At 38.8% G+C, this 125564-nt stretch overlaps 1 protein-coding gene across 1 annotated transcript; it reads right to left on the bottom strand.

Moving 5' to 3' along the window:
* Positions 1-50537: 50537 nt before the first annotated feature.
* IFT57 (intraflagellar transport 57) lies at positions 50538-109453 on the bottom strand. The gene is made up of 11 exons (XM_059064564.2): positions 109088-109453; positions 106387-106549; positions 105441-105559; positions 101477-101567; positions 93796-93864; positions 75721-75843; positions 56113-56184; positions 55181-55312; positions 53635-53697; positions 51754-51820; positions 50538-50738 (listed from the first exon to the last, which is right to left on the bottom strand). Exons 1-11 carry the CDS (start codon positions 109291-109293, stop codon positions 50560-50562), a joined length of 1284 nt encoding a protein of 427 aa, XP_058920547.1. The 5' UTR covers positions 109294-109453; the 3' UTR covers positions 50538-50559.
* Between the last annotated feature and the right edge of the window lie 16111 nt (positions 109454-125564).

Raw genomic sequence — 125564 nt, 5'->3', positions numbered from 1 at the left:
TCATCCTCTGCCCTTGAGATAACTCTGTCTAGGGTCTATATGACTGCTTCGACAGTTCTTACTGCCACCAGCCAACCATGCTCTCCATTCCTTTATATATCTTTTGCTTTCTTCTTTCTTATTGCATTTGCCTTCTAATAATTTTAGCATATCCCATAGTCTTTCATATCCTTTCCAGCCTACTTTCTTTCTGGGTATCTTTTCTTCTCCTCCATCTTTCAAATGCTCAAACCAATTTGCGTATTACATATAAAACTCTCCAAAGAGGGAAGATAATTCCTTCATTTAATCACCATTATCCCTATTTTGACATAGATTTTGTGCCAAGCTGCCTCATAGAGCACCAGCCAGCCTACATGCTGTTTGCCCTTGAGTTCAGTTCCTACTTCTGGGGAGGTTGGCTGTTGTTGTGTCAGAGGAGTACCACAGCTTAAGGATTAAAATCACATCAGTTGAAGGATTCACCTGGGTCAGGTTTCCTCTGCAGGAGACTGTGGAAGTGTGTCATGGGCACTCTCACTCTTGCCTTCTCCAAAACAACCCCTCTAAAAAATGTCAGAAATGGATTCCTTTAGAAGGAGGAAGAGCTGATATGACAAGATAAAAATCTAAAGCCCTTTCCTTTTATCCAGAAATCTGGATAAAATTATATAGAAATTTAAAGAACAAAAACTTTGTTTGAAAGGACCACATAGGTAATGCAGGTATTCTTTCTTATTTATTTTTCTTTTTGTTATCTTTTTTTTTTTTTGTATCTCAGTTACAGAACATTTAGTTGACCATACTCAGTTCCCAGCTCACCATCACTATTGGTCCGAGCAAGGCCTCCCTTTGTTGATTGAGTGATTAATTGGAATCCTCTCCACAATGTCTCTGACAGACATTTTAACCTACTTCTGGAACTCACTATCTCTGAAGGGAACAGCTAATACCATATATAGAGCCCTCCAACTCTTAGATAATTCTTACATTATACCAAAAATAACTTTCCTATAAGTTTGCCCCAATGTTCCCAGGTTTTTCCTGTAGAACCATACCAAAAAAAATCAATTCTTTCCTCAACTGATAGTCTTTCAACCCTACAAAGTCAGCTATCATGAAGAAGTAAATTTTCCCTTTTCTATGTGAAACATATTCTATTTCTTAATTGAGTCTTCATAGGATGTGGGTTTAAGACACTTTACTACCTAGTCACCTTCCCTTGGACAAACTCTAGTTTGACAATGACTTTTTAAAAATAGGTATTTAAATATTTTGAAATTGATGTGCTCTGCCAGTGCAACATATGATGGATGCCACCCTCCCCCACTTCCTTAATTTCAGTTTCTATTAATGCATCCTAAAATTTGTATTCATTTAAAAAAAATAATACCATATTTTTGACTCTCATTGAACTTTAGATCTTTTTCAAGTGAACTGCTGTCAATCCAGAGCTTTTCTACCTTGTATTTAAGTAGTTGATTCTTTGAACTTAGATGCAGAACTTAACATTTAACCCTATTAAATTGTATATCGTTAATTCCATTCCACCTTTCTCCTTTGTCAAGGTCTTTTTCAAGTTTGATTCTTTAATATGGTTTATCCATTTTTCCTCCCACTTTAAGTCATCTATTAATTTAATAGACAAAATTTATGTTGGAATTCACCTAACTTACTGATTAATATGTTTAAGGTTTCAGGAAAGAGGGCAGAGAAATTTAGAGTGGCTCTCAAATTTTAATGTACAAAAGAATTATCTGGGACATTTGTTAAACATGCATATTACCAAGTCTCATTTATGGAAATTTTGATTCAGTAAGTGTGGAATGGGACTTCACATGTGCCTGTCTAACAAGCACCACATGTGATTCTGATGCTTTGGGTCCTAGGCTACACTTTAGAAACATATTTAGAAATTTCTTTAAGCCTGAGTTGACAGTAATGTGTTCATTCATTCTAATAGGGTGGTTGTCTACCACAGTGCTGAACACATGGTTAATACTGAATGAGTGAGTGAAGGGATGAAGGGATGAAGAACGGGAAGGAAAGCTTAGCTGATAACCCAGTTTATATTTTTCCATGTTAATCATGATACCAATATGATTGACTTTTTCAAATACTTTGTTGCAATTAAATTGTATCTTTGATATTCCCCACTGGGAAAGGTGTATTTTGCATGACTTATTCTTCATAACATATGTAGTGTCCTAATGGTCATGTCCTTTCTAAGTGCTCACACGTCATGCATTTAATTCCTCTAAAATTTCATGGAGAATTAAAGGGTGTTTTATATTAAAACCCAGAGATCTCCCTCTACTAATTCCTGCTTGACTTATAAGAAATTAGGGTGTGTTTTTAGTGTTTGATTTATTTGATCTCCTTCATGCCATGTTGTTCATCTTTTGTTTTAACATCTTTGCAGATATTGGGTTGGCCAAAAAGTTAGATGTTACAGAAAAACCCGAACGAACTTTTTGGCCAACTCAACAAATAAGAACCCAAGTGCCAGACACGGAGAGATTTCTTACTTTTCCCCTGAATTTATAGTTTTGAAAACTATCAAAGTCTACAGAAAGACTCAAAGACTAATACAATGTTCTTTACCTAGATCAACAGTTGCTAGCATTTTGCCACATTCTTTTTTTTGTATCTAATTATAGCTAGATTTCTTTCCCCTGAACCAACTGGTCACCATGTTTCTTTAGTCTCTTTTAGTCTAGAACAATTCCTCTACCCTGTTTTCTGCATTTCTGGGGTGGACATCTGAATTATCTAAATATGCTTCTTGTTTGTGTTTGTTTGTTTAGTATTTTAAGTGTTGGCTTTCAAATCACATAGTTTTATGTATTCAAAAAATAAAATGAGGGGCTTCCCTGGTGGCGCAGTGGTTGAGAATCCGCCTGCCGATGCAGGGGTCACGGGTTCGTGCCCTGGTCCGGGAAGATCCCACATGCCGCGGAGCAACTAAGCCCGTGAGCCATGGCCGCTGAGCCTGCGCGTCCGGAGCCTGTGCTCCGCAACGGGAGAGGCCACAGCAGTGAGAGGCCCGCATACAGCAAAAAAAATAAAATAAAATGAAAGAGTATTTTTTTTTAAAAGCTAACTTTAAAATTTGTTCCCAAAGGGGGACTGGAGTTGCATATCACAGAATTCACCACAAATTTTAAGGAATCAGATCCTGAGTACAGGAGAGAGGGACAGAAAGCTGGGTGGAAACATCCTAGACCTGTGAATTTAAGAAAGCTTCAGCAAAGCCGCTGGGATTCCTCCAGACAAAATCAGCCATCAGATCAGGAAGAGACCTGCCTTAGCATCCCTGACAGCACAAAAGCAAGGATGGATTTCAGATCCCAGCCCTGGGTCTGTGGGAGGAGACCTGAGAGGTGACACAAGGCTGCCACACCAGGGTCATGCCCTCTTCTCAGGGTGGTCCTCATTTGATTGATTGCAGGGATCTCAAGGCAAACTGCCCTCTCACCCCAACTCAGGACAGATCTGGAGGGTCCCCACCGAGGCTCTGTCAAGACTTCATCACAGTTCAATGTCTCACTCTGCTCAATCCTGCTTCCTTCCTTTAGCTACACCAGTTGAGGATTTTAGGAGCATTCTCTAATAAACCCCATGCTCGCCTATATCCAAGCACGGCTCCAAGCTCTTATTAGCTATGAATGTATGTAATCCTCAAACATTACGAGGTAGGTGCTATTAGCATCCCTGTTTTATATGTGAGAACACTGAGGCACGGAGAGTAGCTAACTGATTACCCAAAGGTACAAAGGCGTGACTCACACACAGGCACCTGACAGCCCTGACACTCCCTGATCTACCACAAGTGGCTCTCCTCTGTGACAAGAGATGGCTGTTGGCACACACAGTATCCTAGTTCTATCATATTTTCGAGATGCTTCCTAAGCAAAGATGTAGAAAAGCTTCCTGTAGATTTAGCAAGGGAGGGGATTTGTCCTGATCATGTAAGAAAGGCAGGTAAAGGCAGTCTAACCAGAATCCCTGCTCTTCCAGAGGGTTTTGGCCCTAAATGGGAGTACACTTCACCCTCTGAGCTGACTCCCTGGAGCTCAGTTTTCCTCTGGTGACATGATACACCTGCCACTCCCACTCTTGCAAAAGGAAAGAATATGCACAGCACAAAAAAAATGAAAAGAGAGATAAATAGGCTTCTCTTCCCAGAGACAAGAGGTAGTTAACCTGACCTATTTGGGTACACATTCAGAGCTTGTATAATGTAGCTTAACCAGCCTATTTTGCATTTATGCAATCTGCTCTGCTTTCAACAAGCTCTTTAAGATGTGACTTATTTAAAAATCTTCATAAATAATGCAAGGTCAAAATAGCCACTTCTATCTATAGGGAGACTCAAGGAATTATCAAGACTACTTTTGCAGTTCACAGTTGGGAAATCTTTCCACTCCAGTGATTTTTTTCAGGCCAAAAATAGGATGACCAACTGTCCTGCTTTTGCCTGGGCTGAGAGGGTTCCCAGGATGTGATATTTTCTTTGCTAAAACATGTGAGTTGATCACACTACTATAGACACTTTATGACCCAACACCGTTATGCTACAGGAAATGCCTGCTTCCCTATTGCAGATACTTTCTATTATCTCAAAAAGATATCTTATTATTATTATTATTATTATTGTGCGTGGTACGCGGGCCTCTCACTGCTGCAGCCTGTCCCGTTGCGGAGCACAGGCTCCGGACATGCAGGCTCAGCAGCCATGGCTCATGGGCCTAGCTGCTCTGCGGCATGTGGGATCTTCCCGGACCTGGGCACGAACCTGTGTCCCCTGCATAAGCAGGTGGACTCTCAACCACTGAGCCACCAGGGAAGCCCTATATTTTATTATTAAACTAGAAAATTTAGAAACCATGGAAGGACATAAAAGAGAAACTAGAAACCACACAAGTCCATAGTGCAGAGATCACTATTTAAAACTTTTGTCACGTTCCATGCATTTTTCTGTGTGTGTGTGTGTCTGTGTCTGTGTGTGTATACATATATTTTACAAATCTAAATTGTGCAGTACAAATAATTCTGTATCCTGATTTTCACTTAGCATGAGCATTCTACCCTATCAGTAAATACTTTTTGAAACGATCATTGAATGGTTGTATAATTTCCACTGAGGATGTGTTATACTTTATTTAACCATTCTCCTATTGTTCTGCATTTAGGCTAATTTTTTTTCTGTTAAATATAATGTTGCATTGAACATCTTTGCGTTTCAAATGATTTCTTTTGCAAAGGTTTCCAGGACCGAACTGGGTGAAAAGTTACGGGCTTAGTTAATGCTACTGAATCCTATCTCCAAAATGCTTCCAGAAAAGGTTGTACATCAGCAGTGTTTACACCTGCTTCACTCAACTCCTGCCAGCACTGAGGATTTTTTCAATCTTCATCAATGTTACAGGTTAAAAAAAGTTACCCTAAACAACCTACATTTTTTTGTTTGTTAATAAAGCTTAAACCTCTTTCACATCTTTCTCATTTGAACTTTTCTGTACATTGTTTGCTCATATATTTTCTCAGATTTTGTATTTCATATCTTGCTTCTCAGTTTATATGAATTCCTTACAGTCTAACTATAATAACTCTTTTTGTGTCATACTTGTTTCAAATACTTTTCTTGACTAAATGTTAGATAGACATGTTCTAAATACCCTTAAAACTTCCTTGGTGGCAGAATGATTAAGAATCCATCTGCCAATGCAGGGCACAGGGGTTTGAGCCATGGTCTGGGAAGATCCCACATGCCGCGGAGCAACTAAGCCTGTGGGGCATAGCTGCTGAAGCCCGCGCGCCTAGAGCCCCTGCTCCGCCACAAGAGACGCCACCGCAATGAGAAGGCCGTGCACCGCAACGAAAAGGAGCCCCCGCTCACCGCAACTAGAGAAAGCCCGGGCGCAGCAATGAAGACCCAATGCAGCCAAAAATAAATAAATAAATTTATTTTTTAAAATACCCTTAAAACCTTAGATGTTAATGACAGTGTATCAAACTCTGCACACATGCACGGGCACACATACAACACTTGGGAGAGGTCTACGCTTTCCTTTAAAAGTCTATTTTTTTTAACTCTTAGCTCATCAGACGTCAATTATTTTGTAATATTTGAAAAGAATATGTGTAATATATATGTAGTTTTGAAGAAAAATGATAAAACAAAAATCACAAGAATTAACCACCCAACCTAAGAACGAAAACGTACTAACTACTCAGTGTTCCTCCCTGTGGTGGCTAATTTTGTGTGTCAACTTGACTGTGCCCCGGGGTGCCCCAGATTAAACATTATACCCGAGTATGTCTGTGAAGGTGTTTCTAGATGAGATAGCATTTGAATTGGTGAACTTAGTAGATTGCCCTCTTCTGTGTGGGTGGGAATTATCCAAGCTGTTTAGGGCCTGAATAAAACAAAAAAGTGGAGGAAGGAAAAAGTTGTCCCCTTTGTTTCCTGCCTGCCCGTGGAGCTGGGACATTGGTCTTCTCCTCCCCTTGGGCTGGGACTTACCCCATTGGCTCCCCTGGTTCTCAGGCCTTTGGACTTGAACTACACCACTGACTTTCCTGGGTCTCCAGCTGGCAGATGGCAGATGGCAGATCACAGGACTTCCCAGCTTCCATAATATCATGAGCCAATTCCTTATAATAAATCTCTTCCTATACGTATATGATTGGTTCTGTTTCTCTGGAGATCCCTGACTAATATGCTCCACAATCTCAGATTCCTGTCTTTCCCAAGATGTAGCTACCACCTGCTTTTGCCTTTATCATCCCCTTGTTTTTTTTTTTTTTAAAACCGTTTGATCCTGTATATGTTTGTACCTCTAACCATATGTTTAGTTTTCATATTTTTGAGCTTTACAAAAATAGATTCATCTTTTAACTTATCTTCTCAGTCTTGCTTTTTTTTTCCCCATTAAGTACTATATATAAGATTTATCCATCTTCTGTGCGAGTATATGATTCATTCATCTTCACCCCTGGATAATATTTCACTTCATGAATTATATATATTATACGTATACCTATACATACAGGTATATACACAGTAATCGAATGACTGGGTTGAAGTGTATGCTCATATTCAATTTTATAAGCTATTGCTAAATTGTTTTCCTGTGTGGTTGTACTAATTACATTCCCAGCTGCAGAGTATAAGATTCTTGTTGCTTGGCTTTCTTGCCAATACTTTGATATTTTCAAGTATTGAAATCTGGTAGCCATTTTTCACTCAGGAGATTTGCACTCACTTTTTAGGCTTATTTGTCCAAGTCCTTAAAGTCTGAAAACTAGTTCTCAAAACAAATCCAACCTCTTTGGATTTGGGCTTCTAGTTTCTCCTTGAGGTCAGTCACCTTGGCATGGTGGCTTTACAGGAAAACCCCTAACTAGCTGTTCATAACGTGTCTTGCTGGATCTAATGTTCAACCCTTCGAAAAAGAAGCTACGTCGGTTCGGACAAGTGAACGGCAGATAGAGTTAGGGACTGGGAAGACTGGCTCTGACTTTGTTCTGCCCCTGCAACTTTGCAGCTCAGGCATATAAGTCATGTCACCTCTCAGCATCCCATCTGCTCACTAGGCAAAATGGAGCTGACCTTCCTCCCTGCCCTGCGGTGAGGATGAAATCCTGTTGTGGAGCACTTTGAAATCTTTGGATGAAAAGCCAGACAGAAGCGCCAAGTGTGATTGTTACCCGTGCCAGCAACACTATAAGACTGCATAAAAACAGGAAGCAAAGAAAATTTCATTTTACAAAAGCGTCAGGGAGAAAATTGGCTGGTCAGAATGTCACTCCCTGTGTTTGGTTCACATAGACATTGGCTTTTATAAAATTTAAAAAAAATAAAATAAATGTACACATTTTTGTCTTTGCCAGGCAGAAACCCTTTGATCATTGCCATGCCTGTGACATGAGGTGCGTCACTGATGCAGAAGAGAGATTAATACATTAGGAGACTCTGTGAAATCACTTCTTCGTAGTTACCCCCCAAATCTCGCCTTTCATTACAAGGCACTAAAGCCATAAAATCTGAGGGGATGTTATAGGTTAAGGCTTGAGAAGGGTCTAAGCCTCAACACTGTTATAACATCTGAGACACCTTCAGCTGAAATGGAGACCTGGCCTCCGCTCAGATGTTCTCAGACGCTCTCAGACCCCTATCCTGCCCATCACATGAGAACATTAGACATAAGAGATTTAAATTCTCATATGGGACATTTGTAATAAACTTCGATATATTAGGAACCCCCAAATAAAGTGAATCATGCCAGTTAATGTGGAGGTTCATTCTAAAAATGACTTGGGCATAATTTTGGTAGCTTAGACCCATCTTTGGTATAATGCTGTAAGTGACTTGTGATGAGCTGTAATCACTTTACTTATGAATCGGATGGGCTGTGGAGACAGTTCCAAACCACAGAAACAACAATTTCAAACCCTGATCTTGACACCTATTATGACACTCAGAGAATTTAGAATAGGAGCTTTTGATTCTTCTGCCATGTCTTTATTACCCCAATTTTTTATATTGGAATTTTTAAAAGTCAAACCCCTACAGAGTGGTTTGGTTGCTGCACCCCACCGAGAAGTTGAGAAGTAAAAGGTTAGAAGGTGTAGCCATGGGCGTAAAGGGGGATGTGAGTGACATGAGTCCACCCACAGCAACTGTTCCATGAAGTTATGAATCATTGTGTTCAGCTCCTAAGTTCCACCCAGGAAGGCAAAACTACTGAGCCTGTGGAAATGTTTTGTTCAGAATTTCTCAGAGAGAGGGTCCTCACAGTGTTTTGTGGAATAATTTCTATTCTAAATGGCATAATTAAATTATTTCCCTAGAATTGGCATGGTGTGACTTTGGTAGAAACACTTTCCATTAGGAAATACCCCTTACGAAAAAAAAATGTCCCCTGTAGCAACCAGTCACCTGGCAATCTCTGTTTATTCTATTCAATAACACATTGAGAAGGGTCATTCGCACTGGATTTTCCATTGCTTACCTGAAGAAATTAGTTGAAAAGTGGAAATCCAATCTGCTGATAGTTTCTTTATCTGCCCACACCTAATAATTGGTTTGACTGATTTTTCTCTTTAAATTGACAGATTATTTATGCCTCTGTGAATTACAATGTTGCAAGGGTCTTCCTTTAAAATATTTTTTTTGGAGGTTAGAACTGTTCGTAGTCAGGGTAAAACTCCATTCCCATCTTCATCATTCCTGTTTGTATAATATGAATTTCTAACAATGGCGGACAGTGGATAATTCCACATCCTGGAAGTATCACGTTGATTAAGACAATGGAGCACCATAGGGAAATGATGGCATGTTAAGGGAAAAAGAATATGAAATTGTATCTGTACCATGATTTCAAATACGTACATTGTGCATATATGAGCATGGACTGAAAAAGGAGTATCGACAGAGGAAAAAGACGGTTGGTTAAGATGGTGGGATTATGAAAGTTCCCCCCAGTTTTTTTAGTTCTCCATTGGCACTCTTACAATATCGCTTGTGTAATAAGTACAGTTAGAAAAGCATTCAGTTGGGTGCAGGAGAAGATACACCATGAACCTAGTAAAGTGTAAGCTGCAGTTCCCCTCACTTACCTGGGCCCAGTGAGAACCTGAGTTGCTGAGCTCTGAAAAGCGTTCCAGGTGGAGAGAAGAGCTGCGTGACAATCAGAAGAATTTCTATGTCAGCATTTCTGGTAAATTGCCCGAAGAGATCTCAGAAGAAAGGGCCTTAATTCTCCAGTGCTCCTGAAATTTGTCATGATCTATTTTCTCATTCAAAGTAAATATTCACTTCCATGCCTAATTTTGTATTTGTAAACCTGCATTTTTTTTTTCCTTAAAGAGGGCTCTTGTAATTGTATGAGCTTCATGCTTCACAAACCCTTAAGGTGCCTTTGATTAGCTGGGTCCTCAGAACATTAACTGAGGACCGCCAAGTGTGAAGTCTGCCACCGGAGTCCATCCCTGACTTTTCCTAAGTACCGTTTAGAAAGTGCTGCTGTGTTTGGGTCACCACACCTCTGATTCCACTATGTCTCCTCCTAAGCTGATTTCGGTTCTTATTAATGGGAAAAGCAGCTTGGAAATACCAGCTCAGAATCTCAGAGTAGGAAGGGCCCTACCTGAGGGTCAACTTCAACCACTGCTCTGCTGCTCCATTCTCCTCTTCAAGGCATATTCCAGCCTGAGCTTCAACCCCATGCCAGAGGCAACGCACTACTAAGGCTTTTTTCTCGCCTTGTGTCAAACGCTGTGGCTGCTGGTATGGCTCTGTTCTCATGGGTTCAGTAGAACAAGTCCAGCCTTTCAGATGACAATGGCAGAGAGCGGGGAAAAGGAAGTAACTCAGTTCTTCCTCAACTTCCCTACTAGGCTCACTGGGAAGGGTTTTAATACAGTGTTGACTTAATCTTCACAGTAACTCTCTGAGTTAGGTATTATTATCATTACCTACGGTTATTAGATTTACTAAATGAGCTAGAGAATGCCCAGTTGAATTCAAATTTCAGATAAAAACAAGTAATTTTTAATATAAATATGCCCCTTCCCCCAAAATGTGAAGTTAACTTGTCCTTGGAGAACTGCTACCAAAATGTCATACATTTTACTGGCAACCTAATTATTATGCCCCTTTTGTAGTTGAGGAAACTAAAGTTCAGAGTCTGGCAAGAAGCAGAGGTGTAATCCAAGCCCAGGTCTTTGGTTTTAAAGCTGTTTTCTTTCCCTTCATCATATGATACAATTATGCAATATCTCCCTCTGACCCACTCCAAGCAAAACGTGGAATTAGTTCTAGAGAAGAACTACCAAAGCTATTAAAACAAACAAGCAAACATGAAACAAATAACAAACTAAAAAGCAAACATATTTTCAACTAAGAGAAGACAACCCCCAGGAATCTACTGTTCCATTTATTTAACATTGTGGGCAGAATTCCTGGTGAGAAACCAGCAAGAGCTTTAGCTTGGAGTGAACACGGGCAGCGAGGAATGAACACTGGGAGGTGTGAGGTGACCCTGAGAAACAGAAGAGAACTATGGGCTGGAAGCCCCTCCCACACAGAGCCGTTTCCAAGGCCTCTGGAAAGCACCCTCCTTTGTCATGGCAGCGATGGGAAAAGGGGAGGTTGGGCCCCTGCTGCACGCCTTTCCACCTGGGTGTCACTGGAACCTGATGTCCTAATCATATTTCCCTGTCACCTCTCAGCACTGATTTACTTTCTCTTCCCATTCTCCATGCGGCAGAACTAATTGCCTGCCTAATTGCCAAAACTAATTGCTGTGACATTCATTGTTCATCTGCTCTCTTCTCTGGCTTGAGCTCAGGCAGGTGGCTTACGCAAAGGCAAGGATGGAATTATTTCTGGGTTGCTTTGGGGACAGGGTGCTTCAGAGCAATGTCCCAGCAATTGCTTCTGCCATGTAGGTGGACCAAGGAACCAGCTTCCTTGCTGCAGAGAGGACGAAGTTTGTTGGCAGAGGTTCACCTTCTTCCGGCTTGAGATGGTGTTGCTCTGACAGATTTTGAGTCCATTAAATTATACCTCTCAGGGAGTCCTTTTCTCCCATTTAGAGATTAGAATTAGATGTGTTGATTCAAAAATTCAGAGAGATGAGCCTGCTTTTCTCTGGCCACACAGTTAGTTAGAGGCAGAGCTGAATCGGGTGCTGGGACTTCCCAATTCCCACAATGATCTCTACTGCACCCCAACTGTTACAGATGCTCTCAATTTTTCTTATACATTTTTATTAAAACACCGTCAGGTAGTTTCCTCATTGGTAGCTAGAATAATAACTGTTAATATTTATTGAGTTGTTATGAATATTAAGCCCTTTTCATGCATTATCTCATTTAATCCTCCAAAACAGCAGCATGAGCAGGTGCTATCAGCATCCTTATCTAACAAATGGGAAACTGAGGCAGAGGAAGGTTAATAACCTGCTTGGGTTTGATGCCAGAGCCCATCCTCTGGCCAACACAAGGTCATGTGCAGGATCCTGATGACAGCTTCTAGATTCTGATAGATGGAAGAACTTCTGAAGATGGATTGAAGGTTGGAGTTGGAGCAGTTTGAAACTAATCAACCAAATTATGCAAATTAGTATTTAAATTTATTGTTAAGCCAGGAGTCACGACATCCTCTTTCCTCCATATTGCTGAGATAAACAAAAATGGATCACAATCCTGGTTTGGGATGAACTTGAGGAGATCAGGAGGAATTCCTGAGACTCACTGGACAGTGGAAAAGACAGTGTGTTGAGAATCAGAGGCCTGAGGTTGGGTTCAGTATCTGCCTCTAGCGAGCTGTGTGGTCCTGGGAAGACCTGGTTGCCTCAGTTTCTTCTTTTGTGAAATGAAAGGATTAGACTCCATGGTCTAGGAGACCAAGCCTGCTGCCATTCTACGTATCTCGGATAGCATGTCCAAGATGGAAGCACACAATAGCAGAGGCCTGTAATAACTTTCAAGACAGCTCTCCAGTGGCTGGAAATAAAAGTCTTATTGTTTGGTTCTTGATCTTTTCCCCCCTCAGTGACAGGAAGAATAATAAAAGCAATAACACTATTGTGTGAAATAAGAGTTTTCTCATCCAGAAGAGAACTACAACACATACAATAGCAAACTATTTGGAAGCTGAGAAAACAATTATATAATTGATTGAAAAGGGTAGGAAAAACAAATTAGGATAAGGGAAAAGGACTAAGAGTTAAAAAAAAGTTTTAGAATTTTGTTTGTTAAAAAAGTGTGCATTGTAAGGTGACTAACCTATAGAAAGAAAGAACTATTTCAGAGAATTTTTAAAAGGAAAGCCTAAGCACAATTAGAAAAACACAAGGAAGGAAAAAAGAGAAACTTAATTTTATCTGAGGAAAAAAAAGTTGTGTTCCTGAAAAACGGAGATTTTGAAACAAAGACTTCTGTCTTCAGTTGCCATTTTTAGAATTGTTCTGGGTAATTTTATGAGGCCTTTGTGATCTTGCAACATCTAAATGCCTATTTGAGGGAAAGGTAGTAAGGCATGAATTTAAAACAATTTTCACGGTATAGATTTTACAGTAGAATGCTCCTTAGCAGGATGTGCCATGGAAACCTGGTAGAAAGACTGCTGGAGAATAGGGCAGAATTCAAGTTTCCAGTCTGCTCCTTCCTGCTGTGTGACCTTGGGCAAGTTCCATCCTCTCTCAGGGCTTCAGTGCCCTCCTGTCTGCATGAAGTCATTGGATTGAATGCCTCCAAGGCCCTATTCTGCATGTTTGCATTTCTCGTCATAGAACATGGTTAAAAAACCATTTTGTAGTCCTTGGTCTATAGGCTACAGACATTAGGGTAAACCCCGGAAGGTTTTAAAATTCGGAGTGTTGGGTCTGGTGAAACATTCATATTTTGGACTAGGAAATTCTGCTGATAGAATGATTCTAGAGAAGTCTGCCTTGTTGTCAGGCCAAAGAGGAAGTGAACACAGGCTCTTCTTTTTCCCGTTTCCTTCTTTCCTCAGGGGAGTGTGCACACTTATGTGGGGAGCCACAGCAGCAAACCATTCCAGAAAGCACTTGAGCAATTCAGTGTGGCTGTAACTACAGTTCCTCCCAGAGGACCTCGCTGAGCCACTTGGGATTAGGGACACCGTGTGCCCTGCCTGGCCATGGGGAGCTAAGTTAGAGCTTCAGCTTCAGCAAGAGGCTGCCTTGCGGTGGGGTGGGTGGTGGCAGAGCCACCTATCAAATGGAAACATCTGCCTCAGAGGGTTCTCTGATGCCTGAGAAATAAACGTCCAGGGCTCTGGCCTCCACCATTATTCTGGTTAGAATGCACCCATCAGATCACAGTGCCATGAAGGAAACCAAGAAAACCACAACTGTGAGCTCTGGCCTGCAGAGATAATGAGCCATTGAAATAGTTCTGAGATGGGAGCCAGAGGGGCTGAGATGGAGGAAAAGTCAGGGAGTGGGAATGGGGAGATAAGGGGGGCCAGACACAGTAGCCTAGGGGCTGGTCTCACTTCAAATACGTGACCTAAGATCTGCGTGTGTGTGTGTGTGTGTGTCTTTGTGTGTGTGTGTGTGTGTGTGTGTGTGTGTGTGTGTGTGCGCATGCGTGCGGGGTGGGGCTGTCACTGGAGGGGGAAGCATGGGGAAAGGGACAGAAAAGAGAGCTATAAAACCATGACAGGATAATAAGCATCTGAAATATTTAATTACTACAAAGTGTTCTGAGGTTTTATCTACAGCCATAGTTTCAGTACCGCAGGTCGTGCCTTGCAGACGGTTGTGAGATCAATTTGGTCATGCAGGGGTTCTTAACCTGGGTCCATGGACACAGTCCCCCCTCCCCGCAGAGGCACAAGCATAAGACTGTATTTCAATATAATTGATTTCCTTTGTAATCCTATGAGTTTTGTTTTATGCATTAAAAAACATTAGCCCAAGAAGGGATCCATGAGCTTCACCACACTGAGTAGAAATGGCACCAAAAAAAAAGGTTAAAAATTCCAAAGTCAAGACCAATATTTTTAAAAAGTTATTATGATAGACTAGATTAAAATGAAAAAGAACAATTTGAGCTGCGTATGTGATAAGGGTATTATTTTGTGAAACTTCTGTTTCAGATACATAAATAGGTGTGTGTACAAATACACATATGTATATATATGTGTACTAGTGTGTGTTTATACATATGCATATTTATTTCTAACAGTAGAGTATGGTCAAAAAAATTGGTAGCTATCGATCTATTGGCTTCTAGACATTAGGGTAAAAACTTAAAAATCCCATTTAAAAATTATGGGTGCAGAATGTGGTAAAATATTCATATTTTGGATCCAGACATTTGACATTGTACATCCAACCCCTTGGTGGATGGTCATCAGCTGGCCCTGACCACGGCTTGTAATGCACAGCTACATCTCTTTCTGCCTTGTTGAGGCCTGAGTTAATCTGAAATGATGAAACCTCTCAGAGACACATGTTGATTCCTGTGGCTACAAGGCACCAAGAAGTGTTAGAAGCAGAGGTATTATATTATTTCTTGAGAAGTGTGTCTTCCTGTTATTTCTGCCAGGAAGTTTGTTCTTTCCTGCCAAAACACCAAAGCCATCTGAAGACACAGAGAGAGCGGCTCCCACTGAGGGTGACAGCAAAAAAGGAAATGTGAAAGTGAAGACAGAGAACTAGGGGGCAGAGAGGTGAGCTGTGGCAAATGTTCAGGAAAAGGGGGGTAGGGTCATCAAGGCGAGAAAGGCAAAGAGAAAAACAGCAAGTGTATAAGGCAAGGAGCGGGCCAGCTTGACCCACAGCATAGTAAAAAGCTATCGCTCTAGTCTGTTAGCCCCTTGCAGGATTCACAGCATCAAGGATGGTGAAAGTAAAAGAAAGAAAAGGCAGTTCAGCAGGAAAGATCAACAAAGACAAATCCTGGGACTAGACCAAACTGGGATTACACTTGAACCAAGCCAGAGATCTGGCCTCCCCTGTTAGTGAGCTAATGCTAACTTATCAGTATTTTTAAAATGAAACTCATATGTACTTGGTTAGCATAGAAAATGTAAGCTTCACCAGAGCAGGTGGACTTTGTCCATCTCATTTCCTAGATCAACACTAGTTCCTGGTAAAGGCACAATCAATATTTGTAAAGGAATATTAATTGATCAGCCGGTAGTTGCTATTTAAGATTACTTGGAATAATAATACTAGTGATAACTAAAATGTATGCAGTGCTTAATAGTTTAGAAATCAATTTCATGGATATTATTTCATTCAATCCTCACACAGTCCAATTAGTTATCACCCCTAGCAACCTCATTTTAAAGATAAGGACACTCGTTTAATGCCATTCGATGGTAAGTGTCTGGGATTTTAATCCATACTCTCCGATGTCAAAGCCAATACAGCACTTTGCCTCTTTTAGAATGTTGTACACTTAATGTAAAAGCCTTGTAAATGTAAGTAGCCATATCCATACTAGGTATGTGTATAAGTTTGGGTCCTCCAGGAAGCTGACACTCTGATGGAGTGCGGGAGGAGGAGGAGGAAGTACCACGTGTGAAAGATAAAGAAGGAGGGAGCGGGATGGGGCAGGGGTGCTGATCTTGCATCCCTCCTTGTGAGAGAAGAGGTGGAAGGAAGCAGACTCAAGCTGGGAGTGCCTCAGACCATGTTACAGATCTGATGAAGTCTTAACCAATATGAGGGGCATCACTGAGCAAAGATTACCTGTAGTGGAGCCCCACGTTGGATAGAAATGGCCAGGCTCTGACCCCTCACCTTGCTCATCAATGTCTGGGTCTTCCCAGGAAGCATGTGTCCTTGGCTTGAAGGTTGAGGTGGATTCTGCAGGCACTGCAGCTGGATGTTATCAGCTAACTGCTCTTCTTATAGCTGAGTGACAAGTTCTTTCTCAAGTGGAGAGGCAAGCGGTGCACCCCCATGGTCAGTACAACAAATATTGAATGTTAGTTAAGATATGACATTTTCTCTACAATTACAGTTTAAGTACGCTAGCTGGATATTGTTTTATTTAGGATACTTTGACTTTCTAGTTAGTAAACTATGGCTGGCGTAAGGACTAAATGTCTCAGTTTGAAAATACTAAATTCCTCCCTACAGGGTTAAGAGAAGAAAAGGGATTACACTAGGTTGAGCAATTAAAATTTGATACACTGGATCAGGTCAATTGTTACAAAAACACAGGTGTTGCCACTCCATTTTTCACATTCATGGGGCCTTGGCCTATTGAGCACAGCACTCTTCTTCATGAGTTGTGTTGTCTGCCTCAAAACTATTCTCAGCTAGTGATCCAGACAGCCACTACCAATTTATCAATGTTGGCATCTGAGATGAAACCAATTTATCAACCCAGCACAAGGTAATAGGGACAAATATGGGTCTTTGAGCAGGTGTGTGTGCACAAATGTGTGTGTGTGAGTGCTAGGGAGAGCAAAGAGTTGAGGGAGATGTAACGAAAATGAACAGTTGAACCTGTTTATTAGTTAGGGACTTAAGTTTCAAATACTTTTTAAAAAACATTTTTATTGAAGTGTAATTAATTTACAGTGTTGTGTTAGTTTAAAAACATGTTTAAAACTTTTTAAAAAGTCAGAACCCAGAATACTTTGTCCCGCCAGAAGCAATGTTATAAATAAGAATTAGACACAAAAGTCGGCACCTAAACTCCTACTTTCCCATACGTAAGTATTAAGTATTAATAGAGATGCTTTTGGATCCTAACAAAAAATTCAACACTCATTGATCTTATCGAATAGGGATTTTCTTTTTCTCCCATAGTAAGAAATTTGTACGTAGGCAACTGCCAGCATGAGTTCAGGGTTTTAACAATGCATCCTGTGTTTCTGTTGTTACTTTCCTCATAGTTACAGAATGGTTGTTTTTGTTCCAGATGTTGCTTTCAATGCCAGAAGAATTTGGAAGTGGGGTTGCCCTGGAAAGAATGAGGAAAGAACGAGCTCTCTATGAAACCTCCCCTAGAAGACATCCATTTACATCTCGTGGGCCAGACAGGATCACTGACTATCTCTAGCTTCAAGAAAAATGGGGAAAGCACATGTTTCGTTTTTCAGCCTCGATAGTGGGAGGTGGAAAGAGACAAGGGATTGGGAGCAGCTCATAAACAGATAACCAGTTGTGAATGACACACCTAGAGGATAGTAATAATTGAATTCTACAGGTTAAAGTGACTCTCAGACATTCTTGAGCACAGGTGGAAAATACTGTTTACTATTCTACTCATTTCCACTTTCCAAATGAAGTCCATGTACAAGTACATTTGTTGGATGAGGGTGGATTCTACATATATGTGCGTTAGCAAAATAAATGCTTATTTTGCTCTTCAAAGAACCTATGTCTTAAAACCAAATTATTAGGTAATTTTGAGCACAAATATTATGGATACATCACTATTCACTGTAGGATTAACCCAACAACTCACTGCAAACTAAAATAAGAATTCTAAAATTAAAGTAACAATGAATTGTAATTAAAGGTAACAGTAACTTCAACAGAAGTTGAAGTCTCCTGCCCACTCATGATAACAGCACTAAAAATGTAGAGCATATTTACTCAAAATTACAGAAGTTCCAAACTATCTCCATGCCTTTAAGGAGGTCACATGCCAAAGTTGACAATCCTTCTTAGTAGACTATAGAATTAAGTCCTTGGTAAACTCTAATACTGTGTTATTGTAGATCACAATACCATATTTTAGTAATCCTTAGTAACATACTTTGTTGGTTATTAGAAAGAAGTTCTCATTATATGTAAAAAAGAAAATCTAAGGCATTTTATGTCATGTATGTCATTTACTTCCAAGAACTGGAGGAAGGAAATTTTGGGGATTTGTTTTTGGTCCAGTTTTGGATAATACATTGAACGCTATTTTAAAGAATCATGATGCAGTAGAAGACAGAGCTGGTTTGAAGTCAGCTCCAGGATTTGAATTTTCATTCCACCTCTGACTACTTGGGGCAAGTCTCTTAACCTCTCTAAAGCCCACTTTCCTCATCAGTAGACCAGCTACGAATATAGAAACTCTACCAACAATCAAGTTGCAAGTGAATCCATTTGTTGGAAAGTCCAACGTGACTAAACTTGCAGTCCCAAGTGCATTTCCAGAAATAAGAGCATGAGTCAGTTTTGTAAACTTTTAACTGAGGCTAGCAGTCTTATTCATACATGTGCTATGTTGTGAATGCCTAGCTGAGACAATAGAGCTTGGCATACAGACAATAGAGCTTGGCACACAAAAAATATTGAATAAATATTTTTTGAATGATATCTTTTCTCCACATCATCCTTGTTTGTGTCTATTGGAAGTCTGTGCAGGCAGATAACTGCTCTCCTTGGGAATCTACCAGGATCCTGAGCTGTCCCTTAGCAGCTAGTCCCCATCTCACCACCTCCCCCGTTGGGTGGATGTAAGGCAGATTGGAAGAGACTTTCTCTTTGGCTAGAGACAAGAGTTTCAGGAGTAGGGCCCCATCAGCTAATCTTTAAACTTCTCCAATGCCTAGAATTAACCTAAGGCTCCTACCCACCCCGTGTCTAGCCACGCACTCAAATAGCGTTCCACTGTGTCCCCCTTCCGTTCTCTTGATGATATTGTCCATTGGAACGAGCACAGCATCTTTATATATTACATGATTTGCCCTTTGTCCTTCAGAATCATTTCTACTCTTGAATAATTCTTCTATATTCACATGAAACATTCCTACTCCCCCCCCCCCCCCCCCGCCCCGGTACACGGGCCTCTCACTGTTTTGGCCTCTCCCGTTGCGGAGCACAGGCTCTGGACACGCAGGCTCAGCGGCCATGGCTCACGGGCGCAGCCTCTCTGTGGCATGTGGGATCTTCCCGGACGAACCCGTGTCCCCAGCATCGGCAGGCGGACTCTCAACCACTGTGCCATCAGGGAAGCCCAACATTCCTACTTTTCTCACCACTTAAAAAAATTTTAAAATCTCTCTGTTTCCATGGTGATTGTATACCTTGAAAAGACTTTTAACACTCTCACGGCTCTTGGACTTACTGGACCTGATGTGGTTAATAATGTTCGGGGAAAATGTCTTAAACACAAACACAGCAAGATGCACCGATGGTAAGTAATGCAGTTTTAGAGTCCAAAAGGCAGCAGCCCACATTCCAACATCATCTGCTGGTACCATGCAGTGTGTTCTCACGGGAGAGTTTTGTTTTTATCTGTGCACATCCATAGCTTGGAAGTCGGCAAACAGAAGAGTGACCGTAACTAATCTACTTTCTTCACAGTTTTGTTGTTGGAATAAAGTGAAAGTGAAACTGTTATTCAGATCTTTGTTATCATTTCCATGAAACATGCCCCATTTCTGCACTTCCATGTTGGGACACCAGGGGACAGATCTTTGTCCTACAGCAAAAGTGGGAACTCCAAGTTCAATCCTTCTTTATTTCAAACATATGAGCATGTGTTCAGTCATCTTCAATTCTCTTTTTTGTTTTCTTTTTCTTTCTCTTTCTTCTTCTCTCTCTCTGTCTCTTTTACCTCCTTTTGTCTTTATGATATTTCAAGTTAAAGAACATTGTTGATGCTGTTACAGATCAATATATATGGACCAGGTGGACCAATAGAGAAGTTAGTACATAAAGTTGCTAAAACCCAGTAAAAATATCTAGCTTCTACATGTCTATTTCAATCTGAGGGTGGTACATGTTTTATTTACACACAAACGTACACACACATGCAGTCTCACTTAATTCTCCTAGCAGCACAACTCTATAATAATTTTATGCCCAATTTTTGGTTGAATAAACAAATTAGATAAGTTGCTTAATACACACACACACACACACACACACACACACACACACACACACACACACCATTTAGCAGGAGAGGTAGGGTTCCTGGTTTGCAGAGCTTTCATCCCCTACAGCAGGAAGGGGAATAGAGACAAAATTCCTATTTGTGGATAACTTGCAAACTCTCCTCATTTTCACAAGGAAACAGTTCCTATTATTTACTCAATGGAAGAAGGCAAATCATTTGATAAATGTTTTGAATTGGACTAAAAAAGGACACAGACTGAGATTAGGGTGAAGGATTTTTATTACATCCCAGAGCACCAATATAAATTATGTTGCAGTTATGTTTAACTGAAAGTTTTTCTAAATAATAAAGAGGAGACTCACTGGCATTTCTGAAATGCTATAAGAATGAGGAAGTGGAGATGCCAGCTCATGTTCATGTAATGTAATCAAATAATGAACGACCAATTTTTATGTTAAGTTACAGAATCACACAGTTATAAACAATTTACATAGAAGGAGGGGGTCATAGAGATAACCTATAGGAAAACAAGATAGATTTTTCCAGCCAAACTTGTCTTGGATCACAACTACCTTAGACATATTGTTAGACTTTATAAAGATATTTTTCCTCTCACACTTCACTTTCACTATCTAGAAGCCAAGTTGAGGCATTTTCCTTGATGAGGGGGACTTGTAAGGACTAGCTCAAGAGTGGAGTGGGCTTTAGGCAAAGCTAAATGCAGGGGAAATTGCTGTAGCTGCACCTAGTTTCAGTGTCTTGAGCCCAAGCCCTATCCTCATCCCCTCCCAAGCACCTTGAATTCCTGCAGACACAAAATCCACCACAGAGGCGGCTCCCTGCTCTTTTTAACAGTGCCCTGGGCTTAATTTCTCTTTGCCACCATCCATAATTTAACAGTTCAAATATTTATTTCTTCAGGGCCTCAGTTTGTGAACATTAATTGGTACTAATACCCATAGTTCTTATGATGTAAAAGTATTTATCTTCCCAGTATATAGTTTGCATTTTAACAAGGGTAAAAACAAATGCCTTAGTTCAAAAGACTGGTATCATAGGGTTGTTAAAATCTCACTTCCTCCAGGAAGTATCTCCTGTATCCCTCCATCCCCTCAGGTTAAAATGTTATAGAAAGGCTCCCAAGCAAAGTGTACTTTTCCTGCCATGGCACTGAGCACCAATTACTGTCATCACTGTATAACTGGCCCCCTTCTGGACCCACTGTGAGTTCTGTGTGTGTTGCAGCCTCATATATATTCATATACATATACTGCTCTATGAGTTCCCACCGCCTAGTTCTGTGATGAAATACTTGGAGGACCTCAATAAATACTTGTGGACTGAAGAATGAATGAAGTGCTGAGGATTTCAGAAGTTATAGAAAAGTGAAGGGAGGGGAGAGCAGCATTTTCGAGGCCAGATGGTTTTTGTTTATGCTTCCTACTTAGTTATTTTATGAGGCTAGAAGGCCCTGCTGACAAACCTTAGAAAATGGCACTTGAAGATAACAGACACAGATTTCAATATCACTTTATGTGTTTAGAAGCCCACTCAGCATTGGATGTAAATGGTTAGTTAAGGGGTACAATCTTGATCTGTTACAGCCAGAGGTACTGTTCATATACAGAAATTATACAGAAAAAGTCATGGCATCCACATTTTACTCAATGAGGGAATTCATTGTTCAGGTTGAAACCAACATGAAAATTACTCCCTCCACCAACAGGAGCAGAGAATGGAAGCAAAACGAAAGTAAAATCTCCCCACTATGACCTAGAATACAGTAGCCCCTCCTTATCTGCTGTTTTGCTTTCCGAAATTTCAATTATCCACAGTCAACCTTGGTCAGAAAAGATTAAATGGAAAATTCCAGAAATAAACATTTCATAAGTTTTAAGTTGCACGCTGTTCTGAGTAGCATGATGAAATCTCGCTCTGTCCCTCCTGGGACGTGAATCATCCCTTTGTCCAGTGTATTCTGCCAGGTAGTCACCTAGGTTATCAGATAACTATTGCGGTATTACGTTGCTTATTGTCAAGTAACCCTTATTTTACATAATAATGGCCCCAAAGCACCAAAGTAGTGATGCTGGCAATTCAGATATGCCAAAGAGAAGCCGTAAAGTGCTATCCAAATTTAATGTAAAGGTGAAAGTTCTCAATAAGAAAAAAATAATCATGTGCTGTGGTTGCTAAGATCGATGGTAAGAATGAATCTTCTCTTTGTAAAATTGGAAGAGGGAAAAAGAAATTCACATTCACTACATTAAGTGATAAGTGCTTAGTTAAGATGGAAAAGGTACTAAATCTGTAAAATAAGATATTTTCAGAGAGAGAGAGAGACCATATTCACCTAACTTTTATTACAGTATATCATTATAATTATTCTATTTTATTATGAGCTGTTGTTAATCTCTTATTGTGCCTACTTTATAAATTAAACTTTATCATAGGTATGTATGTATAGGAAAAAAAACTTAATATACATAGAGTTTGGTACCATCTGTGGTTTCAGGCATCCACTGGGAGGTCGTGAAACGTATCCCCTGAGGAAAAGGGCAGGGAGCTCCTCTGGCCGGATAAAAAAGAGAAAAAAGCTTTGAGGGAAACAAAAATAAAAAGAGGAGTATTTCAATGATATCCCAAGTAAATAGTGGCTAGCATTTTGGTTCAGTCTCTGGAGAGTATGAGACCTTCCTTAGCAATACAGTGATAAGAGCTCTTCTCAAAGTAAAGCAAACGTGGAGCAAGTGAATGAGAAAATATTGAGAACAGGGGCCAGCTAGACTGCAGCCTCTCAGAGCAGGCGGGGAAGGCTTGGCTGAAAAAGGAGGAAAGGGAAGTTTATCCTAGACCAGAGACTACTCTATTTGTCTTTCCCGTGGGAGTCTTCTTCAGTTCTCAGTGAGGAGGAATTGTGAGTTATATCAGAACTCCACTGTATGGAACATAAAGTTTTTTAGTACAACTATGGCTAAGTCAACTGCATGTAGCTCTCAGTAATACGGCATTTCAGTCACTTTCAATTCTTCTTTTTCTTTTTCCTTTCTCTCTCTTTGTCTCTTTCACTTCCCTTTGTATTTATGATATTTCAAGCTAAAGAACCTCTCTGATGCTATGATAGAAAAGTATATGTGGACCAGGTGGACCAATAAAGAAGTTAATATATAAAGCAGCCAAAGCACAGTAAAAGCATCTAACTTCTACATGTTTAACATCTAACGAAACATGTGACATGTTTTGTTTATATACACACACACGCAATCTCATTTAATTCCCCCAACAGCACTACTCTATAATAATTTTATGCCTATTTAAAAAAAATTTTTATTGAAGTATAGTTGATGTACAATATTATGTGTTACAGGAGTACAATATAGTGATTCACAATTTTTAAAAGTTATATTGCATTTATAGTTATAAGATACTGGCTATATTCCTCATGTTGTACAATATATTCTTATAGCTTATTTTATACCTAATAGTTTGTACCTCTTAATCTCCTACTCTTATGTTGCCCCTCTCCTGTTCCCTCTCCCCAATGGTAACCACTAGTTTGTTCTCTATATCTGTGAGTCGGCCTCTTTTTATTGTTATATTCACTAGTTGTATTTTTTAGAATCTATTCCATTTGGAATCTAAAAAATGCCTATGTTAAGATGAATAAACAAATCAGGTAAGTTAAATAGCTAGGTCAATAACTAGAATGTGAAGCATGAATTCAAAGCCAGATTGTCTGGCTCCAAATCCTTTATTCTTTTCACTGCCTATCTTGGGAGATAACATGTACAAAGTAGGACCAAATCAGGGTTGCAATTATTGCCTAGCTTAGATAAAGATGTAATATCCTCCTTCATAGGGAATACATTTCCCTAGTCTTGAAGACGAAATTGCTTTAAAGCTACAAGATACAACTGAAGATTCAGAAGCTATCCATGCACAAGTTTTTAAACACGGCATCTTCACGGTTTCTTTCTTCCTTTAGTCTGGGTCAGTGGACAAAACGGCCATGTTCCTGGCGTGGAGATCTCATCCGTTGTAGATGTTCCTGAATTGGTGCCTGAGGCTCCAAGGCTTAGGGGAGTCCCTCCAGGGTCCTGCACACCTTCCACAAGGTACCCAGATGAGTGGCATGCCTGGCACTGGTTCAGGATCTACCACTTCTACTTCTCCCCATTTGACTTACAGTATGACCTAGTACAGGATCAGAATGTTGATACATTTTAATTTGTTCATATGCCAAATTGGAGTGTTTATATTTGCAACTCTGAAAGTTGATGGGGAGAACAAATAGAATTGGAATTCATACATATGAACACCATGAAGTACTTTGAGCTTCACTAAAAGGGGAGATACACAAGACATTACACTGAGAAATTGTTTAGGAGCAGCAAATGGAGAGAAGCAAGCAACATTTTGTTTTAAAAAAAACTCCACATCACAACCCTTTCATTATGTGCAGCGCACAATTTAACAGGTGTGTGATTTATTCATTTATTCACAGACTCATGGACAAACCATTCCATCACAGCACTATTGTCTGTGAAGCAAAACACATTTACAGCAAACTGTATCAGCTTCTTCAGTGACACTGAATTAGCTGATCTCCAGAAATCCTTTGCTGCCAGTTGAAAAGAGGGTTAATAATCACCAAAATGGTGAACATGAATAATTAAACTTGACCTCAATAAACTCTTTTCCATCCTGGGATTTCTGGGTCATCAATAACCAGTGCTTGATATGAAAGGAAAAAGTATTTTGGTGTATTATTTCCTTTGGAGAAATTATGAAAAATAACAGTTTCTCTACATGCTTCCAGAATGGTCAGTGACCCTGGTGGGAAATGTTCTATAGCCCTGCCCTTCCCACCTTCCTCAGTTCTTCTCTTGGAGGAAGATGGTCTTCTGATTGATGAGACTAAGGAAAGCGCCCCACCTACTCGCCACATTTCCTTACTGGACAAAGTTAGGTGTTGATAGGTCACTGTTCTTTTTCTCCTGGTTTCTTAGACCCATGTGCTCCTAGGAGCTGCCCGTGCCTATCTCAAGTCTCCAAGAGGTTAGCTTGTCACTGATGGGTCCAGCTAAGTGACTTGTTCTTGCTTCTCCACTTGCAGGTGGGTAATAAGTCATGGTCCAGTGGATCCCCAGGTATAGATACTGTGCAGAGAACTAGTAGGTCCGGGCTGAACTTCCACGCAGGTTAACAAAGCACCCTGTGTTTTCTGGCCCTATCAGAAAACTGATCCTGTGCTTGGACGTCGCAGTGTTACCCTATCCGGCTTTACTGCTGGTAAAGCAGATGCTGTGCTTTGGTTCTCCAGTTGCTCCTTTTGCCAAGTTCTTAACTGCGTGGAATTGGAAGGTGAGGATTGGATGAGTGCTTTTTACCCTGCCCCCAAACTCCAATAGAATGGGAGGATCCCTGAAGAGAGGCAGGGCAGCAAGGAGATGGGAGGGGAGGATATCATGGAGGAATGTGTATGCCTGTGGGTGTGTGTGGAGAGATAGCTACTTTCCACTTTCTGCCTACCTTTAATACATTACAGTGCCCTAATATAAAAAACTAAAAAGCTATGTTCAAAAATGATCCCGGGGACTAGAATGCTGTTGGCACAGTGAGGAACATGCAATCGATAAGTAAACAGACCATGTCAGCCTGAAGAACTTTCAGAACAACATTTCTACTCAGGAATAAATAAATAAATAAAGGTAGATTTAGTCTATTTAAATATTTCCCAAGATCTCTGTTAAATTTCAGGTAATAATGTTTCTTCCTTTGAACCTCATTGCATGTTTGCCTTTGACTGAAAATAGCCTGGGCTAGACACCATTTGATATTCACCCTGTGCCTATTTTTGTATTGGGGCTGGACCAGAAGAAATTCATGCTCACTGAAATGATTTTCACTTACTGAAACGAATTCACTTTTTTCTTCCTTCAGCAATTCATCAATCTAATGGGAGAAACAGAAGCTATCATAATAATGAGAATAGACTTTTAGGAGCAGGAGCCAATATCAATACTTTAATAATGTAAATTCGATTGCTATATATTTGGCTTCAATCCAAATTTGCTTTTAATTAAGTTTTTTGCCATTGCATGGCCCTCTCTCTCTACACACACACACAGACTTTATATATATATATATATATATATATAATAGCACAGGTATCACATTTGACCAGATCCTATTGTCTCTGGACAACATTAATAATGACATGGAGGATATGACTATTATCATCATCTTGATAAACATTTTTAGAACATTTTGAATGTGGCTGTGAACTGCGTTTTGGATAAAGTAATTACCTCCTGTACGATATATCCCAAAACAATAACAGTAATTGAAAATTGTAGAGAACGTTTTTGTAAAGTAACATATTAACATCATATATAAGTATCAAAATTTCATAATGTGTCATGGCTTAACTTATATAACACAGGACACTCTTAAACTAGAAGGGCTACCAAATTCTATTATTTCATTGTTTATGTATAGAACAATTTTAAATATTTTTAGGGTAACTGGTTCTGAGCAGGAGGCATCTATCTATCTAAGAACGGTATGAAATCCTATGGCTTCTCCCATCTTGTCCCTCTATCTTCAGTAAGATGTTCTGGGCATCCCATAGTTAGCAGGCATTTCCCAGTCTCTCGCTCCTTCATTTCTGACCTGTTCCTGGGCTATTTCCAGCCTGTTCCTGACTCTGCTTTATTGTCCCCTACTCTCTATCTCCTTTTATCCCTTGAACTAGGCCTTTGATTTTGGGTTCCCTTCAAGGACTCTTGCCTCCCTTTCTATCTGCTTGAAAAGGGATAACCCACCCCAGCAGACTCCAGATACAGCTGCTGACCTAGTTTCTCTGGTGGGTGGATTTGGACAGCACAGATTCAGACTGTAATGCAGTTGTTCTTCATTCTTCTTTATCCAGTCATTAAACGTTGGATTTCCACAAGGCTTAGCCCTGGGTGGAAGAAGGAAAGTCTTCCCTGGTTTATAAAATAGTTAGTAGATTCTGAGAACCATGCTAAGAGTTTTAAATTCCTCATGCCATTTCATATTCCCAACAGTGTTATAAGGTAGGAAATATTATTGTCTCTGTTTTATAGATAGGAAAATTTGGTATTGTCTCTGTTTTATAGATAGGAGAATTTGGTTTAGAGTATTTGAGTCATTTCCTCATGGGTGCACAGTTAGGAGGAAACCGAGCTGGGCTGCAAATCCAGGCAGTTTTACTCCAGGACCTCTGCCCTCAATCACCACTCTGTATTGCATGGGTTATATGGAATCTCTAAGTGATCTCATCCATCCACACTTACGAGTGCAATTGCCATCAAAGCATGATGACTCCTGAACTTCAGGTCCCTCCTCCAGATCTCCATTTGGATGTCTCAGAAACACTTCAAGCTAAGCATATCCAAAAGTTAACAATTATTTCCCCCTCCAAACCCAGTCCTGTTAAGTGTTCCCTCCATCAGTGAAGGACAGAGTACTTAGCGGTACGAGCCAGACACCTAGGCATAATTCCTGACTCACCCCTCTCCTCTCCTTTAATCCTGTATCCAATCCATTATTAAGTTATGTCGCTGATACCTCTGAAATGTGTCTCAAAGCGGCCTTCTTCTCCCCATCTCCACTGCCATCCGCTTTGCCCAAGTCACGGTTATCATTCATCTGATCTGGTGCCATAGACCCCTGAGTGGTGTTCTCACTTCCAACCTTGGCCCTGTTCATCTGTTCTTGACACTGCAATATAAGAGGCCTTTTTAAAATGCGAACTGACCATATCATCCCCTGCTTCACATGGTTCTCATTGTTCTTAGATAAAGAACTGTCTACTTAGCAGGACCAGCAAGGCCCTGCAAAGTCTGACCTCTGCCTGTAGCTCCAGCCTCATGCAAATCCCCTTCTCTCTGTTCTCTGTACTCAGGACCACTTGCCTGCTTTCATGTGGGCATCTTCAACCCACTGCAGAGGAAACATGCTGTTTCCTCTGTCTGAAATGCTCTCCCCACCAAGGCTGATTAACTTGCTCATTCTTCAGTTCTTAGACCACATGTCACTTCTGCAGGGACACCTTCTTGCCGCACCACCCCCAACCCTCCCAGCCTAGGACAGGTACTCCTGTAATATCTCTTTATAATACCCTGAACCTCACTGTCATAACACTTAGCTCTGTTTGCAATAATGCTTTTTTTCTTAATGTGATGATTTACTCAACGACTCTCTTCCCTGTGGGAATATAAACTCTCAAATGGCAGGGACCAAGTCAGTTTTTGCTGAACATTGTATCCCCTGCAGGCATTGATAAATAATCATTGAATGAATCCAAGCTGACTTTTAAAACACAACAGAATTAATTTTAAATGCAACAGATTAAATAGCAAGAACTAAATCTGTGTTGAGTGATAGGGAATATATTAAGTTTTAAGGTAGTTAAAATTTTTTGACTCAAAACTCTCTTCTGTTGTAAGCCTCTTACCACACTCTGAATTGTGTAATCCTTTTAATTTTCTCAGTGATATATGACAAAAAGGTATGATCTAATCTTTTCCATCCTTGGGTCTGGAAACTTGGCCTCACTGCAGTGTGTGGCAGCCACAGGGTGCTGCTTTGGGATACTGGCTTGGCTGCTCCCCTTTTCCACCACACTTCCTACACTTCCCTGCATCTTCAACCATTTGGGCTTCCCAGCTACCCTGCCTTCAAGTCAGAGCCTGTTGCTGGTCCTTGGTTGGGGCGATTCTTAGGCACTATTTTTTGCTCCACCCTTGGATTTTGTGTCCCTACAGCTTCAGCAGAAGTGGGGAGAGCAGGGCTGGGGATGGAAGGAAGAGAGGATAGCAGTGGGAATACTGATGGTCGGGCCCATTCCAGGGGCCTGGCAGGAGGGAAATTTGTGAAGGTCTGACCTAGAATCCAAAGAGTCTAGAAGAAAGAACAGGGAGTGTTGAGAATTGCATGAAAAGATGAGATACTAATAGGATTCAATATTTTCAGTGTGTTTTGGGGAAATGATTAAGTGCCAGGTCTTCTAACTCTGGATCTCTGAGACTGGCCCAGAAATCTGCACTTTAATATGCAGCCCAGGTAATTTTGATGCATGTGGTCCCTGTACTGTACTTTGAAACAACAGTGGCATAGAGTCACCTTTTATTCAGAGCACTGTTAACACTCTCAAAAAAAAAGCCATATATTCTTAGCTCTACTGACTTGCTTGGAACAACATACATATATTCCACCAATGGACTGATCCTCTGGTCCCTTCTATTAAATATATTAATGGCTATTATTGTGTTTTTATACTAAGAAACATAGAGGAGCAGTTACCTGTTTTTCTTTGTGAATCCCAGGAACATCTGTTGCCTAACACCTGGCGTTCTCTGTGACAGGTGTATGCTCGAGATAGCAATGGTAAAAAATCAGATGATGTTGGCTCAGATCACGATTTGCAGCCTGTCACTCCTGCCAAATGGGTTAGTTGAGATGGAAACCACAATTTGAGCAGATGTATATTAATAAGTTAGGGAAGTGTGACAATTTAAAGGAAAGAGGACAAGAAGACAGGCTGTCTTGTGAAGTGGGAGAGGCAGTTTTCAACTGTCCAGGAAGATCATTTTCTTTCTTCTTCTTTATAAGTTCTCATTCCCTCCTTACTCGTGTCCCAAAACATTAGGTACTTCTAAAGCCTATGAAAGAGATAGAAGTTGGAACGTTGTTTGAACAAAAGAAAGCAGTTGTGTCGATGGTGGAGACCTCAGCTGGATACTGTTAGATTGTCTGGTTCAAACCTTCCACTATGTAGAAAAGGAAATGGAGGCCTAGGGACGTTATGTGATTGAGCCCAAGGATGGGCTACTTTATCTTTTATTCTGTCTGGAACCCAAAGCACAGCTAAAGTCCAGGTGTCAGATGTAGTTTATTATTCTTCCCACATTATCACAAAATGGTAACTCAAAGAGTTCTAGGCAAGGGAAATGGTCAATGATGTTCTGTCCACTACAGTGGAGATGGTCTGACTGCAAGCACCTTGCCTGTCTTATTCTTCACTGTAACCTCAGCGTTTAAAACAGTGCCAAGCACATTGTGAGTAATTGGTAAGTCTCAAGAAGCCCTCCTAGCTTCTACTTCTGTGTTTCTGGGAACCTTGAGCTGCCTATAAGAAGTCTGGCTACTCTGATGGAGATACCAGGTGGATAGACCATGTGCCAAACCAAAACCTGTGAGTGAGACCTTATTTGGAAATAGGGTCTCTGCAAATGGAATCAAGTTAAGATGAGGTCATATGGATTAGATGGAACCTAAAGCCAATGGCTGGTATGCTCATAAGAAGGCCATGTAAATACACAGATACACAAGGGGAAAAGGCCATGTGATGACAGAGGCAGAGATTTTAGTGATGCAGCTGCAAGTCAAGGAACCTGGAGGATTGACAGCAACTGCCAGAAGCTAGAAAGAGGTGAAGGAGGATTCTTCTCTAGAGCCTGCATAAGGAGCATGGCTCTGCTGACACCTTGATTTTGGACTTTTAGCCACCAGAACGGTGAGACAATACATATCTGTTTTTTGTTTGTTTGGTTGGTTGGGTTTTTTTTTTGTGTGTGGTACACGGGCCTCTCCCGTTGCGGAACACCGGCTCCGGACACGCAGGCTCAGCGGCCATGGCTCACGGGCCCAGCCGCTCTGCGGCACGTGGGATCTTCCCAGACCGGGGCACGAACCCGTGTCCCCTGCATCGGCAGGTGGACTCTCAACCACTGCGCCACCGGGGAAGCCCAATATCTGTTGTTTTAAGCCACCAGTTTGTGGTACTTTTTTTTTTACAGCATCCCTAGGAAACGAATATAAGACAAGCAGCCTTGGCACTACATGGAGAGGGAATGAAGACCAGCTATACAGCATTCTGGTTGGTTCTTCGGGTGACTCTAGCCCCAGCTGTCATCTGACCACAACCACATGAGAGACCCCAGGTGTGACAAGCAGAACTGTCAAGGGGCCTCAGACACATGAGGATCCACGGCATGGGGCATCTTGGACATTCCAGCCCAGATGACTGCAGCCCCAGCTGTCATCACCTGCCATAGAAGAACCACCCACCAGAGGCAGTCCACCCACTGAATTGTGAGAGAGATAATAAAACAGTTGTTTTAACCACTACATTGTGGGATGGTTTCACTACACAGCGAGAGAAAACCAAAATATTTGGATTCCTCAGAAGCAGACTCTGAGATAAGGAAGTGATTTATTAGGAGGTTCTCCCAGGAATACTAGAAGTGAATGGGGAAGTGGGACAGCAAAGGGAAGATAACCAAGCAAACAAAGTGGCATCAAACAAAGTCCCATGGAGGGTAAGTTTGACCTAATCTTGTCAGGAGCACTGGAGACAGTGAAAGTCCTAACTCAGCATTGACCCCATCAGGCTCAAAAACACTGGTGTGGGCTTCCCTGGTGGCACAGTGGTTGAGAGTCCGCCTGCCGATGCAGGGGACGCGGGTTCGTGCCCCGGTCCGGGAAGATCCCACATGCCGCGGAGCAGCTGGGCCCGTGAGCCATGGCCACTGAGCCTGCGCGTCCGGAGCCTGTGCTCTGCAACGGGAGAGGCCACAACAGTGAGAGGCCCACGTAACGCAAAAAAAAAAAAAAAAAAAAAAAAAAAAAAAAAAAAAAAGAATCTGCCTGCCAATGCAGGGGACATGGGTTCATGCGCCGGTCCGGGAAGATCCCACATGCCGCGGAGCAGCTGGGCCCGTGAGCCATGGCCGCTGAGCCTGTGCGTCCGGAGCCTGTGCTCTGCAACGGGAGAGGCCACAACAGTGAGAGGCCCGTGTACCTCAAACAAACAAACAAACAAAAACCACTGGTGTCTCTAAACCCCTTTACCCTTCAGTCATTGGTTAAGAGCTGGCCCAGGGACAGATAAGTTCTCAGTCACTTCTGGCTCTTTGGGAGGGGTGGGGGAGGAGGTTAGGGGCGGTTAGCAGCCTGAGGGCAGCGCTTCAGCAACGAGACACAGGTGCCAGGAGTGAAGACGCTCACAGAAGCAGGGTATGTAAATTAGAAAAGGGAGGGTAAGCTGTTCATCCCAGTTTGCCGGGGACTGTATTTAAAATGGAAAGTCCCACATCTTGGGAACTTGCCGAGTTCCAGGCAAGTCAAACAATTAGTTGGTCACCCTAGAAAGGGATCCCAGGGGACATGGGCAGAGCCTGACAGCATCTGCTATAGCGGATGCATCAATATCTCTAAACCGGAGAGAGTGGGGCTCACAGGACTCTCCAGAGGCACCTCTGTAAGAGACCAGGGATGTTGACTTCAACCAGCAGTCAAGGACCCTCTTAATGATAAGAGCCTGTGACCTATAACAGGTATAAATGATTTCAAACTGTTTCAAACACTGCAGAAGGGCTGAGGATTATCAGAGTGGGGAAATGTCTTTTAGTTTGGCAATTAGAGGCCTGGGTGAAAGAAGAGGAGCAGAAACACAATGGTACAACATGAAACTCAACAGTGGGTAGACAGCGCAGCGTCCCCCATGGACGAGGGTGTAAAGGGAACAAGAAACCTGGGAGTTAGAGGAATGACGGGGGATAGGAAGAGATGAATTTAGTGCTAGGATGTTTTTTTAAAAAGTCTGTGTTGTTGGGCTTCCCTGGTGGCGCAGTGGTTGAGAGTCCGCCTGCCGATGCAGGGGATGCGGCTTCGTGCCCCGGTCCGGGAAGATCCCACATGACGCAGAGCGGCTGGGCCCGTGAAGCCGTGGCCGCTGAGCCTGCGCGTCCGGAGCCCGTGCTCCGCGATGGGAGAGGCCACAGCAGGCAGAGGCTCGCGTACCGCAAAAAAAAAAAAAAAAAAAAAAAAAAGTCTGTGTTGCATAATGATGTTTTTGGATGTTTTCTCAGGGAAAAGAGCTCATGGATGAAAATGAAGGTAGAAGGTAGTCGGGGGAGGGGTGAGACTGGTGGCTGATGGTTTCAGTAGGGGGAAGAAATGAGGTCCCAGTCACTTCAATTACAAGCCGAGAAGCTGATTTATGTAATTAACAGAATGGAAATAAGGATTTTATTAGCAGGAATGAGAACTCTTCAGTGAGAAAAAGCAAAGAAAATGGGGAGATTTCATTAAGGCTTATAGATTAATGATTGGTCTGAGGACACTAAACATAAATATGTTCATTTAATCTCAGCGTACTAGATGAAAGGTGTTTGTTTTTCAACCAAGAAAGAAATGCTTATAGGATAAACACAAGGAATGCTATTTTATTTAATTCAACAAGGAAATATATGGAAGAATCCCTGCTACCAGGGTGTAATAGGTAGGCTAAATTGATAAAGAGGTTCAAGACAGGTTTGGATAAATTACTGAGTGCAAATCCATATCAGATTAATACAGAAAGATGTTTAGGATTTTCTTATTTATTTTTTCATATGTATTTTATTTGATTTAAATATTTAGTAAATGTAAAAAGCCATACAGTGAAAACTTGCTCTCTTGACCCCTGTTCTACATCTCCCCAGTCCCTGCCCCTCCCAACAAGTAATCACTATTATGGATATTCTCTATCTTTTAAAATACTTTTTTTTTTTTTTTTTTTTTTTTTTTTTGCGATACGCGGGCCTCTCACTGTTGTGGCCTCTCCCGTTGCGGAGCACAGGCTCCGGACGCGCAGGCTCAGCGGCCATGGCTCACGGGCCCAGCCGCTCCGCGGCATGTGGGATCTTCCCGGACCGGGGCACGAACCCGCGTCCCCTGCATCGGCAGGCGGATTCTCAACCACTGAGCCACCAGGGAAGCCCTAAAATACTTTTTAAAGTACACATACAGGCAGATAAGAATAAATTCCTTGAAGGCAAAGAGTTTAGTCTGTTTTGTTTGCAGTCATATCCTCAGAGTCTAGAAGAGTTCCTGGGACACTGAAGGTGTTCAATAAATATATATTAAATGATCAAATATATTTACCCCCATCATTGTTAAACAAATAGCAGCATCCTATACATACTTGCTTCTTTGCATATTGCTTTGTTTATTTGAAAATATGTCCTTGAGATCTTTCCTTATTTGTACATAAAGACCTTCTTCATCCTTTTTTTAGAGCTGAGTTATAGTCCATTGTATGGATGTGCCATAATTTATTCAACCAATCTCATTAATGACCACCTAGTTAGTTCCCAAGTTCTTGTTTTTACAAATGTCAGTGCAGTGAATAATCTTGTGTGATTCTTGTATTTGTAGGATAAGTTTTCAGATGTGCAACACCAGTTTTTAAGAAGTCATGTCTTCCCTTAAATGTCTCAGATAATGGGGACAGCATTCTTGATCAAATGGACCACTGACCTGCCCTGCATGACATTTCTTATGTGTTTTTCAGTGGTCATTGCTAATGCCAGGTGTCTTTGGCCTGCTTAAAAAAAAAAACAGAGAGATTTGCAGAATGAGAAATAGTGGAGTATAGGAAGCAGTGAAATTGACACATGGATGCTCAAGATCAGGCTGAAACATCACTGCAGAATCGAATCTAAAATCCCCCCTCTTGTGTGGCCACTGCTTGGATGGCTAAGCTGGCTGTTTTCACTGTGAGGTATAGGTTTTAATTGCCGCTGTATCATAATACACATCTATGTTTTTACTTCTTTTCTAAGGACAATTGAGTACCCAGGGTTCTTTGCGGATCTCGCTTCATCATAGCCTCTTATTTTCATTATAGCCTTGGGGCTTTGATCTTATTATTTTGGTCAGACTGTGACACCGGGGACATCAGGCTGAAATGACAGCATCCCCCTTGGTTTATCTCAGTGTTGTTTCTTACAGGGGAGGGCAGAGCCGAATTGGACGTGGATGATGGTGCTAAAAGAAAACAGTCTCTGAATCCTTAACCCAGACACACATGGCTATGCTTCTGTTCCCTGCCATGTTTCCGTCAGAAACATGAAAATAATAATACATGCCCTGCACCCATTGAAGGTGTGGTGGTGAATATTAATAAGATAAGCTTCAAAATGCAGTTTGAGCTCTTCAGCCCTGAGGTTCTTGATAAAAATTGGGTTATAGAGTTAGTGAGATAAAGAAGCACATTCCAACCATGACCATTTTTCATTACAGAGTACCTTGACAGCTGCTTTAAGCCTCGAACTCCAATACAATACCTAGGAACTTTCAGTACAGTGCATGTGTATTTTTAATGTTCGGCTTTATCTTCTTATGTACTAACTGCCAGGGACTGTGGTCGTTTAGTCAATCAGCAGATATGTTTTAAACGTTCACTGGATTCTGTGGAGGTATCAGTCTCAGAAAGAGCCCTGGGGTCCTGGCCAGGTGATTGGCTTTTCTACAACTCCTCCCCAACCACCTGAAAGCCTGTGAGCAGCCACTTCACTGGAGCCTCAGTTTCCTTTTCAGTAAATCAGGGTAATGACTCCTGCCCTGTGCGTCTCTGTGAGTAAATGGGAAAGCTCAGTGACAACGGATGGACAGGGTGTTTTGTAGGATATGGTCCATTAAAGATTAATATGACTATTAATGTCTATGCAGGGTACTTCCTCAGATGGGAAAGAAAACTGAGATGTCAGGAAACAGAGACCACACACCCCAGGCCAGGGCTTCCCAACCTCAACTGAACTACAGACCGGTAATATATCTAAGTTTTCTACTGTGATATATCAAAATCACATAGGCCTATATATGTGTAAAATATGTACACAAGATATATGTAAAATATGCATATATGGATATAAAATATAGGGATACCAATACTTCAGAGATAGCAACAACAAAAAGATCTTCCTTTCAGTCAGATCACACTGAACTGGCCTATGAGGGAAGCTGGTTTTCTGCCCCCTGAAGAGACAGGAAATGTCAAAGGGGCCAATGCCAAACTCAGAGCCCTGCCAGCCCACGTTCCAGCCCTGGGAACAGGCTCGTGGCCTTTGGATGCCCTTAGGAGCCTGGTACAGACTCCATTCCAAGAGCTCTAGGAACTCAGTGAGAGGGGGAGGAAAAAACCTGTTGATCCTTTTTTTTCCCTGAAAGTGGACAGCTAACTGAGGGCTGGTGATGCTGGTGCCTATGGTGGTGATGAGAGTCTAGGAGGAAGTGAGAATTCACTCGTTTCCACTCAAATGCCTACTGGGCTCAGCAGGTAATGCAAAAGAGTGAAGCAGCCAACATAAGAATTCTTATAATCCAGTGTCGTTATATTTCGTAATCAGAACTGCAACCAAAAGCTTCGTTTTAGGAATACGGCCGGGAGTGGGGAGGACTTAGGTTCAACAGAGAGTATCGCTCCTCTTGATCTGAGGTCACAGATGGGAATGCAGGCTTCATGTTGTGGCATCCTCCGATTTTTAGTTGAGGTCTAATGAATTCTATGTGACATTATTCTAAGTTTTGAATGTTGGCGTGTGTATACGTGTACTTATACATACATGCACAGATCATTATGTGAGGCAAGCTGGGGTGGTCTCCTGGGGATCCCTGGACCCTCAGGGGTGGAGAGGAGATAGTGGTGCCAGGCAGGAGGAGCAGACATGATTATAACTCAACAATATCATGGTCTCTCCTTCTGGAACTCAGCCTAACCTCCAAGGTGTGGAAAGAGGGGCTGCTGGGCCATGACGGAAATATTCATCAATTTCCTAGGGAATGGCAGTTGAGAAAGACTCCTTAACAACTGTTTTAGATTCCCCATTTGATTTGTCAAGGATCATGGGTTCCCCCGGCCATAAGAGAGTTAACAGGAAGGTAATGGAACTATGCTTTGACAGCTGTGTGGGTTTCTAAGGGAAAATACTGTGCATTATATTACAGGAAATGAGGGTCTGGGAAGTGGACTTGGTGACTCCTAGAATCATAAATACTGGCTACTTCTAATAAGGGGAAAAGGTAATCAAGCCAATGATTAACATCGTTGGCAGGTGTAAAATAGAAGAGCTGAAATGTAAGAGCTAAGCAACAGACATCCTGTAAGGTAATTCTGGGGAACTGCTTTGCTCCAGAACTGGAAGGATAAGTACTTCCAAATGACTCATTGTCTTGTTTCTTTTGACTCCCTGGAATTTCCCAAATGCTAAGCGACAGGCAAGAAAGTGTCTGCCAGGGCACAGACTAGAACTATAAGTCTGGATAGGGTACTTCTATTCAGTTGATTATTTCAATTTTCTCACCCATTAAAGGGTATAGCAAAGAACACCTTTTCATACACTGTGAGACCTGATTTGGAAACCAAAGGCTTGATTCTTTTCTTTCACTATTAAACCTGTATGTAGAAATCAACCACACCTAATATAATCACACCTGTTTCTATTTTGATGATAAGATCAAGGGATTTATAAGCTGAGGCATATAACCCCAGGGAAGCGGGAGGGTAAGAAGTGGTGCCAGAAGTGGTGAAAATCAACACACGTTGATCACCCAAAGATGCAGTCATGTCCACAGTCCCATGTAATACTCACAGCTTCCCCAGAGGTAGGTATCTTTACCTTCATTTTCTAATGAAACGAGTTTTCTTTTTGAAGGTTTGTTCTAATTGGAAGTCAAAGTGAAAAATAAAACTGATACACAGGAAACAAGGGAAGGAGGGAAAGAAGGGAAACATTAAAAGCTACATTCTCCTCACTTACCTTTAACAGATCTGATTAATCCTTCTTACTTTCCTTCCTCTGGACAGCCCTTAAGGGTAAGCACTTCCAATCCTTGGTCCTTTCCCAGTCTGTTTCTGAAAGATCTTACCTATTCCAGGCTTGAGGTACAGCCTCCTGAAAGACGACTCCCATCTCTAGCCCTGATTCTGTCCTAATTCCAGACCTGTGCAGCTTTGCACGCTCCCAGCTACCTGTACACATAAATGAGCAGGGCTGAACTGCTCATGGGCAATGGGTGTGTGTGAGGCCAGAGTCACTCCAGCCTCTTCCAGAATCCCAGTGAGAGTAGGACCAAAGAGCATCTGCCTAAACCAGGAGATCAGAAATCTGACTGAAGGGGGTACTTTGGATCAGCAGTACCCTCTGGAAATAATGGGGCTGCTGAGTGGTTTCCAAGGGCCTTGCGTTTTCTGGTGTCCTGGGCATTAGGGATCTCCTCCCAGGTGTGTTCACTGCATGGGGACACCCATCCAGTATCCCTACCAAATCCTATTTCCCTACCAGCCCCAGGGCCTGGGAAGCCCATCTCTTACTCTCATTCTCCACAATCTGGCTTTACCTACTTTAGCATTTGGTATCATATCCGCTCTGCTCTGACCCATGCCCCTGGATTGAAACCTCAGAATTGCCACTTCATGATTCCAAACTGGACTAAATCGTGACATCCCTGAGCAGCCTCAGTCTTTGCCATATGGGCCCCCTCCAAGGAACGGAAGCTTGGTCCATTTTCTCATTTTGCAGTTTAGTTTCAAGGCAGGTTCCTCCACCATCTCCCATACCAACTACTGACTGACAGTCCCAGCAGCTGCCTACTTGAGTGTATCCACATGCATGTTTTGAACATGCTTCAAATCCCACGAGACTCAAAAAAGTCGGGTCTACTCCCCTGACCCTGACTCTGGTTCCTTCTCTGTTCAAATGGAAGAAGGGTCACTGGCAGAGGGCATAGAATGGTGTAGCTTTCATCCATAGCTACCAATACTTCCTCACTTGTTTTCCACTGATACCTCTCTGGAAAGTCATGACCGATGTCTTCTCTCCCTCCCTCACTCAGCTCCCTCTCCCCCCACCCCTTTTTTTTTTTTTTGGTAGTATGCGGGCCTCTCACTGTTGTGGCCTCTCCCGTTGCGGAGCACAGGCTCCGGACGCGCAGGCCCAGCAGCCATGGCTCACGGGCCCAGCCGCTCCGCCGCCTGTGGGATCCTCCCATACCGGGGCATGAACCCGTGTCCCCTGCATCGGCAGGCGGACCCTCAACCACGGCGCCACCAGGGAAGCACCCCCTCTGCCCTTTTTGTGTGGCTTTGCCACTAACTGGGTGACTTTGTTCAAAGTTTTTCTTCAAGCTGTTCTGAAAATTTAATACAGGCATACCTTGTTTTATTGCACTTCACATTACTGTGCTTCACAGATATTGTGTTTTTTACACATTGAAGCTTTGTGGCAACACTTTGTTGAACAAGTCTATCAGCACTAATTTTCTAACAGCATTCGCTCACTTCGTGTCTGTGTCATGTACTGGTAATTCTCACAACATTTTGAACTTTTTCATTATTATAATACTTGTTATGGTGATCTGGGGTCAGTGATCTTTAATGTGACAATTGTAATTGTTTTGGGGCACCACGAACCATGCCCATATAAGATGGCAAACTTAATGGATAGATGGTGCGTGTGTCTGTCTGCTCCACTGACTGGCTGTACCCCAGCTATCCCCTCCTTGGGCCTCTCTAATCCCTAAGACACAACAATATTGAAATTAGGCCATTTAGTAGCCCCATAATGACCTCTAAGTGTTCAAATGAAAGGAAGAGTCGCACATCTCTCACTTTAATTCAAAAACTAGAAATGATCAAGCTTTAGTGAGGAAAGCATATCAAAAGCTGAGATAGGCTGAAAGCTCGGCCTCTTTTGCCAAACAGTTGGCCAAGTTGTGAATGCAAAGGAAAAGTTCTTGAAGGAAATTAAAGTGCTACTCCGGTGAACACACGAATGATAAGAAAGAGAAACAGCCTTACTGATGATATGAAGAAAGTTTTAGTGGTTTGGATAGAAGATCAAACCAGCCATAACATTCCCTTAAGCCAAAGCCTAATTCCAAGCAAGGCCCTGACTCTCTTCAATTCTGTGAAGGCTGAGAGAGGTGAGGAAGCTACAGAAGAAAAGTTTGAAGCCAGCGGAGTTTTAAGGAAAGAAGCTGCCTCCATAACATCAAAGTACAAGTTGAAGCAGCAAGTACTGATGTAGAAACTGCAGTACGTTATCAGAAGATCTAGCTAAGATAATTCATGAAGGTAGCTAGCTAGCTACACTAAACAACAGATTTTTCAACATAGATGAAACAGTCTTATATTGGAAGAAGGTGCCAGCTAGAACTTTCATAGTGACACAGGAGTCAATGCCTGCCTTCAAAGTTTCAAATGACAGGCTGACTCTCCCGTTAGGGGCTAATGCAGCTGGTGACTTTAAGTTGAAGGCAATGCTCATTTACCTTTCTAAAAATTCTAGGGCCCTTAAGAATAATGCTAAATCTACTCTGCCTGTGCTCTCTAAATGGAACAACAAAGCCTAGATGACAACGCATCTTTTTACAACATAGCTTATGGAATATAAGCCCACAGTTGAGACTTACTGCTCAGAAAAAAAGTTTCCATTTAAAATATTACCACTTATTGACAATGCACCCAATCACCCATGATCTCTGATGGAGATGTACAATTAGATACATGTTGTTTTCATGACTGCTAACATAACAACCATTCTGCAGCCCACGGATCAAGGAGTCATTTCGACTTTTAAGTCTTAGTATTTAAGAAATACATTTCGTAAGACTATAGCTGCCTTAGATAGTGATTTCTCTTATGGAATCTGGGCAAAGAAAATGGAAAACCTTCTGGAAAGCATTCAACCTTCTAGATGTCATTAAGAACATTTGAGATTCATGGGAAGAGATCAAAACACCAACACTAACAGGAGTTTGGAAGAAGTTGATTCCAACCCTCATGAATGATTTTGAGGTGTTCAGGACTTCAGTGGAGGATGTAACTGCAGATGTGGTGGAAATAGCAAGAGAACTAGAAATAGAAGTGGAGCCTGAAGATGTGGCTGAGTTGCTGCAATCTCAGCAACTCAGAACAGATGAGAAGTCGCTTCTTATAGATGAGCAGAGAAAGTGGTTTCTTGAGATGGAATCTACTTCTAGTGAATGTTGTTGAAACGACAACAGAGGATTTAGAATACAATGTACACTTAGTTGATACAGCAGCAGCAGGGTTTGAGAGAATTGAGAAATCATGATTTCTCATGAAATCATGATCATCTCACTTCCGTGAAAGGAAGTGTCAATCGATGCAACAAACTTCACTGTTGTCTTATTTTAAGAAATGGCCACAGCCACCCTATCGTTCAGCAACCACCATCCTAATCAGTCAGCAGCATCAACAGCAAGGCAAGACCCTCCACCAGCAAAAAGATGACGACTTTTTGAGGCCTCAGATGATGGTTAGCATATTTCAGCAATAAAGTATTTTTAAATTAAGGTATTTACATTTTTTGAGAGCTAATGTTATTACACACTTAATAGACTACAGTATAGTGTAAACATAACTTTTATATGCACTGGGAAATAAAAAATTTGTGTGACTTTATTGTGGTGGTCAGGAACTGGACACCAATATCTCCAAGGTATGCCTGTATGTATATTAAGTTCCTTTCAAAATAGTAGCTGCTCAATAAAGGATTATTATAATTTAAAAAATGTATTACACTATAACCAGCTTGACTAACCATTGCCCTCCCACATCATATATCGTTAGGTTTCTCAGATTGAAAGTATTATAGTATAATGGGTTCAAGTCTACTACTGTGGGGCCTTGGGCATGTTACTTAGCTTCTCTGCAGCTCAGTTTCATATCTGTAAAATGGAAATAATACCTCCCTCACTCAGTTGCAAAATGAAATCTGGTAATATAGATAAGATGCTCAGCACAGTGCCTGGCATATAGAGTGACAATCGCTATATTTGTGCCTTTGTTCACTTTAGTCTTCTAAGAATACTGCTTCTCCTCTTTTTCATTTTGCAAAATTCTAGAAGAAAGACCTGGTTGAAACATCCTTTCTTCCTCATGGATTCATGTTTCCTCAGTTGTGCTCCACTGCATTCAGGTCTATTATTACAGTTGGTTGCATTATACATATTTGATTTACCATTTTCCCTGCTTGACTCCTTATCCTGGTATTGATTTTACCTTTCCTTTCTCCCAATGTTCCTCTAATACTTCCTCTCAACCACCTGATCCCTTACTGTAACACACCCCCATGACTTTGTGTCTTTCCTTCTGCCTGGAATGGCTTTTCCCCATTTTTCTTTGCTACTGGAATCTTACTCATCCATCAAGGACCAACTCCACAAATTCTTCTCTGTCTCCTCCAAGTTAGAATTACTTTTTTCAACTAACTTCAGTAACACCGTTTATTTCTCTATTAGGAAACTTAGCATTATAACATTTTAATTATATGCACATATCTTTCCCATTAGACTGTGAGCCCTTGGAGGGAAGGATAATGTCTTATTCATATTTGTTTCCCTCAGTACCTAATATTGTGCTCAAAATATAGGAGTAATTCATCAAATTTTTGTTGTATTTGTACTACTTAAATGTACTAAATAGCATCTGCCTAAACTAATAGGTCAGATATATGACCGAAGGTGGCACTTCTGGATCAGCAGTACCTTCTGTAAAGCTCATGAGTTGCTGAAAGGTTTCCAAGAACCAGATGAATAGATGGTTTAAAATGTATCTCAATATCTATCTGAAATAAAATATCCAGTCATGAACATAAGTATAAGCTAACATTGAATGACTAACGAAGTCCAGGAAGCGTAAAAGAAAAGGTTCATATGCAAGGGCAATAGATCAGTGAAACTACGAAAAAAATCTAATGAACTCTGGCTATGATATTTAGTCCCTGTGTATTATGAAGAATCCTTACTGAAATTCATGCTTGTGGAAAACTGGCCAGTTTCAGTCTCAGCATGGTTGGGTCAGGGACATTTCCTGTTATCAATAGGAAGCCGCTATACAATTAAATGGATTAATGATGCAGTGAACTGAATTAGTTGTTTTTTTACAGCCAAGTAATTGAACTAGTTGTGCATTCTACATATTTTTAGTTGTACAAGCATGATCTTTGAATATATCGTGTAAGAAGATGCTTGGGCTGCTTTAGCCTACTGATTTGAGAAGCAGTAAAAGGAACTGGGTTTAGTTAGGAAGGCAGTAAAATAACATCAATAAAATGGTGCAGGGGATGCACATTTGACACACTCAGTAGGTTTATGGAAACTTAATGATTTTTGAGAACAATTTGCAAATCTGGTCTAATTCAGTTAGTACTATAATAATCTACCTTAAAATATGGTAGAACATTCTGTTGTATATTCACTGCATTTGGTTCTAGTCTATGGAACATTGTAATACTTATTATCAGTGGTGTGCTGGTAAACTGGATCTATGTTCTGTTTTCTTTTTGTTTTTTAAAGCCCTGAGTTTTAGTGTTTTCCTATTTCTATGGTGTAAATACTCCCATTATGGGCTGGTTTTCAGCTACCAAGTTTAACAACTGCTCTCAAAGTTTCTGAATCTCTGACAATCAGCTCTTGCAATGGTGCACCATTGTAAGTTATTACAAACAGTGGAAGAGAGCCTGTTAAAGTTTTAAAATCATGCAGTCTTAGGACTAGAAGCATCCAAAATACTCTAGTCCTACTGTTAACTTTTCAGAAGAAGAAAATTGACACTAAGGAGAAGTAACATCCTAAAAGTCATGCAGGCAATTACTAGCAAACTTGGGATTGGAATCAAGGTGTCTGGACTCCCCATGCAGTATTCTATGCAAAAGCCTTTATATAGGGAGTAGAGAAAAAAGTAGTCATTGGATATAAATGGAAATATTACTGTATAATCTTGCGTTGGGATGTGGATGCGACAGGATGGGTGACAGGGGCTGTGAACGTGAAGTTCCCTCAGAGCTGTTTCAAGCTGTGTTGAGAATCACTTAGGAAACTGTGAAGTTTTTAATCTTGGTTTGTTAAATGGGCAGGCCACTTAACCTTTGGGGGCTTAGGTTTTATGATTTTTTTAAGTGAAAGTTTTTAATATTAGTATGTCTTAAACTCTAGTGTTTGTTACATAATCTAGGGTACTTATTAAAAATCATTCCAGGCAGGGCAAATTTTAAGATTGTTTACAGGTCATACTTTAAAAAACAATAATTTATATCCTCTTTAAAGACCCTTTTAGATCTAAAATGGTTTATCTGTTTTCTCACAGCCAGGAAACGTTTCTAGAGTGATAGCCCCTTAAAGTAGTTCTTTGATTAGCTGCATCAAAGTCACGTGAGGAGCTTTATAAAATTTCTGACCACCCAAGGTCCCACCAGAGACCCGTGAAATAAGAACTGAGGGAGAAGAGGGCTGAAAAATTGGGTATTTTTCTAGAAGTTGCCTGTTCGATTTTGATTCCCAATTAAAGTTAGGAACTTTAGCCGTTTCTAGCCTAGAGGCTTCTGTGTAGGGTAAGAAAGCAGTAATTAGTTGTTAACTACTGACCCATACAGTAGGGACTATGTACAAAGACTTTATCCAATAGCTTCTCAAGTAGGGGATGGGAAGAAGCAAGCGGTGGACTCTAGGGTACTGTCTGAGGGTCAACTGGAAAATGTCCTTGTAGTGCTTAGCAATGCAAGGACAAAGTATGGAGGGGACCAAGGTGGGCCTAAAATAAAGCACTGATGGTGAGTCAGCAAATCACAGGTTTGAACTTTGCATGTCTGTATCAATAGCACCCAATTAATTATGGAAATCCAATGCCTTAGACCTGCTATTTAGAACACATTAAGATGAACATGGTTCTTGCCCTTCTCTTCCCTGTATTTTTAAAAAGACTTGTCAAACAACAGCAACAACAACTAGTGAACCCCAAATTGTTTTCACCCTTTATAAATGCCATTACACCTCTTCAAATATAACGTTTTAGGAATTACGACTTGGCTGTTGGGCACACTCAGTTTTAAAAAGGTAATGCTTTGGGCTTCCCTGGTGGCGCAGTGGTTGAGAGTCCGCCTGCCGATGCAGAGGACACGGGTTCGTGCCCCGGTCCGGGAAGATCCCACATGCCGCGGAGCGGCTGGGCCCGTGAGCCATGGCTGCTGAGCCAGCACGTCCGGAGCCTGTGCTCCGAGGCGGGAGAGAGGCCACAACAGTGAGAGGCCCGCGTACCGCAAAAAAAAATAAAAATAATAAAATAAAAAGGTAATGCTTTGACAATGGTTGCTATTTGACAGCAAAGTAGATGGGTCCTTTCTAACTACTATAATTGCATTGTTATAATGAAGACTAAAGAAAACACAAAAAACCTTTTGGGCTGGCAGAGAAGAGTTTTAAGAAGAAAAGCACTTGGCCATTTAATCCCATGTTCTCTACAAATTTTCCCAAATCCTCAAAGTCTACTGACATTCAGAGAGCATCCATCCCATGCTTGTTAACCATCCACGCAGCAGAGTTTTGAATCAGAATTACATGTTTTCTCATATTCCTACACAGGTCCACCAGTTCTAATAAAAGGTTGGAAAAGAATCTCAGATTTGTATACTGATTTTCACATACCCATTTAATTAAATCTGCATTCTTAAAGCGTGTTCTGAGTGAAAAGTGTCTGTGATTATATATTTACCAAAGAAAGGAACTACATTTGTTGCTTGCAGGTTCACAATGTAGAAGAGAAGTACTGAAGAAAATGAAACTTGTTTAACGTTTCTCAAATCTACTGGTTACAGAGACTTTTGCTTTTGTTTAAACTCATGGGAAATGCTGACCTAGATAAATTAAGAGGGCAGTAGAGAAAAACTTCCTTAGAGGTGTCAAAAAGTTGTTCCTACTTGGTCAATGAGTAAATGATTATATAAGCTTAAGACATGTTCACCAGGCCATATAATTTTATTGGAGAGGTTATATGATTTACACAGTTGATTGTCTATTTGATTCAGAGGGGGACTAAATTCTGTATAAAGCATATCATTTCCAAGAAACATCATTTCTTTAACCTTTGTATTTTGTAATAATTTCAGATTTATAGAAAAGTTGTAAAAAATGTACAGTGGATTTCTATATATTCTTCTCTCAGATTCCCCAAAATGTTAACGGTTCACATTTTAAAAATCATTCTCCCTTTCTCTCTGTATGTGTGTGAATATACAAACACACACATACGTATATGTACATTTTTTTCCCTGAACCATGTGAGAGCAAGCTGCTGACATGATGCTCCTTTACCTCCAAAGACTTGTGTGTATTGCTAAAAACAAGGATATCCCTTTATATAACCACAGTACAAATATCAAAAAATTAACATTGATTTAATACTATTATCCAGTCTACAGACCTTATTTGAATTTTACCTGTCTCAATAATGTCCTTTTCTGGGACTTTCCTGGTCACGCAGTGGTTAAGAATCCGCTTGCCTATGCAGGGTACACAGGTTTGAGCCTGAGTCCGGAAAGATTCCCACATGCTGCGGAGCAACTAAGCCCATGTGTCACAACTACTGAGCCTGCGCTCTGGAGCCTGCGAGCCACAACTATTGAAGCCCGTGCGCCTAGAGCCCGTGCTCCGCATCAAGAGAAGCCACCACAACGAGAAGCCTGCACACTGCAATGAAGAGTAGCCCCTGCTCGCCGCAACTAGAGAAAGACTGCACGTAGTAACAAAGACCCAATGTAGCAAAAAAAAAAAAAAAAAAAAAAAGTCCTTTTCTAACAAACAAAGTTTTGTTTTGTTTTTTTCCTGGCCCAGGATCCAGTCCGGAATCACTTGTTGCATTTAATTATGTCTCTTTTACCTCCTTTAATTTAGAGCAGTTCCTCAGTCTTTGAGTTCATGATGCTATCTTTTTTTTTTTTTTTTTTTTTTTTTTGCGGTACGCAGGCCTCTAACTCTTGTGGCCTCTCCGGTTGCGGAGCACAGGCTCTGGAAGCGCAGGCTCAGCGGCCATGGCTCACGGGCCCAGCCGCTCCGCGGCATGTGGGATCTTCCTGGACCGGGGCACGAACCCGTGTCCCCTGTATAGGCAGGCTGACTCTCAACCACTGCGCCACCAGGGAAGCCCATGACGCTATCAGTTTTGAAGAACATAGGCCATTTTGAACAATGTCCCTCCATTGGACTGTCTAATGTTTCCTCATGATTAGATTCAAGTCATACATTTTCAAGAATGTATGTTTTCAGGAGACACATGATGGCTATTTGTTCCACTACTAGTAAGGTTAACTTTTGATCACTCAAAGTGTTATCTGCCAGGTTTCTCTACCGTAAAGTTACAATTTTTCTTTTCGTGTAATATCTTATAGGCTTCAAGATTATGTAAATATTCAGTTTTTCATTAAACTTTCACCTACTAGTTTTAGCATCTGTTACCCTAAATAAAGAGGTAAATTGAGGCAAGCTCAAATTACGAGAAATGTTGGTGCCATTTTTCCATTTGCTCATTTCATTCTCTGTGTCCCATTTTGGTAATTCTTGCAATATTTCACTTTATTATTATTATTATATTATTATATGATTGGTGATCTTTGATGCTACTACTATGACTATGACTCACTAAACCTCAGATGATGTTAGCATTTTTTAGCAATAAAGTATTTTGTAATTAAAATATGTACATTGTTTTCTAAAGATGTTATTGCAGTTAATATACAGTATATTGTAAACATAACTTTTATATGCATGGGAAACTGAAAAATTCATGTTACTTACTTTATTGTGATATTCACTTTATTGTGGTAGCCTGGAATTGAACCTGCAGTATCTCTGAGATATTCCTGCATGGCAGTTGCCAGATGGTGATTTCTAAATACAGTATTCCTTTTACTTTGACTGTCATTCTATTGTAAGGAAGACCCTTCTCTTCTGCTGTTGACTCATTTATCTCTATCTGTATGGACCTGTGGTTTCTTGTTTCATTCTGTGGGTTATAATTTATTACTATAATTATTTGTTTTGACACTCCATTATCCCAGATTGGCTGGTGGGATACCCCTCAATCTGTGTCCTTTAGTCATATCCCCATCATTCTCTGGGCACATACTTACTATCTGGCAGAGCAAGGTATTCCAGGATTATCTTGTGCTTTCCCTGCCCCAGCCCAGGAATCGGTTGTTTTTCTGAGAAGTCTGGGTGTGTTTGTTGGCTTTTTTTCTTTAAGTAGAAAATTTGAAAACCAGGATCTGAGTGTTAGGTATTCTCATTGTTATTGGGCTGTCACTGCTCCTAGACCCTCTTAGAGGACAAAACTAGTAAATACATGTATATGTGTATATGCATATCTGTATCTATAAATATTTATATTTTCCATTCATCTATATGTATGAAAAACCCATGAGTTCATATTGATGCTGCCAATTCCAATCCTGGACCCATCATTTATAATTACTATCTTGAAACTGTGTCAAATCTCATAGACTTGAAGACATTAAATTCACCTGCTGTAGAATAGCAGCTACAAGATATTCTGCAACTGCATAATTCCAGTCATCTACCCATTCACTTACTAAGTCACACCCTATGTGCTAGGACTTGGCTAGGAATATGGAAATGAAAAAGACTTTCTCCTTGTCCTCAAGCAGCTCAATCTACTAGAGACAGTTGAGGAAAAAAATAATTACAATATAGTACAATAAGTTCTGTATTAGAGTTATTCACAGTGTTCTATGGAAACAGAGAGGAGGGAACCCCCAACCCAACCTCAGTAAACTGGGTTATTTCAAAGGAAGTAAAAATAGGTTGCTTACAGTAGTTATTGGAAGAGTTCTTCCTGAATTTGCATGAAACGAAGAGTGCACTTTGCTTCCAAGCAAAAGTCATTTTGTGGAGAGCTCTGATTTCTCTAGAAGGGTTCTCTGCATTTTGTGAATTCATCACAAAACTACTCAGCCCTTACAATACCTATGCAAATAAGTTCCAGGGGAATCACTGTTAGTTTGTGGGTCCAAAGGTTAGGTTTCACACTTTCTATTCTGCCCCTTCCTCTGACCATACAGGAAAGGAAAAGTTCTGTACTTTTTCAAACTGCCTGTTATCCCAAATTAAATAAACTGACATTGCCATTGTATTGATTGCCACCCTCTTGCGTAATAGTTTACACATACTGATTTTCTTTTATCTAAACTCAATCTTGAACTAGACAGAGTGTTAAGGAAAGAAAAAGATTTGTGTGTGTGAGGATATATATCTAGAAAGTAATGAAATTGGGGTGGGGATAAAATATTAAGATAAAAATGAGAAAGGGATTTTATTATTTTTGTTGTATATATATGTATTCTTATCAAAATTTATCACTAGATAAATTTATTTTCCTTTCTTTTCAAAAAATAAATGTGGACTATCTTGTGGTTTGAGTGCATCTCACCAGTTTCCCCCAGTTCCAAGTTGGTCACTCTAATATCGCTTATTTCACCAATTTAGAAATCCCAGACTAGAAAGTTGCTCAGTAAGACGTGTAAGTAAAGATCACCAGTATCAGGAGGCTAATCTTGACATGACTTGCTGTCTCTCCTTCTGCTACAACATGATTCCTTAGTATAGCTGATACCACAGAAAAAAGTAGAATTTAGAAATGTATATACATTTTCATCACTATAGGAGCAAAGCCAAACACAACTAAAATGTTTATTTTTTATTAGGTGGCCTTAGATCATAGAAGATATAAAATCAGTTTAGTCATGAAATGCTCATGATAAATAATAAACTTCAAATGTTAATAAAGATACTGAAGATTTTTCTGATGCTTTCTTTTAAAAAAATGTAATTTTAGGTAACCATAAAGCTGAGGCAAGGGTAGTTTGGGTTCTTGGAAAGAATCCCCAGCCATCACTGGCTGCCTCTGGGTACAGAAGTACTTGTGATCACTGTGTGTGGATCCAGTGGAAGGGGCCAGGCTTATGTCAAAGGTCCATGTGCTGATAGCAGCGGCAGCAGCTGCAGAAAGCATGGGTCCTACACATGTTGCATCATGTACTTCCTCAAATGCACGGAACCATAAGGACAGTGAGCCACCAGGTGGGGACTTTAACGTATGTAATGATTAGTGAAAGCTTCTTTTTTTTCGGTACGCCGGCCTCTCACTGTTGTGGCCTCTCTCCCGTTGCGGAGCACAGGCTCCGGACGCGCAGGCTCAGCGGCCATGGCTCACGGGCCTAGCTGCTCCGTGGCATGTGGGATCTTCCCAGACTGGGGCACGAACCCGTGTCCCCTGCATCGGCAGGCGGACTCTCAACCACTGGGCCACCAGGGAAGCCCTGAAAGCTTCTTTGAAAGTGAGAATTTTTCATTACTTTATTAAATATTATATTCCATTGAAAGGCTTTGACCATCCACGATCATCATTGTATGTATACACACATACAATATGTGTGTATATATGTAAAAAATACCCGTTCAACATGCCTTAAAAGGAATAACTGTGTTTTGAAGTCTATGCAACATGAAATATGATTTGATATTAAAAAAAAAACTAATCAGAAGCCTGAAAAACGATATGTTTTAATAAGAGCCTATTGCAGATTCTGGAATGATTGTGGCATGCATGTCCCTGGTCATGTTGGACTTCTCCTTCAATTTTGACTGGAGTAATGTGTGTTCCACAACACCGATTCTGATGTCCATCTGAATAGTTTCTTGCTTCAGCTTCGTTAAGCTCTGTTTAATCTTCACCAAAGGAGCTGCAGAATGAAAATAACATGGAATAAAAATGTTCATTTGGAGTATCAGTGTATTACAGAATGGTATGACATTTTTCTCACTTTGTCTTAAGCCAAAAATGGGGTTAAAAACACAGCCAACAAGTTACTGACATTCACACAGTTTTGCTGTGGCATTTTAAACACCTGAGATTTCTAGGTTGGGAAATGATGCAGCATTTGATGTACTGAGGCTGAACTTCCTTTCTTTTCTAGAGGAAGAGCTGCTAAAGGTGTGTTTAAGAATGTCTTCAATATTTTTTAAGGGGCTAGTATATTTATCTAAAGGAAAAGGGGATACAATGGAAGAAAAAGAGAAGGAAGAACTACCTTTAAGACATAGCTAATGTCTCATTCAAACATACTGCAAACCCCCCTATACATCACCTTCTGCAAGATCACTCAGTATATTCCGTTAGAATTCTAGAAAATCTTTCTAGAGCAACGAAGAGCCTTAGACAATCACCACTGGGCCATGTCAAAGTAACTAGCTCACAACAGAAGATGATTACTGCAGGATTATTAATTCTTCTCTATTTGACCCTTGCCCAGTCAGGTCTACCAGGAAAGAGGGGAAATAAAGGTCATCACGTCACCACTTTTGTGCCGTTTGGGCATACACTTAGTGCTTTTTTTGTACTTAAAATGGAATAATGAAGCTCATTTGATGAAAACAGAAAAAAAAATTATTTTTTTAAACTGGCATAACAAAGTGCATATTTAACTATCTCCTACTCTATTTCTGAACTAATACAGTTTGAATTTTTTAAAAAAATCCTAAATGATAGTAAAAAAAATTATGACTCTTCTCAGCTCATTTATAAGGAAAACAGTATGCTGATTATCAGACCTCATTTTTGCACCATGTACCTCCCCTTCAAACAAATTCATTTTAAAAAGCAGACTTCCTATTTATTAATACATCTTTAAAAAATAGATTTCTTAAAGATATATTCTTCTTTTGCTCATTTTCTTCTTTAAATGAGTGTGTACTTACCACCATCAGTCATACTGCTGCCTTTTTCTTCCATTTCTTGTTTTACCTTTTCCAGCTCTTCTGTAACCTTTCATTGAAAACAAGTTTTCATGAGCACTGGATTTTAATAAACTTTCAAAATTTTGTATGATGTATGAAAAATTAATTCAGATATAATACATACATAAAGGGATACAAAGATATTAGCAGTATTCTGGACATAATTTGAATAATAAAGTATGCAGATATGCAAAGCTTTTTATCTTCTAAGAGTGCTCCTATTGTTAAACTTCACCAAATTATTTTTTTATTGACTGTCTCAGGTTGTAACATGATAGAATAAAAACGATCTAAGTTGTTTTTTTAGGCATCAGGCACTCAAGCTCTGCAGTTTTCTCATAGCATCTACCATGCCAGTCTCTAATGATCAGTTATTAATTAAAACAGCACAAACATCCTAAAAAGATTTTAAATTTCTAGAAGTTTACTACATATCTTTCTTAATATTACAGTTTTATAAGAGAATATGCCACCTATTCCTCTATAGGACACTAAAAATAACGTTTATACCATATGGCTATATATAAAAATATTCTAACTGCTTTATCGAAACCATGAACTCCAAGAGGCACACTGGGCTGTTATATTGGCTCTAATCTATACTCTATATCATACTCAAAATTATACTACTATAGCCTCTATAAATTCCAAACTAGCATAAATGTAAGTAGAAAATATCATCTTTTAAAAATTGAAAAATTTTGATATGATCTAGAATGAAACCACAATTATTGTAACTTAGTAGGCTTTATTTTTATCATGCTGGTGAGTAAAAACTTCCTCGGGAATAAAGTGCTCATCCAAGTAAAAGCAAATTAACTTTTTTCAGGCACCTGAAATGTTACAACTGGGGATAACTACATACTCCAAAAGAACGAAATGGTTCCCTGGACTCCCTTCAAGTGTTAATTTACCTAACATAAGTGAGCACTTTACTTCTGTATAATGTTTTATCTGCCTAGAAGCACCACAGGGTTAGAGTCTAAATATTTCTAAAGTTATATTTTTAGTATATTAAAATAACTATTTACTCCTCAAATAATCTCCATAAAAGAAGCTTAATTCTATTATACAGAGAAGTTTGTGACAATTATACTTGATTGTATCCAAAGATAATCTTGGACTTTAGTCCCATATTGGCTACTGACCTTGTTGTAAGGTTTTTTTTTTCCTCTCAGCTCTTCAGTGAAAAATGGGAGTATATATTATTAATATACATATATAAATATACATGGGTAAGACCTAATATATAATATATATGTATTACTAATATAATTCATGTAGTATGTTATATGTTAGGTCTTACATCTCCTGCAAGATGATGAAAATAAATACACTATATGTAAATATTCCATAAGTTTTTAGAAGGGAAAGGGTTACAAGCCACTCCCAATTCGTGGACAGAGAAATACACAGGATCACACACAAGTTACCAACAATGATCAGTAAAAACAAATCTTATATCTTAAAGACTAACATTAAAATTTATTATAAGACATTTAAGTCAATGCTTTACCTACTCTTCTATATATTAATTACAATTATTATGTTTTAAAAAAGATTAAGGAAGATTATAAATGTGCTAATATTATCAGTATGTGTTATGTTACACTTAGTAAAACAACTTCAGGCATTTTGTGGAAACAAGTAGTATATAAATAGGTAATTGATTCACTGATAAGACAATTTAGGGAATTTCTCCTAAAGGAAAGGATTTAAGAGCCACAGGAGGCAATTACTATAGTAAACAACCCACGTCCATAGCAGATTAAACCATCCAAGGCTCTGAACCAGGGTACCCCGCTGACAGGTGAGAATCTGGCAGGAGCACTCAGTATGTACCTCAGACAGGAGTCTGGTCCTTTCAGTTACTCCGCCGTTTCCCTGCTGGTAACGCTCCCTTGCCTGAGGGAGAAAACATTTTGTTTAATGGCAAGTTCAAAACAGAAGCAGATGACTTAAATATGACCTCTTTGTGTTTGTAATTTCTGCATATCATTTTACGACAACACCCCTCCTTGTTTGTGAATACTACTGTGAAAAGTGACATTTTAACGGTAGCTATTTTATGTCCCTCATAGGCACCATGTATTTAACAAAAGCACTATACAACCATGAACTACCTTAACCTTCATATAATAATTGTGTAACTCACAGGGGCATGGTTCACTATAAAAACTGTCCTCAGCCATTCCTAAACAGTTTAGACAATGACTCTAGGTCGATCTAATCTGCGGGCTATGCAGAGAAAACATGTTCTAAAAAAATCAATCATAATAGAGCATCAGAATCATTAATTAATAAGGATTAACAAACAGTATGACAATATGGAATATGTCCTTGGGAACGGACTTAATCAATTATTTAATATCAATGTTTGAGAGATACAGGGTGGCTTTAATCAGAGACTTTTCATAGCATTTTAAAAGTAAAAACATTTGCAAATAGATGTGTATATGTGTGAATAACTAATTGAGCAAATAATAAAACAGTGAAGGTTACTTTCTGCTTGGTCTTTGAGAACTTCTAAAAGTATGGAAGTATCTCAAGTTTATTTCCATTTTTTTCTCCTTCTAACCTTGTCTGCTGAAAGAAAAAAATATGCCTTCAACTGACATTTGCAGTTGTTGAGGAAGACATTAGTAGTCAACATCAGGAAAGAGGGAGTAAATCCCAAAGGAAAGCCTTTAGATCCCTACTGTTGGAACAAAGCGCTGCTGCTTTCAAAGGCTGACGGTTTTATTTTATTTTGGTTGAATTTGTAAAACTTTGAAAAGATTCAAAAATTTGCTCATTTAATTAATTAAACTGCTTGTCTTCGAACGTGTCTTGCTTTCATATTCCTTCTTATGTGGTTGTAAGCCACAATGGCAAGGATGTCTTTTCTCCCTGACACATGTAAATGCATACTACTCCACTCCCTCCTACTCAGACAGTAAATTAACAGCAGACTTAGAAACAAAACCAGTGTCCTGACACTCTGTTCCTGTTCTAAGCCATGTTTCTTAGCGATATGACTCCTTTTACTTAAATCAAATGAAGAAATACATTTAAAGACTTCTAGGAGATCATTTCTATCACATGTAAAATGGAGATGACAAGTTGTCTTTGCTTCCTAAAGTGGGCAGAGAATCAATGTGCTGCTGTTTGTGAAAAGTATTTCATGATTCTCAAATGAAAGGTCCTGTGTCGGGACTTCTCTGGCAGTCCAGTGATTAAGATTCTGCCTTCCAGTGCAGGAGGCGCGGGTTCAATCCCTGGTAGGGGAAATCAGATCCCACATGCTGTGGGGTGAGGCCAAAAACTTAAAAAAAAAAAAAGGGCTGTGTCAAGTTTAGGGATTAGGGTCATTAACTGGAATGAACCCTGGATATCATTCCTCAGTTACCTCACTCAGCTGGGCTTGAGCTGCACGATATTCCTGAACCAAGTGCTCAAGCTGATTGTTGATGTACTTTTCTCGGCTGCCAATCTTCTCCAGAGTCCTGCTAATTTCATTATGAAGTTTGTCCAAAAATCCCTAGAAATTTTATGAAATTTTAGTAGACAGAGAATTCACAAATATATTTTTCAAAAGTAGTTTTAAATGGGTTAAATCTCCCTCAATTCATCTCACAAATTCTCAACCACCGATGAAAAAGAAGACAGTTTGAAATTTTCAGCAACAAAAAAGTCTGTAATGAAAATTATTTTAGTCACACTTTGCAGAATGTTAAAATAAAAAAGCACCTGGTAGTGTTAGTCAATTTATTTGTCCTTACGCAAATCTAAAATATACGTGAGTGGAATGTGCTTTATATAAAGTTCACAATCAAAGTAGGTAAGGGAATAACATGATTTTCTTATAGCACAATTCAAAGATGACTGGAATATTCCAGTTGGAAGTAGATCATTAAACTTATAGCTCTAGTCTGGGACCCATAGCTTCTTACTCCAGCTTTGCTTCTTTGTGGTATTCTCCAGAAGTCCCTATTTCTGGCAGGGCAGCAAGCCTGGGAAGCTGTAGGTTCTAGGCGTTACTGGCCTGGTGCTGTTATCCCCTGAGATTCAGAGGGGGAAAGAATGATGAAATGATTCTAATATGCCTACCTATATATCTAGAGTATGTAATATACTAGGTATATGTCATATTGCTTTTATATAGTTACCTTTCTTTAGTTGGTTTAAGTGTTAGGGCTGTTGAAACATAATATGGTACATTCAATCAGGAAACTCCACAAGGGCAAGGATTGGGTCTTTTTTCTTTTCATGTTCTCCCTTAATAGGTATTACACAGATGAGTAAATGTACTCATGTACTCATCTGCAGTAATTCACATACCTTGGTCTCCTTTAGAGCAGATTCAATTCCACTTTTGTGCTGGTGCATTTGGTCAACATGGATTCTCCAATCCTATAGGCATAAGAGCATACAGGAACAAGTAAAAAAACATTACATTTCCTTCTTTCCACTACTTTTTTGAAGTTGTATCCTTTATTTTAATTACTTTGGTTGCTGCCCTATTTCAGGTAGGAGAGTCCTATATATAGCTTGCAATCAGATTGTAAAGAAATGTGCGTAGAGCACTTTAGGATAAAAGGTTCTAAATAAATCTAAATTATTTTATGTGTTCACAGAGTGATGTCTCACAATTTGAATGTAAATTATCCCTGCACTGCTGGTGGTTAATAGTTATGACTACCCATCAAAATGAAAAAAATTCTAATTGCTAGAAAAGAAATACCTGTTTAAACAGTAACAATCATGTTTGCCAGAAGCAACTCTGGAATCAAGTAACACATATCAAATATTAGCTTGACCCTTGAAATTAAAGTGGGACGCTTCTTCAGACTTTGGAATCTCCTTCTTAAGAAAGAAAGTCTGTAATGATAGTTAGAGTTCATATATTTGAGATGTATTGTACTACTGCTAGACCGATCTGAATTTGTGTGCATATCTGAACTCTCTAATCTAACATTTTAATTTCCTACAAGAGATCCTCAAAATGTTTTGGTTTACATTACTAAAGGTAACAATTTGAAGACTTGAGAAGACTCATCAGAAGAGAAAAAATATTAAGGTGAGTTGGAGTAAGTGATGGAGCCAGGATATCCCTCAATCACACAGATCTGCTTGCATGCCCTGACGCTCCACTTTGCTATCTACACTATTTTGTGAAGGAAAAACGATTTTGTGAATAATCCCATTCTACTGACTTCTTAACTTTGAAACGTGGGCCAGTGACCATAGGGTAAAAAAATCCTTGGGTACTTCACACATACCAATTATAAAATTACATTACAGCTGCAAAGAACCTCAAAGAATACCTAGCCTGACCTTCATCATTGCAGAGATAGGCAAACAGAGGCCCAGTGACAGAAAGGGGCACACCCAAGGCCACAGAGGTGGTGGTACCCCTGGATCAGAAGCCAAATGCACTAATTCCCATGCAGTACCTTTTGGCAGTTCAGAGTTAATAAAAGGAGGAATTGGCTGCTTGACACCAGTGAAAGTGCTAGAGCAGAGAATAGCACTTTCCTTTGTCCTTAAGCATTTTTCTGTCTCATGAGAGTAAAGTATCTCAGAATACAGAGCGTGGAAAGGACCTTGAAGATCACCTACTTATCAGTCTAACAGTCATCTAGAGCAATGCCTTCATTTTGCAGTTGAGGGGACTGTTCACCACCTGTGACTACGGCTAGACAGATGCGGCCAGGAAACAGGCCCCTCCAGCTCAGCCAGTCGACACTGGAACAGGAAGGAGAAGTAACTGGCTGGCCTCCTGCAACTAGACCTAATAATGGTTAAGCTTCAACATGGAAACCTGCTTAGGCCCAAGCAAGCATCTTTATGAAAGATAATAAACCTAACAAGTATCATTATATTAATTTTTTAAAGAAGTACTCATCCTGCCTGATTCCAAAAAGAATTTTAGAAACTTAATAAACAACAAACTCAAGTATTCCTATCAGTCTCTGTCTCTGTCAATAAATATATATGTATATGTGTGTATATATATATATGTATAAATGTATAAACATATACATATATATAGTCTATACATACATTATATATATAGTTTTAAAATTTATTGTAATTGATGTGTTTAAAATAGTTTGTGTTCTGCTTTTTCTAACCAGCATTATTTTCTATCCAGCAAATGTAAAAAAATGTATTTTTTTCATGTTTTGATATTCAAAGTATTTTGAGAGAAGAAAACATGCCTGACTCATCTAAGAAGTATAACTATGATAACTTACATTGATGTTAAGCTCCACGGAGGAGCTGGCATTTCAGTGGCACCTTGAAGCATGAGTAGCATTTCAACGCACTGGAAAGGAGGGGGAGAGTAAGGGTATTTTAGGCTGAGGGAGTAAAAAGAACAAAGAAAAACAGGAAAGTATATAGGAAACAGGCAGCCCAGGCTGGCTAGAATATAACACAAAAAGTTCTTGGGGTGGGGTGTGGAAGGTGAATCACAAGGAAACAAAGCTGGAGAGGTAGGCTGAATTAGATCAAGGGCTTTAATTAGGGAGTGTGGATTTTATTTTGTAGATAATGGAGAGCTATCAACGACTTTTGGTTTCAGTTTTAAAGACAAGTCTGTGTTTTGAGAAGGTAACAGAGTGAAGGACTGATTAGAGAGGCAGGAGACTGAAGACAGGTAGCAGACCAGTTAGGAGGTTGTGTCACGGACCACCTGACAGATTAGCAGGGGTTAATTAGAGCAGTGCTTGTAAGAATGGAAGGGAAGGGATGGATTCGAGGGACACTGCAGACACAGACTAGCAGCACTTGATTACTGACTAAGGGGAAGTGAGGGGTGGCTGAAGTGGAGGTGGGCCAGTAGAGAGAAGATGTTTGTAAAGTTTCTAGTCTGAGGAACTGAGAGGATAGTAATATCACAGCGTGACAAGAACTGAGTAGATTTCAGGGAGTCTGAATTATTGAGGAATTTGGTTTTGGACTTTTTAATTTGATAAGCCACTGGAACACTGTGTATTCTTATTGCCTTTTAAAGTGGAAAGCTAGTAATGATTTATAATTATCCATCAGGCAAATCTGAATGTTTGTTTTATTAAAATCTTCTAAGTGGACACATTTCCTGATGTACAACTATTTTTATATAAGCCTTAAAAGTGTTCTTACCCTTTAACCCAGCAATTTCACCTCTAGAAATTATTTCCAAGGAAATAATTGGGGATACACACAAAGATCAACGTACATGTTCTGTGTAAAACAGCAGAAGACTCTATAAAAACCAACAGTAGAGGACAATTTCAACTAATTTTGTAATGTTCATTTCATCCCTAAAAATAATGAGGTATGATACCGTTTTTATAAAGCTCAAAGCAAAACTCAAGGATACACACTATTTGGAGATACACACATATGTGTGTGTATCACATATGTGTGTGATATGTGTTTTCACATATGTGAAAACACACACACAAACATGAAGAAGAGGCAGCAGCAGCTAAAGACAGTACACAAACCAGGGGACAGTTGTTACCTATAGGTGGGAAGGGGCAGCCGCAGAGCAGCACATAGATAACTTCCAGGATGTTGTAATGGTCTAGTTCTCAAGTTGGGTAGTGGTTTCATAAGTGATCGATTTATTACTGGATTTTATAATTCTATATGATTGCATATTAAATACATTAATATTGTATATTGAAATGTTAAATTCATGTTCCCCAAAATATTTCATAGTCAGAAAACATACATGTTAACAACATACAGTAATGTGGAAAAACACTGCCAAAGAGTATATTCATTAGCTGTCCAATTTAGGAAAAATTAATATTTGTGTATATCTGTATGTGTGTATTAATACAGGGATTTGAATACTGGTGTTTTTAATTTCTTCCTCATCCTAACAACATTTTCCAAATTTCCTATAAGAGAATTTTGTCACTTTTTATCATCAGGGGAAAAATGTCAAAAACTTTCTGGGTGCCCAAGACATTTCCAAAAGAGGTTTAATATAGTTATAATAGAGAATATAAATGACTGTACTTGTAACAGTTTAAAGACATGAATACACAGCTTTTAAAAAACCGCAACCGAGATGGTTAAAAATTTTACAAACGTTTGTGGTAAGAATAGAGAATATAGGTTTTAATGATATGTAAGGATTTGATCCTCTAAATAAGTAACAGTAAAAGGAACTGTTAAACAATAATAGCTATTCTTAAATAAGAGAGAATCCATTGGGTTACAATGCACTTTTAAACATCTTTCCTTACTTGAGACTCACGAAGGTTTGGAGCACTAAATAGATAGTCTCATCCCTTCTTTTTCACCACTATCCTTCCCTGTAAGAGGGTTATGTGACTTACTGGCTGGTTGTGGGAGGACTGCACTTCACTGCTCCAGTGATGCTGGCCTTGGCCATGTGCTTCTCTTTGGCCAGTAGAATGATGATGGACATGGCCTATGCCAGGACTGTGCAGAAGCTGTTAAGAGGCATCCACCAGCTCTCTTGCTCTTTCTTTCAGCCATGATAATAGGCATGCCCCACAGAGGGGTTTATCCTTTAGGTCTGAGAATATGAAACATGGAACATAGCTGGAATAGAGCCACCGCTGTGCCACACTTTGGGAGATATGTATCTTGAGTGAGAATAAATGTATGCTATTCTTATTGTAAACCACTGTGATTTGGAGGTGGTTTGTGATACCAAGAAACTGACTATATATACATAATTTATAGGGACAAAAAAGAATCAGATAGGTTAAACGACCTTTCCAAAGTTTTATGTCTGGAAAGTACTCCATACCAGTGCTTTATCCACATATTATATGCTACTTTTCTTTATGATAAAATGAACTACCAAAGAGTATCTAAAGTAAACGAAGAATTCTTTTTGTTACATATCAAGTGAGACCACATGGGCCACTGGAGGTTACTAGTCACCCATCCCAAAGTGCTCTATGTGTGTCTATTAAGCATCATTTCTTATCTCTATTGAAGTTGAGTTTTTCACCTAATCTAGCACATTTCCTCTCTATGGAAATGAGAAGACTAATAATGATACAGAATATCATTCCTTTAGACTTTCTATTTTTAAAAATCCTTTCATACAAAATCTCATGTGTAATTCTCTCTGTCACCTGTGAGGTAGATGGCAAAGGTATTGTTGAACTATAACTCCCCTCCTGGCTCCAAATTCTTTAGCACCAAATTATATATCTCCCTTTTTCAGAAACTGGAGAATTGTGATGACATCTCTGCAGATGGTGATTCACAGTATACCATAAAATCACAATGTATGAGATCTTGTTGCAGAAGCTAAGGTAACTGGAAGACTATATGGATCTCTGGGTTTTCCTTCAGCAGACCAGCACCTGAACAATTTCCTTTGCGGACACAGAGACATTTTGTTTCTTTGCTTGGATCTCCAGCTCAGTGCTTAAAGTACCTCTCTGAAACTGCAGGGGAAAGACAGACTGAAACATGAGCTAAGCATGGCAAATGGAACTTCTATCTGTGTATAAGTTACAGTAATTTACAACTTGTGAAATGTCAAACTCTCACTTTTTTTCACCCAAGTTTGAGCTTCTTTATGTGTGGAGAGGCAGAGTGCCAAAGGACTCTTGATACAGAAAAGCTGAGGAAGGCACCTTCATGTGTACTGGAATGGTTTTCTCCTGGGCTCAGGAAAAGTCCATGCCAGAGAACAGCTGACTCTGGCAGCAGGGGCCCTACCTCTCCCCCAAGGGCAGGCGCAGGGCCCCAAGGCTCTGACGTGCCTTGAATTGCTGTCCATCACAAAATGTAACTTCTGCCATATACCCCACTTTTCTCCTCTATTCTTACTGTTCCTCCCTCAATTCTGTTATGAATAATTAGTGATGAAATCTTAATTCATTGTTCTGCTTTTGCAGTTTTATTTTAATGAATATAAAAATATTTACAAGGGCTTTTATGGGCTCCCTCCATTAAAGGTGTCTAACCCATTTTTTCTTACTAGGCCTTTGTTTCAGCTCTGAATTCACTTTCTCTAGGGATTTTCAAGATCACTCTGGGGAGGAAATTCTATGTACCTCACATCCATTTTGAGATCTTTCTAAGTCTAATAACAACAACTTCAATGTTAACATTCAAGGAATGCTTCATAAGTGTCAGGCACTATGCTCAGCACTGTTCGTACATCATCAAATACAATTCTCTTAAAAACTTTATGAGGGTGTTGAGATACAGCTACTTTAAAGTAGGCTTCCCAAGCTCACACAGTGGTAGAGCCTAAACCTGCAAAGACCACTATATCATATCATGTCATTCCCCTGATGAAATGCAGTAAAGCATAACTAAAAATTTTAATGGGGCAATGGTTAAAGAAGACTTTAGTTTTATCTTTAATATTTGAATTTTTATGAGAATATATTTATATATCAACTGTATAATGAAAAAATATATTTAAAACATTTTAGGATAAACATATATAATTAAAAACTTTCTCACAAAGAAATAGCCACACCTACATGGCTTTATCAGTGAATTTTCTCAAACATTTAAGAAAGAAATAACAGCAACCTTATATGAATTCTACCAGAGAACAGGAAAAAAAGGGAGAGCAATTGCCAACTTATTTTATAGGAACTGCATAGCATTACACTAAAACCTGACAAACTCACCTAAAAAACATGAAAATTAAAGATTAATATCTTTTGTAAACATAGATATAAAAATCCTCAACAAAATACCAGGAAATAGAATCCAGTAATATACAAAAAGATAATATAACATGATTAAGTTGCATTCATTCCAAAATGCAAGGTTAGTTTAATACTCAAAAATCAATCATTATATACAGTATTGTAAGCCATATTCATACTGCTTTACATTAGATCTCCAGAATGTATTCATCTTGCATAATGGAAACTTTGTATCCTTTGATCATCTATCTCCATTTCCCTTTATCCCCAGCCTCTGGCAACCACCATTCTACTACATGCTTCTATGAATTTGACTATTTCAGATTACTCTTATAACAGAGATCATACAATGTTTGTCTTTCTCCATCTGGTTTATTTCACTTAGCATAATGTCTTCTAGCTTCAACCATGTTGTCACAAAAGTCAGGATTTACTTTATTTTTAAAGTTGAATATTATTCCATGTCTGTATAATATCTCATTGTATGGATATACAATGTTTACTTTATTCATTCATCAATTGATGGACACTGGTGGTGTTTCCACCTTTTGGCTATTATGAGTAATACTGTTATAAACCCACGTATCTGTGATCAACTGATTTTCAACAAGGGGGCCAGGACCCTTCAATGGGAAAAGAATAGTCTTTCCAAGAAATAGTCATGAGGCAACTGGATATCCATATTCAGAAAAATGAATTTGGACCTGTACTTCACACAAAATATAAAAATTAACGCAAAATGAATCAAAGACCTAAATATAAGAGCTGAAATTAGAAAACTCTTGGGAGGAAAAATCGGTGTAAGTCTTCATGAGTTTGGATTAGACAAGGACTTCTTAATTATGACATCAAAAGCACAAGCAACAAAAGAAAACACAGATAAGTTGAACTTCACTGGACTTAAAAACTTTGGCTCAAAGGGAACCATCAAAAAAGTGAAAAGGTAACCCACAGAAGCGGAAGCAATGTTTACAAATCATATAATTGATAATGGGAAAGTATCCATTATATATAAACAATTCTTATAACGTAAGATGAAAGACAACCCAATTTAAAAATGAGCAGAAGATTCAAACAGATATTTTTTTCCAAGGAAGATACACAAATAGTTAATAAGTACTTGAAAAGATACTCAACATCATCAGTCATCAGGGAAGAGTTTTAAAACCACAATGAAATACCACTTTATATCCACTAGGAAGGTGATTCTTTTTAAAAAAAGGAAAAGGAAATTAACAAGTTTTAACAAAGATGTGGAGAAATTGGAATCCTAATCCTCTGCTGGTAGGAATGTAAAATGGTACAGCCCCTGTGGAAAACACTTGGTATTTCCTCAAAAAGTTGATAAAGTTACCATACAATACAGCGTTTCCACTTGTTGGAATTGCTGCCAAGTACACGAAGACGACTGAGGACATATGTTCATACAAAAACCAGCACCATAAACTTTCACAGCCAGTGACAAACTGTGTCTGCTTAAGCCTACCTCCTTCTCCTTCCTCAGCTTTTTTCATGCTTCAATTTTCTTTCTCATTTGGGAGTAAAAGTTCTTTTTGTGGAAACTTTGCTTTTTTATTGAATATATTTAATATATTTTGTTCTAACAAAAATTCATTTATTTGTGTTTTGGTTTTGCCTTGCTATATTGTAAATGATAACATTTATGGCCTGACATACAAACAATACATATTATTGCATAAAAGTCAACTTCTTAACAAATATATTGATTATATTTAACAATCATATATATTGATTAACAAATATATTGATTGTTTAGCAATAAAATGTTGAGAGTAAAAAAAAAAAAAAAATCAACCATTATAATCCACCATAACCAGAAAGAAAAAAAGAGGAGATAAGTCAAATGGTCATCTCAATAGATGAAGGAAAAAAAAACAATCTGAAAAAATTTAACATCCATTCATAACAATAACTCAGCAAACTAGGAACCAAAGGAAAGTTCCTTAATCTACCTTATGATATTTGTGAAAGTCATAAAGCTAACATCATCCTGAATGGTAAAACTGAAATACTGAAAGCTTTCCCCCTGCTAATGCCACTTATATCCAACATAGACTAGGTATTTCAAGCAAGATAAAGGAAATAAAAGGGATAAGCTTGTAAAGAAAGAAATGACATTGATGTTATTTGCAGATGATATAATTGTATACACAGAAAATGCAAAAGAATCTACAGGCTTAAGGTTAGAATAAGTGAATTTAGCAAGTTTGCTGGAGATGTATACAAATATACACACACAGAGAAATGTATTTTTATATAACAGCAACAAATAAACAGAAAATAAAATCTAAAAGATACCACTGAAACAAACAGACCAATGTAATAGAACAGAATGTCCAGATACAGACCTTCACAAACATGTTCTCTTTTTATGACAAAGCAGAGCACTGGTAAAAGGATAACTTTGTCAATAAACTGGGTCAACTCCATATACATATGAAAACCAAATAAATTTTGAGTTCTACCTCACACCCTCATACTGTACATAAGAATAAATGCTAGATGGACTGTAGATCTCACTGCAAAAGGTGAAACAATACAGCATCAAAACGAAAACAGGAGAATATGTTCATAAACGCCAGGGGAAGCAAAGATTCTTAAACATAGATTTAAACAAAGAGTAAACGAAGATTCTTTAAACAAAGATTAAAACATAAATATTAGCCATACTCCACTCCCAACAAAAGAGATCATTCTGAGTATATTAAAATTAAGCTGCCTTTATCATAATACACCAACAAGAGTGAAAAGGAAGCTAAAGAGTAGATATTTGCAATACATATATCTGACAAGGGACTCATATCCAGAGTATATAAAGAACTTCTAAAAATCAAAAGAAAAAGCAGATAACCCAAAAGCAAAAGACAAAAGAGAATATCCAATTGCCAAATAAACGTATGGAAAGGGGCACAACTTCATCAGTCATCAGGAAAATGCATATTAAAATGACAGTGAGACATCACAACAAACCTACCAGGATGACTAAAATAAAAAAGACTGAACCAATACTAAATGTTGATGAAGACAGGGAGCAACTGGAACTTTCAGATACTGCTAGGAGTATAAATTTGTATAACCACTTTCAAATATGCAGACACTATGACCTAGCAATTTCACTCTCAGCAGAAACTGCAGGAGGAAGATGTACTTATGTTTCCCAAAAGACACTTCAAGAAATTTCAAATCAGCATTATATGTCACAAACTATAAACAACTCACATAAGCCAGATGTGGGCTCCCCTGGAAGGGCATAACCTTGAGTTAGGCAGCTCTGCACTGAAGGAGCAGACAGCTGGAGGTTGTCTACTGACCGCACTCTCTGCGGCTGGGTGGCAAGTCCTTGTTTGGAAGGGGATCTGGACCATTCATCTTTGTTTTAACCACAGGGAGACAGACTTAGTTATTAAAATGATAACTGTAGCTGCAGTGGTAGAGAGGTAGGGCCAAGGGTGAGCTGCAGTCCCAAAGTGATCAGTCTCAAGATTTCACTGTGGAATACTGATGTTCCTGCGACACGTTTAATACTCCATCCACAGTCAATGATAAAATTCTCTGGAAATCTGATGGCAGGAAATCAGGTTAAATGAAAGAGGCAGAGAAGACAGCTTGATAGAAGGAGTTGCATATGTCTAAGTTCACTGTAGCAAATATTTTTGGGACAGGTCAATAATTTATCATTCTTTTTGCAAGGATATGAGCAGCGTATTTCCCTCCTCCACCCAGAACACTCCCTTCTCTAATGACAGAACATTATTTGTATTCTCTCCTTTTGCCACTTTGCACAAGCAGTTTTGCCATCTCTTCTTCCTGTTCTAATTGTTAGATTAATTTTCCGCTTCATCACTGCTCACATTTATGTGTGTATTTGTGTGTGTGTATATGTGAGAGAGAAAGAGAGAGAGAGAGACTGTCCATTAAATTAAGTGACTTTTTCATGAGATTACTTTCTTAATGAAAAATGCCCATCAGGTTGCAGGATAGTTGCAGAGCGCGGCTTTCCTGAATTTTTAAATGTGACATTTTTCTTTAATTGTCAGCAGCTTAAAGTCTTCTGTGGTATACAACTTTGTGGTGTGAGAGCATGATTTTTCTTCATAAGTGTTCAAAGAACTAGACATACGACTTAGGAAGAGTTCAGTATGTACGTGTGCTGTATGCTGTATGTGTGTATTTGTTGCAGGGGGTGTGGCAATCAAGCTGGAAATATATGTTTCCTCGGGAGAGTTCTTGCTTTCTAGATATTGCTCTTGTAGAGAAAAGTAATACGTGTGCATAGAGGGTAAGCAAAGGCTATCATAACAATCACTGGGATTCTCACACCTGCCTGTAATTGAACTGAAACTGGAGATCCATAATCTCTCCATAAAATACCTTGTTAGTAAAATGATTACATTTCTAATGTGTGCTCAGAGATTATCTTTACTGACTACCATCTGTTACTAAGCATTTTCACATGTTGACTCAGACTTATTATTCATGCTTATTCTATCCACACCCCCTTTCTATGGCCACACAAATCTTCTGAGTGAGGTTTTCTAGACCTTAGAAGGCATTGCAAGCCTTGAGAAGAGATCTGGCAAGGCCGAGACTGGAGGCCTTCTGAGAATGCAGGAACACTCTTAGGCTGACTCAGAATGTCATTGTTTCACAGGATGCTGAGGAACCATGGTGGATAGCTGGAAGAGATGACCTCACCAGTCTCTCTCAACTCTGAGAATCTACTAATCAAAACTTTGATCTCATACTGATACTCAAAAAACAAAAACTGAAAAAATGGAGTCATCTCCATATCTGAAGAACTAAGAAACATTAAATCACTACCTTGGCCTAAAGAAATAATCACATATAATGGGATAAAGACTATGGGGGTAACAATTTGTCCAAATATTAAGAAATTTGTAATAAAACACTCTGATAGTAGTGAGAACTGCTCTAATACTGTTGATTGGAAAAATGAGTCAAGGCAATTAAAAAGTGTACTTTATAGGGAGTTCCATATGATAAATGGTTTCTGCTTCAATTCATATTTTATACTAAGTAAAAGGAAACGTGAAATTATACTTTGTAATAATGATATATTTAGGCTAGAAATTTCAATTATAATCAATGTATATTAACTCAATGCTCTCAATCACAAATGTCTATTTGAGGTATATCTACCGTGAGATATTAGTAACTTTCCTCCTTAGCATTTACGTAACATGCAGTCTTTATTGGTTGTTTCCTTAAAAATCTACCACTGTTGATGCTCTTTAGTTAGAGATGATGGTAATCTCTAAAGCAAAAACACTTGTTCTCCTATTTCAACTTGTGATAAATGAAACCTTTCCGGATCCAGTTGAAACATTTATCATGCTCAGGGTAAATAGGAAGGAAGGCATCATCAACTAACTTTAAACACAGAATATCCTGAATGTTCAACAAGACTGGGACAGAAGCAGCTAAAAATCCTTTCCAGTTGCTTAAGGATGGCTGGGTTTTTCTACACCCCTATGCAGTATTTTCAAATGTATAATTTAAGCATAGTATTTCCCACAGCCCTGTCCATGACCCACGTGCTACAAAGGAAAAAAAAAAATGTTGACCTTGAGAATAAACTTAAAGTCCACCAAATAACACATTTTAAAAATAACACAAAAATCCAAAACGGTATTCTGTTTTGTGTACTCTCCCTTAAAGAAAGCTTGCCTGTAAAAGTCCATCAGTGAATACTTCCCCTCCTTCTCTGAGACGACGTGGCAGTTGAGTAATCACACCGGCTGCTCTAAAAATGTATGTGTGTCTAGTTAATTTAGGCAGTTTATTCTGATAGCATTCACCTCTTTCTGATTACAGCAGGTGTTTCAAGGATAAATTTGCTGAAAATTGTATTTTGTTTAAACAACAGCAGCATGTACATTTACGGCCTTACTATATTAAAAAGCATTTACTGTCTGGCAGCAATGGATACAATTACAAACATTTGTGACGGTAACTGGAGCTATTACTCCTGCATGGAGTCTCATGAAGACCAACTTATTGCCACCTGTATTTACATGTGTTACTGGTAATTGCAAAAGCCATTTTTAAAAAATTTGATTCCTTATCTTTTAGAAATTGTGTGTTTATGTTTCAGCAAAAGGTCTGTCTACCAGAACATCTGTAAGAATTATAAACGTGGTTTCTCCATTATTTAAATAACAGGCAGAATCCCATTTTTTGAGGAACATATATGTAAAATGTATTCCTGTATCCTAGCCCACAGAATATATTATACTTTTTTGCTCATGACTGCAAGAAATCTATCAATATAACCTATCCAGCAACCAGAGTACAAGTCTTGAGAAATGCTCTTTACTCCAAAACTATAATCATTTATAAATCACTACAGGTCAAAAATATTTAGAAAGCTAAATTTTATTACACTGCATCCAAACACAGTGATGGCAGAAGGTCAAAGCAAGTTGACCTTCCACTGCTTCGGAATGAAAAAAAATACCCTCCATTGCTTCCAGATATAGATTTGTCTACAAGAGTGAAAAGAGGAAGCCTACCATTGTCCATTTCTGCACGATTTGGCTTCCAATTTCAAGAGACTTAGATCTAATATGGTAATTCTGTGGTCCTCCCAGGTTCATTTAAATGGAATTCCACCTGCTGATTAATAAAGGCCTCTCTATTCCCTCTTATGTTTTAGCTCTCACAGTGATTAGAGAGCCCAAGGGCTCAAGACTATTGTCAGGATTCCATTCTTAGCAGAAAGACTCTTCCCAAAAGGTTTCCTGCTGTGAATTACCCAAGGCAACACCTGTAAGGTTTATTTACATTAAAACGAAATCCAATTGCTTAGAGTTGAAATTTTAAGTTTAAGGTTCTTTTTACAACTGCAACTTTCAGAAAGTTGGACACTGAAGAACAGGTAAGGATGTAAAAAAGCAGTTCAGTGAAGCAAAGGCTTGAAAAAAATAGAAACACATACTATAGTACTGCCTAAGCCTTAAATAAAAAATAATCTCTATCTAAATTCCTTGTAATGAACCTGAAGATTTACATAATTACTAAAGACATTTTGGTGGAATGAAGGGGGTACCTAGCCAACTATCTTTTAAAACAACAAAGCAGGAAACACTGAATTATAATTTGGAAAAAAGTCTATTTAAGTCATTAATCAAAATTCTAATTACAATATCCACAGGGCGTTAAAGCACGATAGAACATTTGTTCATTGCATTAAATACCTAATATTAAATCATTACAATATACAATCTTTTAGGAATAAATACTGCATAATTGAAAAAAAAGGGGCCTATGTAAGGTTTAGTTGAAAACTGATTTCACGCTTGCTGCTCTTCTTTAATTCTGGGGAACAGAAATAAATATTAATGATTACTTAGTTTCTTTGTAAAAACCCCTGACTTGAAAAAAATCATTCTCCTGATAAAGATTAATAAGAGTGATCATTTTAAGAAGACACTTTCCCTCGGTTCAATGAATGAAGTTGAGAAACTGAACATACAAATGGACAACAGATAACAGCTAGATCATTACCCAAAATATTTAGAATCCTGACCCACAATCTGTGGCAACTAGTCCAGGAAGCTAAATATAAGCTCTGTAGCAACTGGCCGAAATGGTCAGGACTTAGTAACTGTCAGCTTCCCCAATTTTACTCAAACTGCACTCTCCCGCCCCGCCCTGCCCCGCATTTCCAATGTAGGACCAATTAGACAAAGCCAAATATCCTCCCCTAACCAATCACATGAGAGGCCCTGCTTCTAGTTAGCCCACCTCCAAACTTCCAGTCACATATGAACATACTTGAAGCCTTCCCTTTTTTCCACTACAAGTCTTTCAAATTCTCCTGCGTGCCTTAAGTTCTCTGCCGACGCAAGTGGTGATGGCTGACTCCCTCAATATGGCAAGTTCTGAATAGCCTCTGCCTGTTCTCATTTAGGCAGCTTCTGTTTATTTCCACAAAGCCAAATAAAAGCTTGCTGTTTTTAATAGTAAAACAGAAACTAAAAAAGATAGAATAATTTTCCTCAAGAAACGGCATTAAGTATTTATTTAGCAATCAAAATTAATCAAAACAGGCTTCCTGGTGGCGCAGTGGTTGAGAGTCCGCCTGCCAATGCAGGGGACACAGGCAAAGGGAGGGGCCACAACAGTGAGAGGCCCGTATACCGGAAAAAAACCAAAAAAACAAAAAAACAAACAAAAAAAAATTAATCAAAACTACAGAGAGTGAAATCTATATGAATACGCATTCACATTTTCTATTCCCCTAGAAATAGAAGACATGCAGAATTCTTTCGTAGCTCAGCTTCAACCATTTTATTATTCAACTCAGTAACTGTCAACTGATTCACTTAAAAGTTTAATAAATTACTATTATGGAATTTAAAATATTTCAATCAAGTAGGAAATATTATCCTTCAATAATTATCATAAAGTACACTGAGGAAGAGCCCCTTACACAGTTAAAAACAGGTAAAAGCAGCTACAACCTACAGGCTGGTCTGACTGTACATTCTTGCAGCAATGAGTAAGTATACAAGATATCTAAATTTCATTTTCTATTTAATCTTCATTTCTGCTTCTTGCTCTCCATGTTTTCTCTTTCAGCTGGATTTCCACATTCAACAACCACTTGTTCTCTAAAATGACCCACTGGCTGATCCATTTCTTGCTACTGGTCTGTGTTCTCAGATCTTCTGGTCCTTAGGTTTGCCCATATCCTAAGCATCAGCTCCTGCAGGACAATGCCCTGTCATTTCTCCACCCAGATCCTAGAGCTCCTGGTTTGACCCCAACCTGCTGAGCTTGGCCAAGCCATCTCCCTACCAGGCACTCAGCTGGAGATTGACGGTAACCTTCTAGCACTACAGACAGCCATCTAAAGTTATGGTTTGTAATTTTTAAGGATATGTGGAAATGCTCATGATGAAATGATATGTAAAAAAAGAGGTAAAATCTCAACACCATACATGTGGAGTAACCTACCCACAGGCTCCAATCGCTAATAAGTGTTAGACTCAAGATGAGTACTCAAGTGTCCTGAGTTTAGAACTTGTGCTTTTCACCAGTATGCTATATTGTCACTAAATGAATAATAGGTAAGAGCCTGGGTTGGAGGTTCAAATATCATATCTGTCACTTACTAGGCAGAGGCAAATAACTTCTCTGTGTTTCAGTTTCCTCATCTGTAGTAAAAGGTACCTGCATATCATAGGGCAGTGGAAAGGATTAAATGAGTCAACATATGTAGTGCTAAGAACAGCACTTGGCACAATGCAAACACTTAGTAAATATCATTTATTATTATTATTTTCATCATGTCATATATACCTTTACTAAGGAAAAAATTAGAAAGATTTACCGAAGTGATACTTATATGAATCAAATTACACCCTAGGTAAAAATATAAGGCTGATTGTTATCAATATTCCCTTAAATGATAGAAGCATTAGGGCAGAAATTTTGTAAATTCTTCATAGAATACAATAATATTACAAAACAATATTGTCACATAACAATAATTAACATTTATTAGGCAGTAACTATGTGTCAGACACTGTTCTTGTTGCTTTACAACAACTCCATGAGGTAAGGAATATAATTAGTCCCATTTTACAGATGAGGAAAGGAGGAACAGAGAGCTATAGTAGTTTGCCCTAGATCACACAGCTAGTAAGTTGTAGAAATACGAATTTGGGGTGTCAAGGGGATGTTTGTAAGATAGGCTCCATCCTCTCTGGGTCTTTATAGCTACCAAAGTTCTACTAAGTTTCTGAAACTTTGGGTCAATAAATCAGGATTTGATGGTGGGACTAAATGTGTGATCCCTAGCTTCTAATTCACAGTACACTGTCTGCCTCCTCTCCCCTTGAAATATTACTTCTGTATTATTTTTATAATTAACAAAAAAATTGTGTTTTAAAAAGACTCAGAGATTAGAATAATTCTTGACCAGTTACAGATTTAAGTCTAGTGAGTATAATCACAGATGTTTGCTCTTAGTTTTAAATTCCACCAGAGTAGTTATATAACACTTGTGGGCACTACTATGGGGTCTAATAAAGAACTATTAAAAAAAGATAAAAACACAGCAGAAAAGGAAAGAGTTAGAGAAATAAAGAGTAAAAAAAATAAAGAAAGGAAAGAACAAAAAGTCCAGGATGTATTATACTCGTAGACAATTTTATTAGGTGGCACTGACATCCACTCTAGTTTAGGTGTCCTCAGACTGCACTTCTAAGGAATTGATGCCTGAGACTTACTCACTTGGTCAGAACTGAGGCATTAACTAGGGTTGGCTAATGACCTGGTTAATGACCCAGGATTTGGCTGAATTTATCGACTCTCTTGGCAAAACTTCTGTGTCTTCAGATACATTATTCCAAATTGAGGCAGATCTGAGATGGGTATATAGCTACTCTAGAAGTAATCACCAGGAGCATTCTCTATACCCAGCTCTAAAAAGGGAACTGCTAATATAGTCCATTCAAGCCAGCATATGACAAAAATCCTTTATCTTCAGTTGTGGAATGTATTATTTGTAGTTTTGGCAGCATACTTATTTTCCCAATTGTAATTTGTTTAAGCTAATATTAAAATTTATTTGCATTCTTTGAGAACTGGTAATAGTAACAAGTAGTGCCAGAAACAAGGATAAGCTTGCCTAGCAATAAAAACCTGATTACATTATGAAGAATATACAAAATAAAATACTGGTGTATGACAGGATGTCATCAAGCATACAGACTATAATATGCAAAAAGAACGGAAAAGAAGATTTACTTTTTTTTATAATACACTGTTGGGAAGCATACAAGGATTAAAATGAACCTGTGAGGAAAAAAAAGCAAAACATTTGATCTAGTGCCAAATAAATATGGGACTTTTTTTTTTACTTCTAACACAAGGTAATTTTAAAGAAATTTATAATTGTTTTAAATAATGCTGACCCTATATTACTTATCTCCTATATCTCTATGCTACTTAAAAATTAATGTAACAGTGATCAGTAAAACACATTGATCTGAAAATAATTAATTCCTTTTCTTCCCCCTCAAACATGAAGTTGAAATCTTGAAAGGTCCTAAATGGCCTGCGGTGAGTAAGAGGTTATTGTTTTGTCCAAAAGTAAAGGAGAGGGTTTTGTTTTGGTAGAGTTAGGAGTTGAGGAAGAATGGGATCTACCATGATTCTGGTGTCAACCCCTCCTGATTAAGGAGGATAATGAGTCTGTGAGAAACCACATATATAACCAGATTACTTTATTTCTGAGACATGAAAAACATTTCTCTATTCATTAGCCCCTGATTTTCTCAAATCAATGTATAATTTTATTTTTCTTAAGTAAGCTGAATAAAGAATTGACCCTAAAGCTGTAATTCCCATTTGCTACAGCTGAAATACTTAGGAGAAAGAAGGGTTTATGAAACACTGGACACAAGGACCAAATTATCTAGAGAAGAATTCTGAAAAAGCAATCAAATAGGACTTTATGTCAGTATTTATACCACAAAAATCTAAACTCAAAATGACATTCACGTATTTGAAAAAATAACAACCCCCCAAAAAACTTTATCTGACATTTTCAAATGTTGCCTGTAACATGGACTGTATAATTAATGACACAGTATATCCTCATAAGATCAAGGCTGGTAATGAATGGCATGAGACTAAGAGTCCAACTCCAAATTAGTTAATTCTTCCCCAAATCAGGGGAACATTGATTCTTTAAGAATCCAGGATTTTGACTACTGCAGTATTGGTTTATAAAACTGTATAGGTTAGCAGTTACATTTATACTCTTTCTTTCTTTATTCAGTTAGTTCTATTATGTGGAGATCAATGACAGTTCTTAAAAAAAACACACTTGTGTGATTTTAAGTGAGATGATTAGATTTTAAGTGATTAGATTTTAAGTGAGATGATTGATTTCAAGAGTTTATTTATCTTGAAAGTAGACAAATTAAACTTGCTTCCTCACGGGACTAAGATGTACTTGAGAGTTCCCAACTACACAATTATTTTAACATGTTGTTCTAACTACAGTCACAATAATAGTGATGTTTACTTGTATGAAGAAAATTTGTTCTGACAAAACTAAAGAATCAGAAATTGCATTTTCACAAAAAAATTACATTTTTGAAAATTATGACTTCCAGCAGAGATCAAATCAGGAAAGAAATACTTATTAATATGTATTTATATATAAGAGATACATAAACAGAGAATTTACCCCCAATATACTCAAATAATAGCTGTCCTCCATAATGATTGGGTAAATATATTGTAAACAGGCTGTAGGATTTGCCCACTTACTCTAGATAAAGCTTGTTCCACAGCTGTTCACAGTCCAGGAAGACCTCTGTTGTCCTTATCTTATTTTAGGACTGCCCTAGGAGTCTAGGCTACTTCTTACCTTCTCTAGGATACAGTTCTACATGCCCAAATCCAGGCAATCGAAGTATGAATTAGCTTCCAAGGCACTGAAAACAGCAATCTTTGTATGGCTGCTACTTTGGGGAGCAGACATACAACCACATTTGTAGAGTGACAAGTTTCCCTAGAACCTTGTTCCATAATTCTGGGGCTTGTCTCTAACCTCCAAGGATAAAAATCCTTTAATTTTTTTACCTAGATGTCTCTCTAGCCCCTTTTATAGAGATTATTACAATACTAATGAGAGTAGTATTGTCTAGTCACCTATTAGCTTATTCTGAAGTTCTTACTCATAAATTGTAGGTAAAAAGTAAGCAGAAACTTGATTAAATGGGCCAGTTCATCTGGCCTAATCCCCAAATCTTTATTGCATATGATTTTTTGATTATTTTCTTAATATTAAACTTTTAATCATGTGTACTGAGTAGATTATGTAAGGTAGCTTCCAGGACGTCTTCTGTTTTGCCAACCAGCAGAGTTCTAAACCATTTTTTAACTCTACTCAGTTAGTATACAGTCATAGAATTCTAATTTCATTCACTATTCACCTAAACAAAATATGATTGCCAAGAAAATATATCAAAATGTATTGAGAAAATACGCCTTAATCCCAGGGAAATATGATGTGTTCCAAATCATTTTAAAGATACATTCCTTGCTTTGTGGGCCATATTACATTATTTATTCATTCAACAACAATTTATTAAATCTCTATTAAAATAAAACACTGGAAACTGAATCCCGTCTTAAACCATTTTTGTAACTGGGAGTACCCTTGACCCTGAAATGGCCTTATAAAAATCTATCTGAACAAAATGTGTTCTCTCTTCTATACCTTATTGTCAGTCCTGATCGTGACTTTCAGTTGTGGTAGTACACGTTCCACTTCTAGACTCCATTCCGCAGCATCTGTTGTGGATTCCAAAATATCTTCTTGTTTGGCAGACTCGTTCATATCCTAAGAAAGGAAAGATATCACAGGATTGAGAGTTTATAAAAAGAAATGGTAAAATTTTGAGGCATTTTAGCAGCACTGCACAATTTATATCAAGCATGGTAGTATTAAAATTACAGCGGCAGAAGAAATTTTTTTCTGTCCTCCTATCCATGTTGAAAGAAAATAATGCACCAACCTGGTAGAATAGAAAAGTTAGTATTTATAAAAGAAACAAATATGTGATTTAACTATTTTTACAAAGAATAATTTTTTTGAGATATCAGAGTGAACTCAATGGGAATACTGTCAATGAATAAGCCATTTAGGTATGTTAATTGCTAACGGTAGAAAAGATGCAAACACTCACATGTTTGGTAAGAAAACACTGTCTTAGTTTGAATTCACTGTACTGAAATACAAACCCAAAATCTGAAAGACAAAAAAGATAAGATCCCAGAAGTAAAGGGCACATTGTTTACAAATTTTGTATTTATAATGTGATATTTTGGTTAGGTCAAACCATAATATAGCTTAAAAAGGTGATTTAATGCAGACCTATTTGAACTCAAATAGGGTAGGGGTCGACTTTCTGCATTTGTTTTCTGCTGTTGAGTAATAAGCTCAATTCAGGCCTGTTTTTGAATCAGAAAAGGAAATTTTTTTTTTTCCATTTTCTCAGCCCTCCACATTTCGGCATTAAGTATGTATGGATCTGAAAACATAAGAATGTAAAAATTAATGATTTAAATATAAAGTTTAATGCATTAATTTTGGTAGTATTTTTCCTTTTATGCTCCCTTGAAAAATAATTTTAAAAGTAAGAAAAATATAAAAATTTATTAATATAGAAAAAAAGAAACCTGAGAGATACAAACAGCCAAATACAATGTATAAACCTATATGGATTCTAACTTAAACAATCTGTAAAAAGATGTTTTTGAGACAATCAGGGAAATTTGAATGTTGAAGAGTATTAGATGATTTAAGGAATTATTATTAATTTTATAGGTATGACAATGGCATGGTGGATATGTTAAAAAAAAAAAGGCCTTATAAACCAGAGATAAATGTTGAAATATTTACAGGTGAATTTATGTAATGTCTGAAATTTACTTTAAAATACTATGGGGCAAAGAGAAAAGGAGGGAGAGGCTTTAGAGGAAACGCGATCAACCAAACATTAACTGTTAAACGACGTACTGTTGCATAAGGGTTCATTATCTCATTCTAATTCTGTATATGTTTGCAATTTCCCATAATACAACATTTAAAAATAAAAGACTATATAAACAACCTCATGGTGAAATTACATTCTCAGTGTGAATTTATGTCACTAAAAGATATTTCTTGTCCAGTATAACACTAAGTACAAGAATAACCTTATATTGGGATTTAATTTTGGGGGGAGCTTGAGGTCTTTAGGGCCTTTCAACTGACTCCCGACTGAGTCTCTAGGGCACTGCTGATGTGAGAAAACCTCTCTCTCTCTCTCCTACCTCCCAGCTCACATTAGCAAGTTCTAAACAGACTCAGAGCCTTAAAAGGAGCATATATTGCTTTTTGTTCAGAAATTCAGGGGGCTATACAGTTCTAACCACGCAATTAGAGAATGGGTAACTAATATATGCTTTTACATGTCACAATATGTGGTCTGAATTTATTTAGCTGGTATAAAAAAATACAAGAATTAATTTAAGAAAAGTAAAATGTGGAAACTCCAAGTGAAAAATGTCCAAGATTCTATTTTAAACATTAAGGTGCTCATTTAAATATAGAAACATTATATTATTTTGAGAACCTAATATAGTGCTATAGACCTATATAAACCGAATCCAAGGTAGCACAATAGCATCATAGCTGGGGGCGGGTGGCAGTATTCACAAAGCAGACATGTGTGAAGTTATGTAAGAATGTATGTGACGGCATGAGAAGAGGTACTGGGTCTCCCAGTGGAAACGTAAAGCCACAGGGAAAATTCTCAGTCATGAAACTCCACACTGACATTCATTAACGTTCATATACTTGCACACTCACTGGCACATGCCAGTACCCATCCCTGGCTCCAGGAGGCCCAATTCTGACTGGCTCATTTTCTATAAAACACCCGGTAGACTTATGAGGGTGATGGTGAGGGGGTGGGAGGAGGTACACACTACCAGCAGGATGTGAGCCCTGACATTTGGAGCCTGTGTATGATATACACACAGGCTTGCTCCTTCCAGGGTTATGAGCCCCCACATCCCAATCCCACAGAGCCAGAATGAGTCGAAAAGGGGCACGTCCTCTTAAGCAGCAGTTCTGTATGATTCTTAATAGAACGTAGGTGTTCTGGTCACCGATTTAAAAATAAGTTTGACTTACAGAACCACGGTTTGGGTGAACTGAAACTGGTGCTATTGATTAAAACCTTGAGCCACTTCCCAAACCCCATCATCCCCTCCATGCCATCCCTCCTCTTCCCTTCCTTACAGGAGGGTGGAGTCCAGAATCACCAAACAAAGCCAGAGAGGGTACTCATCCACATTCCCACCTTCTTCAGACCTGAACATTGGATTGTTCAAGCTGTGCATAACATACTTAAAATTTTTACTCAAGGAAGGGCACTTTTTAAAATTTTCACAAAGGCAAATGGGTTAGCATTGGCTCTGTTTGAATTGGACTCAGAATCTAAGAGTTAGTAGAGTACATGGAGATCAAACACCACATCAAGACAGCCCCGTTCATAAGCTATAATACTATTTGGTTTTATAATGGGCCCTTCAGTAAGTTGCATTTACCATTCTTAGCTTATTATTTGGTTCCCTCAGGCAATAATTTGCTAATTCCTACTCCCAATGTCCTGAAATGATTTAATGTAGCAGCTCAAAAATTTTCACTCATTCCTAGGCTATAGTTAATATACTGGGGGAAATGGCCTAGTTACTAAATGAAGAAAGGGCAAAAAAAGAGAACATTAGGCTTGGTAGAGCAGCATTAACTTATTCAAACTATACAGTCTCTTTCTACTTCCATCTTTGCACATCTATTTCATAACCTTGTTCCTCACTCAGAATTTCCTAATGCCTAATAAGTGGATACATTAACTGAGCAAGCCCTACATATGAAGTATAAATCATTTTAACCATGCCTTGGTTATAATACTTTGGAAAACCTTTCCTTTCCAATTGTTTCTCTAATAACAAATGGTATTTTATGTGGAGCTATTAGTTAAAGAGAAATAAACTGCTGTTTCCATTTAATCAAAATTTTATATCATCATGACAAAGTTCCTCTCTGAAACAACATTAACTAAGATAAAGCAGGGCTCCTGGGAAACTGCATTTTCCAGTTAATGCTGCTGAAGAAACAATTAGAAGCTCAGTAAGACACAGGTTATCCCGAAGTCTCATTTATAATTAATTTACCAATAAGCCATTTGTTAAGCTCCTACAACATTCAAGGTAAGAATCCAGGCACTGTTTTTGGTATGGAGAGATAGAAGGATTTAATCCCTGCCTGCAGAGTTTACAGTCTATTAGGAAGAGTCTGAGGATAGTTAATGGGGGTAATAATTGGTCCTAAGAAAAAGAAATGGATGAGAACTGACCCTATGACTGCCAAAGGGAGAGTTGAAGATAACAAACAGTCTAAGGCATCCCCTAACCTTGAGGCATACTACCCAAGGTCAGTTCAAGGATCGAACATGCAAGGTTGGCGCTCCGGGCTGCTCCCTCCCTGAGAGCCCCTGCCTCCCAACCTCCCTTTCGGAATGACTAAGGGCAGAGGGGGCAGAGGGGCCCCACCCCCCAACCCCGCCGCCCAGAATGGAGCCCGCATTTATGCGGAGCTGGAACTCCGGGCTCAGGGTCTCTTCCCTCCACTGCCGCTGAGCCACCCCAGAGCCCAATGGGAAGGTGGAGCGACCGACCCCCAACCCCGCCCCCGCCCACGGCCACAGCGCCGCCAGCTCTGGAGGGGCCCCTCCTGCTGAAGCCGTGACCTTCCTGGGGACCGTGGGCCAGGAAATCAAATTATCGGTGCTCGAAGGAGACTGACCAGAGGCCCAAGAACACAGGAAATATCAAAGTCATCACACAAACATCAGTCCCACAGAACCCCTAAAGCCCAGATCCTGAAGAAGCAAAAGGGGAGACAAACTGCCTCAAAAGGGATGTTAGTCGTGTATACTCCCTGTAAGAGTACATCAAAGGGCTTGTTTCCACTGATGATGACAAGAGATGCTACAAAGGCACTTTAAGTTTTCAATATAATGGAAATAAAAACTATTATACTGGCATTGTAATTTATTTTCCCCGGACCATCATTGAGGTTGCGTGCCTCTTCATATGTAAAATGATCATTTTAATTTCTTTTTCAGTGAAATTTAATTTCATAGGCTCCAAATATTTTTATTTGGTCACTTCTATTTCTTCTTTTGGTTGAGAGGCAGTTCAAATATACTTTATATTTGTGGTGTCTTCTCCCACAGCATCCTTCCAAGCTAATTACTGTCCACACAGTCACTAAAAAATTTGTCAAGGAACTTGTTTTCACAGGTCATCCACCACTCAAGACACTTGATGTGAGGGCCATCTGCCTTGCACAGCCTTATATCAAGAGCTCTGTATGGAGCTCTTTGCTCTCAACTTGTGGACCAGATAAAGGACAGGATGACGATATTATTTCCTCACAACCTGCACACAAGCACATTGGTCAATGCTCAAACATCATTGCCAAGCTGACAGACAACAGGCCTGGGATCTTCTCCTATGATTTTCCCCAGCTTTCTACCAAGACATTTGATCTGAACCATGTCACCATCACCTTAATCCTGAGAAGTCTGTTTCTAAAATGAACCTGAGGGACTTACCTGGTGGCGCAGTGGTTAAGAATCTGCCTGCCAATGCAGGGGACACAGGTTGGAGCCCTGGTCCGGGAAGATCCCACATGCCCTAGAGCAACTAAGCCCACGTGGTACAACTACTGAGCCTGCCCTCTACAGCCTGCGAGCCACAACTACTGAGCCCACATGCCACAACTACTGAAGCCCACATGCCTAGAGCCTGTGCTCCGCAACAAGAGAAGACACCGCAATGAGACACCCGCGTACCACAACGAAGAGCAGCCCCTCCTCACTGCAACTAGAGAAAGCCCACGTGCAGCAAAGACCCAACGCAGCCAAAAATAAATTTTTTTAAAAAATAAAATGAACCTGAAATACAAAAACCACCAAAAACAAACAAACAAAAACATGCAATGTTACTAGCCTGCTCAGAATCCTGTTCCAGAAAGTAGTCTCCCCTTTTCCCAGGTAATATTAATGGGATAGTTAAGTATCTGAAGAAATACTGTGTTCTCTTTGTGTGTATTTATATACACATCTGAAGAAATACTGTGTTCTCTGTGTGTGTGTGTATTTATACACACACACACACACACACATAAACATACATAGTTGGTTGTGGTTGGTCTTATGATGATAGGGATGTAATAAGAGAAGGCCCTGCATATCAGTAAGGGAGATCATATGAGGATATATAAAGCCCTTTGCATTGGATAGCGTGCACAGTGCTGCAAAGCTGTTCTGGTCAATTAGGCTAAGTATGACTACAAAACCTGATACATTTTCAAAGTACAAAACTTCTTACTTAACTCTGGGGACTCCTGGTAGGCCACGGCTACCAGTAGGGGGAGCAATGTATTAACAAAGAGAGATGGACCTATTAAGTATTAATACAGAAAACTGTTACAGGTGATATACAGTGGAAGCACTGGTCATGTTTTTGGTATACCTGTAGAGCTGCCATCTTAAACAGAGAACTTAAAACTATCTCTTTGGGGAGAAACTATTCCTAATAGGTACTGCACACTCATTACTGGAAAACCCAGTAAGAGAACAGGGACTAATCAGGTTACTGGCCAGAGAAATGTTGACTGTGACTTCCTGATATCAGCAAGAGTTAACTCCACTCATTTCAACTCTGCTGGGTCCATAACAACAAAAGCCTGGTACCGGATCTTTTTGATCCCAAGGGTCCAAGCCAGATTGGGCAGTTGGCTCTGGTTAAGACATCCCCCCATTGGGAATAAAGAAGAAAGCTGGGAATAGCGTAAGGCAGTATTTCTAAAACTTGACTAATTATAGCCACCCTACAAAACATCCCTTGATCACTGACTGAGACCTTGTCTGGTAAAGGGAACATATATGGCTGCATGCACAAACCAAGAGTGAAGCTCAAGGCTCAGGCACCTTGCTCACGCAAGGAAATGAGAAGACACTTCCTTGGGAATGGAGTCCCCATGTCAGACATTACAGAGAGATCACAAGTTCAGATGGGAGCCTGCTGGGAGGACCTAGACTATAAGCGCCTGGACAGAATCTGGATTCACAGACTTCCAGGTGAAAACGAGAGATGAAGGGAGAGTTAGAAGATCCCAACACCGAACTAGTAATGAAACAAGAATAAGTGGAGGTGCTTACATCTATAATTACCAAGCCAAAATCCCTCTTAGGAAGATCAGACACCACTGTCAGACTGGATTCTGGATACTGGTAAATGCTGACATTTACTGGCTGTGATTTTTAAAAAATATTTATTTGGCTGCAGCGGGTCTTAGTTGCGGCATGCAGGATCTTCATTGCTGTGTGCGGGCTCTTAGTTGCGGCATGCAGGATCTAGTTCCCTGATTGGGGATCAAACCCAGGCCCCCTGCATTGGGAACATGGAGTCTGAACCACTGGACCACCAGGGAAGTCTCTTACTGACTATAATTTAATCTTTTTGATGTCTCGTATTGTATGTACTATTCCGTAATACAATGATACCCTCAGGGCGGAGAAATCTGGATATGACTGATCCCACACTAAATGATCCCAGATAACTAAAGTTGCTCACATTCTGCCTGTAAACTGTTCCTGTAGCTTCCTGTTATCAAGATGCCAGTGATGACCTGTGTCTGTCTCCCTGCTTGCCTGTAGCACCCCTTCTTCCTCCTAGGCTGCTGTGGGTTTAGAAACCTGAAAACCAAGCTTGTTAGAACTTAGGCAAAGTCAGAATACAGGGGAAAAGAGTGAGCACTCAGGGACAGGGGGCAGTGAGGTTAGGTCTCTTCATAGAATCTTTTTAAATGGAAGTGTTTATACTTATTTTGGTTGTTTGGAGGCCTTTTTTGCATTTTTCCTCATCTGCTGTTTTTTCAAGATAGGATAGGTGGCCAAAAGGCTAATATAGTATATACAGTCTTACTATGAATTAAACAGGGTTTCTCCTAAGGATATCTAGTGTCCCCGTTTCCTTACAATCTATCAATAGAGCTAGATAGAGGGATAAGTTATTTCTATCAAGAGTGTTCATCAAAATCCAACGATTTTAACAAATTATACTTAAGGCAGACTTAAAACCTTTCATGTCCCTACAAGTCAATTCTTCTTCATGATTAAAGAAGCACAAATTGTGATTTTGATTCATTATTTTCTTTCCAAATTAGGTTTTGCATAATTTAACACTATATTACTATGAAGAAAAAAAATGTTTAATACCATAAAAAAAGTATCTTCAGGGCTTCCCTGGTGGCGCAGTGGTTGAGAGTCCGCCTGCTGATGCAGGGGACTCGGGTTCGTGCCCCGGTCCGGGAGGATCCCACATGCCGCGGAGCGGCTGGGCCCGTGAGCCATGGCCGCTGAGCCTGCGCGTCCGGAGCCTGTGCTCCGCGATGGGAGAGGCCACAACAGTGAGAGGCCCGCCTAGCACAAAAAAAAAAAAAAAAAAAAAAAAAAAAAAAAAAAAAAAAAAAAAAAAAAGTATCTTCAGATTTGTTCTGAATAACCAAATTAAACCCCGGCTAATCTATCAAAAAAAATAGATAGATGGTAGCCTCTGTCTTTAAATATATGAAGTTCATAAAAGGTTTTCTTAAGTTCAATTTTAAGACTATCAAAAGAAATTTTATTCTAAGTTATAATGGGAACCAAGATTTGAATAAATTATGCTCCAACAAATCAAAAAAGGTAAAAAGAAAGCTCCACAAATTAACACAAAATAAATTTAATTTTCCAATAAGAAATATGAAATTATTTTTGAATGAGAATTTAACCTCCAATATTATTTCTATTTAATACATCAAACTACGTTTGCTACTACTTTAACTACTTTAGCTACATTGGTATACTAAGTGCTAAGATAAAACCATCTCTGACTTTTTATTTTCTCAAAATAAAACCAAAAGAAAGTACCCCTGGAAGTATGTCTGGAGGAACTAATGTAGACATTATACTTGGTGTTGCAGAGTATGCAAAATAAGTCTAACTTTTTATGGCATAAATTTCTAAAAGGCTTCTTTGAGATGGCAACCACATAGATATACCAGTGCTTAAATACTATACTTGGTCAATACCAAGAGAAGGGGTCCCCAACCCCTGGGCCATGCACCTGTATTTGTGGCCTGTTAGGAACCAGGCAGCACAGCAGGAGGTGAGAGGCCGGTGAGTGAGTGAAGCTTCATCTGTATTTACTGCCACTCCTCATTGCTCGCATTACCACCTGAGCTCCGCCTCCTGTCAGATCATCGGCAGCATTAGATTCTCATAGGAGCGTGAACCCTATCGTCGTGAACTGTGCATGTGAGGGATCTAGGTTGCGCACTCCTTATGAGAATCTAAGGCCTGATGATCTGAGGTGGAGCTGAGGCAGTGATGCTAGCGCTGAGGAGCAGCTGCAGATACAGATTATCCTTAGCAGAGAGGTTTGACTGCACAGAGACCATAATAAATCAATTGCTTGCAAACTCATATCAAAACCCTACCAGTGAGTGGCAATTGACTCTGCCCGTGCTAGAAGAGGATCAACTGCTTGAGATCGCAAATGACAGTGGCCTTAAAAGTCTGTTTGAGACAACTTCAAATCTCCATACGTTCTAGATTAAAGTCAAGGCAGAGTATCCTGAGATTGCCACAAAAGCACTGAAAAACCTGCTTCCGTTTCCAACATCCTATCTTTGTGAAGCAGGGTTTTCTGCAGTGACAGCAACCAAAACGAGATCACGGAGTAAACTGGCCATAAGCAACACACTTGGGGTATCAGTGTCTCCCATCACACCCAGATGGGACCATCCAGTTGCAGGAAAACAAGCTCAGAGCTCCCACTGATTCTGCATTATGGTGAGTTGTATAATTATTTCATTACATATTACAATGTGATAATAATAGAAATAAAATGCACAATAAATGTTAACGCACTTGAATCATCCCAAAGCCATCCCACCCCCACCCCCGGTCCGTGGAAAAATTGTCTTTCATGAAACTGGTCCCTGGTGCCAAAAAGGCTGGGGACTGCTGTTGTAGAGTGTGAAAATAAGTCTAACTTTTTAATGGAACAAATTTCTATAAGGTTTCTTTTGAGATTGTAACCACATGGATATATCAGTGCTCAAATACATTCGAAGAACTCGATTCATATACCTACTGAAAGGAACATGAAAGTCCAATTAACTGTCAAGAGTAAATATTCCCAGGACTCAGGGAAAAGGGAACTAAGTTGTCTTGAGAATCACCACAGCATGATGTAAATGTTAAGTGAACGAATCAGGAATGCCGTCTCTGGTCAAACCCCCACTTCATCACTTACTAGCTGTCATTAAACCTCAGAGTTCCTATCTGTAAAATGGGAATAATAATAGTACCCTCTCCTCATTGGAAGGGTTGATATGGAGATTAAATTAAATGATGTATTTGAAAGGCTTTCACAATACCTGGTACATAGTAAGCCCTCAATATATGTTAGCAGCTATTAATTATCATTATTATATGCCAAGCTTGTTACTAGATACTTTTACATACGGTTTAAGTGCCCAGTAATAACACCATGAATCAAAGGAGCCTTATTCCTATTTTTTTCGAATGATTAAAATGAGGTAGAGAGCAGTTAGGTAATTTTCGCAATGTCACATCATTAGTAAGTGGCAGGGCCCATGCAATGTTACCCTAGAGCACAAGCTCTGAAACATCTTACTGTATGTCTATCAATCCTTTGTCATATAAGTAACAACTATATCCGCCCAGTTTATTACTTATTTTTTAACTTTATGGTGTTCCCCTCCCCTCTATATATAAGGTTTTAATTTTTATGTGGTCAGATTTATTAGTATTTTTCCTTTATGGTTTTTAGTTTTCTTGCCATGCTTTATCATGCCTATTTCAATCCATGAATATTGTACTTGTCACTTATATTCTTGGGCCTCATCATTTTTTAATTTTTTGATCCATGTGAGCTTTATTTGGGTGTAAGATATGAGGGAGGAGTCCATCTTTTTCCTCCAAATGAATAGCCTGTTATCCTATCACCATTTAATTGAATAGTTTTCCTGATTGATTTGCATTGCTTCATATACTAACTGTATATATGGATTATTTTATGAACTCTGCACTACTTCATTAATCTATTTTTGTGTCAGTATAATTTTTTTCAGACTTACACAAAAAATTACACACGTAGCACAAAGAATTCCCATATACCCTTCATCCAGATTCATTAAATGTTTGCATCTTACATGACCTCAGGGCAATTATGCGTAAATGTTTATATCTGGGAGCTGAGATTTGAAGAAATTTTTAATTTTTTCTTTGTACTCTTTTGTGCTTTCCTTAAAAAAAAAACAAGGAATATACTTCCCTTTTAAAAAACAATAGTTTTTTCAATAAAAACAAGTAAAAATATAAGTTTGATTAACATCCAAAAACTAGCTGGTACAGGTGGTAAATGCTTCAGGAGTTTGAATAAGAGAGAGAAGTGCGTTTTAATGGTGATGGTGAGATTTAAGTTTAACTTTACAAGGAAGTTTGGGATGTAAACAGGCAGAAAAGGCAAGCCAAGGCTTTATATAGGCAGGAAAGCATCATAAGCCAAAATATGAAATATTGAATGAACATGGCTTGTGAAGATCATACGAGAAGAGAGATGAGGGGCTTAAAAAGGTGAATACTGGGGAGCAAAAAATATTGAATATATTGTGAAAGACCTTAGAGGACAGGCTGAGGAATGTGAATTTTGTCCTGTAAGCCAGAGGGGAGGTGAAGTAAAGTTACAAACAAGGTAAAATAACTTAGCCCACCAAACTTTATTTAGTACCTACTATATACCAGGTGCTGTGCTACTCCAGGGACAGTGAATAAAATGATAAAAAATCCTCATAAAAGAACATGCTAGTTGTGATTTATGAAGATTTATGGGTTGTACATTTGTGGATCATAGGATTAAATGGGGCTGGGTGAGAAGGGAAGGTATTGTTACGAAGGCAGAATTTGAGCTGAACCTTGACTATTGAAGAGTCAGGTAGAGAGATGATGGGAGGCATTTTGGGTAAGAGACAAAGGAAAGGAGGACAGGATGAGAGCAGATATACTCCTGAGGTGTTTCAAAACCTACGAGAGGTCCTCTTTAACTTAACCTGGAAAAGTTATTCCAGTGAAAGAAAATAAAGTTGGCTATGTGGATAGTTGTCAAATTGCTAAGGGTTTTGAAAGCCAGACCAAAAATGCATTGCTTTGTAATCTGTATAAACTGACCTGAAGGCAATGAAAAGCCATCAAAAGTTACTGAATTCAGAAGGATCTGACTAAAGTCATGTTTTGGTAAGTAAGATTGAGGAGCAAAATGAAAAATATTTTGGAAAAGGGAGGTGGGGAGATGAATATGAGAGAGATTTCAAAGGCAGCATCCACAGGTCTTAGTAACTAACTAGATGTCCTGGATGAAAATGAATCGTCAGATATTCAAAGCACTAACATTGTTGAGGGGGGGATGGGTGGGGGTGGGTGTATTTAAAGATTGTACGTTTGCAGAGGAGGACTGAAAAAAAGCACACATTCTGGGTATGCATCTAATATACTGAATTACATAATAAATATAGGCTGTTAGTGTTGATTTAGGAAATACAACCTACCCGTTTATAAAAGGACGGCTTTCAAATGATTCCTGGAAAAAAAACGATTGTATTACTTTTCATTAAACTCCCCTTAGTCATTTCTGTAGGGGAGACCCTATGTGACAGCAGATTGAGTCCAGTGGGCCTTCAATAATAATTCATGTGACAGATTATGAAAATAAAGCCATTCTATCAACAGAGCTTCCTAATTTACATCAAAATGCAACCTTCTTGATAACATATGCTATGTAAGCTTCTTACTCAAAAATACTCACGGTGATCTAGAAATTTATTTGTATTGAGAGACTGGGGCTTTTGCTAGTCTCCTACAGCACCTAAGAATGTTTGTAACTAATTCCAGTCTCTAGGAGAGGTAAAAAATTATATAAAATAAGAAATGCATCAAATGTATACTCTAGGCCAGCACCATGCTAGGTGTGATGCCCAAGTTCTATTAATCTTAAAATAACCCTTAGTTGAATTGTGTCCCCATCTTACAGATAAGAAAGCTGAGTTACAGAGAGGATAAATCGGTATGGCCACATGGCTAGTGACACGTGGTCAGGATTTTATCTAAGGCTGCTTTTCCACTGTAGCATTGACCTTGAAGGTATGGACTCAGAGCTAGAAGGGACCTTGAAAAGTCCTTGCTTCCTACTTCTTTCTAGGCTCACAATAAAACCACGAATGGAAATAAGGATCTTTCCTATTTCAAGTGTGCGTTCAAAAGCTACACTAAAGATCAAGTGAAATTCTCTTTTACACCCAGCAAGAACTGCTGTTTGAGCCTCCTCTGAGCAGTGAGGAGTACAGCTTTTTTCTCTAACCTACATTTCCTATTCACCTCCAGATGTAAAACTGATGGGGTGGTACAGGCTAGCTACCAGAGAAATAAAAGCATTTACTCAGCAATGTGTTCCATCACACTCGAACATGTGGCGTTTTAATTGTTTCTTCTGTGAAACACCAGCGATAGACTTCCCACAGTCAGAGCCCAGATAGGAGAACTCACACCCAAATGTTTCAGGAAAAGAGAAGAAAAAACATTTTCCTTGAGCAGGAATCAGAACCAGGGGCATCCTATGGGGCACATTATGTTGTAGAATGGCATTTTTTTCCTGTATTAAGAAAGGACATTTTGTTGAAGAGTAAAGCGTAAATCATATGTAAAATAAGGAAAATGTATTTAAGATATTAATCGAAGTAGATCCATATTCTCCCCCTTTTGATCACAATATTGCAGCCTTGCCACAATGACATCCTAAACTAAAACTGAAATGATGATTTTTTATTCTAAGCCCAGATTTTTACTTCCTTACAGCTTTTGCTTTTTAAGCTAAAAATTCTCTCATTCTTGGTACAATGAATTTTTTTGCTAAGTAATTAGAAACCAATTGTGTTTAAACCTTTTGAGATAGTTGGTTTTATGCTGTATAACTCAGGATTTGGTTTCTAAAACCTCAAATTTAGCATCTCAAGGAAGAATGGTGTCTATGGCATGCTTGAAAAAAATGTTTTGAAATGAAGTGATGGGCATTTAAAAATAGAATTCAGAGAGCACACAGCTTCCCTCCCATCTTTTTTTTTTTTCCACTGGGGGAGAAGAATGACACATCTGCCTCATGCTGCCAGAACACTACTGCTGTTATTCTATTGAGCTTCAGAATGGAGGGGAGCTACAAAGACCACTCATAATTACAGCACAGTTACCATGAACATACAGGCACTTTCCAATCAGCATACTCAAGTTTGAAACAGAAATGACCCAGAACACCTGCCGAACACCTTGCCACCAGAGCCTTCCTTCCCTGCTCCCACCCCTCACATCTCTGAACATTCTCCCGCACCCCTAACCCTCACAGGCTCTGCCCAACTGTCAGAGCTTTAATTCCGCACCAGTGTCCCTCCCACCATAGCCACTCTCAGGGACGTTTTCGCTCAATTTCAAATTTCAAGAACATTCAGAAATCAGAGGGACAGAGAGTGTAGACTAATATCCCATCCATATTTTTTTTCTTTCTAAGAAAAAATTCAAAATTTAACTAACTAACCTGCAAATCAAACGCTGGAAAAATAAAGCAATCCCTCACTAATTGCAGGAGTTATTATCTTGCAAAGTACAGGCATACCTCAGAGATATTGCAGGTTTGGTTCCACCTCAATAAAGTAAATACCACAATAAAGAAGCAAGTCACGCAAATTTTTTGGTTTCCCAGTGCATATAAAAGACATATTTACAATACACTGTAGTCTATTAAGTGTGCAAGAGCATTATGTCTAAAAACATAATGTATGTGCTTTAATTAAAAATAGTTTATCACTAAAAATGCTAACCATCATCTGAGCCCTTAGCAAGCTGTAGTAGTAACATTAAAGATCACTGATCACAAATTGCTGTAACAAATATAACGATAATGAAAAACATTTTGAAACATTTGAAAACAATCTGAAACATTTTTGAGAATTATCAAAACGTGACACAGAGACACAGGGAGCAAATACTGTTGGAAAAATGGCACCAGTAGACTTGCTTGATGCAGGGTTGCCACAAACCTTCAATTTGTAAAAAATGCAGTATCTTCAAAGCACAATAAAGTGAAGCGCCACAAGATGCGGTATGCCTGTATTATTGGTAAAACCACAATGGGGTAGCAGAATTGGAGGAAGAAATCACAGCAAAAATGGCTTTAAAATATATTTTTTAAACCTCAGAGTAAATAACTATTCTGAAAAGCACCTGCTTCCAAACAAACCAGTGCCATCACTATAAGCGTTCGTGATTGATAGGAAGCGCCAATTTCTTAGAACACTGGTTTCAGTGCTCATGAAATACTGCTGCTGCGTTACGGCCTGACTAGGCAGACATCTTAAAGTTTAGTCAATGGGCACACAGCATCTCTTTACAAATTCTTCAAATTAGCGGTTACAGGCTTCAATTATGCAGTGGGAGTCAGGAAGCTAGACCCTAGGGTCTCCCTTCAAGGAAGGACTTGCGCTCAGTTGCAGGCAAGGTGGCCAGCAGCAGGCTGTCAGCTCCCTTGGGCTCTGTCCCACATGCAGAGCCACCTTACCTGGGGCCGCGTCCTTCCCAGGGCAGACCGCCTCCAGCGACCGGCCCAGCAGGCAACACCCCGGCCTTTCACCATGAACATCTTGCATCCCAAACTCTCTCAGCATCCACTTCCAGAGAACACAATCTGCAACATATGTCTGTTTCATTTACCTTTTCTCGTGCTCCATTTACCACAAATCTCAGGAAAATGCTCGTGTACACCCAGCTTCTTGAGTCACCATGATACTTAAGGGCACACTTTTCAGGGTCTAGACTTTGCTTTATTTAATGAAAGAAAGGAATATAAGTAGATTTCTCCCTGCATTATCCTACACAGTACATAGAAGAGGACCCAATTATTGCTGAGAAGTTCTTTTCTCTATGAAGATTAAATTATATTTTCTCATAAAACTATAAATATAAAATAGCATTCATTTACGTGTATATTCATTCAACATTATTCAGTATTGAGCACTTTCTACACACCAGGCACAGGTGCAAAAGCAGTTTAAAAAGCTTCTGCTCTAGATGAGTTTGCATCCTACTGGTTGCGATAGACAATAAACAAATCAGATGAATACAATGCCGAAGTCTGTGAAGAACAATAAAACAGGGGGAGGATTAGAGAATGACTGGAGAAGCATCTATTGTTTCAAAACCACAGGTAGAGGGGGACTGTTTAATCCGCACATTGCTGGGCTGGCACAGTCACGTATACATTTAGTACATCAATTTCCTAGATAGTATCCATCATTCTTGCTCTAGTGCAGAATTCATCACATCAACTTTAGTAAAATAATATTTCTTCTGCATTGTGAGCCCACATGCTGCATGAAACAAAATCTTAAATCTGTGTTACTAACCTATAGTGCAATTCTGTCTTGGGGAAAGAGCAGCCTGAGCCATCGCAAGCTATAGTCAGATACAGCTGTCTCAGGCAGATGGCTTTAGTGGGCAACATCATAAACTTGCCAGATTTTTTAAAATATGAAAGGGTTTTCTGCCTCATTAGTACTTCATGGCTGACCATCCACAAACACCTGGTGTTCAATTTCTTCCTCTTGTGAAAATGCAACCATACATAGTCTTAGTTCAAAAGGTATATGTTATATAATCATTGTCCAAAGGATCTAATACCTAGATAATTATAAAGTCACAGGTAGGGGGAAAACCCATCCTTACACAGCTTAATTGAAGTGAAAAATTGAAATCAGGACCAATAGGGACTTAGAGTAGTGGTAAAGGCAAGTTAAATCACTTTGCTCCTTCCCAATACTCAAAGTACTTAGTCCAGAGGGAATCACAGGTGGCCTTTACCGGTCTCTATTTATACCATCAATATAAGAATGAAGAGTACAAATATCAGCTTCTTTCTAAGAATAACTGTGTATGCATCTCTACTTCTGTTTTTTTCTTCATACTTTAGAACTCTGTCATCACATCTTCAACACATACACGAACACCAAGCACCACAGTGTCCTTGCTTAACATAGGAATCTACCCCGTTGAACTCTTGTTTTAAGGTAAAGAAGAAAAAGCAATAGAATTGGGAGTTTGGAGAAAATGAGTTCAAATTAAGCCACTGTAATTTATTAGCTTTTTAAAAGAACAAACTGTCCCAAGGTGGTAAATTTCAGTTTTTGTATCTGTAAGATGGAGATAACATCTTCTCAAATGCCTTACAAGGTCACTAAAAAACGTGTTTTAAAGTATTTTGAAAACTACAAAGTGATGTGCAAATGTATTGTTACAACTGGAGTTTATCTGTTTGGATTTAAATGTTAACACATTATTCTGAAATAATTTTCAATTGAACAACAAAAAATACATTCTTTCATTTAAGAAGCATTTATTCAGAATCTTCCGTGTTATACTATGGAGAATATAAAAAATGATAGTTATCTGTGTTAGCAAGGAGCTTGTACAAGTCAGATTTGAGAGAAGGAATGTGGGGGGAAGGTGCGGTTTTGGTTTTTGCCAACACCTTTTAAGTACTTTCTATGTGCCAGACATCGTTATAAATGCTTTAGACGTAGTAACTCTTTTAATCTTTAAAAGCTCTTCATAAAAGGTAATATTTTTATCCTCATTTTACAGATGAGGAAGATAAGGCACAAGAAGGTTGGAAACCTGACAAAGGTCAGACAGCTAGTTAAGTACTGAAAGTCTCAAAGTCAACTCACATACTCAGTCAAGTTAGCCACAACGTTATGTTACATTACACCTCAAGTTGGGCAGAAAATGCACACATATCATTAATAATAGTTACTAATGCTGACTAACAATACTAAGGCAGTGAATGATAAGTGAAGAGATCAGTGTCGGGTAAGGTGGCCAAGGAAAGTCTTCATGACAGGAACCCAAAACTAGATCCAAACTTGTTGGTAGAATTGAGATAAGAATAATTAAATAAAGAACAAATAAGATTGTGTTTCATACATACTTTTTTGAGCATGCAATAGGTATCACTTTATTGAAATATAACATATAGGAAAATAGAAAAATCCCAAACGTACTTTTGAAATATCTCATTGAGTGGGTTCTCTTTTATAGACTGGATTTATTTCCTAATTAAAACAGAGCAAAAACTGACTTGAAGCAACATATGACTACCTATCCATACACCAGTCTTAATATAAACCATTTTATTTCAAAGAATTACCATTTGAGTATTTCCTATAATCAAGACCATTCAATACTGCCCATTATAATGGAAAATAACTTGAATTATATATGTTTTTCCATAATAAAAAAATAACACAATGCAAATCAATTATTTCCAGTTTACATGAGAAGCCCTGAGTTGATATTCCATGGTATGGACAGAAGGCTTTCCCACTTGCCCCTCTGATATTTATATTTGCTATAATTTTAATATTGTATACATAGAAAAACAGCTTCGAGAGCTACTTTTCAAATGACACACAAAGCAATGGCCAGGAATGATTTCTACTTGTTTCAATTTCCAGCAGAATATGTGTACTGACTGCTTGTTGGTCCTGTGTGTATCCTATGTAACTTACCAAGCGATAGGTCTGGGCCTTCAAAACGCTGAGATCAATGAAGTTTTCTTCATTGTCTGTCTCCTCTTCCTTAGAAAAATAAAAGAGTTTAAAAGTTAATAATTATAAAAGTTGTAATTAAAAAAGGTATTTTCAGATTTCACATACTTAATATGCTAAGCTTTATAGAAAGACTAATGCAGGAAAAGGTATTTAAAAACCTAGTAGTGTGCATAAAGTAGGGCATAATGTTATCTGTTTTCTGAGGTTTTGATGATGCCATTTAAAAATAGGACCTCTTTTAGAGTCACTGAAGAAAAGAAAAAATGAGAGAAAGATGCCACTGCTGTGAAACTGGGGATAAATAAACATAAAAACATAACAAGAAACAGTCCCAAGTGGCATATCTGAAATAGAGACACTGGAAGGAGTTAATGGAAATTTTGAGTAACATGACTAAAATGGACAAAAATAAGAGGCTGACAGATACAGAATACTCTCATTTACTCCAGGGACCAATCACATTAATGTATATTTTTGATATCTCATCTTTTATATGCTCAAGTTTAAAGATATTAAATATTAAATCTATATAAGGATGTAAAATATACACATGTAAGATTCTAAACTTGGATCTTAGATATTAACTATCTAAAAGAAAAGTTCAGGTAGATTCCAAGCTGGTCCTGATTCCTAGCCCAGCTGATATGGGGAATGGTGTCAGAAGTGACCCTTTGAGAATCAATCCCCTCTCCAATATCCAGTAAATACAGAGTCTGAGCAGGTTCTCTAAGCATATACAACAAAACGTTAGTTCCCCTTTCTCTTCAAATGTCTTTGTGGTGACAAGTGACATAGTGGGTGAAATAAATTTAACAAGAATATCCAAAGCTTAAAGACATGGTAATAAAGCAAATGGAACTTGGCCCTGAAGTCTTGTACAGAAAAACAAAAAAAATAAGTGGGTGTTGTTTGGTGGACACTTTCACATGTAGAGTTGTACAAAAGCTGCAGTGGTAGATTTCAAAGATAAACCTTATCTTTAAGCACTTAAAAGTATCAAGCTTCTTTTCTGACCACAACACTATGAGATTAGAAATCAATTACAGGAAAAAAACTGTATAAAACACAAACACATGGAGGCTATAAAATATGTTACTAAATAAGCAATGGATCACTGAAGACATCAATGAGGAAATCAAAAAATACCTAGAGACAAATGACAATGAAAACACGACAATCCCAAACTTATGGGATGCAGCCGAAGCAATTCTAAGAGGGAAGTTTACAGCAATACAATTCTACCTCAAGAAACAAGAAAAATCTCAAATAACCTATCATTACATCTAAAGTAACTAGATAAAGAAGACAAAACAAAACCCAAAGTTAGTAGAAGGAAAGAAACCATAAAGATCAGAGCAGAAATATATGAAATAGAGACAAAGAAAACAATAGCAAAGATCAATGAAACTAAAAGCTGGTTTTTTGAGAAGATAAACAGAATTGATAAACCTTTAGCCAGATTCATCAAGGAAACGAGGGAGAGGATTCAAATCAACAAAATCAGAAATGAAAAAGGTGAAGTAACAACAGAAATACAAAGGATCATAAGAGACGACTACATGCAACTATACGCCAATAAAATGGACAACCCAGAAGAAACGGACAAATTCTTAGAAAGCTACAAGCTTCCAACACTGAACCAGGAAAAAATAAGAACAGACCAATCACAGGTACTGAAATTGAAACTGTGATTAAAAATCTTCCAACAAACAAAAGTCCAGGACCAGATGGCTTCACAGGTTAATTTTATCAAACATTTAGAGAAGAGTTAACACCTACCTTTCTGAAACTCTTCCAAAAAATTACAGAGGGAAGAACACTCCCAAGCTCATTCGGCAAGTCCACCATCACCCTAACACCAAAACCAGACAAAGATACCACAAAAAGAGAAAACTACAGGCCAATATCAGTGATTAACATAGACACAAAAATCCCCAACAAAACACTAGCAAACCAAATCCAGTAACACATTAAAGGGATCATACACCCTGATCAAGTGGGATTTATCCCAGGGATGCAAGGATTCTTCAACATATGCAAATCAATCAATGTGATACATCGTATTAAGAAATTGAAGAATAAAAACCATATGATCATCTCAATAGATGCAGAAAAAACTTTTGACAAAGTTCAACCCCATTTATGATAAAAACTCTCCACAAAGTGGGCTTAAAGGGAACCTACCTCAACATAATAAAAGCCACATACAACAAACCCACAGCAAACATCATACTCAATGGTGAAAAGCTGAAAGCATTTCCTCTAAGATCAGGAACAAGACAAGGATGTCCACTCTCACCACTATTATTCAACATAGTTGTGGAAGTCCTAGCCATGGCAATCAGAGAAGAAAAAGAAATAAAAGGAATCCAAATTGAAAAAGAAGAAGTAAAACTGTCACTGTTTGCAGATGACATGATACTATACATAGAGAATCCTAAAGATGCTACCAGAAAACTACTAGAGCTCATCAATGAATTGGGTAAAGCTGCAGGATACAAAATTAATACACAGAAATCTCTTGCATTCCTATACACAAACAATGAAAGATCAGAAAGAGAGATTAAGGAAACAATCCCATTTACCATTGCATCAAAAAGAATAAAATACCTAGGAATAAACCTACCTAAGGAGGCACAAGACCTGTACTCGTAAAACCATAAAACACTGATGAAAGAAATCAAAGATGATACAAACATATGGAGAGATATACCATGTTCTTGGATTGGAAGAATCAGTATTGTGAAAATGACTATACTACCCAAAGCAATCTACAGATTCAACACAGTCCCTTTCAAATTATCAAGGGTATTTTTCATAGAACTAGAACAAAAAAATTTTACACTTTGTATGGAAACACAAAAGACCCCGAATAGACAAAGCAATATTAGAAAGAAAAACAGAGCTGGAGGAATCAGGCTCCCAGACTACAGACAATACTACAAAGCTACAGTAATCAAGACAGTATGGTACTGGCACAAAAAATAGGAATATAGATCAATGGAACAGGATAGAAAGTCTAGAGATAAACCCACACACCTATGGCCACCTAATCTATGACAAAGGAGGCAAGAATATACAATGGAGAAAAGACAGCCTCTTCAATAAGTGGTGCTGGGAAAACTGGACAGCTACAAGTAAAAGAATGAAATTAGAACACTCCTCAACACCATACACAAAAGTAAACTCAAAATGGATTAGAGACCTAAATGTAAGGCTGGATACTGTAAAACTCTAAGAGGAAAATATAGGCAAAACACTCGGACATAAATCACACCAAGATCTTTTTTGACCTACCTCCCAGAGTAAGAAAATAAAAACAAACAAAAACAAATGGGACCTAATGAAACTTACAAGCTTTTGCACAGCAAAGGAAACCATAAACAAGATGAAAAGACAACCCTCAGAATAGAAGAAAATATTTGCAAATGAAGCAACTGACAAGGGATTAATCTCCAAAATATACAAACAGCTCATGCAGCTCAATATTAAAAAAACAAACAATCCAATCAAAAAATAGGCAGAAGACCTAAATAGACATTACTCCAAAGAAGACATACAGATGGCCAACAACCACATGAAAAGCTGCTCAACATCACTAATTATTAGAGAAGTGCAAATCAAAACTACTGTGAGGTATCACCTCACACCGGTCAGAATGGACATCATCAAAAAATCTACAAACAATAAATGCTGGAGAGAGTGTGGAGAGAAGGGAACCCTCCTACACTGTTGGTTGGGATGTAAATTGGTACAGCTACTATGGAGAAAAGTATGGTGGTTCCTCAAAAAGCTAAAACTGGAGCTTCTGTATGACCCAGAATCCCACTCCTAGGCATATATCTGGAGAAAACCTTAATTCGAAAGGGTGCACACACCCCAGTGTTCATTGCAGCATTATTTACAATAGCCCGGACATGGAAGCAACCTAAATGTCAGTCATCAGAGGAATGGATAAAGAAGATGTGGTACATATATACAATGGAACATTACTCAGCCATAAAAGGAACAAAATTGGGTCATTTGTAGAGGCAATGGATGGACCTAGAGAGTGTCAGACAGAGTGAAGTGAGTCAGAAAGAGAAAAACAAGTATCGTATAATATCACTTATATGTGGAATCTAGAAAAATGGTAGAGGTGAACTTATTTTCAAAGCAGAAATAGAGTCAAAGATGTAGAGAACAAACGTATGGTTACCAAGTGTGTTAGGAGGGGTGGGATGAATTGGGAGATTGGGACTGGCATATATACACTGCTATGTATAAAATGGATAACTAATGAGAACCTACTGTATAGCACAGGGAACTCTACTCAGTGCTCTGTAGTGACCTAAATGGGAAGGAAATCTAAAGAAGAGTGGATATATGTATATGTATGACTGATTCACTTTGCTGTACAGCAAGAAACTAACACAACATTGTGAAACAACTATACTCCAGTAAAAAGTAATAAAAGAAATTTATAAAAAGAAGTATGTAAGACAGTGGTTCTCAAGATGTGGTTCTCAGACAGGCAGCATCAGCATCAGCATCACCTGGGAGCTTGTGAAAATGTAAGGCTCCATCCCAGAGCTACTCAGAAAGTAGAATCTCTGGGAGTAGGGCCACTAAAACTAGGGGAACTCTGCTAATCTTTGGGGAACTGGAAAGATTTTAGTAAAACATGAAACAATATAAATGCAGATTCCATACACTCAACTAACGTTCATATTTTGGGGGATGGGGGCAGTGGGGCATAGAGGTGTAGACAAAACTGATCTGTTTACATGTTAAATCTTAAGCATACATGCAGAGCCACACCTTTGAGAAACAGCTCAGTCTATCCTGTGTTTGCACTAATGATGGTCTACTTAACCAGAGCAAATGATTGAAATGCCAGTGACTCATTGCCCATGGGAGAAGAGACAAGTTTATAATGTTTTTATAATAACCTAATCGGTACTATTTACATAGGTGATCAATAAATACTTGTTGGATTGTGGTGGCTTGAACACTCATAGGCAATAAGCTTTAACAGTAGGTACTAGAAAAAGGATTTAAGTTACTAAATATTATTAAGAAAGCATTCGAAAGGAATTTAATATAAACAGACTCAAAAATAGTTTTTAAATAAATTAAGAGGATTTTAATCTCAGTAATTTAGAAGGTACTCAACAATTTCCTGTCATTTCTTTGCCTTACATGTATCCTCTTAATTCTTTTATTGCCAATTACTAAGGATATGATTATATACTGTGAGAACATTCTGTGAGAATATTCTTTGAAAATATTCTGTGTCGTGATCCCAATCCTCCCTCCCTTCCTCTCTGCCTCTCTCTCTCCCTCCTTCCCTCTCTCTCTCTTTCTTTCTTTCCAATGTGTCCTATCTTTATTTGGCCAGTCTAAAACTGAAGGTTTCGAGTTTCTTGTTGATTACAGACTAACTTTACTCTGTCAGAAATGATCTTTACCAACCTTGAGCTACCCCACAAACTGGCAACAAACTGAAGTACTATCCCACCAGCCAAAAGCTTTTTGGCACTGATCCAGCTCTCCTTAGCAAGAGGAATGGGAGAGGTAAGAGAGGGTTCCTTAGGATAATATAATGACTGTAAGGAAGAAAGGAAAGAAAAACATTCAAGAGACATGACAGCCTCAGAGGCAACCCCCTGAGGAAGGCCTTCAGCTTGATCTTACGACAGTAGAAGGTCTCTACTTCACAGTTGGCAAGAAACGTGCGAAGAGGCTGCTTTCTAGTTTGTTTCTCTAATTTACACATACAATAATGCTGCTTTGAACTTTAAATGGTTCTCAGAAAAAAAAAAGCTATAATTTCTAAAAGTTACAAGCAATATGCTGACAGGTGATTTTTTGTCAAATATTTAATGAACACCTACTATGCACCAGGCACTGTATAATAAACTGGAGATACAAAAAAATGTGCAAAATTGGTTTCTGCCCTCATAGAGTTTTCCTTCTGATTAGTAGGTTTTCTTCCTTTTTTCCACCTGACTAGCAGTTTTGAGTTATAGGTCTTTGAAGCTAAATATTGATGCACTAGGACCAGGTATCTGTAGATAAGCTATTAACTAATAACTAATAAACAGTAACTAAGAAGACAAGATGAGGAAGATACCCGAGTAAAATAAGTGAGATGAACAACTGGGACTATGTGAGGACTTAAAATTTTCTGAGCCTGAAGGGAAAGATCTATTACACAAAGTATGAAGTCTAAACTTAAAACGCTCAAAATGATCTGGACCTGGTCTATCTTTCCAGTTAATCTTAAGCCACCCTCCCAGCTCACTTGGGAGATCCGGCCACTGTGGTTTTCTCTCAGTTCCTTTGTCATGCTAAGCTCCTTCCTGCCTCAAAGTTTTTGTATATCCAGCACCACCAGGTTCTTGCCCAGTGCCTGCTACATAGCAGATGCTCAATAAACACAGGAATTACTACATTTTTACCTTAACTTTAAAAATTTATCACATTAAGAAAGATATCTTTTAAATTGATTAGTTTTATAGTGGTCTTTTTCCTTCTATAAATAGCAGTCATCTTTTTAATACATATGGTTTAAAATATTTCTACTGCTAATAAAATACATGTTAAAAACTTTGAAGATATAAAGATGCAGAGAAGAGAAAATAATCATCCATAATCCCTCTACCCATATATAACTAATGTTAACATATTCATATTTTTCTTTTTCTGCATACTTTATATAGTTGAGTTTATGCATATAAGTTGTCCTCCTCATGTCACTAACATTTCTTTGTAAACAATTTTTAATGGCTATATGATATTCTATTATCTGATATAGTCTAATTTATTTAATGGTTATTTTCATCATTCCCTATAAAATAATGCAGTGATTAATATCTTTGCAGCATACAGTCCCTTAATAAATTACTTTAAGCTGAAATACAGAATATATTTTCTGTGGATTCAAAAAAATCACCTGAAAAATTTAATTGGTTTATGACAGTAAAATACACTACAAAGTCTTTCCCTGCCATTTTAATTTCAAATCATATATACACTTCCTAAAACACCAGGGTCAATCCATATCTGGTTCTGAGGAAAAGCTTTTTTTCTCCACCATTTTCCTAGCCTAGTCTGTTGTAGAGACATGAACATATAATTTCACACTGTGGATAGAATGTTAAGAATGCAGATAGGCCCAGAGGCTGCCAAACAATTTAAATAATGTTGGTATGTATAAGTATTTTTTAAGTTCTTGCAGGGTGTCTTCATCCTAATTTTAGAAGCATAAAGGAGTTCCTGAGAAATGAATGGTGTTCCTATGAAGCAGAATGTATTAATCCTAAATTCTATTGCTCTCTTCTAAATTCTTTATTATTTATGGTCTATTTAAGATCATGAATGGTTGTTAATAAAATGTTAACCCATATAACTAGTGGTCTACTACTTCCTGTCTACATTTGAAGAACCCCTGCTAAAATTCAGACCTCAATCATTACAGAACATGAGCATTAACTTAACTAAAGGTCTAAACAACTGATACTTGACACTCTATTCAAAAGCTTTTCTTCTCTAGAAACAATGACATAAAATATATTCCAGAAAATGGAAGTCTAGGAGAATTAAGGGAATTGAATCCAATGGTGAAAATGAACAAAAAGTTCAGCAACACACATACCACAAATTCTTCATCCACTTTATTTAATGTTAATTCTGCATCATCTTCTGCAACAGTTTCTTCTTCTAATTCTTCCACTGGGTATGTTGGTCTAAAATAATAAAGCTTAACATGAGATGAGAGTAAAAAACAAAACATTTCAGCAGAGCAAAAAGACATAATGTGAATATTAAGGATCCCCCCGCTATACCAGTTCTGGTCCTTTTTCACCTGCCACCTTTTCCAGAATCACTGTTAAATGTTTCACGTATCCTTCCTGAAACCTTCTATGTAAAGAAGCAAAAATGTTTGCCGCCAAATTTGAAGAATCAAGCACATAAATGGGATGATACCATGCATACTGTTAGCCAACCTACTTTCTTTACTTACTAATAAACCACACTTAGGTACATATACGGTTGACTCTTGAACAATATGGGTTTGAGTTACGTGGGTCTATTTATACAGAGATTTTTTTCAATAGTAACTACTACACTGCTACATGTTTTGTGGTAGATTGAATCTGCAGATGCAGAACTGCGGATTTGGAGGGACGGCTTATGAGAAAGGCCTACTACAAGTTATATACGGATTTTCCACAGCCTTAAGCTCTGCATTGTTCAAAGGTCAAGTGTACAACTTCCCCCCGCCGCCCCCAACATACCTGCACTGTATTCCACTGAACCATAAGTCATGTGACTAGCAATCTCCGGCTGAAAATTGATGTTGTTTCTAGTTTCTTTACTAGACAATACTGAAAAGATCATCCTTATACATTTATCATTTATGCATATCATTTAAAATAAATTTGTACAAGTATAAGGGCTGGGTCGACAACTTTGTACATTTTATTGTTTTGCTCGATATTGCTAAAATCAGCTTCCAAAACGTTACCCTAATTTACACTCGCAACAACAGGGACTCTGTTTCCATACATTGGCCAATATGGTAAACATCTGCCAATATGGTAAACAAACTATAATCTTTGCCAATCATCTAAGTGAAAAAGCCTCACTCTTGTTTTAACTGCATTTCTTTCACATGAGAGCAGTTGAATACCTCTTCATGTTTCAATTGGTTATGTGTGTTTTTCAGTGAAGTGCATATTTATGCCCTCTGCCCTTGTGTATGTATATTAAGAAAATTAATGCTTTGCCTAACTGTGTTAAGAATATTTTTCCTATTTATTTCTTATACTCTTAGCTATTCAGGACTGTTACAATTCTTATTACATAGACTTAGCAACATTTTCTTGCATGGGTCCTACCTTTAACATCATATACATAAAGCTTTTCCATCACATGACACATCCCACACCCCTTTGGTCTTTCAGCACTCCTATAGTTTCATTTTTCACATTTACGTCTTTGATCAATCTGAAATTTATTTAAAAAATTTTTTTAATGTACTTATTTATTCATTTATTTTTGGCTGCATTGGGTCTTCATTGTTGCGCACGGGCTTTCTCTAGTTGTGGCAGGCAGGGGCTACTCTTTGTTGCAGTGTGCAGACTTCTCATTGCAGTGGCTTCTCTTGTTGCAGAGCACAGGCTCTAGGCATGTGGGCTTCAGTAGTTGTGGCCCACGGGCTTAGTTGCTCCGTGGCATGTGGGATCTTCCCGGACCAGGGCTCAAACCTGTGTCCCCTGCACTGGCAGGCAGATTCTTAACCACTGTGCCATCAGGGAAGTCCTGAAATTTATTTTGATAGAGGTAATAAGAAGGACTCCAGCTTTGTTTTTATTTCCAAAATCTAATCAGTGGTCCTAACACTAAGTATTGAACACTCTTTTCTCCATCAAGATGAACGACATACATTTCCCATACTAAAAATACTCAAAGGTATTTGGGGACTGCTCTGGTGGTCCAGCAGTAAAGAATCTGCCTTCCAGTGCAGGGGATGGGGTTCAATCCCTGGTCAGGGAACTAAGATCCCAAATGCCGCAGGGCAACTAAGCCCACGTGCCACAACTGCTGAGCTCGCATGCCTCAACTAGAGCCCATGGGCCAGAAACTACAGAGCTCACGTGCTCTAGACCCTGTGTGCCACAACTACAGAGCCCACGCACCCTGGAACCTGTGCGCCACAACTAGTGAAGAGAAAAAACCCGCATACCACAATTAGAGAGAAGCCTGCATGCCACAAAGAAAGATCCTGCATGCCTCAATGAAGATCCTGTGTGCCACAACTAAGACCCAATGAAGCAAAAATAAGTAAAATTTTAAAAATAAATAAATCTTTAAAATAAAAGTATTTGCATTTACTTCTGGAAGGTTATTTTAAAAATCCATACCTCAGGTTAACAAAATACAAAAACCGACATTTAATATTAAGGAAGTAAAGTACTACAAACCAAATCAATCTTCTTAAAGAATAATTTCTTTTTTTTTTTTTTGGACTATTTAGAACTAGATAATATCTTAAAGGCAATGCTTTCCTAGGATTTCTACGTTTTCTAGTGTTTGTTTTAGCATATTTAGATATATAAAATAAGCATGTATAAACATGTAACTTCTGTATCACTTACATATCACATAGTTGATATATTCTCTAATCCCTATTTTCAATGTTTCCCCCTGCTTTCTCCCCATGTATATATGGTCCCTGTAAATTATACAAATCACAATGCATGGCCAAGAATAAGATATGCTAAGAAACAAAGGAAGTACCAAATTATCTATTTAATTTGGTACTTTGGTTCTTTGTTTCTTAGCATATCTTATTCTTGGCCACGCATTGTGATTTGTATAATTTATAGGGACTGTATACACATGGGGGGAAGATACCAATTGGTTATCTTAGTGGTTAAGATACCAGTAATTTCTGGTGAATTTAGAATTCATTAGGCAATAGATTTAATAATTTTTTTTAAAATGCCAAATGCAGGATATCTCATAACTTTTCATGGAATCTAATAAAGAAGTAATGTAGATTATGTACTCATTCTTCACACTGCACTAAGTGGTACTGTTTGGGTTGGAACATATGAAATTACCACTTTTTTTTAGTTCAAAAATAGATGAATATCGGTAATTTCATATGGTTCAACCTGATGATAACCTAAGTCAAGTAAGTTTTTAAAAGTATTAACAGAGAGTAGATAACTTTCCTCAGAAAATGTAACTGAATATACATTAAAATATACAAACAATATATACACCTTTCCAAGAAGTTAGTTCTAATCCAAAATCACTGCTTGCTCATGTTTTTACCTGAATAATGCCTTCTACAGTCTCTAACCTATCAATAATACCAATCTCCAAAGGACCAAATTTATATATTTTCTAATTATAACCTACACAAATTGACAGTTGCTTAATATTTTATTCCCTTATCCATGTGGTCAACATTTATTGAGCATCTATGATATATCAAATGCTATGTTAACTGCCATAGAGTACATACAAAGATTTCATAATTTCTAGCAAGAAAGTCAGACCTGTAAAAAATGACTTTAATACCATGGTATAGATACAACAATAAAAATATAAACAAATCACAGGTCAGAGAAAGAAGCAATGAACAATGTCTAACAGTGTGTCAGGTGGCTTCTTCAGTATTATTCTTGCCCAGTCACTATAAACAAAGGAGAAAATCCCACTTAAAATACTATAGTAATTTCCATTTTTTCCTTAAATTTTTAGCTATCATTTACCCCCAGGTAATATAATATCTTTGGTTGCATAAATAAATATATGCAAAGAAATTTTTAAAAAGTTTCCTAAATTGACCAGGATATACAGTTACAGTTAAATCTTTAATAATTATATATCTGAACTGGGAAGGGGCACAATATCAGAAATGGTTTTGAAGATACCAGATATTTCAATTTTGTCTATACTAACTTTTCTAATTAAGTGTGGCATTTTCAGTTTAGAACAGTCAAGAAGAAATACTTCCTAACAGTTCAATTAAATAACTCTGAACCCTTAGAATAAAAAGCTATGCACATAAAATTACTGTTGCCAGGTTGGGTAATTTTTACCTTTTCCAAGTGAAACCAATATATTTTAATGCTTCTTCAGCTAAACAGTCAAGAACATAGCATACATGCGCTCCATAACCAGATTTTAATTTTGAAGGAGGAAAATCTGCAGTTCTCCCCTGAAATACAAAAGACAAACTGGGTATAACTTGTTATTTATATTGCAAATGTCAAAATATTTTAAGCAAAGTACTGCTGAATAAATGTATCACTTCTCTATTCTTCAAATATGATTTAAAATAACTAATTACATTGCTTCCTAGAAATCCATCTCTTTAGTCTTTTTTTTTAATCCATTAGTACAGAAATACTAAAGGAAAATGAAGATGTTTTACTGTCAAAAGTATCAAATTAAAAGGCAATAGCCAGAACAAATCATTGATTTTGTTAGGGTGAAAATTCAGTATAACCACTAGGTTGGTATCATATCATTAAACAACCATGCGAAGGATGAAGTGATTCACTTGTCAAAACTCAATAACACGTGTGCCAAAAATTCTTACTGCTTGTCCCCAGGAAAAGTCAGAAAAGTACAACTGCTATCATGGTCTATTAAATCAAAGTTCCCTTTCAAAATACAGTGTTTTAGCTTCCTAGTTTTTAGTCATTTTTTAAGAAGGAGAACTAAGTATCCATAAATTTATCTCAGAGACATTTCAAGATTAAGAAAAATATTATTACTTTGGTCTATAATGTGTGCACACTAAACATGTTTAGAAGTGGCATTAATGTTATAATATCAACCATTCTGAGACGATTTTACCTGAAAAATAAATCTAGATACAATTATACATATATATATATATACACATATATATGCATGTGTGTATATATAGTTATTCAAAGAGAATTCTTTAAAAGGCTAGCATTTATGTGGCTGTATTACCAATAATAAAAATGTCTTAACTTGAGAACATGCAGAAAGAAGAGAGTTGTTTACACTTACGAATGATCGAAGTTCAGATAATATGTTAGAGATTGTTGCATTAGGGTCATCATATTCTTGAGGCTGCTCAAAGGGGCGTCCTGCTTTATTAATCAACCAAGCAGCAAGAGTGCAAAACATGTAGAACTGTTCCCCAGGATTGGTAGGCAGTGCAAAATAGTGTCTGTTTCAAAAGAAGGGGGGAGGGTAGAATACGAAATATTTCAAACAAGTCCATAGTAGCTAAAGAAGCTAAATCCAAAATTGCCAAAGGATTTTTTTTCCAAATGGCTTTAACAACAAAACACATTGATAATTCACTCTTTGAAGTTTCTAGTAATCCACGACACTCACATTAAAGTTTGTAATCAACAGCATAAGGGCAATTACTACTGGACACAAAATATTAGATCAAAGACTTTACATCCAGAAAGTGCAGGTCATGTTAAAAAACCGAGCATGTAGAACTTGGCCAAAATCATTTATGTGTCAGGAATAATTAATAAGAGAGTACTTCCAGAAAATGGTCATTTAGAATTAAGAGATGCTCAGAGTGTAAAAAAAGACCTTAATGATTATTCACTATGCATTTTTACATTTTTTACAGTGTCACTGTTATCTTTGCTTACTGTTTCTAACCTATCCTCTAGGTTAAACAGTTGTTCTCATCTTGGCTGCATATTGAATCACACTTGAGGAGCTTGTCAAACTATTGCTACCTTACCAAACATTGCTTCTTCCCTCGAAGATTAAATCAGAACTTCTGGGAGTGAAGTCCCAGTATGGGCATGTTTCAAAAGCTTCCTAGGTGGTTCTAAGGTGCAGCCAGGAGTAAGAACCACTGTGTTTGTATCACATCCCCAGTCTAACAATCACTTGTTGACTTTTGGTTAAATCCCCTAGCCTACTAAAAATAGCTCTATGAGGGTCAACATGATTTGTGCCTAAACATAGCAGGAATAAAACCTGCTAGCAACAGCATTTGTCAGTTTGATCTTATTTTGCTTTTATGTGTAGCTATCACTATTGTGTTTACATTTGGATTTATAGATATTATAACTATTTTTCATAAGAATCAGCAGTCTACTCCTTCCTGTTTCCAAAACTTTTTCCTGCAGGGTAAGTGTAAATGTTCTGAAAGATAACAGAAAGCTGGGAAGAAAAAAAGGCCATGAAGTCCTTCCAGGTAGGTATCAATATATGTTCACCCACTAACAACTCATCTTTTCCATATCAGGTGAAACAACTCCAAGACAGAGGAATGGATACTGATAAATACTGTAGACCTAGGACAGTGGTTCTCAAACTTTAGCAGGCATCAGAATCACCTGGAAGGCTTGTTAAAACACAGACTTCGGGGCCCCACCCCTAGGATTTCTGATACACTAGACCAGGGAAAGGGCCTGTGGGACCGCACTTCTAATAAGTTCCCAGGTGATACTGATTCTGCTGGTCTGCTGACTGCACTTTCAGAACCATTAAACTAGGATATTTCCATGTAAATCCATGACTCAAAGTACCCTCCTGAACTCCTGAGGAAATAGCATAGAGATTATATCAATAGAACCTTAAGGCCTTTCTTTTAGTTTGAAAAATATACTTGGAGAAAAAAACCCACATTTTTATTAACATAGAAGATGTTGGTTGTTTACATTATCCTATTCATTTAAGTAATAACTTCCAATCCTACAATTTCTATCATGAATCAAGCAACAATGATTCTTCCTCTAACTTTTCTCCTATTATGGACTGGCTTATCAATATGGGCAGTTTACATGAAGCCTACATATCTTCTAATGTGAGTTACTGGAAGAGAGCAAGAAATGAGATCCAAACTGTCAAGGGAAATTATTTGAGACTAGCTGTAGCCTTTAAGAGAAAGTACTACAAATTCTTGATCTAAAATAAACATAAAAAATTAAGTAAGTATTAATGTGAAGGAAAGCTATAAAACTTATTTATGAGGCTATCACTAAGCTACACTGACTGGAAGAGAAAGTGCTGGCTGTCCATTATCCTCAGTAACTAATGCCAGTAGCTTCAGGATATGATGGACTTATTCCCCACCAGAACAGGGCAGGCCTTTGGGTTCTATGAGAGAGAGACAATTCCAATAATTGTCATTTCATTTGTCTTTTTCACGTCTCAGTTTCTGAGAATACTGTTACTGCAAAGGCAGAAGTCGTTTAAACCATAGCAATTAGTGAACAAGTTTACTAACTGCATATAAAGTGCTCAGCAAGGTCTAGCTACCCACAGTTACAAGTTGTAGGGACAGGATCTCAAAGAGGAAAACAAAAACTAGAGATAGATCTAAATTGATAATGACATTCATTTTTCGGGATGAGATTATGAGTGACTGCAGTACTATTTTTACACATTTTCTTGTGTTTTCTGAGTTTTCTATGAGGTTGTTTTATTACGTTTATAATCAGAAAAAAAGAATTGTGTTTTATGGAGCTGCGTGTGTGCTCTAGGCAAGCTGTCTTCCAATCCTATCTGTAGTTCCAAAACTTTACTCTCCCTACAAAAATACGAAGTCTAAGTTCCGTGAGTTGTCCAGCCCTCTGTCGCCAAGTTTGGGGTGAAGTGCCCTTTCCTGCTTAGGAAGACGGAGGCAAGTGCTCGCTAACTCGCGCTTGGCGTTCCGCCGAAGGCCGGAAGAAGGCATCTCCCCAGAGCCCAGCCGGTATCCAGGCGCTCGGAGGACGAGGGCACCCACCTGGACGGGGGCTTCAGGTTGTTTTTCCGGAGGAGATCCTCCTCATAGCGGAGCAACTTCAGCTTCTCCACCAGGTCCTCCATCACCACGAACATGTGGTAGGCCGCGCCAGGGCCCCGTTCCACGACCACCTCCCCTGCCCCTTCGCCGCGGGACCGAGACACCCCATCCTCCAAACCCGACGGCGTGACCACTGCCGCTGCCATAGCGGAACAGACAGAAAGACTCTAGCGTAAGCTCCGGCCCACAGACCTCCGCGGCCTGCGCTGGCGCAGCGAGGACCTCCGCGGCCGGTAACCAGGCGACCGCCGGGCAACCCATCACCAGGGAAACTAGACTCCGCCTCCTTCCCACCTAGTCTCTTCTAAATTCCCTCCAACCAGGGCGGGCTCCCTGGATGACGTCATGGTGGCCCCGCCCCTTCCCCTCCTCTAGGGAGGCGGTGGCTAGTAGACAGCCCCGCCCCATGGGGCGTGGCGTTCTCCTACTCACGCTAGGCCGCGCCTCCTCCCGCTGCAATTTAAACTCCGAGGAGGGTCCGCGGGCGTTTCCGCCGTGCTCTCTTGGTGGTCCTTAGCAGGCTTTAGGGGGCTTGGGCCGTTGGTTGCCAGGGGCCCCTAAGTTGGAGTGTGAGTCAGCTGGTAGCAGTTAAAAAGAATAAAGGGAGACGTGCAGTATTGAAGGCTACGCTAGCCTGCTGGTATCTTTTTTACTTTTCTTTTCAAATCTGAAAGTTTTTCACAGTTGTAAAGATAGTCGATATCATAGGTTTCCCCTTACCTCAGGGGCTTTCCAACGAGAATTTTCATTAATCTTTCTCTCATTCGGGAATGCTGTGTTTAACAATATATTGTAAGATTTGAAGTATTATAATTCTCCGCTGTTACTCCAGGGCTGGGAAAAGTTGTTGGTTGGGAGGGGGTGGGGAAGAAGAAAGGCTGAGGATAAGCAGGAAGGAGGCATGAGGAAGGATTTGTTCTACTACCTCAGAAATAAACTCTAAACGCACATCCTGCTGCTTAATCTGTTTCAAGCCCATTACACGTAGTATAAAGTTTGGGGGTTCCTTGTTAAAAATCAACAAAATAAAGGAGATAATCTTGAAAGGAATTTCCCTGCTCTATAACTCTTAAATGTGGCTAAAGACAGAGTGTTTGTTAACTACTGTACTGCGCAGCTGTTGACCTGGAAAATACAAGAGCATAATTGACCACAGCTTTACAGTTGTCAAAAAGTTTGTGTATCAAGCAGATTTCCTACCAGCTACATAAAAAATGAGGTAAGTGGTGGATGCTGGAGGTTTCCTGGGCAAGAGGTTGAATGTATGTTTGTATTTATGTGATTTTTGATCTGATCTCCTGTATCTGCTACTAAAGAACATAGAAGAGGCCCATTTTTTGACAGAACTGAAGTTTAAAATTTATTTGTAGTATCTTTTTGTTAGAAAAATGGGCAGAAGAACACTTCTCATTTTAATATTAGTCTAGACCTAACTTGCTTTTGATACCAATAAAGGATCAAAGTGAAAAACCAGAAAGGCAAATACCTTTTTCTATTTACCAAAGAAAAGTAATATGTAAAATGACTGATTTATGTAGAAAATAACTCAAAGGGGAAGACAACTGAAAATTTTTTTAGATAAATGACATTGTTTGCCTACTGCAGGTCATTAACGGCTGCTTTTAATAAAAACGAGTAGGAGGGCTTCCCTGGTGGTGCAGTGGTTGAGAGTCCGCCTCACGGGTTCGTGCCCCGGTCCGGGAGGATCCCACATGCCGTGGAGCGGCTGGGACCGTGAGCCATGGCTGCTGAGCCTGCGAGTCCGGAGCCTGTGCTCCGCAACGGGAGAGGCCACAACAGTGAGAGGCCCGCGTACCGCAAACAAACAAACAAACAAACAAAAAACGAGTGGGAAATTTGGATCTGATTCTGCACCACTGCCGAGTTGTTGTTTTTCTTTGCCTCCTTAGAACAGTGTTTCTCCCCCATGCTTACCAACAGCAACCACCATACCTGTGGGTAAAGGTACTGTGGTATGTCTGTATAATTTTCAGAGAACAAGATAGATGCATAGCTTTTCAGGACTGGAAAAAAAAAAAAATATAAGCTCAGTTATATGCTTTGAGGTCCTTGATTAATCAACAAGTAACCTGTGGCTTTTTAGATGACTCTCAGAACAGTGTCAGACTTTACAGGTAAATTGATTATAACCAAGGAGATGTTCACTTGAAAGCAGGCTGCCTACATAAGATATTCTGACATTTTCAGAAAGTTATATATAACACTCAGAATGAAATAGTCTAACATTGTTTTTTGGCTGTTGAGAAATCCTCCAACAACATATGTATTTTGATTGGGGGGAGAAAAAACCTTTCCCAGAGCCTACCCATTTCCTTCCCAGGTACAATACTGATGCAGCCTGGCTTGAAACCAGTATGAATAATTATTTTCCCCTTTAATTGTATGAAGAAGAAAAGATGAAATTAAAATGTAAACTGTCCCCTAGTAACTGGCACAGAAAAAAATGAAAGAAACAAAGGAAAAACCAACTGTTCAACACTGCATATTTTCTTACAGAAAGAAAAGATGGGAAAGAACACTAAAATGTCATTTTATTTTTATAAGACCTAGGGATTATTTTTGCTGAATTTTTGTTTACCCATAACAGTTTAACACTTCAAGAGGTCTTTTGCCTGATGGAGGTAGTTTCCTTCACGTGTGTGAGAGTACACACTCAAATCCTCTTCCAGCTTCCTCAGCCACCCAGGAGTTTTGGGGTACAGTTGTGTTAGTATTTTGGCAGGACTTGCTCACTGGTTGACTAAGGAGTTAAATAAGAGCTTGAAGAGAATGGAATGTTGAGGCATGTGTATACTTTCAAGAATCTTAAAGATTTATCCCTGGCTCTGTGTTGACCACAATTGATAGCCGGGCTTCTAACTCTTTTATCTCTTGCAAACTATCTGTGAAATGTTAGGAAGTAGTTTTTAAGGCCCTTAAGATATTTCTGTGAATGGGTTAATCTCTGAAAACCAAAGAGCATCCCAATCAAAAGTGATTTAAGCTAAATAGATTTCCCTGAAAGATGCTGAGCAAGGCTAGGGGTGAAAAGGAGGCAGGTTCAAAGATGGAGGAAGGCTTTCCAGCTGCATCTCCTGATATAAGAAGTCCTCCAGGAAGACTGGGCAGACTTAAAGAACAAAGCTGCTTTGTGTTATAAATGGTCTAGTACCACCCATTTGGGATGTTAAAAACTTAGAAAACCACGAACTGAATAAAATTTCCTTAACCTGATAGAAAGTATTGGCCACAAATCTAGAAAGAAAAAAAATGTTTAAATGTGAAGCATTAGAGGCAAAGCCTTGAAAGTCAAGAACAAAGTGAAGACATCCACTCCTCAGAACTGTGCTAGAGATCAGAGCCAGTACAATGAGACAAAAAATTAGTAAGTATTGCAGAAGAAAAAACTGTTGCAGGTAATATGATTAAGTGAAAAATCCAAGAGAATCTACAGACAAGCTATTAAGACAGTTCCGCAAGTTCGCCATATATAAGATCCAAACTAAAGAAAAATTATGTAAAAACCAAAAACCTCAAAAACAAACCATATATAGCACCCAGGAATAAGTCTGTCATTATGATAGCAGAGAAATTGTTAAAGTCATGGAAAATCCAAATAGGGATACAATATTCATCAATGAGAAAAGTCAGTTATCTTTACCTAATCCATAAACTCAGTACAATTTCAAGTAAAATTCCAAGAGGGCCTATACTGAAATTCATGTAAAAGTAAATTTAAAGAAGCAAGAGAAAGGAATCATATCAGGTAGTAGGTTCCCTAATAAAAGTATAAGTTAAAATAATGGCATCACAGGAATAAATAAAAAATAGCCTGGAAACAGGTGAGAGTTTACATGGAAACTCAGTATATGACAAAGTTGGTGTTACCAACTAGTGGAGAAAGATGAACTGTTTAATAAATGCTGTTGATGCTATGGGTTATCCATATGGAAACAAAATTACATCTCTGAATTCCAGCGTATAAATTCCATATGGATTGAAGACATAAATGTGAAATAGTTGTAGGATGGTTAGAAGGAAGCAAAATAGAGTATCTTTAATCTCAGTGTAAGGAAGGATTTCTTGAAGGAAATAAAGAACAAATTTTAAAGAAAAGAGAAACTCATCAAAATTTAAGAAGTTAAATACAAATGAGGACTCTATAAACCATGAAGAAAGGAGATACTTGTGACCTATTTAATGTCAATGGATTAGTTTCCAGGATACACAAAGATGATAGATCACTGTAAGGCCTCTGTGCCGTGTTGGAGGGTTTTAGATGCATTCTTCTAGGTCAGGATTTCTTGGCCTTAGCACTATTGACATTTTAGGCTAGATAATTCTTTGTTGTTGGGGGCTATGCTGTGCACTGTAGGATTTTAATGGCATCCCTGGCCTCTACCCACTAGATGCCAGTAGCACTCACCCATACTTGTAACAGCCAAAAATGTCTCTAGACATTGCCAGCTGGCCCCTGGGTGACAATATCCCCTCTGGTTGAGAACCACTGCTCTAGAGACATGGGTTGAAATAGCTAATGCCTATGTAAAAACCAGGAATGTGAAGGTAAATGAGTGACTGAGCAATGTGTATATGTGGTATGGGGAGGGACTGTGGTGACCTAGAAAACTCATGAACCATCTCAAGGAGGGGACATTTTTGTCATGCAGGAATTCAGCTCAATTTTGCGATGTTTTATGATTTTGCAAGGATCTGAACTTGCATTTGTATGTCACTGTGAGATCCTAATGACTTTGAGGGTGACCTTTCTAACCCAGAAACTACTATTACAGGGGCTACTTTAGTTGTTAAATGTATTTGATTTATTAATGCATTGAAGTTCAAAATGAGAAGCCTTATTCTTTTATTTTGATATTCAAATCTTATTCAATTTGTAAATATAGTAAATTTGTTACAGGGGAGTTTAATGAGGGGATTTACAACTTAAATTCATATAGAGGTTTTAAACTGTTCATAAGCTTATTACACTGTTTTAATATTATCTGACAAACTATTCCAGTTACTAGAAAATCTCCTGACTCTAAAAGTAAAAAGTGAAAGAGGAGGGAAATAAGTTCTATGAAATATTCCATTACTGGTTGTAAAGGTAGATTTTAATGTAAAACCAAAAGTCTAAATCAGTTACTCAGCTGTGTATTATAAATGGGAATCACAATCAGTCTGTTTCTCTAACAGGCAAAACTTTCAAACATTAGATACTTAAGTATCAAATAGGCACACATTATTCTTTAACATAATTACACTACTGTAGGTTTGACTTTCATCATTAGTTACCCACTTAAGAACTAATCATCATCCCAACCTTAACCTGTGAAATTTCCCATCCAATGTACCAAGAGATTCCTGGGCCGGAGGTCCAGGAGGTTATTGCCCAAAACACCAGTAGGACACACTCAGTCCTAACTTTCTGTAATAAACTCCCTAACTTAGAAAGGGAAGTGAGTGGTTTTGTAACCCATTCCCCTGGATTTACTTCATCTTTTAGTTCTTCTCTACTAAGTGGAAATCTTCTAACGCCTCCAAGATTATAGTTAACTGTTTCAGCCAACTTTGGCTCTCAAGGTAGATAAATGCCATCAAGTTGCATTGTATTATATGTACATCAAGGCTTTTCTTTGCTCCATGGTCTCATTTTCTTGGAGGAGAAACAAAGTGCATGGGTGAACTGAGTTCCATTTACTGCCTCTGTGTAGGTGATGGAGATGGTTATCGAAGGATTTCAAGTAGAGGCATGTGTGTTGTGGGAGGGGAAGTGGAAGATGATTAAATTTGCATCTTAGAGTGTTCTGACAATATTGTAGAGAAGGGACTATGGGAAGATGAACATTGATTCAGAAGGCAATTCAAATAGTCAGGTGAGAGATGCTCCTGAACTGGGATGAGAAACAATTAGAATGGTGAGAAAATGATAGATATTCGGAAGGAGATTCAACAGAACATAGTAATGGGCACCATGATATGTTCTCTGGGGCATGAATGGCACCATAAGATGCCCCACCGTGGGGCAAAATGTCTGGTCTTCATACCCTTGTCTCCCTGGGTCATTGGCTGTGGGCTGTCCCAGACACCTCTGGGTGAGGTGGCCTCTATTGTCAAGGGTAATTTTCTGGAAAAGGATGCAGCTGTGAATACTGAGCCCCAAATATTCATAGCAACTGGGGAATGCATATATCAGCCTGGTGAAAACGATCTGGACAGGTACTGGCAACTTTCACTACAACAGTTGACATTAAAATGCAACACTTCTGAATTTCTTATGTGGTTCTGAAGTAGTGAAGACAGTCTTAAGCTTTCTTTTTTAGAAGAATCTGCTAAAGATTGATCAGCTGTAGTATATACTGTCAGATGGCAAAATAGGTAACTGCAAATATTGAAACACTCATTCTAGTTTCTTGATAAAGAGTTCTATCATATATGTTAGTAACACTTAATTTGACACATATTGGGTACTAACAAGAAAGATTGATCTGATTTTTCAGAGTTTTAAAGGTTAAATAGAAATAGGTTTATTCTTTAAGGTCTAGATTGAGAAGATTCTGTTCATTTATGGGACAGCATTTTTTCCCTCAAGGAAAAATTAAATTCAAGATGGAGAGTAAATAATAAATGTCATAAAATCTTTCTAAATGGGGGTCCCTAGAACCTAATAAAAGCAAAATCTGCTAGATGCCACACTCTGCGTTGCAATACACAGTACACCAGGCTTTCTGATGGCCTGTTTTTCAAATGGTTATTGGCACCTTGTCTTGAGGTTTTGGAACCCATTGCTCAAACCATTACATGGTAATCAAACATTAAATCCAAACACCTTATTTTTATTCCTAGCTATTTAGTGGAGATGATTTCCTACTCCATACCTACATATTTTGCTTCATGAATAGAACAAGTAATCCATTCTGCCTTTGCATCTAGTGAGATTTTGACGAGAGAATTTTTTTCTTTCTTTCTGAAGGTGTGAAGGTGAAAGCCGAAACTAATAGATCCAGAGATCAGTATTTTGCTTTTGACAGCCACAGAGTATTTTCTAAATTTTTTTCTCAACAAATATTTGAGTACATATAATGTGTTAGGCACTATGCTCGGGCATGGTGATACAAAGACTTATGAGCCTGCTCTCTGTGCTCAAATAGCTCATACTCTAGCATGGCATACATGTGTAAATTGGCAAGTGCAACCTAGGATATAGAAGAGTAGAGTGTATTTTGGAAGAAGGCTCTTGTTTTCTCGTACCCCTCCACAAGACAGTTGGTTGTGCCTCCTCTGTACCCCCATGGCCTGTGATACTTTCTCTCTCTGGAGTCCTATTTTTCTCCTATGCTCTGAAGGGTTGCGAAGTTTTAGGGGAAATTCGTAGGAGAATTTATATGATTGAGGTAGATCTCTTGCTTGGAGAGCCAGACTTCAGAACAAAGGTGATGGGTCCTCTCCTTTGTGTCTAGTATGGGGGACAATGCCCTTGTGCCTTTTGCTTAAGGGTGCAGGGGTGTATGAGCTGACTCGCTTTACCTAGAAACTTTAGCAAGGGGTCTGCCATTTAGAGTTAGGTATTTCCAGAATCTGGAGAAGAACATGCACCTATGTCCCATTCACTAAGAATTCAAATTGGAAAGGGTTTAAGTGCATTCCAAAGAACTCACCCCAATGTAGTCCTGAATCAAGAGCATAAACTAAAAATGTTTTTGACTTTCTAACAACTTATTTTCAGTATGTCTTTGTGCTTGATCTACATGCCCAATATACATTTCAAAAAATTGTAGCTACTGAGTTCAGAGGAATACTCATAAACTCTGAATAAAACTTTTCTTCCTTCTCTGTAGTACCCCAAGGCAGAGTATGGATTTGTCACAGTAACCTTCTGGGAAAGAGTAGACAATTGTTATGGTACATAGACTGTGTGATTGTCTAAGCCCTCAGGAGGAAGGGGAGACCTTCCCCACAGCTCCCACATAGAGCAGGAGTTGCTGGTTTCCCAAAGAGCTGTGAAAAAAATGGCTAGCCATCTACCAGCCCATTCTTACCCTATTAATGTGAAAGATTTATACTTGGTCCATTTTCCGACTTCAAACTTTGAACAGACTTCTTGCTTATTCTCGTACCTGTGAAGAAAAACTGTTTTTGTTTTTGTGGCTTTAAAATAAGATTTTCTCTCAAGTAGAACAACCCACCTCTAATTCTCTCAGCCTTCTTGACTATGATATATTCTTCTTCCAGATGAACTCTAAAATTTATTCAATGTTAAAATATGTACTCTTAGGATATTTTTTGTAATATTAAATTTATCATCCAGGGATATAGCATATACTCTATTTGAATATCTTATTGGGTTAAAAAGTTCTCTGAAAATCTGTTATATTTTCAATTTTTAAACTGACAGGTAATTTTAAAACAAACTGTTGCTGTTATGTTACTTACTTATGCTAGTAAGTTAACACTGTTGAGTATAGAAACTCCATATTTTACTTTCTGAAGGCAAGGAAAGATTGTTATACTGCAAAAGGTTTGAATCTCCTCAGCTTCTTTGAGGAAGAATAATACTTCTGAAATGGGAAGCCAGAGCTTTTATATGTAAAATTAGAAATGCCCCAGAGGATCTTGCTCTTTCAAAAGGAACATGAAGTCCTTTCACAAAATAAAAAGAAAAAAGGTCTTTATTCTTGCTTGAAATACAATGACAGCTTCCTTCTGTTTTCCCAGCAGACCTAGTCCTCTTTCACACTTTGTCTACATTGTTCCCAGAGTAATCTTGCTAAAATGCAAATATGGACACATCACTGTCCTGCCTGACATCCGTACATGATCTTCCATTTGGGACAATGTCTGCATTTTTTAGCCTGTTATAGAAGCCTCTAGGGGCATATCCCAGCTTTGTGGGGCTTGAAGCTTATGCAGTTCGTGGGTGGGAATCCTTTCTAATGTAAAGAAATATAAAATTTTGAATTCAAAATGAGCCTCAGGATCTTAGAAGAGGTAATACAAGGGGCAATGCTCCTTGAAACATAAATTTTACTAATTTCCCAGGGTATCTGCCTCTACTAAGGGAATTGTTTTATTATCTCAAATGAGTTGCAGTTACCAGGTTAATAAATCATGACTAAGATAAAGTGTCCAATAAGCTAAAGTTGAAAACTTTTTCCTCTGCCCTTCTAGATTCTTTGGCTGAGGCCCTGTGAATTAGACTGAAAAGACAGATTAACGAGAGAATAACAGTTTATTAATAAATAAACAGTTTATTAACATGTGCAGTGAGCTCACATGCAGGACAGAAACTCAGTGATGAGTAACTCATACGGGTGGTTAGAACTTGGGCTTATGTAGCATTTTAACAAAGAATAGTAAATGTGTAGAGAAGAGACAAGACAAAGGAAAAGGGTTTTAAGCTTCCAAGGTAAATATATGGGAGAACCAATGGAAGATAAGGGTTGTTTTGGTAAAGCATGTTATGTAGATTCCTCTTAGCGCTGTCTCTGGGCTGGTAAGAGTCTCCAGTGATTTATGAGTCTAAGTTTGTTTTAGGCAAATGTGGGGGAGGGCAGAGCGCATTTATTTTTTTGGTATCTGCTATTTCTCAAATGTCTTCAGCTCAAAATAATCCTTATGCTGAAGTGGCATATTTTTGTGTGTCATATTCTGATCCCCTACAGACTTGAGATATGACTAGAACTCAAGACCCAGTGGCTGCATATGGCCAAGATGGTTCTTCCTAAAATGAGACATATTTTGAGCCTTTTTAGAGTCACCACAATAAGGAAAATATTAAGCCCATAGTTTTCATACTAGGTTTATTCCAAATAGGTTCCAGTTCAACCCTTAAATTACTAAATTAAAGTTAGTTAAATTACTTCCCTCTCATTTGAGATTGCAACTCTACATGGTAGTAACTATCTTCCTTCACTAATCCTTAGCTACACGGTTGAAATATCTATTTCTTGTCTGACTGAGCCACCAATCTTAATGATGTTTTAACAATGGCTGATTGGATCCTATATCTCTTCTGCCTTTGTCTGGCTTTGTAGTCAACACCACCAAAGTCATGCTCTGATTAACTCTTCCTCACACCAGGTGATGGTTCTGGTTTCTTTTCAGTTGAGACTGAGATGGTGGAATGATGAGAATGGCTACACATACTCTCATTGTTTCCTACCCCATGTGACCATCCTCTCTTCACTCAGTAAATTTGGTTCCTCCCTTTTCTTCCCTCTAGAGCCTCTTTTTAAAGATGGCTGTGATTTCTTATTCTTTAGGTGACTTTTCTCTAAAGCACTTGTGTTAGTTTGAGTCTCCCAAGAATCAGAGGCCAAAATGTGATTAGACATGCAATCTCATTTATTAAGCTATATACCTGGGATGGAAAATGGGAAGGGAGCTGGCAAAGGCTGGGTTAACAGTCAGATCTTGGCGCAAGAGAGACCCAAGTGAAGAATAAAGGGAAGAAAGTGTATATGGAGGTGTTCACTCCTCAGTGCCGTGCAGTCCAAGGACCTCAGTCAAAGCTGGCAGCCTTTTGTATCACCCTGTATATGGGCAGGGTGAATATTCCTAAGTTTCCTCCAGAAGCTGAAGAGACCTTCCATGTGTATTGCTTCCTTCTTTGTGTAGGGAATGCAAGATACAGTGATTTGTCTTCTACTTTAGAGCACGTCCCAGCATACCTATGATCACTGGATTCTTAAAACTTCACTGAAGGGACTGGCACCTGAATCTCTGAACTCTCACCCTCTAGAGTGCATGCATTTTACCATGGCCTCCAGCCTACCAACCACCTGTTGTTCCTGCTCAAACAGTATTATATCATGGATATAATGGATAGGTGTGATGTTCTGTGGCATGTCCTGAAGGTCTAGATCTCTTTGGACTATGACAAAGGACAGGAGAGTTAACATAGCCCTGAGGGAAAATTTTAAATAAATATTGTTGTCCATCCATGCGAATGCAAACTTTCTGGTTCTCTTTCCTGACTGGGATTGAGTAGAATACATTCACTAGATTAATGGCTGTGTATGTGTACCTGATGCCATATTAATTTGCTCTATCAAGCATACCATGCCTGGTACAATAGCTACAATCTAGGATACATCTTGGTTGACGTTGTGACAGTCTACAGTCATTCTGCAAGAGCTATCTGGCTTTTTGGAGGGGCCAGGTTATCAAATTAAATTGAGATATGATAGAATCCACCATTCCTGCATCCTTCCGATATTTATTTAATGCTGGTACTCATCTTTGCCACACCCCTCCATGGGCTATGATAATGTTTTTTTTTTATTATTTTGGGAGGCAGTTTCAGAGGTTTCCATATGACTGCCCCCACTATGACAGCTCTCACTCCAGAGGCCAGAGACAATGTGGAGATTACTCCACCCGCCAATTGTATCAACTTGAATCACACGTACAGGCATTCTGTTGTCATGGTACATGCTTGCCATGGTGTAACAGAATCCTTCCTCCTGGACCCCCAGCCCCTTCTTTAGTCAGAGGGTTACAGATGTGAACATTTGGTCTGGGAACTGAATAAGCGATTGTGACTTTGTTGGTCAGTCACTTTCAGCATCCTGCTCCTCTGTTCTTTATTTGGTTGTACTATTAAGCAACACCCTTGTTAGCTGCCCATATGTCCTATAGAGACGCCGTGCTCTGTTAACCATTTTTACAACTCTCTGCAGGTCAAGCAGCCTTGGCTGCCCTCTGGCCTTGCCAGTCATTATGATAATTACAGCCTCCTGGCTCCTGACAGACAAGTGCTGCCATCTGTCCTCTATTACTTAAAGCCCCTTCATCTCCATGGAGGGTAACCAGCCTAGCTATGCAACGGCCTCTAGTATCAACATCCCTGGCTTGTAGAGGAAAGCCATCACAGAATTTCATAGTGGTGCTGGTGCCCTTCTCACCAGTGCATTCCTGATGGTGTTGGTAAATGGTGTGCTCTTTGTGCCCTCCTACAGAACTCAATCTTCTGGTGGGTCTTTTGGCCTCACATATCCATACCACATGCCCTCTTTCCTCAACTACTTAATTCCTGCACTTGCCTTCTGTTAGGGTAACCTCTTTGAGAATTAGCCGGGCTTTTAGGAGCTACCCCAGCTGCTAGTTGACCTACTCTCTGGGGTCCTTGCTAGGGTATTAAATCCTGGGTCTTGATAAAGTGTCTCTAAGTCCATGAATTCTGGCTTATTCAGATGTACATTCTGTCCCCTTTGATCAAGCATTGCAAAATCCACTTCCAGCAATAATTTCCTGGCCCCTGCTAGTATATCCCAGGTCATTCATATAATTCTTTAGGTGTATAGTCTCTTTCCTTCCTTATAAGGCCCAGCCCACCTTCAGCTGGGTTAAGCTGTAATTTAACCCTGTTTATTGGCCTGGCAGCCAGGAGAGATAGTAGGGGTAGCCTGTGTGTATATCACCTACTGCCTTGTCAGGGTGAAATTTTTGCCCTGCTGGGCTTGTTCTTACTGGGGAGGGTTATGCTACCTCTGCAGTCCCAGAGGGTCTGGAAGGTTGCAGAATCAACATCCTCAGGACATCCACTCAGATGTCCCTATCCAGGTTCTGGGTTTTCCCCACCAGGGCCCTGACCTTCACACAACTGACCTGCCTTGGCTGAGAATTAAAACGTTTCTGGAGCTCTGGAACTTTAATAATCAAATCTTCAGCCTGCTGCTTAACTGTGTCTACCCTTCTAGCAAGAGACAGGCCTCTTAGTAAGCTACCACCAAGGCTTTCTGGCTCTTCTATTTAGTTTCTGAGTGATGTTTACAGCCCTCATCTCTCATTATCCCTCTGTAAAGTGTCGCTGCAACTTAGCAGTAGCCAGCCAACTCCTCTATCTTTGTAAACATTGTTCCCCCCAGTTTTTTTCAAATGCCAGTATCATCCCTACCTGTCGCAGCCTTCACCTCCATTGGAACATTTTCCAGAGAGCATTCACCAAGGCCATCAAGTATGCACTGGTGAGAGGTCACTAAAATCTAGCAATTTAGCCACTGTCTTTTGCCAGAAAGTGTGTGATCCACCTACCAAGGAGGATAATGTCCTCTGTCTGCCTGTGGTGGTTAAGCCAGTACCAAACCCCCATCTTACTGTGTGTTTTTTTGGACCACTTCTGGTACTACTGGTGTTTGTCTGGGTCCTCTGAAATCAGACAACAAGACTGGGTTAAATGTAAAAAGATTTTATTAGAGAAAATGCCTGTATGAGAAAAAATGATGAGGGAGATGGAAAAGGCTGGAAGAGCAGTCAGACCATGGGCAAGTCTGAATGTGAATGCGGAAGAGATGGAAGGAAGGTTGAGTGGAAGCATGCCATTACAGTCTAAGGAAAGCTCAGCAAGGCCGTCAAGGAAGTCCAGTCAAAATCGCCCATCCAAGGAGGCCCATGTCTGCAACAGAACTCAGTCATTGCCTGGAAGCAGCCCTTGGGTGTGTTGCCTCTGCCCAAACGCGTAGTGGTTTTTCAGGCACAGCTGTTGGAGCTTCTGGTCAATTCTGCTCTTTCTCCTGACCCCCACAGCTTAATCAGTAGTCTAGTTACTATTTTTGAATAAAAACATACACCAAAATTTTGCAGCTCAAGACACCATTCTATTATATTTGTAGTGTTAAAGAAAAACCAAAATGGAGGCCATATTTGAATATACCCCTAAATCAAACACTCATAGTCACATAACCAAAATAAGCTGTGCTGATTTCCTTGAAATGCTGACTCTGACCTTAAACAAAACTTAAGCTTTCTTCATGTCAGCATGACCTTACAGCTTCCTAGCCAATAGCTACAAATTAGTAAACTTACACAGTGCTCTTACCTTAAAAGGAATGTAAGTTTCTAGTAAACAGTCACAATAGAAAACAATCTACAGTTGACCCTTGAATAACATGGGTTTGAACTGTTTGGGTCCACTTATATGTGTATTTTTTCAGTAGTAAATCCTATAGTACTACATGATCTGCAGTTGGTTGAATCCAAGGATGCTGAACTGTGCTGGAGGTTGGTGTTCCTAACCCTAGGGTGGTTCAAGGGTCAACTGAACTCTTTCATTCATTCTTTGTAAATTGAGGTGTAACTGCTGAGACCTGAGCTTCATGTTACTTTTGGTTTTGAAGTCTCCCTGTTGCAAAAAAAAGTCTCCCTGTCTCTTGCTCAATAAAATATTTATATCAAGTAATGCTCTCTGAATTTTCTTTTGATAGTAGATTGGTCCAGGAACTCAAACAGAGCATAACAAGCATGTCTTTGCTCTGTAATGTTTTTTTTTTTTTTTTTTTTTTTTTTTTTTTTTTTTTTTTTTTTTGCGGTATGCGGGCCTCTCACTGCCGTGGCCTCTCCCGTTGCGGAGCACAGGCTCCGGACGCACAGGCTCAGCGGCCACGGCTCACGGGCTCAGTCGCTCCGCGGCATGTGGGATCCTCCCGGACCAGGGCACGAACCCGTGTCTCCTGCATCGGCAGGCGGATTCTCAACCACTGCGCCACCAGGGAAGCCCCTGCTCTGTAATGTTTGAGGCCTCAGGTAGGAAGACTGGAAGGCTAGGGTGACTCCATGGTTGAGGACTGGATTCCTCCGAAGGCTAATTCACTCATGACAGGCACCTCGGCTGGGATGGTGTGAGGATTAGGACATCCAACAAGAGTTCCTACACATGGCCTCTCCACGTGGCTTGGCTTTCTTACAACATGATGATCTCAGGGTAGTCAGAGTTAAGCGTTTTCTTTTCTCCCTCATCTGAATTAAATCCAGGTTGATAAAAACCAGGAATTATCCAAATAAACAAACTACAGGGAACTATTTCAAGATTCTTCCTTTTTCTGAGGTGGTTGATAGACATTTCAGCTATAGTCTTATATTTAATTCGAAAATAATAAAATCCTAATTTGCTTCCTGAAATGGCCTTTCTAAACTGGGAATTAGGGAACAGAGTTCTCATCCAAAGGTAATTAAATGGCCTTAATAGGTAACTAATGACTTCTTAAGGACCTTCTCAGTGTATTCAAGTGCAATGTTTACCACAGTAAGAAAACTATAAAAGAACTGGGAAGAATGACAGGACTTTGTCCTGAAGGACATGTATCTTATATCTCCCTTTAAAAATATTACCAAAAAGTAAATGACAAATGTTAGATAATAAAATGGATTAAAGTATTTAGTCTCTCTCTGCACAGTGGTTGAAATGCAAAATAACAGAAGAAGCAAGAGGGAAATAAATGAGACCAACCAAAATACATATTATGGCTGAGTGTCAAATTACCCCTGAGTTTGTTTAATCTCTATGTGATTTATACATGAAGAGCTAGCTAATTTGTGATATTGTTTGGATAACTCAGAGGTATCAGAGTGAAGGCAGTTTTTCCAAACTAAAATGAGTTGGGAAGATAAGAAAATCCGCCATTTAAAATAAATTGGCTTAGGGACTAGCAAAACTCAGTACAAAGCTCTAGCACTAATGAAATCCTTATTGGAAACTTAGCTTTGACCTATTGCTAAATATAAAATTCTTATATTAGTCTTGTGTAGCAATAGATATCATTTATTTATAAATTTGATTTTGCCTGTGACAATTTGCGTAGCCTGGTAACTTAAGAAATCTACACAATTTTAAAGAGAAAACAAACATCCATTGAAATTAGAAAAACAGTTTTCCTACCAGTCCATGCTTTTCATTATGGATTTGATAAAGCAATAGGTTTACCCTGAGTTGTACTGAATCTAATTTTTGGACTTGGGCCTGTCTTTCTTAAAGATTGGTAGGATTACACCTTTATCTTTCTTATATTCCCTTTGTTTTTGTAGTCAGACTAGCATAGAAAAAAGTAGACTGCTTTCTCCATGGTCTGTCTGTCTCACTTCTGATCAAAGAGAGAATATGTATGTAGAAATGGGGGGTAGTTCTTTTAATTTGTTTTAGCATAAACTACTGGGTTGAAAGCTTAAAATAATAATGAAAAATACCATGAATCCAGAAAGATCTGTTTGGGTAGTTATATCCTGATTAGAGATCAATTCTAAGCGTCGTGCAGAGAGGGGAAGTAGGGCACCTATGTTTGACATTAATTAAGGCTACAAACTAGAGACGAGATTCTTTTAGTCTGAGAAATTAATTGAGCTTATCTGAGTCTTAAGATAATCTTTCAGTATACATCAATAAGACATGCATTTTATAAAACCAATTTGTCATTGGCAGTTTCTGGCTATAAAGTCAAGGTAATTAAGGATTAACATTTTAGATTATAAAAGTAATATTTGTTGAGAGTCTTCTTAAATATATAGGGTTGGCGACCCTAATCTGCTAAAAACTAGTTCACTGAGCAGCAGTTATGCTGCTGCTATGCAGATGCCCATCCCCAACCAATAAGCATGTTTTGATTTACTGCATTTGAAAGGCGCCTGTACATGTACATGTTTAAAA

This window comes from Kogia breviceps, chromosome 5, assembly GCF_026419965.1.
Source record: "Kogia breviceps isolate mKogBre1 chromosome 5, mKogBre1 haplotype 1, whole genome shotgun sequence".
Lineage (NCBI taxonomy): Eukaryota > Metazoa > Chordata > Mammalia > Artiodactyla > Physeteridae > Kogia > Kogia breviceps.
This window is presented reverse-complemented; position numbering and strand designations above follow the sequence as displayed.

What these genes read in the sequence shown, in the direction of transcription:
- IFT57 (XM_059064564.2), bottom strand. Translation starts at nt 109,293, where the DNA reads ATGGCAGCGGCAGTGGTCACGCCGTCGGGTTTGGAGGATGGGGTGTCT. An exon ending in TATCTGAACTTCGATCATTC is followed by an intron (nt 105,560 to 106,386) that starts GTAAGTGTAAAC and finishes TTTGTATTTCAG; the next exon opens with GGGAGAACTGCAGATTTTCC. An exon ending in GGACCAGACTCCTGTCTGAG is followed by an intron (nt 51,821 to 53,634) that starts GTACATACTGAG and finishes TTTCAATGAAAG; the next exon opens with GTTACAGAAGAGCTGGAAAA.